The sequence below is a fragment of the Puntigrus tetrazona genome, chromosome 17, assembly GCF_018831695.1.
Source record: "Puntigrus tetrazona isolate hp1 chromosome 17, ASM1883169v1, whole genome shotgun sequence".
NCBI lineage: Eukaryota > Metazoa > Chordata > Actinopteri > Cypriniformes > Cyprinidae > Puntigrus > Puntigrus tetrazona.
Genome location: NC_056715.1, coordinates 19003521 through 19124945, shown reverse-complemented (window position 1 = coordinate 19124945; position 121425 = coordinate 19003521). Strand labels below are relative to the sequence as shown.

Genomic DNA, 121425 nt, shown 5'->3' with positions numbered 1-121425 from the left:
TCAAAACAATCACAATCTTTTTGATTTCCATATTTGATGCCATTGTAGATGGTTACTCAACTCTTATGAGAGACTGAAACATCAAAGAACAAGCCACTGTCATGTGATTTCCATTATAAAGCCGAAAAAATAACTTGGGAATGGGGTGAATGTGTACAAAGACAAACGCAAATAGTTTCAGTAATGAGATGAATAAAACAAAGAATGGAGCAGATGTGTATTTGTTGAGACAATATATAAATAAATGTAAAATGAAGCCTCCAAATGAAGATAATTCAAAGACATTACATTATTAGGAGAAACACTGAATAAACAGTATAAAAGGTGACTTTAAACATTTCTATTATTTGTTTAACTTCCATATATTTGAAATCAATCGTCCTGCTGTCCACAGCAGTCCATTCAGCTGAACTAGTCAGAGTGTTTTTGTCTTCTGCCTCATATTTTAATCATATTTTAATCCTTGGCCTACATATACATGCAGTGTATTGCTTTGTAGTGTTTTTCAGTGTCTCACGCCATGAGCACCACATTTTTAAGACACTGTGTCAAGTTAAAAGCAGGTTGACTTCAAAAAAGGTCGAAAATCTCTGAATTGTATTCAAAGGACCATCATTTTTTAAGGTTTCACACTAAATCAGTGCATTAAATTGAAATAGTATATTGGAAGTTACATTAGAAGTTGCCTTAGCTATGCACTCCCATAGTCATATCTATCTGATTATACTCACATATGTAATCATATGATAGTCCATTGTAGTTTTATCATTTAAAAATCTCTGTAGCATCCTAAGAGTTTTGAAAACCTCATGTGCAGAGTTAAGCATATAAGCATTTTGGGGGAATAAACTCAAGCTTTGAAAAGCATTCTCACCCAGTTTGGGTTTTTACAGCAAACCCACAGTGAATCACATCATACCTTCCTATCAGATGAAGTAAGAGCTTTTGGAAAATGTGCTGCTTGAACAAAGATGAGTTCACTGGAACTATATAAAAGGCGAATGAACGAATGCTGCTTTTGCATGTTGCAATTTTCAGTTAAGCATACCTGATTAAAATATATGATTAGTTTTTTTTTTTGTTGTGTGACCAAATGGCAAATTGAAAACACCTGACTGACTCAACTCAGGATGAGGAGAGAAAATATGAAAAATGTTTAGACCTAAGGGCTAAAATGTTTTAAACAGAAGAAAAGTCAGATTTGAGCTGATGGTGGAACTAGAGGGTTTAGGTCCGAGACCTCCAGTCAGGAACTGCTTGGGTGTTTGACCCTTAAAAAAACATTATAAACAGCTTTACCCCATGCATGCACAGCAGTGCATTTTCAAAGCCTCGCTTGTCTTGAGTTTAAATATTTGTTTTGCATTTCTTTTTCTATATTTCCTTCTTGTTTGTGTAATCTTATTCTTCAAGACAATTTATGTGCGCTGAATCAAACCAGACTAGTTGAAACACTAATTGAATTCCTGGTATGATTGTCAATGTCTGAAATCTGCAATGATAGATTGTAATGACTAACATCATTTTCCCCCCTTTCTCGTGCAGAATACAGTTCTAATGAAAACCAAATGCTTGATCGCAATAGTTTAACAGAGGCACATGAGTGTCTTTTAAATACAGCTGAAAGTAATCATGGGCTTTTTCGTCAGTTCAAATTTCATTATGATCTTAAAGAACCCCAGGTGCGTTAAGGTGCTTGAACAGTTGCTGCTTGAGGTCACAAGTCCAACGTGCAATTCTAATTTGAGTGGAAATCTATTACCTCAGTGAAATATGAATAATTTAACACATTCTTTGAAGGTTTTTTTTGTTTTTTTCTGGTGGAGGCAGCAAATGGATCAAATCTGGACAAAAGCAAAAGAATTCCTAGTGGATAGGTTGGCCAAATGAATTAATGAATGGAGAGTAATGAGAGGGGATTTCTACAGAAATGACCACCGTTCTCTCAATGCAAGAAAGCCCTGTGTTGCCATGGACTAGAGTTGAGAAGCCCTGATGTACACCAATTATTACTTTAGTGAGCAAATCAGAATTTACCCCAACTCTACTTGAACCAACAACCATTACATTTCAGTATATTTTCTGAACTGTTATTAGGAAGGTTACCAAGTCTCTGCCTTAGTCTGATTATTAACACAAGCATAAATAACCCTGTGTTGCTCTTGGTCCTTTTCAAATGTTATTTCTGTCACATCATAATTTTTTGTTGGATTTATGTGTTTTCTTGGTGAGTCTTTGTTTCCAGTTTCATTTAGTCATTTATGGTCAGTTTCACTTGTTTTTGAATTGTTTCATGGAATTCCGTTATTGTAGCACTGATTTATTCAACAAAGATGTTTAGCCTTTGGTTTTCAGAGACTCACCTACTTTACAGAGCGCCTGACCAAAATTTGAACCCAGTGCTTGAATTAATGAGATTCTGGCAGAGTTATGTGGGTGAGGCTTAATACAGTGGAAATTTGAACACCTTGCTGAAAAAGATTAGGCCGTATGACCAGATTGGTGGAACAGGCTTTTCAAGTCTTCTTAATGAAGGCATTCCAACACTACACATTAGTCCAAATGTACAAATCAATATTGCTAATCAAACACCTGAATCAGGTACAATTTTCTGTCTGATGGAGGTTGTCCATGGCAGGAGTGTTCAATCCTATGCCTAGAGGGCCACTCTTCTGCATATTTTAGCTCCAACCCATCTAAACACGCCTGAACCAAGGTAATCAAGGCGATCACAATTACTAGAATCTTTAGGCAGATATGTTGGGACAAGTTAGAGTTAAACTCTGCTGAATGCTCCAGGACCAGGTTTGGACACCCCTGGTAGATGCATTCCTCCTGGTTTGAGAGGAAGGTCTAAACCTACTCCTGGAGGACCACTCTTCTGCAGAGTTAAGGTTTGTTTGTGTTAAGTGATTGTCTAATGACATCAAAGTACAGAGAGAGATATGCAAAAGCGTAAAGAGATGTCTGCTCTCCAGTCATAACTACATCGTACTTATTTTTTGAGGTAAGTACATAGTTTATACCATCTAATATAAAGTGTGACGCAAGGTATCCAGACTAACTAGGAGCCTCCAGGCAGGAGTGTTGGAGCTATAGATTCAAGCAAAAACCCTCAGCAACCCTTAACACTGCCTCCCGTAGTAAGGAAAGCTCATGATGGATGATGGCATCTGCTCTGCTCTTCCTGTTGGACCCTGCTGGTTTCTTTCGGGGAGCCAATCTTTTCATCTTTGAGTAATACTCTATTCTTCTCATCAACAGGTGTGTCCAATCCTGGTCCTGAAGGACCAACATCTTCTAACGTGTCCCAACGCATTTGCCTAAAGTGATTCAGTTGTGTTTAATTGGGCCTGGAAAGAAACTTTGCAGGAGAATGGCCCACCAGGACCAAGACTGGACATTACCAGTCTGCTAGTGTCTATTTTTCCTTCAAGTAAAAGTCAAAGATGGAGGAAGAAGCCAGATGCAGCGTGTGAACCTGACTTGTAGTTTCTCACACCATTCCATGGCCTGTCCCAGAAGCTGCCCCAGCTCTGTTTTACTTAACGTTGATCTCACTTGCAGTTCCCCAGAGTCTACTGCAGCTGTTCCAGCTCTTTTGTGTGAGTCTGCATGCATGTATGTCTGTCTTGTCTGGCTGTGCTCCTGTCTGTCTTGCCTGACCCAGTTTTCTGTATCTGTCTCTCCAGGACATAGCTTCCTAAGTGTCTCGACGGCCCATGTTCTTAAGTCTGATCTTGTGTCTGAGTCTCTGTACCTCTTTCTCTGTCATCAACCCTAGTCCAACTGTCTGTGTCTTCAGGATGTGACTGCTTGTTTTCTTGATTGCTTTGAATTTATTGGTCAAAATCTACAATGTATTCTACCAAAGACAAAAACTTTAACACGTTAAACCTGCTTTTTCTGATTACTTTACCACATCTGCTACCTTTTTAATGTTGAGGTATCATTCATATATCTGCACCAAATTAAAAATCTGTACAATTTAAATTTTCTTGCATTACTGCAGAGTGGAATAACTGCGTCACCACATTTATTATTGGCCCACAGATATTCTTACATCAGCAGACCTCATGTTCGCTTATACTGGTAATATTCTGACTTTGTTCACACAAACGTCAAGATAGTGCTAGTAATTGTACAGCAAATTGCCAAAATATATTTACTATTATTTCTAAACAAGCCCCTATTGCTGTGATTTATTGACTAAAATGTTCAATATAATTTGTAATGATCATTAAAGAAATAAATCCATCACACTGTGCCGAACATGATTTAAAACAATCTGTCTTATCACTGGGACAGAAAAATGCTTTTCTGTTAGAGATCATGGTTGAATAAACAAATAAATCAGTATTTGATTAAAGCAGGGTGATTTTGTGACATTACTTAACAATCACTTGGTTCAGTTACTAAGATTAAAGAGCACTCTTCTAAGAAATGTATGATAATAATGCAATTTTATAGTACTTAAGGCAAAGCAAGGATGTCAATCACAGAGACAGACTGATCCTGAAAAGATACATTTACATGAAATATGAATAGCCAAGCTACAAAATGCTTATATTAAAAGTGGTGAACTACAGTATTTTACAAATTATTTTTCACTTTTCACTCTTTTACTATTTTTGGCTACAAAACAAGAATGTTTATATATTGTTTTGTTTTATATATGTTTTACATATATATATATATATATATATATGTGTGTGTGTGTGTGTGTGTGTGTGTGTGTGTGTGTGTGTGTGTGTGTGTGAAATAATAAAATAAAACAAACTGTAACCAGACTGTTTTAAAAAATATTATGGAAGTCAATGGTGACCCAAAACAGTCTGGCAGAACAAATTCATACAGGTTTGAGTAAATGATGACAGAAATTTCATTTTTGGGTGAACTATTCCTTCAAGTTTGTAGTTTTGCAACCTTTCAAGTTAGCTTTTACAACAATGACGCATAAATAAATCCGTTATAATGTGTGAGATTTAATGTCAACCTACATACCTACAAAAACACAATGCCAAAGCCACATAAAAGCACAGGATTAAGATATTACCTCAGCCTTTTGAAAACATCTGTAGCTGATCGTAAGTCATTAGGCGGCAGTTTATTTTTCTAATATTAAAATGACTGACAGTCAGAAAAACAGTAACAACAGCATATGATGATATATGTAGTGAGACAGCAGACATAATCATGTATGGATAAATCTAAAATGACAGCTTTTGAACAAACAACGTCAGCCCAGACGAGTTTTCTCTTTGTTCTGTTTTCACAAATACATATCGGTTGTCTCTTGAAAAGTGTTCTGTGAGTAATGGGCGACCCCAGACACTTTGGCTCTCAAGCGCTGTATTTGCTCAAGTTGCCACGATCCTGAGCGCTGCTGTTTCCGCTAAACACAAAATCACCTGGAAAGCTCGTCTGCTCTTGTTGCTTTTGGAGACTTTTTCGACCAACTTTCCTACCACTTTGGCACGTCGTCAAGAGAGGACATAGGACACCGGAGGAAATCCATGATAGAAAACCATCTCGTTTCCATTCAGAATTGCAATATAAAGCAAGAGATTGGCATCTGCTCTTATAAACAGCTTTGACAGAGGCTGAAAGGAGAAAATTCATGGCGAAAGCCATTATGATTTATCTATTTTGAACTCTTGCAGACAAGAAATGAGAGCAATTTTCGACCAAATGGCTCTGAACTTTAAAGCTACCTCGTAAATCTCACATTTCTAATATCCCTGGTTATGAAATGTTTTGCCTGTTCGGACTGACGCGTTTCACTGATAGCATTATTATTTAAAAACACTTTCAGACTTTACTATGTTTATACTGTAAATACAATTTTAAACATCGCACGTTTGATTTAAAAGTGCGGTGCAGTCTCTGAACTTATTTCCAGACTTGAAAGCCACAAACAAATGTTATGGTGATTTCTCTTCCAGAGTGCATCATGGGAGAACACCACCAAGTTGTAAGAGTGGGAGGTTGTGCAGGGATTCCTTTCCAGCCTTTCCTGAGCTGGAGGTTGCTTGGTGTAATTGATTATGCTGCTGATCCCATCGTTATTTCAGCAGACTTTTTTAGCTGACTGTGGACATAATACTTCAATGACATGCAAACAGCATCATTATTGGGTGTTGCGTTGGCCAAGGTAGATTTAAAGACTTCACTCTGGAGTACGTGATTAATAACCAGATCTTTTGTCTGACAACAGCTCCAGCTTTTCTTGGAGCGTGTCCACTTCGACTCAGCCCACAGACCATTTCGCGGCGCTGAATTATGGAAAAACAATTACACCCAAATCTTGTGAAATTACCTGCATTCAACAGCGTTTCCTCCGCAGACAATTCCCTGAGCTGTGGTTTCTTTACAGGCTTGTGTACTTTATGTATATCCTCTGTGTTGATTAAACACACTCTCTCTCTCTCTCTCTCTCTCTCTCTCTATATATATATATATATATATATATATATATATATATATATAATTTCAATCAGTTGAATAGTATGCACTACTTTACCTGCATACATACTGTAAAGTACACACATGTAAAGCAGTATATACTATATGGCAAATATCAGCCTATCGTTTCTATCGTTTAAAATATAAACTGTATTATTGCACAGCCTTCAGTTTGTTCTCTTTAACTCACTGGATGGGAATGTTTTATGTGATATTCCAGTTTTACTGTTTATTTCGCAGCTTTGGATGGAAACGTGTACTTTGACAATCGCTAAGCAAATAAGTTTAACTTTAACTTATGTTTCTGACAGTTTAGTGCATGTCGTAAAATATTGCGTCACAAACGAGTAATGGAAATGCTTTATGGTTTTTGACTTTTAAAAAGAGTTCATGTAAATATTACTGGAATGCACTTGTTGAATCATTATAGCCACGTAACTAAATGTCTCTTTTCCCTGATGGTGTCTTTGCGTTTTAATAGAAACGCACCCAATTTGCTTTTTTTTTTTATAAAAGGATTGATTTCACGTTTGGACGGACACCCAGCTATTTTCAAACTAACTATAACTAAAACCAAATTAAACTAAAGCTGCATTCTGTTCATTTAATCTTCCAAACAGGGAAACCATCAGTAAAGCTGTCAATGTTGAAGCAGATGTGTAACTCCGTAACGGCAGGATTTTTAGGATTTTTTAATCTTTTGGCTCATGCTGTGGGAGGGATTCTTCCATGCATTCCATACAGCTGGAGGAGAAACATCAGAACCGAGGAGAGAAATGGAAACACATGATACGGTCAACTCAGAGCTTTACTTCTCAGAACTCAAGGAAGGGAAACGCACTGCTATTTCCAGCTTTGAGCTTTGCAGCTGCATGGTGAACCTAGGCACCATAAAATGGTTGTTTAGGCTAGCTCACGTTTGCTTGCGTGCTCTGTGATCAGTGAGATGATTAGGGAAAGCCTCCGTAGATGTTACATATAAAACACAGCGTATTATTTCCTCCTCTTCCAATCTAAACTGTAAACTGAAGCCAGCCATGATTTATTGCTATTTTTCTCCTGCCTGATAAAAGAAACAAAATCTGTACGTTAATGACCGAACATATAAACTAAGAGAACAAACGAAACAAACAAAACTTTACATCTCATACACTAATCACACACAAGCACGCGTTTTTTGTACAACCCATATGTGAACAGTTTCACAGAAATTATAATTTTATAATTTAGCTCACACTTAATGTTTTCAAATGCTTTATGTTAAGCCTGCATTTATAGTGCATTATAACACTATACCTAAAGCATTATAAATGCATTGAAAAACATGCAAAATGTTGTATCATCTCTTGATTAATACATTATATACACTATAATGCATTATAATACTTTTACGAGTATGATCCTTTATAAGACATTAGTAATTTATAATCCCCATGGTAATATATCATAAATCTTGACATTGAGGTTTATTTAAGATCAATGCAGTGTCTTACAACAGTTTATGAGATGCTGTTGAGTGTATTCTGGAAGGCTAATGTTCATTTTAGTGTGAGCTGTAGTTTAAGCTCACTAGTAACCCTTTTTCCATCCAAAAAAAAATGCAATATGATTATGTTGAAATTACAATAAAAACGTTCAAAGTAAATGTGTCATATATATGCAAACAGGAATCGTTCACCCAAAGGTTCTGTCGTTATTTACTCTCATGTCATTTCAATCATGTATGAATTTATTTCCTCTGTTAAATGATCCCAAATGAAAAAGACGATTGCATTTAGGCCTAAACAAAAAGTGCTCTCTTGTGTTTTAGTTGGTAGAAACTTCAGAGTATCATTGCTGCAGCATTTGCCCAAATTGAGACTCTAAGTTAACAGTCTGAATTGAATGTGAAATGGTTGCTGACAAGAGCCTAGCTGTCAGCAGTTGATAAAAGACAGTGCATGTCTTTCTCGTGAGTTACCACGTCCTCGGGATCTATATACAAAAACAGACACACAACACAAGCGGTGTAATCTCACTCACAATTTGAGATGGTTCTTTTAATGATTCAGTTATACTCAAATCTGGCAATCCTTTCACTGAAACAATTCAATCAATCTGTCGTAGCAGTTATGACTCACTGAACTGCATGTTATCTTTACATCTTGAAACAAAGCTAATTTCATGCACTGAAGGCTCATAAGACTCAAATCGGTGCTTTTTTTGTATTTAGTCTTTCAAAATAAATGTGTTTAAAGGGTACATTAAATTAACATTCTCATCTCTTCACACTTTTTGCAGCACAACGCGTATTTCCTTTGGAGTACGATGCAAAAATGGTCTCCTCTCGCAGATATTTCAAAAGCAAAGAGAATAGGTTCTGGACGCCTGTGCTCATATGTAACTTCTAGTCTATGAATAATGATACGTGTCCAATGATTCATCTAAATTATAGGGTGTCTGAAATGTTCTGTCAACCATTAATTCACTGATAGCGATTTCTCAATCATCAGTATTCACATTGTATTAATTTAGTCTGGCTGCTACCTGAAGGTCTATATTAGAGTGGAAACGAGGTACATCAATAACACTGATAGATGATAGGCGGTCAGGATCTATGATTCATACACTCTTAAAAACAAAGCTTTCTTTTTTTTCAGTAATGCCATAGAAGATCCATTTTGGTTCACAGCAAACACTTCTCAAAAGAGCAATTGAGTTTCTTAATGCAAAGAACGTTTAAAAAAGAAACAGAAAGTTTGGTTAGACTTTATTTTGATAGTCCACCTTAGACATTCTACTAACAATAAGCAACTTTGTAACTACATACAGAACGGCGGATGACTCCGGTAAGACCAGAGGCGGGGGATTGTGCATTTATATTAACAATGCTTGGTGCACAAACTCTGTTATCGTTGGGAGACACTGCTCAGCCAACCTAGAGTTTCTCATGGTTAAGAGTAGACCGTTTTATCTGCCTCGGGAGTTCACATCCACCATCATAACTGCTGCTTATATTCCACCCGATGCTGATGCCAAGCTTGCTATGAACGAACTTCATGCAGCCATCAGTAAACAACAGTCTACTCACCCGGAGGCTGCATTTATTGTTGCGGGGGATTTTAATCACTCTAACTTGAAGGCAGTCCTCCCTAAATTTCACCAAAACCAGAGGAAACAGAACTTTGGACCATGTATACACAAACATGGCTGAAGCCTATGCTGTGACCCCCTCCCCATCTAGGACAATCGGATCACCTTTCTTTGTTCCTCACCCCAAGTACTCCCCCTCATCAACCGTGTGAAGCCATCAGTGAGAACCATCAAAGTCTGGCCAGCGGGGCTGACTCCACACTCCAGGACAGGTTTAAACACACAGACTGGAGTATGTTTGCTTCCCAGGCTACCTGTGGCTCTCTCACACGGATATAGACCACTACACTTCCTCTGTTCTGGATTACATCAACACCACCATAGACAGTGTTACTACCCAGAAACAGATCACCACATACCCAAATCAGAAGCCATGGATGAACAAGGAGGTGCGCCTTCTGTTGAAAGCACGCAACACTGCCTTCAGATCAGGTGACGCACAGGCCCAGCACTTCCAGGGCAAATCTGAAGAGGGGCATCAAAAGGCCAAGTACTGCTGCAAGCTGAAGTTAGAGGAGCACTTTACCAACTCTGACCCTCGACGCATGTGGCAGGGCATCCAGGCCATCAGTGATTACAAACCCAACCACTCCACCCCCACAGCACCTAATGTCTTCTTCCTGAACGAGCTTAATGACTTTTATGCTCGCTTTGAGAGGGACAATAATGAAACGGTCACCAATATCACCCCCTCAACCGACCCACCCATCACACTCACCTCCTCAGAGGTTTACACTGCACTAAGCCGGATCAACGCGCGCAAGGCTGCTGGACCAGACGGTATCCCTGGACGCGTACTACGGGCATGTGCAGAGCAGCTCGCTGGGGTATTCGCGGACATTTTCAACATGTCCCTTGCCCAAGCAGCTGTACCAACATCCACCTCAAATCTTCAAATCCACCTCCATTGTGCCAGTGCCAAAAATCTCTAGCCCAGTGTGCCTAAACGACTACCGCCCTGTAGCACTCACACCCATCGTTATGAAGTGCTTTGAGCGACTAGTCTTGTCACATCTGAAGGACTCTCTGCCTTCCACACTGGACCCCCACCAGTTTGCCTATCAAGGCAATAGGAGCACTGAGGATGCAGTCTCCATCGCACTGCAGTCCGTACTCACACACTTGGACAACAAAAATACTTACGCACGGATGCTGTTTGTTGACTTCAGTTCAGCATTCAACACGGTCATACCCTCTAAGTTAATCACCAAACTCAGAGATCTGGACATTAACACCTCACTGTGCAACTGGGTTATGGACTTCCTGACCAACAGACCCCAGCATGTTAGGTCAGGCCACATCTGTTCCACCACTATCACTCTCAACACCGGTGTACCACAAGGCTGTGTGCTGAGCCCCTTCCTCTACTCCTCTCTTCACCCACGACTGCAGGCCTGTGTTTGGATCTAACTCCATCATCAAGTTTGCAGATGACACTACGGTGATCGGTCTCATCAGCAACAACGATGAGACTGCCTACAGAGAAGAGGTCCAGCATCTGGCCACATGGTGCAAAGACAATAATCTGCTCCTTAACACCACCAAAACCAAGGAGCTCATTGTGGACTTCAGGAAGGTGAGAAGAGGCTCACATGATCCCATCCACATTAATGGGATTGCTGTGGAGCCTGTCTCATGCATCAAGTTCCTGGGAACCCACATCTCGGAGGATCTGTCCTGGACCACCAACACCTCCAGCCTGGTCAAGAAGGCTCACCAGCGTTTATTCTTTCTGAGGAAACTTAAGAAGAACCAGCTGTCCTCAGCCATCCTGGTGAACTTCTATCGCTGTACAATAGAGAGCATCCTAACAAACTGTGTCACAGTCTGGTATGGGAGCTGCTCTGTTGCTGAGCGTAAGGCACTGCAGCGGGTGGTGAAAACTGCCCAGCGCATCACAGGAACTCCACTTCCATCCATTGAGGAGATCCAGAAGAGACACTGTTTGCGTCGAGCACGCAGTATTCTTAAGGACTCCTCTCACCCTGCCCACAAACTGTTTTCCCTCCTGCCATCCGGCAGGCGATTCAGATTCCCCCGGACTAGAACAAGTAGACTGAGGAACAGCTTTTTTACCAGAGCTGTCTCACTACTGAATTCTACCCCCCACTGATGTCTGCCCCACCCACCCCATTAAAAACAAAAATACAAAAATGCACTGTTAACATTCATTGCACTCCACTGTATATATCTTTGTAAATGTATGTACATATCCACTGTACATACTCTTGTAAAATTGTCTATACATATCCTGTATATCCTGCTCTTTCTTATGTACATAACGATCTGTAAATTGTTTACACATAATCACTGTAAATTCCCCCTTCCCATCTGTAATTTAACTTGTACATATCACATATTTATCTTTGTAACTTATATTTATATTTGTACCTATATCCTGCACTTGCTGCTTATTGCACTCCTGGTTAGACCTAAACTGCATTTCGTTACCCTGTACTTGTACATGTGTAATGACAATAAAGTTGAATCTAATCTAATCTAATCTAATGTCAACTAATTCTCATTCATTCATAACTAAGTGTCTGCTCATTTTCAGAGTAGACTGTTAGGGTAGGTTTAGGAGAATAAGTTGGACATACACTTGCAAAATTTTTGATAGTCCGTATTCTGTTGTGAACCCATCAAAATAAAGGGTTAAGATATTAAGCAAACAGTCTACTAACACTGCTAGTTGACATGTAGCTGCAAAGTTTGATTGGCTTTGATTGGTCAACCCAAAGCAGTTGTAAATTAAGGCTGGAATACTTTACATGACTTTAAAAATCTGAACAGATTTTTAAAACACGGCATCATACACTATCAGACATTAAAGTTGTTCTGATCACAACAAACGTGTGCCTTGTTGCTAGGTGACGCACATCAATTTAAAAAATGTTTTCCAAAATCGTCTGAAAATATCAAACATGTTTGATATACTCCGACCGGATGGAATCAAAGTCTGAAGCTGTCTGTATGTGACCGTCATACACTATCAGATTTTCCGTGGAATTTGTCAGCTTTAATCTGCAGACTGACTCTGACAATATTCACCTAGCTTGAACTCTGTTCGTTCTGTAAAGTTGGGTGTAAATCAGGGAAAAACATCTTTTGTGTGCTGCTTGGCAACCACTCTGCTGGAAACACAAACCTTTCGAGGAACTACATTGTCTGACGGAAGAATGATTTTTATTTTTTTATATCATTACACTTTATTCGCTCCCTTTTATTGTGTGAAACCTTACTATGGAATAACCATTTAATAAAAGCGGTCATTTTTAGTTTAGCCACAAACCACTCAGTTTGCTTCAAACTTGCAATGAAAGAACCACCATCAACCATTTAAATGATGAATCGTATTGCTTGATGCCACCCATTTAGAAGGTAAAATAGTTAACTAAGTGAAACATGGCCACCCTGAAGAAGAGATTCCCACAATTCCCGTGAGATCTACTGATGCAGAAACCCAAATGTGCTTCAATCCACACCAACAACGACCAAATTGTGTTTGTTAATGGCGTTGGATTATCAATGACTCATCTGTCCAGAGCTACAAGAACGTTCCATGATTATTCCTCGATTGATGTCATCACTGATTCATTTTCCAAACGCACAGGAAACGTTCTAACCCAGACAATATCAGCGAGGTGTCCATTGTCGAGCATTCAATCCTTGTTTGGGTGGCTAGATGGCTTCTACAGGGAAAATGTCAAGATAAAGCAATTAAATGCATAAGAAGGCAATGAGTGTTTCAGAGTTATATGTCTTTTTTCATTCTCACAAGAAATGCAGTAGCTGTCTTTCTTATGTTGTCCCTCTCGCTCATAAGCTTCCTTTCTCTGCTGTCCAGCACATGTGGTCTGTATTAAATCATTGGCAAGAGAGTTAATCTGGAATCTTCCTTTGGTGGACGTGGTCCAGGCAGACTTTCACTCATTCCCCGCTGACAGATCTTAGTGGAAAATCTCCGTCCATTTATGCTGTGAAAATACTCACACTCAGTCTGCTCGAAACCACATATGAACAAACAGCATTGTAGTACTACCGATGCTACAACCGTCGAAGCATTTTTATATCATTACAATTCTGGGAAGTTGACACTCATCCGAGATATGCTTTTCCTTTTTTTGTCTGGCAGTGTACATAAAGAGTTTTGGTAACACTTTAGAAGAGGGAACATTATAAAAGACTATTAACTATTACTTTTCCCTCAGTAAATACCTCATTTGCTGCTTATTAATAGTTAGTAAAATAGTTGTTGGTTGGGGATTGGTAGGATTAGGGTTGCAGAATAAGATCACATAGAACAAGGCATTAATTACTACCAATTAATGGGCTAATATTCTAGTAGTAATATTCTAGAATAAAGTATTACTGGAGTTTTCTTAAGTTTATCCGCTCATTCCTGTAGCTACCTGTTTATTCACAATTCAGCTTCTTCCACCCTCATCTGTCAAGTGAAAATAAGACCAGTATTGCCTACATCAGGGTTCCTCAAATCTTACACTGGAGGTCCAATGCACTGCAGAGTTTGGCTCCAACCCTGATAAAACTCACCTACCTGTGATTTTCTAATGATCCTGAAGACACTGGTTAGCATGCTCAGGTGTGTTTGGTTAAAAAACAATCATTGCTGTAGATGCATTGAAATGGGAGACAGGGAGTCCACGATTACAGGACGGCATAATGAATTAAATAATTGTACCCGTAATACTGAATTGAGTTTAATATTTTAATAGCCAACCAAACGCAGTTTACACAAAGAAAAAAATGTTCCCAGCGAGTGAACAGCACAAACTGCAGGAAGTCACCCGAATGAGCCTGTGTTATTAGTTTTACCAGTTATCTGGGGAAAAAAACTGACCAATCAGAACCGAGTATTCACGAAGCCATGTAATTGTGCATAATGCAACCACGGTTAACCACTGATCAATTCAGTGTTACACTATTTTAAATTCATAATTATAATTGTAATGCATCATAGCTTTTAGTGCATTTTACATTAAATGTTACCTTAAAGTGTTCTTTACAAACATTCTCATTGTATCTCCTTTTGAGGAAAGTTGAGTAAATGATATAATTATGATCTTCGGAAGATCTATTCTTTTGAAAGTTATGTTGTCCATGTGTGTACATTCAGGACTAAATGATCGTAAAAAATAAGAATCATCTCAGTTATGAGTATAACAATCTCCATATGGGACAATCTCCAGGGACCAGAATTACTATTTATCTGCTGGCACATGACCTTTAAGGTAATGCTAACAAGAAAGAATGCAAAACAGCCACGGATGCAGTACAGGCCGTTTTCCCATGGCTATATTAAAATATTCATGCAATCACATACAAGACAAGGTACTGTGATCAGACAATCTGATAGAGTAACCCAAACCCATTTTACACCAACATATGGCAGCACTTACATGATTTTGTAACTCTCTTTTTCCATCTGTATTCACTTCTGTCAAACATTTTCCTTATTCCAGCTCAGGCTTTCTATCTTTGCAAGCTCACATGTCGCAGACCACATCTAAAATGGCTGCTGGCTGCAAGAACCAAACTGTCAGAAGTTGATAAAAGAGTAGCACACACTTCAAAATGGTGTTTAAAGTTGGAACATTTGGAGTTTGGGAGTGATAATTGCATACTCGCATGCAGATTTTCCTTATTTAGAGTTCTATTTATAAACAGCGACCACAGAGAACGTATAGACTGAATTTATTTGAAGATATTTAAAAATATAGTATGTAATTTTTTCAATTTTAAAATACTTTCTGCAATTTAAGTCAACTATAAAGCTATTTGTAATTAGACTCCCAAAAAAGTCAACTTTGCGGCTCTGTGGCATCTTTAGAAACATTGCGTGTGTTCTTTCAACTGTCTTAAGATTGGACATCGCGTTTATACATATCGGAAAATTCTCTTTTTTTCTCTTCTTTGGTTAATTAAGCCACTTTTACATAAGTCATTTTTAGCATATCATAAAATTAATAAATCTGACAAAGAGAATATTTAAAGCAACTGAATTTTTGAATCTTGCAACCATTATCGAATTGTTCAAAGTTGGCAAAGACAATAAAACAAAGAATGTTAATTTTTAGAATACTTTGTCCAATTGAGACAAAAAAGCTTTATTAACACCAGGGCCTGGTGACAGTACTTAATTCACCTGGTCATAGAAGAAGCAAATGCTGTGTGTGTGTGTGTGTGTGTGTGTGTGTGTGTGTGTGTGTGTTTGGTTTTGGTTTATACATACTTGTGGGGAATTAAACCTGATTAAACACATGCTCATGGGGACTAAATTGAGGTCCCCACAGGTACAGAAGCTTATAAATCAAGCAGAATTTCCTGCAATGGTAGGTTTAGGTTTAGAGCAATATAAAATATGGTTTGTACAGTATAAAAACCAAAATGTTGTCAGTAATACAGTCAAACCTGTCAGGCACAGATTTGTTAGCCAGGCCACACTTGTAAGATAAGCTTGTAAGTGGGTCAGATACATTTTTTTTCTCTCTAGTTATTGTTTGTGTGTTGGTTTGGTTGACAGGTAGTGAATGGGTTAAGAGATATTTGAGGATGGCGGCCATGTTTTTCAAGATAAGCAATCCACAATCAATGGCCCTTTGGACAAAAACACTTGCCAATTTTCTGAAGAACCAGACTAATATGTAGTTTTGTTACAGCAATATTTTTCCTGTCATACTGCCACCAAGTAGTGATATTTATTATGTGACGACAGATTGAGTCTATACTAAACATACACCAAACATACAAAATATCTTATTTCTTCTAATAGCTACTAATATAACATTACAGCCAAAGACTCAACCACCAACAAAATAGCCATTAGGTTTTGTTTATGTTCGAGAGTTGTTTTGGAGAACACGCTCTTCGAATGTTGCCATGTCCGCTTATTATGAGCAATGATTAATAATCGATTGTTGTTTAGACTATAAAGTAATGCATTTTATGGAGATAATGAAGGTGCAGGTCACAATATTTTGGTATGCGGCTTATTTCAAAGATAATACTTTTGGATTCAAGTTTATTATAGACCTCATGTGTCGGAGTGTGCCGTCGTGGTAGCTCTACAGCAGTGTTGGGTGTAACTAATTACTACTCTTAGTTTTCTCTAAACAGTGACTTCTTATGTAATTGAACTTAAGACTGTGTATGGACTGCAGAACATTTACATACTGTACCAAAGTGGATTTAACATTAAAAGTTAAATCCTAATCTTAAAATGCATGTGTTGTATGTACCCTTCTTACTTTAAATACTTTGGTGAGTTAATAAGAATATGGGTAACACTTTAGTGTCCAGTTCTCACTGTTAACTATCTGGCAATTAGTATGAATATTACTGGGATATTGGCTGTTTATTATTACTTAAAATGCACATATTAATAACTTATTCTGAATCCTTAGTCATACCCAATTTGTAAACTTTACAACTACTTCCCTAATAAGCAGAAATTACTATAGAAGTACACTGAAGCATAAGTCATAGTTAATAGCAAATGCCATTAGGCTGAAATCATTCATTACCTTTAATACAAAGTGGAAGATAGAAGTCAATGAGTGCAGCGCTGAAAAAAGCTCTTTTTTTAAAGCAAGATCTGGCAACCCTCTTTCCTCCACAGAGCTGATACATTCAAACACCGCATCAGCAGCTCATTCATTTTGCTTCTACCTACATTTTCACTCCTGTAAACTACTGAACCGTGTGTGTACAGAACAGAATTAAGAACTAAAAGGTGAGTGACAACGGCCACTGTGCCATTAGAGTGATGTGAAAACAGTGGAGGTCTACGAGATGTTCTCGCTGCTGTATGCTCTTGCACACTTCCTTTCAAGAGAAACATTGCGGTGTCAGAGATGCAGAGGGAGCTCCTTTAACTCAAAAGTTCAAAGAGAGAACTTCTAAGTGTGGAAGTCTGAGTTTGGCGGGGGAATGTCAAGAGTGTCTGGAGTCACACAGCGTGATCCGAGGAAAAGAGTGGAGCCCTGCGGTTTGTAAACAAATAGCCCGTATGTCTCACGCAGTCAGTCTCTCATCCCCACAGCTTTTGCTCCTCTGAGATTGAGCACTTTATTTTTCCACAAAATGAAAACCTCTCTCACAAGCGCAATGCATGAAACAGGAACTAGTTGCAACATAATTACTAGTTTAGAAGTTCATGGGGTTCTTATCGTATCTGTGTTCCAGAACCTCTAAATGCATTATTAATCATCAGTGTGTCTGACTGTCTGAAGATTTTTTGGCAATGGTTAGACATGGATACTGTCATTTTAACGAGCCATTAGAGACTCCTTTAGGGCCGTTAGAGTAAAGGAAAGGGTTATTTTTTTTTCTTCTGATCTCATTTCAAAATCAAAATCTCATTTCAACACTTTTGATAAATGGTTATGGCATTTTTTTGTCATTTCATCTAAATATAAAATTTGTGAGATTTAGGGAGTTTGGAGGTTAATTCATCTAATTTCTATGATCTGTTCCTATCCAAAGATGAGAATTTAACTGGAAAATTGAATAAAGTACCGTTTCCATCCAAAGAGCCAAAGAGAATAAAACTGTTGGTTCCTAATAAAACGACACTAAACATCACTAATAAAAGAAGTACTGAATATAATCATTTTCAAATATAATAATTACTTGCACCTCGGAGCGAGAAGATGTAAATTGTCACTATCATTGCTTTTTGGAAGTGAATGCTGCTGTTTGGGATCGCAAAAAAACAGTATGCAGAAATACTTTGATGACTTTGCATTTCAGAATGACCAAAACAACATTTAAGATGCTGTGCAACCAGATCGGTCCACTGCTTTGTCAAGTTATCCCATCCCATGATTTTTTAGGCACATGTGGAATTTATTTGGTAGATGTGTTTCCATTGTTGTTTATGGGGATTTATTAGATAAAAAAGTTTATCTTATACTCAGTTGTTCACATAAGTTTTTTTAGAAGATTTTATATGGCATAATGTTTTTTGTTGTAGTTTTTTTGTATGACACTGTGTTTTCTTGAATATCTTTGTGTGTGTGTGTTTGTGTGTGTGTAACAATTAATAAGGTATTGTGGATACATCACTGTTTTTAGATTTGTGGGGTTAAAATTAGACATTTGGGGTAAAATTCATATCTACATTGTTATACAGAGTAACTAGATCTAACATTATACTATGGGCCTGTTGAATGCTTAAATATGATTAGTTGAATAGTTCCAGACTGGTCTTGACTGCATTATCACTTCACCAAATGATTCCAGTTGATGATTTCAGTCAAATCACTGGTGAATCATGATTGTTTTGTGAAAACGTTGTTGCACAGATTTAAGGTATGCATTTTACACACTTAATGAAGGAGACCCAAGTTCATAAGGACGTCGAGTTTATAGTGATGTCAAGTATGTCATTTCATGTTAAGCCCTGTTTGCGGCATTGGTTCATGGTTTTTCATGTTATCTCACATCCCAAAATACATGTTGTTGTTTTTTTACATTTTCTTCCCTCACATTGCAGTACTTCACTCAGCTGCTCTATCAGAAGTTTGAGTGATGTTGCTTTGGCATGCAAACCTTTCTCCCTGAGGGAAACACTGTACTGATGTGTACAATATTTCATGTTGCTTTTCACATTTGTTTCATCAGGGCCTCTATAGTGTCAAACATATTGGGTTGAGAGAGTTATGTGTGAAATGTTTTCCTCTACAGATTACAGAAGGTCAGCATCAAAAGGTCTAAAACAATTGGTATTGCAAAACTTAAGTAAATATAACAATTCAACTTTATATATGCTAATTATCCTATTCATGACATCATAAAGTCATACTTGAACAGTAAAAACAGCAAGGAAATCTCTTCTCACCAAGCCATTTGATCCAACAGACAGCAGCAGCAGTAATATAAAATAATTGGCAATTAGTATGAATATTACTGGGATATTGGCTGTTTATTGTTACTTAAAATGCACATATTAATATCTTATTCTTCAAGGCCTTATTCTGAGTCCTTAGTCGTACCCAATTTGTAAACTTTACAACTACTTCACTAATAGGCAGAAATTACTGTAGGAGTACACTGAAGCATAAGTCATAGTTAATAATTAATGTCATAGCAAATGTAATTAGGCTGAAATTTTGCTGATAAGAAACATTTTTATTATTATTATTATTATTATTATTATTATTATTATTATTATTTAATATAATTATTTAGAATTGAAAGATCCAAAGATCAGTGTTTATCTGAAATAAAAATGTGACAAAAAATTATAGAAATTAATACTTTTATTTAGCATGATTTAAATTTATCAAAAGTGATTATAAAGACATTTATATTTTTCCAAAAGATTTCCATTTCAGATAAACTCTTCTTGTTCTTCTGAACTTGGTTAAATCTGTACAAAGCTCATTGTTCTAGAAAAGTGAGGTGTGCTCTGATTGGCCAGCTATCCCGTGCGTTGTGATTAGTCGAATACTGCAAGCATCTGATGAAAATGTTATGCCCCTTACCATAACGTGATGCTGTCCCCGGCGCATTTGTGATCAGAGAAATGACAAACAATAAGCAATAACATTACCCTTCACTGCTCAAAACTCATGTTTGAATAGTAAGTAGCAGGTTCTTTTAACAAGAAAACGTAATTTGCTTAAAGGTTGTGAGTCAGAAGCGCCAGACTGTCCTTGCAGAGTTGGAATTGCCTCACTTTATAGCAGGGGTCATGGAGGGCCGGTGTCCTGCAGGGAGTTTAACTTCAACCCTAATCAAACACACCAGCTAATTAAGGTCTTACTAGGTATACTTGAAACTTCCAGGCAGGTGTGTTGAGGCAAGTTGGAGCTAAACTCTGCAGGACACCGGCCCTCCAGGGTCAAGTTTGATGACCCCTGCTTTATAGCCTCTGTGCACAGCCAGCATAGGCTGCCCTGCAGGTTTTAGGAATCAGTTCTGCTGAAATGTGCTGAACACACTCTAACATTTGTGTTGAACTGTTCTGGAACTTCCAGGGTGTGCTGTAAGAAGGAGCGCATGACGATTTAACAATAACAGTTTTTAATAATCCACAATAAGGTAAATTCCATAATGAAGGGTAACACACACACACACCCTCACACAAAGGTAGTATTGACAAGACCGGACAACCTGACACATGAACTTATAAAGAGAAGGAAACGACATTGACTGATGAGACATACCTGAACGTAATGACACGATTAACACAGAACAGAAACTGGGTCACACGGAGCTATCACTATCACTGTGCTTCTTAAAGAGGACAGAACTAGAAATCAAAGTTTCACTTTCACAATGAAATTCAGCATCTCCTGAACATGGCACTCGCAGCAACACTACAGACAGTTCCGCCTACTTTCTTTACGTCAACATTTAGGCAGTGTTTGAAAAAAAACACTCATTTAATAAATGCACAGCCTAATAAATGAGTTTTAAGCGTGGATTTAAATGTGACTAATGTTTTAGCACATCTGATCTCTTTTGGAAGCTGGTTTCAACTGCGGGCGGCATAATAGCTAAAGGCAGAGTCTCCTTGTTTCGTGGGAACCCTTGGTATTTATAACTGATTCAATCCTAATGATGAGTGCTCTGTTAGATTTATATTCAGTGAGCATATCTGCAATGGATTGAGGTTCTAGGCCATTAAATGATTTATAAACGAATAAAGGTACTTTAAAATCCATTCTAAATGTTACTGGAAGCCAGTGTAAGGACCTGAGGACTGGTGTGATATGCTGAGAATTTCTGGTTCTAGTCAGAATCCTGCCAGCAGTGTTCTGGATGAGCTGCAGCTGTCTAATGTCTAATCTTTTTTGGGAAAGCCGTTACATTGTGGAACCTGAATCTGGTCAAAAGTGTTTAAAACACATAATTTCTTTTGTAGTATTGATTTCTGCATTGTAAATGTGTATATTAAAGTCACCCGCTATAGCAAAACAGTCAACCTTGAGGAAATCCTTCTGTGAATTCTCCAGTGAAGTCTGGAGAGTATTTTGGAGGTCTATAAATAATGATAAACAGTGGAGCTCCTTACAGCACAATCCACAGATATTCAAAAAAGTCCACAACTCTACTAGACCTCTGAACATGTCCTTTGGTTTCTGGTACCAAGACATTAGCAGCAGATCCTTTAAGTCCTTCAAGTTGTGAGATGTGGCCTGTATGACAGGATTTGTTGGTCCATCACATCCCATGTATGCTCAGTCAGACTGAGATATGGAGAATTCCTTGAAACTCTTTGCCATGTTTTCTCAATCCACTCCTGAAAAGAATTTGCAGTATGCACAAAAGTCAGCAGTCTTTAGCTAGGTGGCACATGTCAAACTAACCTTCATATAAATGCCAAGAACCATGTTATAAAGGCTGAACATTGCCCAGACCCAGATAACACTGCCTCCACTGGCCTGCCTTCTCCAGCTGAACAATTCACACACAGGCCATCACTAAGTTTAAAAGAAAACATGATAACAATAACAATATTTTAATATAAATATACTTTATTACTGTAGAAATACTCAAGACCATTTAAGAACACAGTCAACCTATATTTCCTTATTGGATTCATGTTTCATCTGCCATAGTTTCTCATTTTTGCTAATGTTAATCTTTTTTAAAGTTGTTCCTAATGGGAAAATATCTACATTCTTATACAGTTTTGATGTAAGCATTTTAGTTACTTTATGGTGGAAGGTTCAGTTAGCATTAGAGTTAATGAAGAAACACCACAGTTTCATTTTTAGCTTCATTTGTAGTTGTGGGACATTCATTGATCCCAAATAAACTTACCAAGACATAAACCAGACTGTTTACAGCACTGGGCAAGAATGACTCAGTGGAATGTGCTGTATGTATCACATAACAGCTTCTCGTACCAATCAGGAATGTTTCTCTTTTTCTAAAGAGTAATACACATGATTGAAAGTTTCTCTGCACTGGTATTGAAGAATATATTTTAAATATTCTTTTTCCCCCAAATAAAGATATTCCTTAGTCATTCAATCTATAGAAATTCTGTATTTTTGTACCGTCTATTCATCAAAATGGATTAGAATATAAAAAAAGAACAATAATATGATGCAGCATGACTGTTTTCAATAATTAAATATATATATTGAGCAGCAAGTCAACATAAAAGACCATGTGACACTGAGAAACAACAGAAAAAAGTTATTAATTAACTTAACTTATTTATAAATCATACATTTTCATAATGTGTTAATTTTTTTGAAATACACAGAATAATATTTTACAGTATTTTACAGTCTTAGTAAAATGTATTTTATAGACACCAAACTCTCGACTGGTAGAGTGGGATTTTCATTTCTCCGACATTTCAAACAAATCCAAAACAAATACTGATATATTTTCTTATGCTTGTTCGTCTCGTCTTTCTTTAGAGGCGCTGGTGGTGCTGTGAGTCTCAGAAAGCAAAGTTGATGTTCTAAGTGCAGCTTTTCATTTAACAAAACAAAAAGCGAGAGTACAAGACAAAAAAGGACAGTGAACTTAAATTAAACCAAGAACTATGACTAACTACAATTACAGCTTTAAAACACACACACACACACACACACACACACACACACACACACAAGACCTGACTAAGATTAAAGAGAAAATACACACAAAAAACAAACAGGGAAACAAGACTGATTAAAAAAACACTTGGATACAATAACCATTGACAGGAATAGAAAACATGAAACAAGATCTTCAAAGTAAAAAAAATCATGCACAGAATTACAAAATAAGATACAGACAGGAACGAAACTTAAAACATGAAACAAGGATCAACAAAAATGCTACAGTTGGCATTGTTCTATATATCGTTGACAGCGCATCTAGGATGGAGATAGAAAGATATTGAGAAGGAAGCCTGTTGCGTGATGGGTGGCAAACAGATGTATTTCCACAAAACGATTGCCTAGTTTCTCATAGACTATATGGAAGAGCACAAGAGCGTTTTTGAGAATCAGTCATGTCAGCAGATATATTATAGAGGAAAAAGCCTAAGAAGTGAGGTAAGAACTGAGGGGCGAAAGGAGAATGTGAGAAGAGATGGAAATCTCTCTTCTGACTGTAACTGTGGATGAGTGGGAGGAACGAGGGAAAAAAAGTGAATGGAAATGTGGAGAGGTTTACCAGAGGTTGTTATGGAAGGGGGTCGGAGGCAGTTTCCTGTAAACATGAAGCTGAGTTCATTTCACACCAGTGAGTAACTGGGGATCGTGAGACAGGAGATGGTGAAGTAGCCTAAACACGCTGAAGTCTCAGGTCGGCGTGCTGAATTTTCCAAGAAAGAAGAGTGAGTTGCTGTCTTTTGAGAAGAAACGGAAGAAAGTGTCCAGTTGATTGCGGTATGTGCCCGTAGGAGGCAGCCGATGACCACAAGGCGGTGAAAATGTCCGGTTTTCGAGCTACAAGTCACAAATACTAGCAAAGACTTGAACGTGTGTGTGCTCGTGTGCATGGTTTATGAGAACACAAATTTGTTTAATGACATGGGTAAGACAGAGGTATTACTAAGTGAAGGTGACACTTTTGGTGAAAAAGGACGAGTCAAAAAGGGACATAGTGTGGTTTTCTTGTTGTTGTAGATTTTTTATAAAAAAATCTATCTATCTATCTATCTATCTATCTATCTATCTATCTATCTATCTATCTATCTATCTATCTATCTATCTATCTGTCTGTCTGTCTGTCTGTCTATCTGTCTGTCTCTACCTAACTGTCTCTGTCTTAAATGACTTTTTAAGGATTTGTCGAGCCAACATCAAAGTTTATGTTGAGCTTTCTTTTTCCTAGTTTTATAATAAAACATCTATTTTTGGCAGGAAGGTTTGATTAGTCATTTCAATCAGATGAATCAGTCGTACTGATAAAGCAGACTCATATATGGTCATTCTTTCCATGAGAAAGTGAGGAGATATTCTCCAGTGGGAGCTGACAGCAGGCACCGGGTCTTAGGAAATCCTATGCCATTCACGTGACATTATCTCATACTCATGATGATGAAAGCAGCTGTGTCTAACTTTCTGTCTGACAAAGCACCAACCGAAGATAACCATTAAAAATGTTGTCACCTCTTGGCTATTTTCTAAACGGTTTTCCTTTAAACGGGAGCGGTAAACACGGGAATGCCGTGTTGTGGAATGATTCAAGGTTTAATGATTAAAACATTACTATATGACTTTCGCGCCATCATCAAAATGTCACATGGTTTAGAAAAATGCAAAAAATTAACAAAAATGTTCAACGAGCAAGTCAAGGAGCGATAGAAGTCATTTAACGTCATCTTAAATGTTTTTCAGATTAAAGGGTTTATTTTTACGATATACTACACAAAAATGTCAGTTTTGTCTGTGTGTCGCACTGAGCATTTTAGTTATAGATTTCAATACAACCCAGCACTGGGTAAAATATGTGATTGGGCTCTTTTGACACAGCAGTTGGATTTAAAGTTAACCCAACCTTCTAGGTAGTAACAAAAATGCAGGGTCAAAAGAACCAATAACTGGGTTGGTCCAAATTTTACCCAATGTATAGGTTGTATTGAACACAGAATCTTCCTATTGCTCTTTTACGGCAGCTGTGATTCCTTTCCGGTAACGAGAACTGCGTCCGGAGACGCTTTGGGAACGCCTTCTGCGTGACCACGCTCTGAATCTGCTGTAGAATCCGTCCAATGGACGGGCGCGACGTCAGGGCGGGTGACGTCAACAACCAGGAAAGTATAAAGGCACTTGCAGCAACCCGGCGTTAGCTTTTTGTCGTTCAGACCTTAAGCGCTTTCTGTGTCTCTGTTTGTTTGTCCGTGAGTCTTATTTGGTGTTGTTTGTCTAAAGAAAACGAATTCAAGAAGCACGTTATTGTATCACACAAACATGAATAAAAGTAAGGCTAAGGGCGTATGTAAAGGCAAGCCACGCTTGTTTAAGCCGTGTGTTTCCTTCCCCTTGCCCTCGCCACATCACGGGCAAAGATTCACACGAGCTTTGCGTGGCTTGCCCGGGAGCGGAGCACGCGGCGGCGGCTCTTGAGGGGTCTAATTGCCCTCGTTGTGAGCGTCTGCCGCTGCGAACGCTCCGCTCCCGAAAAGCTCTCTTTGAGGAGGGAGCTTTTAAAAGCGAGGACTCGCGGCTGCCGAGGCAGCGCGGCGTGCGAGTTCGTAGTGCTCGCTGTGCGATCTGCGTGACGAGGAGATGTAGAGCTTATTTTCCTCCTCTCACGCCAGATCATTAGCCCGCCCTGAGAATGAAACTCGTGGTAAGAAAGATCGTCCCGCGGATTCCTCTCGTCGTCCGAGCCGCCCCAGTCAATTGATTATGAGGAGCTGTTGGAGGTGGTTACTCGTGCCATAGCTAAATTAAATATTGATTGAACGGCCGAGAAACAAGCCGAGCCGCAGAAAAGCAAGCTCGTTGAGCATTTTTTGCGTGCTTGGCTGCCACCTTCACGCCGGAGCCTGCGGTTCTTCCCTGATTTAAATAACGAGGTATGTGCTCAAAACCATTCTCGGTGATTTATTATGGCAATGCGGCAGGTTTAAATGAACACGGTTACAGAGCGATGCCGAAGGTGGAACAGACGCTTGCAAGCTGTCCTCTGGTATGGCATCGTCCTTAAAGGCTCCAGCCTTGGCTATGAGCGTAGAGGTTGTACGCTAAGGCTTCGTAGGCAAGGCCGGAGCCTGTAAGGACGGTACTCGGCAGCAGGTCAAGCCGGTGCATGCCTGCACACGATGGCTGTACGGCAGGCTTACCAGGCTGACCTGCAGGCGTTTCATCCTTCTCCCTTTCGGGAGCCTAACCAGCAAAAGCTGAACTGTGTGTGTCCCGTGCGAGCACTGGACATGTGCGTTCACAAGGCAGCCTTGTGGAGAAGGTCGGACCAATTGCTTGTGTGCGTTGGTCCACCTAAGAGAGGTCAGCCTACTTCTAGATTGACCATCAGTAGGTGGATTGTCGAGACAGTCACGACTTGTTTAGAGTCCTCTGGTCTCCCCTCGCCGATGGGAGTCAGGGCTCACTCCACAAGGGGTATGGTGGCCTCTAAGGCCTATTTGGCTGCGGGTTGGTCCTCCCACCTCTAACTTCGTCCGGTTCTACGGCCTAGATGTCGGATGTCAGGGTCATCAGTCCCAGGTCTTCATGACTATGAAGCTAACGCCAGCTTTGCCGCACGTGCCTTTATACTTTATACTTTTTATACTTTCCTGGTTGCTGACGTTACCCACCTTAATGTCGCCCCCTTCCATTGGAGGGATTCTACAGCAGATTCAGAGCATGGTCACTCAAGGCATTCCCAAAGCGTCTCCGGACACAGTTCTCGTTCTCTCAAGGAACCATGGTTATATTCATAACCTGTATACGGTTTCCTACAGTGGCCCAGTAGTGCACAACACAAAGAAATCTACACATAGTCCACAACACAATGAAACAGAAACAAACTGCAACACAAACAACATCAGCCAACCTGGTCTTGAAAAATACGTACCTCTGTGCACTTTTTACGTACCTTAAGTTTCAAGTTCTGTAGGTAAAGTCTGACAATTTTATTACGTTGATATAGGTTTCTATTGTGATTCAATATCTGTGTAAAGTTGCTAAAAGTAAATGCTCTATTGTGTTGGAAATATGCCTTGCACCAAATCCAACCCTAAACCTACCCGATAGTGTTAACAAACACAAAACTGATTTAAAATGCTAATGTTCATGCTAATGTTCAGCTTCCTTTATACACAGATTTTCCCTGTTTTGTCAAACTTTGTTGAATTGAAACTGCACGATTTTAGCCCTGAATTTGACTCTCAGACAAGTATTGAGATCTTATTTTCTTATTCTTCTTTTTCTGCTGTCCTCTCGAGTAAATCTATGTACTCCATGATCTACCAATATGTACTTGATGGTAAAGTGCACAAAAAACTGCACAGGTACCTTTATGCCACGAGGCCAGGTAAAACAATTAAGATGGACACAATGGACACAAGCCACAATGCAATGAAATTAGCACAACACAGTGGAATTAGCACAAAACAATTTGTCCAATGCGTTATGTTGTGCCTTTTTCGTTTTTGTTGTGCACTACTAGGCTACGCCTCAGAGGCAGCTTTTGTACCTTTATTTTTCAGAGTGTACTGCTGTAGCTGTGTACAATAAACTAACTAAAAAAACAAAGTAATGAATAATAGAAATCGAATCAAAACTAAACATTTATTTTAAGGTCTTGTTTTGAGAACCTTGCTGCAGTAAAACTGTGACTAATAAAACTAATAATTTCTATTCCTTTTGGCTTCAGAAAGGTCATCACTGATCAAAGACCCTTGACATCGGTCAACACTCAGTGGAGTATTGCAGCCAACATTGGAAGGGCAATACAGCATTAAATTGGTTGCGTTGTAAACTTGGCCTACTGGACCGAACAACATGATCAGGGGCCAAGATGGCTAATGTTCAGATGGAATCCCAGCTGATTCAATTATACTGCGTGAAACAATGAAAGCATTTGTGTTTAGGGTTACAACCTGTTGGCTTACTGTAACGCTACAAACCAGCTACAACTTATCTGTGTGAATGAAACCTCATTAAATCTCTATTAAACCTGCCTTTATTAAAGCCTTATTTAAACAGTTAATAGCGCCCATGCCTCCGTGTGCCACTGAAGTAGTCCAATGTCTCAAAGACTCAGGCATATGTTGTTATTTACTGAAAACTGCAGCTCACTGGTGCTCAGTTGTGCGGCCAATCAAATAATTCAAAAATGCCATGTGACAGAATAATTCCTTGGCTGCTGACGGCGCTGATTGGCTGATGGCATCCATGTAAAAGGCAGGAAAATCCATTTGTGTCATCTGCCACATTACATAATTCATAAGGAAATCATCGAAAATCAGCACTACTGTGGGCACACTTTTATAGGATGTCTATTTCCAGTGCCTTTTATTATCAACGGTTCCATCATCGCTTTCAGAGAACAATGTGCAAATGAAGCCGCTGCCATGGAACATAATCAATTCCATAAACCAAAGCAGTACACTCATTATATATTGTTAAAATGAAGTAAATGCCCTTCTTTGGATTATGCCAAAGGAATAAAAACACATTTCCTCTGAGATTGTCATTCAGTAAATTGTACTTCTTGGGAGCTATATGAGAGCGCTCCAAAAATTGAGCTCATGCAATACGCAAGTTACAGAAGGCCAAAAACCGTCAAGGGAAAACTCTGTGCTGACCTCCTAACGTCAAGCAGCGTGGTTCAGATTCTGCACTTGAAACTGAAAAAACGTAACGAGAGAGGGGAGAGAAGGAAAAGTCCTTTTTGAGAGTTGATTGACTGTATGCCATGGCCTAGTTATTGACTTCCCATTACTCCCTCAATTATCTCACAGCTCCATCAGCGTTCAAAAGCAGAACAACAGAGCGGCGGCCACAAAATGACCAGCTCGCACCAGATTCATTTAGCAGAACCACACTGTAACATTTTCCATTTGGCAGACAGATGAGGAAAGCTGTTATGGGTAATTTTGTTATGATGCAGACTTATCAGTGCACAAACATATTATCATAGCCTACTCGATAACATATGGGCACCGGGGATAAACTTGAATGTATCATTTTTAATAACCAGAGAAGTCTAAGGACTAGAAGTGATATACAGCTGCCTCAAAATGTTTTTGGATGCCTGCAATGTTTGATTTGACAACACATAAAATCAGAAACTGCACTGGAGACTGATAAGACGTCTCTCGGAATAATAAATGGTGCTAGTTTTTGCCAGTTACTTATTAGTTTTGAATAAAACTAATTTGCTGGAGTGCATTTGACAGTATAGAAGATACAATAGATTATAGTTCAATGACATTAACACCAAATTAAAAGCAGCTGAGCAAATTTTGGGAAGATTAAAATAGAGCATGACTATAGTCCTGGGCTCCTTGAAAAAAACATTTTAAAACTATACAAACAGAGAAGACTATATAACTGTGATGGCATAAAATTAAACAATGAATCTTTTAGAGACAGACCAATTCAAGTCCTAATTACCACGTTTATGGCATATGGGAAAATGTCTGGGATATCATTTTTTGAACATTATTGAACAATGTGTTTGACAACAATAATAGCTACCAAGACAGCATGACATCATCTGGGAAGTTAAAAAAAATAAAACAAATAATAAAATCCCACCACCACAAAAAAAGTGCATTTTCCATGTTTGCAGTTGACCAATGAGCTCCAAGTTTCTCACATAAATGTTGAAGGCCTCCCAAAAGGCATATAATGTCTAAACCAAACAAAGTAGAGGTCTGCTGCTTAATAGCTCTGAATCTTTTCTTGCCTTATAAGGGTGATATCCAACCGTTATGCAGATTTATTTGGAAAACGGCTTTCTCAATATGAACAGAAAATGATTGGAGGGGGTTTATATTTACATACGAGACAATGAGCTTAAATTTAATGACTTGGATCAGTTAAGATAAGTCTGCTGTGCAAATATGAAGGAATTATCTAAATCATATTCTCACTGGAGTTATTTGATACTTTTACTGGTTAGTTATTTTACCGGTCTTTATTTTTGATTATGTATCGCACCGTGTTGTGTTTCAGGGTTCAAGGAAATGTCTGCAGGCTTAATGGATAATATCCTGGCTGAAAATTACCAGTGCCTACAGGTTTTTTCTTATGGTGTAACACGAAACATCTTGTAGGGGCAGTTTATTATCCCAAAATGATCATGGCTGTGTTTGTCAAAAGTGTCGTAAGCCTAAGTTGAGCGCTGAACCATTTTCACCAATGAAGCTGCGACTGACTTTGGATGATTTCGGGAAACGCAGCCCTGGTCTGAATCTAAAGAAGTTTAGGTTTAAAAGAAAAATTAAACACATCTCTTCCATCTACGCTTGAACCTTTTAACACTTCACCCTCTCTGTTCTATCTGTTTGTTTTTTTATGTATAATATTTTTCATTAAAAAAATAATTTGCACTCCTATCCTATTTCTAATCTAATTATTCGTTTTCATATTTTTGGAAAACAACACTTCTAAATCAAGCAGAAGTGATTTATATCGCTGTCAAAACTAAATATATCAAATGCTGTTTAGATTCCCAGAGATACTGGGATATTATGGTGCCCTCATGCTTTTCCATGATTCACCCACGATGCCGTGATTAAAGTCAAAGGAATTTTCCACAGACTGCCAGCTGGGTCAAACCTGCCATGGCATGACCACACAGTTTCTATTTTATCCCTTTAGTTGAAAAGATCCACAAGGACAAGCCGTGTGAAACGCAACGTGAAACGTCTGTAATGCGTGTTGAATATTAACAGGTCAATGTAATTCAGCTAGTTTTGTCTATTTTGCAAGTACGTAAGTGAGCATTGTTTGCCTGTGTTGAGGTTTTTGGTGTGTTGCTAGGCAGAATCTAGGGTGTTGGTTGCCTATGATGTTGTGGTCCCTGTTTGGTCATTATAAATGTTTGTGATTTTATTATTTTTTTTTGTCTGCGGAATGAAATCTGACCTATTACAAGAGACCTATTACTGATACAAGACAAGAGGAAAAGTGCTGTTCAAATCATAACCCTATTTGCAGTACGATCAGCTCTAGTCTCTGAGATGGGTTGTGAGGGCACGTTCTGATAATGCCTGGGTTCTCATCTTAACGTCACGTCTTAAAATATTTTGATATTTTCAGATATTTTGGCTGCAGGTTTGTCATTCCTTTCTCAATCAGTGCACACCATCAGTAATGAGACATGGCTTGATGCAATCTGATAAGATGATCATATGCAACAAGATGCTCAAACCTGACATCAGACTTCTGACAAATTTCCTAAAGCCATGTGTATGTATATATTTGTGAATATCTCGTAACTTCTAGGAGCGCATTCACCGTTTTCCCTTTATTTCTCAGCATATTTCTATTTTAAACAAATGTTCAGCTGTACATTTACTGCCACTGAAAGAAACAAGGTTGTACTGGAGGACTGTCTTTAAAACAAACTGACGCAAAAAGGCTTGGTAGTTTGCCACCAAATGCTGGTGTGTTGTTATAGACGAACATATTTTCTTTCAGAATCTTGGCTAAGGGATAAACTTCATTTCAAACACACACTGTGAATATTATGTCTTTTTGTGACCAGAATTTGTAAACTGACTGAACTCCCACCTAGTATCTTTATTTTTTTTAGTGGTAGCGCGTTTCTGAGCAGTGCTCATCCCTCAGGAACGTGTTAGATTGTGAATGAATTATCTGTGCCGTGCTCTATTCTATTCTATTAAAACCACGCGATGTAAACGCTACGTTATATGCATATTTGTTCAGTCTGAAACCATTACACGAAACGTTTTGATTGTATTTTATTAAAACAGAACGAGATTGGATTGATTGATATATGCCTTTATTTATTGTTTCACCAGGCTGTTCTCCATTTTGATCCATCGTTTCGTTTGATGGACTAGATCTTCTTCACATGCTGCGACTGCAAGAAAAGGCATAAGTCCCATAGCAGATGTAGACAGGTGGTGCTAGAGGAGGTGGAGGGTTTTTTAGAAGACCTTTGATTTTCATTGAATCAGCAGAGGTTAACCAGCTTGTGCCGTTTAGTAAACGTTGTGATTGTTTGCAGACCGCGTGTACAAGACTAGAGTTTCACAACTGAACTACATATATAGCCTAAAGACGTGTTGCACATGCATGTTGTTCTGCATTTGAACACAGACCCCCAGTAATTACCCTTCAACTTAAACACACAATTATGGGATGTATAGTACTACAGTGTGGATGCGTAAACCCTGCTGCAGGAATTGAAACTTTGATTTGATAATCATCTTCTATGACATAATCTCCTGAATGACTAAACATTTTCCTATCTGGGTTTTAAAAGTATAATTACGCAATGTACTCCGCTTTTGTTTTATGAGTTAGAATGAAAAAAAGCAGTAGGTGAACTGATCAAAGTTAACCGCTTTCCTTTGAAACAGATGAAAGAGATGAGGAAGTGCGCTGAGGTATAGAGCGTTTTGTGGCAAATGCTTTTAAAGGATTTTTTTGAGTTTAGGTTTAAGATGGAGGAAAACAGCCCACATAAAACAATCAGCACTAATTGAGAGCACATGTATTAGAGGAAACACCATGAAAACAGGAGAGCCCTTGAGGGGCTTCACAGCTGCTAGAAAAAGCCAACAAACTGAGGATGTTGCTAGAGTTCCTGACGAAAACTGCATGAATAAATAGTAAGCAGTGCGAAGCAGATGTGGATTAGACGGTTTTTTATTGGGCTTTCCTATAAACTCCTGTTGCTTCGCTGGTTATAAAAAGACTTTTGAATTACTGATGGCTCTTAACCATTCCTTGAATAAAAGAAAGATTGATATTCTAGAAGCTGGAGCTTTCATTTTGGGGAAAAAAATACATATACACACACAAACACACACAAAGTGGAGGTGAGTGATTAGATCCTGATTAGATAATAAAAAAACTGGGTTATTAAAAGCTAGACATTTGTTCTGGGCGGTGGACAACAGCATCAAAGAGTATGAAAAGTAACAAAACAGTTTATTTAACAGTGTCGACGCAAGTATAATATCGTGAAACGTAGGATTGTGTAATCACTCCAGACAATTGGCTTGCCCCCTCTTTTCTCATTTATTCAGATCTCTCGATGTTTTGGCTGTTTGAGTGCGTTTCTTATCATTGAAGTTAGTTTCGATTCACAGCTCTGAATCCCGAAGTTACTGAAATACCATTTTAAATTTACTAATGAAAGAACAAACAACACAAGCAATTATACATTTTCAGTAGTTTTATTGAAAAATGCCTCTTCTGATTCAGAAATAAATAAGAACATAAGGCTGTGGAATTCACAATGTGCAATTCAGACATGAAGAAAACTATTCTATGTCCATAGACTTGCAACAAATTCCAACTGCATTTCAACTGATATCACTGGAAAAACAACTATATTCTGATTGTAAACGTCCTTCCTAAATATACAACACAGGCATGCAATTCTTCTTTTGGTGTGAGCTGGTATACAACAGATAAATATTGGGTTTAGGATAACAAAACAAAAGCCAGGTCTAAGAATTAAGGGAACCGTTTGCCATTTTCCTCGAGAGAAAATACAACAACACGTTGCGCGGCGGCAAACTTTTGAATGTGCAAGGAATCAGTTCTTAGTGTTTATAGGACATAGTACTGAACAGGAGTTTGTTACAAATACAAAATGCAGTTATGTTACAAGCGAAGACACATTGTGGAACCGTCGGCAGGCACACAGGTTTCTTACGAGGAAGTGAGAGTGTGCTAAATGTGCATATGAACAAGGCTTAATGTGGACTTTAATGCAGCTTTTGACAGTACAGAAGATACACGTTCACTCTGTTTCTATTCTTTTAGCTTCCTTTCTTGATAGCGATCTTTTTCCACGCTGGTTTCGTAAACCTGGTGACTGTGTCTCGATATCTTCCGACGGCTGGGCTGGTATGGGCACTATGTAGGTGTCGGGTTCTGGCTGGTAGGGGCCTGCTTGGAAATATTATTTGGCCAGCTGAGCATGTGCTTTTGGGTTCCAACATGTCATTTCAACTCGTCATTCATACATAGTGTTAATACTAAACAAAAAAAGTAATACAAAAAACTCCGAAAACTAAACCCATTTGGCGGTTGTCAACAACCTTGCGTTCGATTTGCCCCCCCCCCTCCCCTTAAACTATAACTAATCTAACATATGTGTATAAAAAGAATGCATTTGCTGTGAGGTATCATACAATTAGAGAAATCACAAAATCAAGCAATGAATGAAAACAAATAAAACTTCATGGTTGCATATACTAATGGCACACACTGCGCTTTGAACCTGAGCGTTGCCTACATGTGTCACCAAAGATGAAAACCACAAATGAAAATGAAACGTCAGCAAGAAGCAAGTTATCAGGCGCAAGCTTGACCACCGCTGTTAACCTGTTAACACTGCATCATCGATTAACATTTACAAGGCACAATTAGTTTATTTACAGTCATCTCACCCTCATAAAGAGCTACCACTGTGGAACACTGTTAACATAAACGCTCATTGTTAGTAGTTTCACATGCGTTCTCAGCGAAATGAAGCTCTTTCTTGCTGCTCTAGATGCAAACGGGCCACGTGTACGTAACCATCACTGGCTCCAGTATGATATAGTAGCGCTCAGCTGGTGTTAGTGGCAGTCCGGTCCTTTCTTTGGTTTGATTGGGGGTTTTTTTTGTTTGTTTTTGTTTTGTTTTTTTAAGAGTTGGCCAGCAAATATTCAGCAACCATATCCATGGTGGTTATCCTTATTAGCTCAGAGCGAGTGCTAATCTCGCTGACACGGGATGTGCAAGGGATCAGGCAGTCTAGATAGCAAACTACGCAAAACCTGAAATGGGTTAAAGATTGGGTTAGTTCATCTCAGTGGAAAAAAAGACTACCGTCAAAAGTGTAAAACATACAACTGTAAACATGCAATTCTTCATCGATTAGCTACATTGTTAAGCAAAGAGACAGCAATCGTATGATTTAGCCGCTTGTTTTAGAGCTCTGTTCCAAACCCCGCTGAGCTGCCTAGATAGACAGCATTATGTTGCCTCAACGAAACCACCTGGATTTGTCAAGATCTCATCATCAGTGAAAAAAGTTAACTGATCTAATTTTGTGTTTTTGTGATCTGCGATATTGGCATTTTATGTGAAAGAAAAACGTTGGTGTACAAACTGCCTTAATTATGCGCACTCAGTTTTTTGTTGGTTATACAAAGTTGATTGATTAAATATTAAATAAACTTAATTAAGTAAACAATCAATTGGTCAAAACAAACAAATTTTGGTGTGTAACTAATCATAGGGTACTTAAGTAATAAAAAAAAAATGGAATTATTAACGTTGCTATTAAGTTGGGACGCACCAATGTTTCGGTCAATAATTAGTTTCGGCCAATAAAAGAATGTGATTTTTATATCTAAAAATAAATAGCAATGGAATACAGCAGTTTGGGATTATTATAATAGTAAGCAAAATGCTAATGTAATTCTGAACAATATTTGAGAAATTTTGAACTGTGCATCCCTACTATTAAAACATACCTTCAATTATAATATGGGCCGCTAAATATGTATATAATAATGTGCCTCTGTATAAGTAATAGAATATATTAAACAAAGGTTTCTATTTATTTCCCTTAATAACAAATTGGCAGCTGCGCATGTTAGGTTTTAAAAATAATTACACATTGTTCACCTTCTCCTAATTTACCCAGGTGTGCGAAAGTGGAGAAAAAAATATATATTTACTGTATTACCAAATATTTCTGTGTTGTGTTGTTAGCTTAGCAACATGCTAACATCAAATGCCATTGGTTTTTAAATGATTTGAGGGTCCTGATTCGTTTAGAAGCCTAAACAAGACAGCTCACTAGGTTTTGGGACACAGCTCAAGATGATCTCTCAACCGTACTGTGCTTACCTGGATAACCCTGTCCGTTGTAAGGCATGCCTACACACTGTGAGGAGTCACAGTATCCTGGAGGTCCAGGTGGTCCTCTGACTCCGGAGCCACCCTGCCGCCCTGGTGGGCCACGGGGCCCCGCTGAGCCAGAGGGACCAGGGGGTCCTATCTGAGACTGCCCTGGTGGCCCTGGAAAAAAAACAAAACAGGCAGATGAGGTGTAAGAAAGCGTCCTTTACTTCGCCTCTAGGTTTTCACTGAAATTGATTTCTCTGAGCTCTGTAATTTAAATATTTTGACTGCTTAATTAAAAGGGAGAAGGGGTAAATGTGCACCCCCCAACTCTTTTCTGTCTAGACGGTATAAACCAAACTGGAATGCCGTCCCTCGGCTCTCACTCTCGTGCGCTCTGAAGTCAGCACATGTGTTGCCAATAAAGCCTCCGCAGAAAAAACAAGTCAAACTACAAACAGTGAGTCACCGCAAGCTTCCTCCTACTGTACGTATACGATCGCTGCGTATTTCATTCACTGAGAGCTCTTGGCATTGTTTGCACTGGGGAGACGTTTCCACGTCTTTATAGTTTTCGAGCTCCTGGAAATGCGTGGTTTCGCATTAGCAGACTGGATAGTAATTAAAGGCGTCCCCCGGAGAGAGTGCTGAATTGTGTTGCTGCAGTTGACATGGAGCCGATGCTTCATTCAGACTCTGGGATGAGCGAATCAGGAGAGACCGAGCTTAGAACCCAAAACATGTCTGTACAAATTCTCTCCAATAATAACAAGATTACTTGGGGCCTTGTGATCAGGGCTCAGCATGGAAACTACCACTTTGGCCAGCTTTGCTTCTTATAATAATGGAAGAGCCTCGTTTAATAAAAACGGAATTGTTTCCAGGTTTTCGTGTATCGGGAGGCCCGGGTGCAGATTCTGCATTGGCTTCCGCAGAGGCAAAGAAAACTCACATGATCTATTTGAGTGGGAACAAAGCTAGAAATTAATTGAGCTGAACAATAAACAAGAACGCAATTCATTTCATAAATCATGAACTGAACTGAATCAATACTAAACTAAATGAAAGCGAAGAATGAGACGTGGTTGATTCATAATTAGTAAGTAATGCAACACTGTCGCACTATTAACACTTGCAACATTGTTATAGTGAAGCTTGTTTTTGATAAAGCGCTATATAAATAAACTTGACTTGAAGAAAGGATAACGCCCTATATTTTATATTAACTGCTGTTACTATTTCCAAGGATTTGAAAAGTGACACCCGTGATTGATAACGTAAACCATGATCATATAAGATGAATATAAGATGTGACTGTCTGTGAAACTCTGAATTCAGTAACACCTACAAAATTAATCAAATAGAGACCTTGTATTTAATTTAATTCTTACAATTTTAGTAAAACAGATTTGTTCTGCACTCTAATAGCGTGCGCACACAGACTTAAAAATAGCTATTTCTAATAACCAAGCAATTTAGAAAAGATAAATAAATAAAACGAGTGATGAAATCCCATCAAACCAGTCAAGATGAAAATATTAATCAGTGAGTTTCTGGCAAGAGCTGTTGTGCAATTTTCTTTTCAGAATAAAAAAGCTCTCAAACTTCAAATTCAAATTATTTTTAAGTAATTTTATTATCCCTTTATAATAATCACTTTATTACAAACTTATGTTTAGGGACCAATTCTCAATTAGTTGCTTATGTGCAATTCTAGCATATTAGCTGTTTATTAGTACTTATGAAGCACATATTAATGTCTGCATGACAATATTTTAGATCCTTTTAACCCCATCTACCTTACTATTAATATTTTATTGTTACTATCAACAGAGAACTGAACCCCAAACTAAAGTATGATTGAAAACTACAGATTTTTAGTGGATCCAGCTCCTGGATCTCAATCCTTTCGAATTTCGGAAAGGCTAAAAGCAAACATAAACAGCGAGGAGAGAGGAAAACACCCTAAATATTTTTATATCTGGAAAACGATTCGTCTGAATATTGCTACAGGTCTATTGAGACAAATACTTCAGCTGACTAACTCCTAAGGTTCCCTTAATCCCAACTGTCACAACACGGTTTGATGAGGGGTTAGCGCATGCTCAAGCCAACCTATCCAAACAATCCAGAGGAAAAAGCTGTTCCTGATCGTTCGGAAAAACTAATGGCAGCAGTTGTGTAACAGGCCGTTCATGTCTTAATGATTCATCATTTTGCGCTAATGTTCATCTATCACGCTTAAATAGTCCCAGGATGAGAAACGCTGTGATACGGAATAACAATGTAAAAATCACAGTTGTTAAATAAATGTTAACGATAATTAGAATCGGTTCCATTAATCAGGAGGTTTTGGATAGACTGTGACCGAAGGTCTCGAAAAGGCAAGTGCGTGTACAAACTCTGGCTATAATTAGCAGTGAAATGGACTGGTTGAGATGAGGTGGTGTTAGGTTGCACAAAGACTTACCAGGAGGTCCAGGTAATCCTCTCTGTCCTCGAGTACCAATGCCTGGACTTCCTCTTTCACCCTTCTCTCCGGGCAATCCTAGGATGTTGAGGGTAAATGCATTAAATAATGCAAACCATATGTGTCTGATCGGCAGTAATGCCAAACGCTAAGTATATACATGAGGATGATTTTAGGGAAAAAAGGAATCTATTACAACCATATGCATTTGTTTCAGTTTTTGAAGCAAAATTAGTTGTGAACCCCCCCCCTTTTTAAAATAAACCTATAAATACACAAATACATTCAAAGCGTTTGAGCCCACCCTCAAATCTACACATAAAGATCTTGCCATCTTTAAGAAGACTTCTTCACACATAACCGCATACCTCTTTCTCCTGGAGAGCCAGGCAAACCTGGATTTCCTGGGAATCCGTTGGGTCCTGGCTGACCTGGCTCTCCACGGGGTCCCTGGTTGCCAGGTGGTCCTGGAGGTCCAGAAGGACCGGGACTATTACTCCTGTAGTTACTGGGGATCTGGTTCAGCATCATATCGATTCTGCTCATTTGTCCTACAAGCAAGTGAAACATTTTCTGTTTTAACATGAACAACACTTAATGCAGCAGTGACTGGACTATTTCTTATTTCGTTTTTTTCGGAAAACATTTTAAGGGCCTTACTGCTCACTAGTTGTTCGCAGACTTGTCTTGCTACAGAGCGCATCATATTCTGTGACGCAGTATCTCCCTGGAAAACAGACAACAGAACGTTCTTGATTAAAAAGGATTTTTCGGTGGCAATGTCCTGGTTCTTAATGGTTACTAGGGCATTGCAAAGTGGTTGCTAAGATATTGTAAGTGTTTACTAGGCTGCTCTGGGTGAGCAATGCAAATTGCATGAAAACTGTATTAAAGCGACACATACCCTTTCACCCTTCTCTCCTTTCATGCCAACAGGTCCCTGTGATTGACAGATTAGAAATGACGAGTCAGAAATCACCTACAGCTAGTGACCATATGTTTAGTTAGGCTGAATGGAACATATGTAATTATTTTCTATTGTATTCAATTCTATACATGTCTAAAATTAGCCAAATGTACATACCGGGAGACCAGTGTCTCCGGATTTTCCTGGTTTTCCTGTAATTCCTGGCATTCCAGGTGATCCTGGTGGTCCCTGAAATATTAATCTCATTAAGCATTACTCACATAAAACATAATTGCCATTCAGTTACTGACGAACAACCTGAATTCATAATATCAGCTCATTCACAATTAACACAAAGAACAAGAACCAAGGTAGCCTTGACATATAGAGCAGTGTGATTTTATTCATAGTTAGAAGAGTGCTATGTTTAGTGTTGCTTTTATATACATGCATATTTTACTGTTATTACTACAGTAAGTTCTAGTAACGTGCAACTACTTCTCCTTAAAATAGTGTTACCACAAAAAATTGTTTGATTATAGATAGATAGATGTGTGTGGACAGTTAAGGAAGAACAGGAAATATGATACATGTGCTGTACTGCAGATACATGACAGTCTCAAACTCATCAGATACTTGAAAGCTTTCACATTACATACCATTGGTCCCGATGGTCCTCTTGGTCCAGACGGGCCTTCATTTCCTGGTGGACCCTGAACAAAAACATATGCCATCATGAACTGTACAAGATGCACAACTAATAGCATTAGCAAAGATTCACTCAATATGGAGAAAGTTTAAAGACGCCCTTGAGATGGCCCAACACAACACGCTCAATTGCTCCAACAAGACAAGTAAGATAAAGATAAAACTGCAAACATGCACTTCTAAAGCATTTGAAGGTGTACTTAAACATCTCTTACCCTTGCTCCAGAAGGTCCAACAGGGCCGAGTGGACCTGCAGCGCCAACCGGGCCCTTGGAAGAAGGAAAAATCCTTAATGTCATTGGTCACACCGGTGGTTGTTTCAAAATACAGGTTTTAGTATCAAACAACTACTTAGCTGTTAGTGGATCAAACATGAGCAATTTCAAATACAGTCAGGATATGACTAAAGTCAACCTTTCCATGGAAGAGACGGAAGGTTGTGCTAAACCATATGAATACAAGCACAAATAAACTTCTTGCAAAGTAAAGGGCCTTCATCCTGTACAGCAATAAGTTGCTCCTGTCTGTGTATTTCTTTTGGAAGTCAAAAATAAAATGACGTTATGATGAAGGTGTTAGTAATCATTCTGCTGTAAAGCTGCGTGTTTTTAAGAGGACGTGAGTTGTGTCTGACGATTGTTTTTTAAGCATGAATGTAATCATAAAGCCATTTATCTGATAAACACATTAAATCTTCTAAATCCCACACTGCAGAAACCTTCCAGAATCCATTATGACACAATTTAAAAGCACTTAAAAACAGCTCAAACAAAAAAGCGCTTACCCGCTGTCCAGGTAAGCCTGGGTCACCGGGGTCTCCCTTAGGTCCAGGCCGCCCCTGGAAATGGAAGAAATGAGGCAAACATTCACACAGCTTTCTGTTACATGACATTGAATGGAATTTACATCTCAGCTGTATGTGAATGAGGGGTGAGGGGGCGACTGAGCACTGGCTCCAATAAATAAATGGGTCTGAAGCTTTCAGTCATAAATTGCACCCGCACTATACAGTACTGTAGCCAGACAGGTCCAGGAGTTTAATGTCCCAAGAAAGTGAAATAGAAGATATTGACTTTCCGTGAATAAAGTAGAAACTGGTGTCCCATAGCTTGTTTAAAAGCAAAAAGTAGGTAAATATAATATAACATAAAAACGGATTGTACATGTTACATAGTATTAAAAACATTAAATCTCTCACCCGTCCCCTTTAAATATATTAAAACTGGCATATCAGTTCATAAAATACAGGTATATTTGCAGAAAACTGCATTTTTTTGCAAAACTGTTTTTTTCTCAAATCATGTTTTTTATGATAATTTTAACCTAATATAACCCAAAATAACCCATAAAAAAGTAAATCTGTTTTTGTGAATGAACTCTTCATACAAGATTTATTATGACTGCCTAAGAATAAAAACATTTTTTTAAAGTTTTCAAATTTTATTTTAGTATTGTTTACATACTAAAATAGAATTTATTAATATTTGCTTGAATTAGCTTTTATTTTGACATTTTGTATTTTTCATTTTAGCTTAAATCTGACTAATTTTTGTATCCGTTTGTCATATATAGTTTTCATTTTTGTAATTTTAGTACTTGAAACATTTCAGTTCTAATTTTCAATTAACTTATTTTCCTATTTCGGTCTCAAGAAAAGCCTCAATGATGACCAACTATATTCTGTAAGGGGCAATACAAATTTGACAAATGGCAGTGAACAGAGTTTTGTGTTTTACTTACTGGTTCACCAGGAAGAGACAGTCCATTAGGGCCCTGTGGGCCTGGTGGTCCCATTTGTCCTGGCACACCCTGCTCTCCACGTGGGCCCATTGAACCCTGCAATTGCAATGAATGCGTTGAAGTCCTGTTAAATTATCCAGTTTTGGCATTCTGGAAAGAACTGCTGTCAGAAAAGGTTCCTCAATGGTATCGATGAAGGAACCTGTTCAACATCTACTCTATCTGACCTTTTGGCGTTCGTCAGCAGGTCATTTATAAACTAGAGATGAAGCAGGAAGATGAGCTTACCGTGGGGCCAGACTCTCCCCTTTCACCTCGTGGGCCTTTTGTACCAGGGCTTCCCTGGAAACACAAAGAACAAAGAAAAGAATTTCAGAGGATCCATTATTTTTATAAGACAAACTGTCAAATAGCTCTAAAGAGATTGGTGTCTCCAAGTTCTTTACTTCTGCTTTCTGACCTTTTAAGTGCATTCTCCCTAAAAGTCCATGAGTAAGTCACTAGTCATTAGCTCACGCTGTGCTGTTAGCCATCGCTAATCCCAGATGTTCAATCCATGCATAATGGTGTGGAGAGAAGAGCCTCTATAATCATATCCCTGTGCTTAATGTAAAGAGCAGGACTGAAATTACAGCACTGGGGCTTTGGGGAAAATATCCCGCTGTCCCTGAACTCTGGACCTTTTCGTCCTCGTCATGAGAAGTGAGATTTGCAGGGGTAGCACGATGACTTCAGAGACCGAGGAAATGTCACGGGGCTCTAATGATCTTACCTGAGGGCCCGCTGGGCCTGGAGGACCAACGCTGTCCTGAGCACATGTGCAGGAGTGAGGAAGAGCGGGACATTTGGCTTCATCTCTCTACAGAAAAGGAGAAATAAATCAAACCCTCTGAAAATGTTAAAGACTAAACAGATTTATAAAAAAGAAAAGAACTGCAATTTTGATGGTTATTGGTCAGTTGCTTTACTGTTATACTGTAGCTCATTCTATTTTTTTTTTATAGTAAAACACTGTTAAATGTACAGTTTTTGGAAGTAAAAAAAGTCATGTGTTATGTGTTTTTGCAGTGTCAGGTAAACTGAAATAAAGATTAAAAACTAAATGCTGCACTGGCCACAGAAATGTACATCTACCTGCCCTTTAGCTAAAAAGTATGTGCACACTCCCTTCTAATGAACGGGTTTGGCTAAGCCCTTTAATTCCCGTGTAGACAAATGCTAAAGGAAAACAAAAGTCCACGTGTTTCATGTAAGACCGAAAGTCTTACAGGTTTGGAAAACCATGTAACTTGTCATTCCTTTGTGAAATTAACTAGAAATGTGTGCATTTATGTAACTTTTTGATGTTTATACCAGTTATTTTGTATTATCTACTTCAGCTGTTTTTACTATATATGCCATATTGATTAAAATATTAGCATTACTATTAAGTTTAATTGACTTTAAAGACTGACTTTTTGACTGGTGAAAAAAATACTACACAAGTCACTTATTTTTGGTCATATTCAATACATAGTCTGACGTGAGGTTTACTTTTAATTTACTTGTGACTTACATGATCTGAAACATGTGGTAAAGTGTTATTTAAGGAAGATAAACGTATGGACTGCGCTTTAGAACAAGACAGTGACATATTGCTACTCCCTAAAGACACATTAAGGAAAAGGGCAATCGCCGTGAAAAAGGAAGTCACATTGAAACAACTGGGAATTGCTTGAAAGCTTGACAGCTGTATTTAAGGGGCTGGAGAGTGTCCCTTCTCTGATTACAAGCACCTTTTGAAGTCAATGCCATTTTCTCAGCATGGGTTAAGCGTGCTTTCAGCGTACTGACCAACCAGTAGACGAAAACCCACCCAGTTAGATAACAATCCATAGGCAATCCCTGCTTACCATTGCTGGAATATCACAACATTTGTCTCGACTTGTCCAGCCCAAACTGCAGACAATATCAAACATCTGGAGCTGGAACTGAGGGAGAGAAAAATGGGATTACAAACTGATGTTACAGATGGCTTGCATTGAGCGGGGGAAAAAATAAAGTATAAAAAAAAACCTGCCCACATGCACCCAATGGTGTTTTGAAGACCAATACAGACAGAATCGAATTTGTTCAGGCATGAATGGGTGGGAGGACGTGCACTTGATTTGAGTATGAGGTGACAAAGGGAACGGCATGGTAGATTCCCAGGATTAATCTTTTAGTGTGTGTTCAGATCTTTTGGTGTATTGAAGGGAACAAGAGGTCTGTACTTACTGTGGCTGACTGCTTCCTTGAACCGCCAGACTTTGCCATTTTTCCAAGGACTTCATAGCCATCTGTGGATACGTTGTTGGCCTCTTTGATCTCTTTCTCAGCCACCTCCTGGCAGTCAATGTTGAGTTTGACATTTTTCGGTGAAATAGAAATGTGAAGCTGCGAAAATAAAAAGGCATTAGAGCGAATACTTCAGCGGTGCAATCCAAGCATCGGTTAAAATATTACTTAGTACTCTGGACATCTTGGCTTGCTTCATAAATCTTCTTGAAAGGGATACACGGAACTGTCCGATTGACAAAAATACGCAAAAAAACCTTTCCGAAACATTTCCCATGATCCCTGAGAACGTAAGGCCCCTAAACTATGTTTAGCGTTACGCTCTCAATTCTTCCAATAACAGTTGCTGGCCAACTATAATGAGTTTAATTAGTTCATTATGTAAAGACATGCCAGTTGCCGAACGCAAATACAAATCTTCATGTCAGCAGATAATATTAACCGGTTTACCATCTGTAATTTCCCCTTTGCATTCACCATGAGACACTACATGCGGATGCAACCACCGAAATGCTTTTTCCATCCTCCTTTTCAGAGGGAATACAACGTTTTCTTTATGTAGCGTCACCACATGTTGCTATTATGTCATTCTGTGGCTGACCGTCTAATGCGGTCATTCCCCTGACTTGAGCAGTTGCTTTTTTCAGTCAAAAAGTCTGACCAGCTCATACATCTGATATTCATACTTTGTAGATCAGCACTCCTAAGACAAGGTCATATTTCTTGCCACAATACCGTCAACATCTTTGGCAACCGGCATTTGGCTTCCCACAAGAAGAAGGGGTCTGAAGTTCTGGCTTTAGATGGAAAACTTTAGAGGCTTGTCCAAACAGTGTTCAAATGCTCGTGGGAAGCTGAGAATGCAATGGTTATCGATTCAGAAAGTGCATGCAGAGAGAGCATTTAGCTAAAGGGCAAAGCGTCATCAGACATGGCTACAGAACAATGCTTTTGGCTTGTTCGGTTGTGTGGTGTACTGTGCATTCACACTTTCTTGAATCCTCCCTCACTGGCTGTAGGTGTGTGGAAATGCCCACCATGGTTTTGTTCTGCTCCAGTCTTCCTTTCTATCCTGTCAGACTTTCATTTATATCTATCCGCCTCCATTTCATATTTGCATGTTTGACTGGCCATCTTCCCCCACTGTTCCCTCAACTGTATGAGTAAATAAAAATTTTAACATCAGAAATATTTATTGTGTTCTCTAGACGAGTTTCGAATGACATGAGGGTGACTAATTCATGACAAAATTGTCATTTTTGGATGCACTTTCCTTTAAACACTAAAAAGCAACAATGAGTCTCACACAAGTTTCATGTGAACAGTGCTTCCAAACCATTCACATGACATGACCTTTAAATCTAACTCAAAGCATTTATTCATGGATTGATTTTAGCTACTAAATTCATAATCTCTGGGATTTTATAAAAGAAAGGAAATGACATGAAGAAAGGGCCAGTATTCTGTGTGGTACTGCGCGGCTGACCACAGAATTCATTTAATAGCTGTTTTCTTTTCCCTAGGCTCTCTAAGCACTCTTGTTAAGCATTAAACTGGCACAGAGTACACACTTTTGTCGACACTCATGTCGTAATTCAGATAATGTGCGTTGTTATTAACTGTTATTAACTTATTAACTTAAAATGATCAACTACAAATCTATCAGGCCATGTGTGTTCATTTGAATTGGCAGTGGCGATCAAATATGATTCCTTTTTTTAAACAATATTATCTTTGTTGACTTTTCAGTAATCCTGACAGATTTGATTAGTTTCACTCAATGAAATTTCCCATGCAAAACTCTCCACATTGATGCTAATGCGGTTGCCAAAGTGTTGCTTACTGACTCAAATCAATAGAGTCTTCTACCAAGTCTCTATGACATTCTGGCTTTATGTTCCTCAGAGTATGTGAGAGTTTTTGTTCATTTTAACGATTGCACAATAAGTCCACTTACTTGGACAGAAATAAACCACATGATTTGAAGTACAGTATCATTCAAGCAGTGCAAATGGAGAAGCAAGCAGCGCAGTTTAATATTTATGGTAAGAGCTGGTTCAAATCCCTAACCCAAAGAATGAGCAACTGTAATAGTGATGCTTGCCTTTTAGTAAGGACAAGCAAACCCGAGAAGGAAGAAAGAGAAAAGTCTCTCGGTTTAAACAACTTTCTGACTCTCCAAAGCATTATAGGTTTATTTAACCTAAAAGGTTTCCTTTTCATGTAACCAGTCTGTAATCTTGTAACCAAGGTGGTCAGCTAATCACCGCCTTAGCTCAGAATTGTTGGTCTGAGTTCACGTCTCCAGCACTGCCAGGGGTTGCTGAACATACAGTAGGCAACAGTGGCGAACCAAAGCTTTTTCATGAAGCCTGGACCACGAATCAGCCTACGGTCACAATCCAGACTACATGACATCACTTTGTAATTAAAGCCACTGTAATGATGTGAATGGACGAATCACAAGAAAACAATCAAAAGAAATTCTAAGTGTCTTTGTTTGTTATTAATATCAATGATTCCAGTTACAGTACATTTACTGTAGTAACATTTAAGTCAACGAAATACCAAAAATACTACAACGGGGTCTGATTTTTACATGCTTTTTGATTTAAATAATGCATAGTTATTAGTATTACAGTAATGAAAACTGTGTGGAAATAGTCTACATTTTCTGTATTTTTTTACTTTCTGGTGGTCTTCCTGAGATTCACCCCAACTGCTCAAGCCATGCTTTTTAAATTTCCCACAAGAACTGGGAAAATCTTTCATGTGTGGTTGTAAAATTAGCACATCTTGAAATCTGATTTGCCAGCATGCACTTACTAGACCAAAACTGCCAAATATCTGCAAGCATAAATTACAGTCTCCTTGTTGTCTGGCGTTTTTTACATTAGCAATTAAACTATGCCAGTGGCCACTCGGGACAAACATGACAAAATGATGACATGTTTAGCTATAAAGAGATTCTGTCTGTGCGCTGGGCTTTGAAATACCTCTGAGAAAGCAAAATGCTTTATAAAAAAATAACATCATTAAGGTCCTCTTTTACAGCGTGTTCAATAATAATGATTGATGTTTCCAGCTCTCATGAACCACATCTCTTGCACAAACCTGCAGCTAGAATGATGGCTGGTGGCTGCACAGAAGAAAGCTCTGCATGCACCATATGGGCCGTTAAACATCTCAATTTAAAGCCAAAGGCAAAATCAACAGTGGCAAATCTTTTATTGAGCTCCAAGAAGTAAAGCCGTGTCTTCGGTTTGAAACGCATTTTGAATTTATCAGCCAAAAGTTATAACACAAGCAATCTCTTCCAAAATCGTAATGCCGTACCCAACAAACTTTACTACTTTGCAGGGACAAATATCCATCTAAAGAAATCCAATCACTTTCTTAATACGTTTTATCTGGCAGTATTTTTAAAAAGACGCTCCAAGTTCAAATCCATCTGGTCAAGATTTAGGCAATATAGACTGACATCTGCCACCTCATCTAAAGGAACCGGTTCAGTTTTATGAATTTAACGCGTCATTCACTCTTAAAGGTTCTTTATTGGCGTTGATGGTTCCATTATGAACTTTTAAAATCCATGGAACCTTTTCATTGGACAAAAGGATATTTATAGTGGAAAAAGGTTCTTTACATTTCAAAATGGCTCTTTTAAGAACTTTAAGAAAACCAAAAATGGTTCTTCTATGGCATCACTGTTGAAAACACCCTTTGGGAAACCTTTATTTTAAAGTAGTCGACCAAAGTAAGAAAATCATTCTACCTTGTGGAAACTGCCATGGAAAACTTTCTTCACTTTGTCGTTATCAAAGGAGACTTTCTGAATTTCACCTCTGGAGTCCTTATTGTAGAATGAAATGATTCTACTGGAGGCTGAGAACAAAACACACACACACTTACAGATTGTTCTGCACTGACCACCTGGGCAAAAATGACAAAAAAACAACAACAAAACAAAGGATTTCCATTCAAATTGGAGCTTGATGCTCTAAAAGGGCTGATTGTGCATTTCTGAATAATTACTGCTATAAATCACTGCAAGCTTAAAATCTGGAACCCATTTAGAGGGTTTCTGTTTCTAAATAAGCTTTAGCAGACACCACAAGGTTTGCTGCACGCACACACAAACACACACACAACACATGGAAGATGAAAATGGTGCTTACGGTCGATGGTGAGTCCGACCTCAGGGTTGTTGTTCTTATCCGATATCTGCCATATATCAAACGCATCCTTGCCGGTGTCGGGGAGGAGACGGAAGAGGAGAATCAGAGTATATGAGGGAGGAAGACCATCTGGATGGATTTCCCTTTAAAGAATAACACAGCTCATTTATCAATGCAAAGAACTTCATCAGGCAGCCCACAGACTTAATGTTCATACACTCATGTCATAATGCTAAATATGACCCACACGTGATGGGTTTCGTGGGAATGTCACATGTGTCTGATGACAAGAAGATCATAACAATCTTCACACAGATTAATTTGTTGAGCAGTGAAACCAGACATAAATCAGACAAAGCTCAGAAGAAACTGGTGTAGCGTCCTCTGAGAAAAGAGCAACAGCCTTGAGTAATGGCAACATATTGAAGTATTTTCCCTCCTCTGGTGCTCAGAACGTTTCCATTTGAACAGCTGCTTGCCCACGCACAAATACAAATCATTACAGTTAAATTTAATCAAGCATGCTTTGGCCAGAGACCTTTAGAACAGATCTTCAGTCGGCTCAAATTGAGGTAAACTTGTATTAGCAATCGCTACAGCATATTTGAGAATAGCAACATTAGGGCTTTTCACACTTGAAACTGTTAACCCTGGTTATCCTTAACCCTTTTTGTAATCATGTTTTACTGCTCATACTACACCTGGGGTTAAATGTTAATCCTGGGTATTCATTAATAGATGTTTCACACTGTACGTTCTAAAACCCTGGGTTAACGTTCATATTTGCGATGACACTGCCGGTTATTTAAAAAGAAAATAATAGAGGTATTGCCGCGTAAATCTTTAGCTCAAGAAGGAGGAACAGCTGATCATAAATTTACAAAATAAGCCTTTCTTTAAATGAATTTAGTAGAAGAGCTACAGGTTATGGTTGCTTAGCAACGGCTTTAATCTTTAAAAAAGTAAAATAGATTTTACATTACTGTGACAACAACTATAAATAGCAAAAAGCGATTCTTATTATATGAATTTCGAGCACTAAAGAAATAGTTGGCAATGTTTTTTGATTGGACTTCCTATTTCCACTTCAGTAAGGCCAAATCAAACTCTTTAAAATATATAATTTTCTTCTCAAAAGTATTTTTGAAAAAGTCAGTCATGAGAAGGTTTTTACGAGTTCACAATGGAAACCACTGCGATATCTGACACACCATTCACACAAGCTGCTACAACAAACAAGAAGAAATGCTCCTTAAAGAGACTTCAGAGACTGCAAGAGCTCTGAAGACGGTTAAAATAATTGTGATCGCTTGCCTGCCATTACAGTCTGTAGGGGAGCAGCTCAGAAAACATGCAAAACACATGCACTGCACTTCAACCTACTTTGTGGGCTGGGAAATGAATGCATCCTTATGGAGTCTGTATGCAATGTAACTGTTGAAGGAGCCAGGTTCCATGGAGACGCCGTTCATGCCAGCAAACGTCTTGTCAGTGATGTTAAAGGCTTCCAGCATCCTGAATCCTGTGAGTTTTCATCAAAACATCGATCAAGAGATGCATAACAGTGTGTAACGACGGAGGAAAATAAGACTATGATGACAGAAAGTCTTTAGATATGGACTTCAGTGAAGCTCTGACCTGGTGATGTGAATCCGTCGAGGTAAATCAAAGGACAAGCTGTAAAAGAATACAGAGAAGAGTTTGTAACTTGTTTTTAATGTTAGAAATGAAGCGAAAAAACGCAATGTAGAATGACTTCCTACTGGATGTAGCCGTTTCACAGATGAACGTGATGAGGTTGTCTTGGATCTTAGTAAATGCGTCAAAGTCGTCAACGATGAAGACGTGTCTCTCGCTGGGCTTGCTTCCAATGTTCCTGAGTTCAGCGGTGTCTACGTCTGCGACGCCCACCACAAACACACTGTAGCCTGTGGAAAAGACAACACGAGGCTTTGAGGAGCATGCTGAGTGACTTGTCTAAAGTAATCTGAGATACATCGCCTGTCAAAACCTGTCAAGAACTCATCCAGGTCGTATTTCGCCCCAAAGTTTACAATTATATGTTGCATAAAGAAAATGAAGCCTATTTCCATTCCATGAGATCTGCAATGTGTCATAATTATTGCTTATTATTTTTAATGCAAAAATAAACGATTCTTTTATAATAGCTTAAACAGAATAGCCATTGAAAAACCACAAAACATGATCATGTCTTAAATTTTGCGAAAGAAGAATAGGAATCTCAATGCTATAACTTCAACAAAATGACTCAACTTTGAAAGACAATGATTTCATTGAATAAATGTAAGCACTTCATGTTTAAAAGTAAAAATATGACAATGTTGTGCTTTTTAAAGCCTCTCAATTTCTCAGTCCCCCATCCAGTAAACAATTCCTTACTTTTTCCAGGGATTTTTTCCCCCCAAAAAACACTCACAACCCTTTCTAAGTGTTTTTTTTTTTGTCTCAATCTTACCTGCATGCTGTAGTTTAGTAGCACTCTTCTTCACATCATCTTGAGATCGTCCGTCAGTTACTACGACCAGAACCTTGGGAACGTTTCTCCTCATACCGCTGTCTGATGTGAACACTTTGTCTCCGACATGCTTCAGCGCAGCACCTATAGAATTCAATCTAAGTATAACTTCATAGCCATTTTGTTTCATTTTTTCATATTTCATATTTGGGTGGGGTAATACTAGGAACATGAAAACAAAGCTTCACAAACCCGTTTTGGTGTTTCCTCCTCTGTAGTTGACCATCTGAAGTGCGGACAGCACCATTCCCTTATCGTGGTAGGTGTTCAGTTTGAACTCTGTTTTAGCTTCATCGCTGTACTGCACAAAAGACACCTGTTTCACAGAAGGAGAAAAAAACGAATGAATCCCAGCACGTGCGCAGGCAGTGAATCACATGACCACAGACAGCTCGGTTACCTGCATGCCATCACGGTTAATAACATCAAATGCTCCGATCATGCTGAAGACGAACTGACGGACTTTATTGAAGCTTTCATCTCCAATACTCCAGGAGCCGTCGATCAGGAACACCAGGTCAGCCTTAGCTCCTTTGCACACTGGCATTACAAAACAAAGTGCAACGAGTAATGCAGGCGTAGAAACGTGTAATGTTCAGTTGCTTATGCATTGAAAGGTCTTTGTTAACTGGACCTAAAATTCCATTCAGCTCTACTGTAACTATTTACAGGTTTTGCATTGGTTGGAAGAAGCAAAGAGGTCACACTTTATTTGAAGGTTCAATTCTCACTATTAACAAACCGTAAACGATGACTTTTGCCACAATGAGCTACTAATTTGCGACTTATTAATAGTTAGGTTTAGGTATTGGGTAGGATTAGGCATATTGAAAATGGTCATGCAGAATATGTGCTTTATAACGACAAACAACCAATATGTTAATAATATTTCATTCGTGACATGTCTTGAAAAATTTTAGCATGGTAATGGATATGATCATGTAAATGTATTTGGTATTGGCAGAACAGATGCTGCTGCTGGTTACTGATGTAGCTATAGATTATCGCGTCTTTACCCTCGAGGGCAGCAGGGATGGTGGGTGGTGGTGGAGGAGTTGGAGGTGGCGTCGGGGCCACGGTGGGCTTCACCACTACAGAACAGACAAAGAAACCATAAGCAAAACTGTGATCAAATGTGTGGGACTGAATTGTTCTGAATGCGTGATGACTTACATGTGCGCTCTTTGACACTGACTCCGGGCCCCTCCTGGTTGGGGGTCTGCGTGTAGACCGTGGCGTTGTACAGTGCGTCTGGCGTCAGCCCGTCAAAACAGTACTTGCTCTCAGAGGCAGTGATAGTGACCTCCTGAGCCCCACGGTGAGCCGCTATTCGCAAGAGAGATGCGTAAGCTTATATACAAACAAGATTTATGTATTTGAACCGCATTAAAAAATGTATATAACAAACTAAACCAGATAAAATAACTTAAAAATTTTGTTTAATCATTTGCTTCTCTTCATATTCTATTAACTTACGATTGAAAGGATTGAGTTTTAGCCTGTAAGATGTGGCGGCTCGGTGAGGCGTCCATCTGATGCAGAAGGACTCATACCCGACGTTGTATGTGGTGAGGTCAGTCACATTAAGGTACACTGCAACAGCAAACAGCATCCCACAGTTAAAGCAGGAGTTTTAAAACGATCTCAAAACGTGTCTATGATTTGTCAGTCACGCGCACGCACGGGTGGTTCCCTGTCCAACCAGAGCGCCGCTCACTCCCGCATCGTACTGAGCGTAAACCTTCAGGTCGTACGTGGTGCCAGGCTGGAGGTTGTGCAGGATGTGTGTAGTAACATCTCCAACAAACACTTCCATGGTGTTATCCGTGCCTGTAACCACACGCCGCACAGAACTTACTAGAACAAGCGCCAGCCTGCAACAAGATGTCCAGACTATGACAACATGGGAAACATGATCTAGAACCGTCTCTTACCTGCTGGGGTATAGACCAGATTATAACCGTTGACCCGTGCGGGCACGGCATCCCAGGACACTCGGAAACGAGTGTACCACTCATCAGAAACACGCAGGTTACGAGGCTCAAGGAGACCCACTGAAGGAGAAAAAAGAAACGGTAAACGGGAGCCAAGATACTGACATCAGCTGTCTGTCATTATCGGTCTTTTTTATCTATCTATCTATCTATCTATCTATCTATCTATCTATCTATCTATCTATCTATCTATCTAAGCTGTAATGTGATTGTGTAACCTTCCTTACATGTTTTTCCATCTCCGGACAGTCGTCCTCCAGGCCCATCTTGATAAATGGCATCTACTTTGATGCTGTATGGAGTGTCTGGCTGCAGGTTTTGCAAGATGACAGAGTTTCTGTTGCCAGGAACACTTGTCTACGTGAAAAACAGCAGATCAGCTTTCTAGTACGCATTCAGTGAAATAACATTCACGAGCTCGTAAAAATACCTGATGTTAACGTGTAATGCTTCTGTCCTTTATAATCACTACTATAAAATACAACCCCACTCACAAACTCCTCAATGGGATCTCCAGTGGTGGGTGCGTAGCCAATGCGGTACTGCAGCACGGGTCCTTCGGCCTGTTCCCAGCTGACGCTCAGCGTGCTGGTGGTCGGGTCGTACACACGCAGGTTCCTGGGGCCGCCGCGGGGCACTGCAATCAGAAGAACACAGGTCCTCTCAACATCATATTTCTGGAAGAAAAGACCATGTTTGTCTCCATAGGGTTTACTACTTATAAAATGTAAGAGTATACTGAACTTTTCTGGATACAGTAGAGTTTAGTTTATGATGCAAAGATTTTATGTTAAAAATTTTACATTTTTAAATATGTTTCTTTTGAATGTGTGCATGTCATCACAATTACAATTTACCATTATACATATAAATACACTTGTATTTTATACTGTATTATGAAACATCTTCAGCAATCTTCAATATTCTGATAATCCACTTACTAACACTTTGCAACTACATGTCAACTAGCAGTCATTACAGTAGTCATTTAGTAGACTGTTTGCTTATTACCTTCTAACACTTTATTTTGATGGGTTCAAAACATACTACATACTATCAGAAACTTTACAAGTGTATGTAAACCTATTCTACTAACCCTAAACCTACCCTAACAGTCTACACTGAGAGTTAGTAGGCATGTAGTTGACATGTAGTCACAAAGTTAGCCATACTTAGTAAAGGGTTTAAAGTGGACTTTCAAAACAGTGTAACCAAATCTTCCAAAATGATACATTTCTCTCATTTGAAGAAGAGAAATTATTCAATCCTTCAGCAGCGCATTCCTTTTACATTTTTTGTTATCAGTACTTCCAGTTTGACCTTAAATTTGTCTAAATTTAAACTCTGCCTGCGACAAAAGCATTGTCAACATTTTTTCCTCCCTAGAAAAAATTGGCACAAGTGTGATGAAGTTTAAATAATGTAGCAGGGTAAGAGTTTGTAACAATAAATAACTATCTGTACTGCAAAAATGCTGTACTAACTCAACAATTGAACAAAACATTAGTAGTAACTAGTAATAAAGTTGGAAAATAAGATTTCCTGGAATTTCAGCTGTTACCTTCACATCTGAAACGATTCAATAACAAAGAAATACAAATGCTGACGTTTCATTGCACAGTGTGACTGAACGCATAACAAAGGACCTCTGGTGGAGGCGTCCTGCGGTCAGACTCACATGTTTTCCCATTATCAGACACAGAGGAGCCCTCGCCGTCAGCGTACAGAGCCACCACACTCACGGCGTAGTCGGTGTCTGAATCCAGCTGCTGCAGCAAGGCAGTGTGGGTGTTCCCTGGAACGAGCACCTAACCAACAACAACAAAAAAAAAGTAATCATTTACCACCAGGGACACACAGGCTTGTCTTTGTTAAATAGTGACATTTATGATACTTCAAATACTTTTACAGCGATTAATAAGTGAAGCTCACAAAGAACGTATTTCAGCACAAATCAAAAGGAAAATAAATTGTAAAATGGTAAATTATTATATTGCATTATATTATATTTAGTGCTGTCACTAGTTTAAAAAATGTAATTGCATTAATTACAGTCATGAGCTGTGATTTAATGAATGAATAATCATGATTATTTGCAAATTTAAAAGGTTTAAGGGAGCAGAACCTTTCACACCTCCACCAGGTATGAGACATAATTCTTATTATTTTATTCTGTTCTTATTCGGTCATTATGCTCATGGATAGTAGCCATTATTTTAAAGCTCCGTATTTCGTATATATCTAGTTTTAAAATGATAACACTTTTTTTTTTTTTTTTCCCATAACCGGGATCTCAATGAGTGGTGTTTAATATTATGGAAACCAAGAAAAGAATGATGCAAAATGATATGTCCCTCAACATGTAACCCCTTAAGATCACGCATATCAAACTGGCTGCTGGCTTTAAAAATCTCTGCTATATTACACCCTGAGAAAGAAGTTTTGTGTTTTTCTACAGATGACCTCGTGCACTCCCTGATGTTTGTGTCACCGCTGATTTCCAACCCAACCGTTAGCGATCACTTGCTCAGCCAATGCAGTGGAAACATTCCTTTGATGTGTTAATAGTGCAGCAGTTGTAGCAATTCGAGTGAATGATGTGCTGACAGCGTCGTGCAATCACCTCCTTTCACTGCTCTTCACGACGCCAGGTCACGGGGGTCACTGAATTAATGACATGAGAAAACTCTCTTTCTGCTGACAACACTATCCTTTATTTTAAAGGCCGAGGCCAGTGGGCGATTGATTGCACTTCTGGAGTTTTTCAAAGCTACAGCTGAAAAGGTAAAATATTCATCGCAAATCTGTGGTTAAAACGCAAACGAATTTGGAAAACTGGCCCCAATATCGGAAAAGACGTGCTTCCATAAGATTAAAAATTCCACAAAGCAGATAAGAAGCTTGTTCTGTTAAGACTGTTTAAACTCAGTGCTGAAATAAAACGGGCTCCCAAGATTTCCCACAGCTGCTTTCTGTACGCAAGCATCTGACGACAATAAAAGTCATTTATGGATTTCAGAGCTTTGTGATAATCCCTCTCAAGCAATGAAGTCCATGCGAGAATGAGGCTTCATGACATTAAAAACACAAACATCTTTGCAGAGGGGCGGACTGCAAACAGACGGTCACGCTCAAAAGCCCGAGAGACTGGCGTTTGTCGCGGCTGTATTTCCTGTAAGCTCTTTCACGCGAGGCTAACGATGAGGACTTACAGATTGAGGGGGACGGACTCCAGAGAGGGGGGCGTAGGCGACGCGGTACTGCAGCACATCTCCGGAGGCCGGCTCCCAGCGCACGTTCAGCGTGTTTGTGGTGGGGTTGTAAACTCGGATGTTCTTGGCAGGGGTCCGAGTCACTGTTTCAGACAGGAGCGGGAGAGGCATCATAAAAACAAAGACAGTAAAAAGGGTGAGAGCGGTAAGAGTGGTCAAAGAGGTACAGAAATTTGCAACTATTTACGAGCCCTGATGCATGCAGGTTTAAACGCAATACTAGTTTCAGCGTCAACCTCCACAGAAGGAAACTGCAGCAGCCTTTCAAAAACATTTTTAATTTAAAGAGGTTTTAAACCATAACTTGATCGTCAGCTTTTTTGGCAGCTTTGGGGCATGTGCAGGATATATTTTACCCCAAAAATCAGCTTGCGGTAGCATTTTAGAATAGGTAACACATAATTATTCACTATTAACTATAACTTTTCCACCAATAAATTAGCTGCTTATGAATAGTTAGTAAGGTAGTTAGAAAAGTAGGTATTTTGCAATTCTAATAAAATGTGGGGAAGATGATCTATGATCTATGATCTATGATTTGAATATCCAATTCGCATGGGGTGTATTTTGATAATACATGTTGTGAATGGTGCTTTATATTTTCCACCAGCAAAAACCCTGATCCCAGATTTGAACCAAAACAAACACTTTCACGGACGTGGCACAGCCACGCGAAGCAAGCTGGAGACGATGGGAAGCAAAGCACCTGGCGGAAAAACAATGACGGCTACAAAAATCTGTTAGTTTGACTGTGAATGAGGAGCATTGAGCTGACAGCAGTAAATAAGGGTGCTTTTATGTCCTTGCACCTCCCTGGGTTTTCCATTTGGTGAAATAGATTCTTCGCAAGCCTCTCACCAGCATCTCCAGTCATTACACCCCATAAAGAAGGCTCATTAAGCCCAGACTGGAGTCACATTTATGGGGTTGCCAGCACATCGGCATTCTTCCCTCAGTGATCAATCCAACAAAGCTGATTCAATCTTTGAGCGAGGCTCTGAGTTTCTATTTATAAGTGCAATACTTTAATGCTAAAGCCAGAAAACTGCACTTTGCACTTTCTGGATCGAAAACTTGGCAAAAGAGTTCCTGTTACTGGGGAGTATATGATGGATGACTATGGGAATTCGTGGCTTTCCAGTAATGCTAAAATAAGGGAAAGCTGCATCCACTCACAGGTTTTTCCGTTCTCCGACATACGCTTGCCCTCTCCAGGAGCGTATACTGGCACCACTGTTACCGTGTACTCTGTGTCGGACTGCAGGTTCTTCAGAACGGTACTGGTGGTGCTTCCAGAAACCTGGACCTAAGAACATTAAAACAATTGTTAAAAATAATTTTCTAGTCGTCTGTGAAAAATCGCACAGTGCTTAGGATGGTTGAGGCCCTGCTGCTATGTGTTATATAAGCGTATTTAGTACATTTCGATGCACTTGTCTAAGTGGTTGCTTTCTGGTCCAATACAAAAGAGGCAAATTTCTATATTATTATACTATTCTCGCCTTCAATGTAGGTCTCTGGGATTTTTGCATCAGTTATATGGAAACGTTTATTCTTCAGGGTCTCGAAGTTCAGGGTCTGTAACACACTTGGCTAAAATTCTTCAGTAATGGTATAAAGCAACTTCCTTTTTAACTTTGTTGAGAACAAACGTGTTCACAGCATGTCTCTTTAAATGAGAATGAGCTAAATGAAACACATTAATGAACTGTGGAAACCTGTTTCTGCCACTGAATGAAAATCTAAAAAAAGGTAATTGCAACTTTTTAGAGTATAATTTTTTTTTTTTTTTTTTTTTTTAGGCAATTGTGAGTTTACGTCTTTTTTACGCTGTTGTGCGATATCAGTGTGCAACTGCAACTTCCAATATATTAACTCACAATTCAGACTTTTTTCTTTAGAATTGCACACTAAAAACTTACAATTGCAAGTTACAAAGTCAAAACTGCAAAATATCAATTCTTAGTTTATATCCTGCAATTCTGATTTAAATGAAAAGTTGTCGCACAAAAAAGCATCAAGGGTCAAAAACACGGGTCAAATTGACCCGGAACTTAATATAAGTGTTAGGAGGTGCCCTGGGACATACCATGTCTTCTGCTCCACCGCTGACGGTCTGGTAGTAAATCCTGTATTGCCGTACGCTCCCTTCAGCCGGCTCCCAACGTACATTCAGAGTGCTCACTGTGGGGTCAGTGACCTGAAGGTTTCTCACACTGCCCAGCGGTACTATGGGAACACACATAAAACTCTATTCAAAATGTCAACAGTGACCTAATTTATATAACTTAAACACTAGGTCTAATGAATGCGGTAAAGACACGTGACGTACATGTCTTTCCTTGGCCAGAAATGTCTTTGGCATCTCCATTGGCATAGACTGCAGCAACTGTGATGTAGTAGGGAGTGTCTGGAGTCAGTTTCTGAAGAATAACTGAGTTTTTCTTCCCTCCAACCTGTGTCTGTGACAGAGAGAACGAACTGAGTTGTTAAATGAGTCAAAGGATCAGCTCCACTATATGAGTCTATATTATATATCCACTGTAAACCACGAAATTATTAAATAATTATTCCTCAGCATGATAAAACAAACCTGCCACGGGTTCAGTGTCAACAAAGAGAAGGATGAGTCATTTATTGCTATTTATTTTTTAGCCCAAAATATTCTTTTAAATAAGCTTAAGTAATTATCAGCAGTGCTGGATAATTCCACTTCACAAATACCGTATGATTGTAGATAGAACTGTTTTTCAGCAGAGCAAAACTGTGTTTAGTTTTATGCTGTTATTCCTATGACTGCTGCCAGTGTAAATCTGCTTTCTTGATGAAGAAAACAGAGGCTGGGAAAGGCTGCAATGGCTTTAGTATAGAAAAACAACACCTCTGCACCCATTCAGATACCATGAAAACATGGAAAATAATAAAATGATAGTTGATTCTGCAGACAAAAAGATTTGCACTCTTAGCTGGACCAGCTAAAGCAAAAACAGCAACCTGTAGGGAGCATTTAAGGCACTTTTTCCAGCCAGTGTGGCAATGCATATGAAATATAATGGCAATAAAACAATAAATCGTTTAGATTAAATCTAAAGACAAAATGTAAACTGCAGATCTAGGTTCTAATGATCAAGAAACATGATTATTATTATCAGCGTTTTTTCAAGAATGAACGTTGGATGAATTGGATACTTTTTGTAGTTAATACACATCACTTATAATATTATTTTTTTTTAGTCAGCCAGATAATATGAACATAAAAATGGTAAAAATGCTCTTTACCGATTGAGATCGTCCTCCTGCAACCGGGAGGTAGGTGATCCTGTAGTTCTGTACTCGTCCAGGAGCGTGATCCCACTTGGCCGTGAGCGAGGTGGTAGTGGCATTGAACACCTGGAGGTTTTGGGGAGGTCCACTAGGAGCTATAAGAAACAGCGTTTGACATTTTTAGCTTTGTGTTCGGACACAATCTTGTATCCACGTGGAATCCAAACGTTAAATGTCAACTTAAAAGAACCAGACTCACCGGGAGTAACAATCCTGGACACTGCAGCCGGCAGGGCACAGAGAAGAAAGAGTGAGAGTTTGTCAAATGCACAAGTGGTGTCTGAAGTGCAGTAAATGGAAGAAGTGTACGATTTGGATTTTGGGGCTTCTTACAAGTGCGTTGGCTGCCCAGAAGATCTTCGCTCTCAGACTCATCGGGGTAGATGGCAGTGACAGAAACATCATAGAGGGTGTCTTGCTCCAGGTTCTCCAGAAGAAGAGTGGTGTCCTCACTGCTCAGGATATCCTGAGGAAAACCGGATGTGTTTACCCTCAACATCTAAGTACAGCTACGTTATTATGATTATTATAAAACATTTTTATTACTGCAGGAAGAATGAGTTTGAAAAGCCTAGTTCACGCAAACAAATTTAATTACTGTCATGATTTACTCACCCTTGTCTTTTAAGATGGGATTTGTTTTTAAATATCTAAAAAAAAATGCCATATGACATGTACTTTGCACATTCTATGTGAAATTGCAATGGATTTAAAATTATTATTTTTACTTTGTAAATGCATCTCAGTAAAAGTACAGACATATTCCTAGAACAGTACTATTACTATATGTAATGCATGCATGTTATATTTGATTATATTACATTTTATGGGAAGGAGAGTAAATACAAGTCAAGTCTTTAGCATTTCAACATGTCTTACATATTGAAAGTTGTTCTCTCCACTCTTAGTCCAGCCGACGCGGTATAGGGAGACATCAGGAGCACCGTGCTCCCAGTGAGCCCTGAAACTGGTCTGGGTCACTTCAGAGAACCTCAGGTTCTTCGGAGCAGGGACAACGTCTAGAACAAACAGGATGATATGATGAGTTTCAGGTTACAGTTAGCAGTTAAGTGTTACTTCACTTCACAGAGGTTATTCACAGATATAAGATTCCCTGGGCCGTTACCTGTAATGGCTTGGTTAAGCATCGGGTTTCCAGTCCCAGAGTCATACACGGGAGTCACAGCCACATCGTATTCCGTTTGGGAAATGAGATTATCCAGTCCTCTGAACGTCACGTCTCCATTAACTTCAAGCTAAATTGAAACAGGAGAGTTGCAGTTATGGACACACAATACATAGCAAAAAGATTCAGCGGAATCAGGAGGTCAAGGTTTGACTGGTTAGAGTTCAATTCATAGATTTTTTACAAATTATAATCTTTTACTGATTCCAAAGGACACTGCAAGTGTAGCAAGCAATATAATCTATTAGATTACATAATTTACGTAATGTAATCTGACTATTGATTACTTTTGACTACTGATTACTTTTAGGTTACTTATATCAATAAATTATTAACACTTTACTGCCATTGTGCTAATAACATGCAATCATGCAATCACCTGTAATCACATACATAAAAAAATATAGAATAATAATAATACTAAATATATATAATTATTTTAATATAACAAATTATGTATTTTTTTTAAGTTGGAAACACATCTGTGCATTGATTTCAGTTCAACTGTTTTAAAACTGCACATTAAATCAAATGTGTTACATTTTTTTCTAAAGTAATTGTAAAAATATTAACAATAGTACATCCTACAACAATTTGTTTTCAATGCATGCGTCATATTTCATGAACAAAATCTTTGCACTCCAGAAGCAGCACACAAGCTGAATCTAAAGTGGCATTTAGCTGCATCTCAGAGATTTACACTGCTGTTACAAATACATCAACACTGTTAGGTGATGAATGTGTTAAATGCAAAGTATACTGAATGAAAAACTGTGACATACAAAAACCACCAGTTAGTGGCAACAAGCCTTAATGAGTGAGTCACTGAGTTTCTCTTTCAACTGATTTGTTGAAAAAAGGGCTGGTTTATTCAGGAATGAAAAAAGCTGATTTCAGAACCATGAACAGTATTTGCATTCAACTTTTGCTATTTATGCTATAAAAACGCCAAAGGAATAGTAAGAGCACTATACTAGTGCGCAGCTGTCTTGATAAAGGGCCTATTGAATGATTGCCTCACCTCAATTCATTCAAAAACACTGAATAATTCAGGAACAAAACCTGGTATTTCAAAACCAGGCTGTTCTACCTAAAACCAAATAGATGTCAGGATTGATCTTGAGAGAAACAGCAAAGCCTCCATACATAGAAAATCACTTTAAGTTCCTGCAGAATTAGGCCTGATCTTTGATCCTGTGTCAGGTAACAGGAGCTGCCGCCATCTGTCGGGCTTCTCAGGCTTCCATCCACCTGGACCCACATTTGCGTGCATGTTTGTTTCATCTTTTCATCCCAGAACCAAGAGTTATGAGCAGAACTGAGTCATGATTAATGCCTCAGGATGTGGAGAAAAGCTGAGTCCAAAACTGCCACTGAGAGTAAAAAAAAATCATAGGAAAAAAATCCCACCCATAAAATACGTATCCCAAAGCACTGGATTGCTGCATGCCACTCAAAACTCCATCTTTTTTTATCGTCTGTCTGTTCTCGCAATCTTTGGTAGATGATCACCATAACCGAAGCTCTGGAGAGCAGCTGTACTCTCTCGGCAGCTGCCGTCTCCACTGACTTGTGTAACGTAATTGCTGATATGTTAAAAGGTCCCAAATCCATCAACATGAGTCTCTTTCTTGGTTGTCTGCCTGGACGCATTGTGTAAACAGACAGGAATCTTTCCACAGGAAGGCTTCCACAGTGACCCAGGAAGGCTTTGCACATTTGAAAACAAGATTGTTGTTCAACAGCTGATAAGCTGTGCACAAAATTAATCCCAAATGCAGTGCTACTCTACACGTGGATGGCAGGCTGCGTGCGGCCCTCTGAGCTTTTTGTTGTGACAAGTGATTACAAGTGCAAAATTACTTTTACTATCAGACCTCAAAACCCTCTTGCTTTGAGAACTTTCTGTTTTAAGTGAAATGTTCAATATGTTGACTCCAGGCCAGCGATATTTCTAAAGAATGACTGAAATCGGCAGCTGAAGTAAATTAGGATATTCTATTGTTTAAGTAACTTGTAAAGTGTTGTAAAATCATCAATAAACTATAAGATAAACCTCACGTTTCTGATTATGTATGTTATATACAATTGGTCTGAACAAAACTGGCAGACAGGCTGAATTAAAATGCTAATCTCTGACAGAATGTGGTGAGCAGAAATATAACAATTACCCTTGTTTCCAATATAAGCAAAGCAGTGTTGCACTTTTAAAATACTTGTAGACATCATACAGAGGTACGATTTAAAAAAATGACAGTCCATTTTCTCAGGCATATAATCACAAATCAATTGAATGACCTATTCTGTGATTTGTCAAAATGTCACAGAAAGCTGATGAGTTTGACTTTACCTCTTTCACCTCTCCTTCCTCTGGCTTGTAAGTGATGATGTATTTACGAACGGCACCGGGAGCAGCATCCCAGTCCAGCTGCATGGTGCTGTGGGTAACATCTGTGATCCTCAACTCACCAGATGGAGGAATAGGCACTACAGAGAAGGGAGAGATAGAAACAAAAAAAAAAAAACAGACAAACAAATAGTGAGAATCAGATAGGTGTGCTAAACGTCCCTGCTGAGGGGAAGAAAGCCCTAGTGCCACCTACGGGTCACCCCCTGATCAGAGAGAGCTTCACTGGCGAAATCGCCGAACAAGGCGAAGACCGAAACTCTGTAGGCCGTGTTGGGATGAAGTTTCTTCAGCTGGACCTCAGTAACTGTTCCTTTCACACGCATCTGTGAAAGCCAACCACATCACAAATGAAAGGGATGGTGGACTTGTTCAATGGAACATGATGGAATTTTTTTTTATGCCACTGCTTAAAAGACCAGGTTGGACTAGTTTAAATAAAGAAATTAAACAAATATCAGCGATTCCTAAGAATGTTAGCAGTATTACTAAAATAACACTAGGCTGAACTGTTCTAACAGTGACAGAGTTAGGGTTGTAACAAAGAGCAACAAAGTTACAAAGTTCAGAATACCATGAAGAATCACGGGCAAAAAAATAAATACGGTTAAATTTGATGGGATAGTAAGAAAAAGGGTGCGGAAACGCAGGGGATTAGTTTCCAAAACAACATCTGCTGGTCTTTTTAGCAGGACAGTTTTAGCACAAATACCTTTTAAAATATCTATAAATCATTCAGATTTTTTTATAATGGTAGAAATTATGATTTTAGTCTTGTCTTGGCTGAGATATTGAATTCTGAATCCCAGTGCAAAAAATATTTTCTTACTCTCCATTTTTGTTTCACCTTCCAGAACAAATAACAAATGTTTAGATAAATCAAACTGGAAAATAAGGCATATATATAATGTCTAATGTCTAAATAAATAATAAGAATTGTTTTTTGTTTTTGTTTTTTTTTTTGCAATGAAGACATTATAGCTGTGTCTATCAACTATAACAAAAACTCTAAGCATATTCCTTTCTCTCTTTTTTTTCTTTCTAATGAAAAAATGGAGGAACAATATTGAAACATCTGCTCTGTCAGACAAGCCCTGTGGACATCAGATTCACGCCAGAACTGACGTCGAGATCTCTGGATCTTTTCTCTGTGTGAAATACTTGAAAGAAGAACTGTGCTAACAAGCCCCAAAGCGCTAATGAGCTGTTATTTTCCAAAAGCTGCAATATAAAGGACGTTTTTGAACCCAATAAATGTAGACCTACCACCTGTGGTATCTACAATATCTCCAAAAATTCTTTCCACTTCCTTTTCTGCTACAGTATGTCAGACTTGTTGACAGATTTTAGCTGCATAGCACCATAGGGTTTCCATTAGAACATTTTGTCTTTTCCAGTAAGTCCTGATGAACGCGTTTTGTATTTATTTTTTTTAAATATTCAGCTTCAAGACTGGTCTTTCCAAAGGCTGACTGACTAGACGAGACGGCACAGCAGACTGGGGAGAGGTTGAAATGTGTGGCATCACCGTACCTCCTTTTCACCAAAGGGTTTAGTGGCATTAATGGCGTCGTAGAGAAGCATGTAGCCAGTGGCCCCTTCGACCGCATCCCATCTCACATTCATGGTGGTGGAGCGCTCTTTGTAGATGTTCATGTTCCTCACAGCACTGAGAGGCACTACAGAGGGGAACATGACTTTTCTCTCTTTCTCTTCTGCAGTTTGAGCCCTGACTATCCTTCTAAGCGGACTAAAGCTCGAATGGGAACATGGAAGCATTTTGGATGGAATATGATGGATGTGTGACGTGATGGAATGGATCGCCATGAGAGACAATGGTTGGGTGAGAATGATCATGGGATACTCACATGATGGACAAACAGACATGAAGATATGCGGATGTCAACACACAGACAACAAATGAAATAATACAATGACACTTTGCGATGCAAAGCAGCATCATGCCGTATGCAACACGGTTACATTCAGAGCGCTGTAAAAGGAAGGATGATGTTAGGGTTAAGTCATAATGGCATTTGGAAAAAATTAAAAGGTGGCAAAAAAGGGTACAGCAATATTAGCACATACACTTTGCATAGCATTTTATTTGCACCTTCTCAGCAACTGGCTAAACCTCCGAAAATTCATTTTAAAAACATCAAAGGTAATAATTTATTGGGTGAATCTCGAGAAAACTGTCAACTGATTTGCATTTCAAGAAAATATAGGAAATCACACTTGAGAGAATTTTTAGTACCGTTAAGTTTTTGTACTGACACACTATTGTGTGCGCAATCGTGTCTCTTACACTCAACAAGGCTGCATTTATTTGATCCATAAATGCATCAAAAACGGTAATATTTTAAAGTACTATAACGGTAATTCGTTCCTATGATCAAACTTGAATTTTCAGCATCATTACTCCAGTCTTCAGAGTTGCAGGATCTTCAGAAATCTTTCTCAAGAAACATTTCCGATTATTATTAATGTTGTAAACGGTTGTGCTGCTTCATACTTTTGTATAAACTGATAAATATAAATTAAAAAAAAACAGCATTGCTTGAAAATAGAAATTGTAACATTATAATTGTCTTTACTGTAACTGCGTCTTTATTGATCAATTAATGCATCCTTGCTGAATAAAAAAATATATATATATATTTATTTATTTATTTATTTTTTTTAATTAGACATGTTTTTGTGAGATTCACCCAAGTATTGCATGATACAATACATACAAAAGTTTCAAACTTTGCATTTTGGCAGTACCATGGTACAGTAATTCTGTCAGATGATTACTACTTTTATATTCTACTTTTATCACAGCATTGCAGTGTGAAATGTCCAAAACACAAGGTATTACGATGCAATAAATTATATTACTATGGTATAGTGTGCAGAACAATTTTCAAATGTTCAAATAATTGATGGTCACACTTTATATTAGGTGACATTAATTACTATGTACTTGCATCAAAAAATTTATTTCAAAACACTTCTGCTGCTATTGAGGTGGGATACGGTAAGGTTAGGGACAGGTTTGGTGGTATGGGTAGGTTTAAGGATGAATAAAGGTGTAAGGAAAGGGTCAACAGTGTAATTTTAAATGTAATTATGCAAATTAATTTGCATATAAGTATTTTACAATGTAAAAACATTTATGTACACAATAAGTGCGCTGTACCGAATAACAAATTTCAATGTAAGTACATAGTAGTTAATAGCCACCATGTTATTTGGTGTTCAGATACATATTGTTGAGCACTTGGCTCTGGCTGTTCTGGTGATAAGTGAATTGTGGGTAAAAGCTCACTTACATGTGGTCTCTGAGCCTTTGAGCGGGTCGCTGCTGTCCTCTCCCACCACTGAGTAAACCTTCACCATGTACTCCGTCAGCGGAGTGAGACTCTCCAAGACCACAGTCGTCACCGTCCCATCGACAAGCAACTGCAACAGATGAACAGAATTAAAGGGAGAACTCACAAGAATAGGACATGACAGTGTTCGCAAAGAAAACTGAATTAATCACTCCTAGGTCAAAACAAAGTTAGCCTTTTCAGATTGTTTCCGGACTTCTAGACTTCTGACGAAATCTAGTTTTGGCTCAGCATGAAATGCCTCGAGCCATGTTTTGACTTTCTTTGCTCTTTCTTGCTGTTAATGTGCACTGTGTAAATAGTTTTAAATGAATTGCACACTTAAGCTCAATAGTTAGACTTTAACAACCTTAACAATGGCCAATAGTAGTTGTGTAGTAAAAAGTGTTCATACCTTTTGTGGTTCTCCCCCTGCCATGCTCACATACTCTATTCTGTACTTCTCCACGGGGCCATCAGGGGCGACCCAGGTGGCGCGGAAAGAGTAATGGGTCACTTCTGAGGTCGTTAGATCAGTGGGTGGCTCAGGACCTCCTCCTGTGAGAGGTGATGATGGTGATTAGGGTTTAACCTTTGACACTCACATACTCCAACATTAGACATGTCATGTCAGTTTCTCAGCAAAGCTGAATTTGTTAAACATTGCCCTAAAATTGGAGTTCAAACAGTGATGCATTTAAGGACATGGTTGTTTTGGTTCATGGCAGAGCTCTTTAAATTTTTAGAGAGAAAACATGTCTCATATTTTACTTTGCTACACTAAAAGAACAGGAAAGGAATCTAGAGATTACAAAAGCTACAACACTGTAGCAGCTCTAACATTGCTCTTGAATGATACTAATCAGTCAAAAGTTCACAGAATATTAACAGCATCATGCCTTTTTTCAGTTCTTTTCTAGACTGGGCTGCTTCTAGTCATTTTTTTTCTCGTGGAGCCAGGAAAGTCTGTCTGCGACTGGATCATGTTTCAAAGTGTCAAAGTTTGATCATGGAAAGGTCAAAGCCTTCAGGGATTCAATTTTGTTAAAAGGAAAAAAAAAGAAGAGAGAGACTAATTCTTGAAGCTTTTAGGACATACCTGTTGATAGCGGACCATCAGCAATCTGACATACTGACACTGCATTTTAGCCACAATTCACCACATTTAAGTATTGCATGTTATTAGCCCAAGGATTTTTAAAACTCTTATCAGAAAGAGGTTGATCAGATATACAGGTAACACTTTATTTGGAAAGTCCACATTAGGCGTTCTACCAGTTATAAGTAAGCGATCATTAGAGTCTTTGTAGGATGTCTACTTAGTGTAATATAATATAATATTAAAATGTAATGCAAGACTAAATTACGCCTGCTCTGACCCACCTCAACTCTTAAATATTAAAGGGGCACTAATTAAAGTGATTTTAAAAAACCCTTTTGATCACAGTGTCAGTCCCAAAACACACTTGTAGTCAATCAGCAGTAAGGGGGGCATGTCTAATAATTTCATTATTAGACACAACCCCTTTATATTTATTTTAGCATTTATTCTCCAAAATTTTTTTGACTATGCCTTTTTACCTCAGAAATACTGTATCTTTCAGCCTCAGTGTTTTAGAGAGCGTGACCTCAGTAATACCTGGACCCTTGACACTGTTACACAGGTTGTTTGTCAGGTCGTCCACGATGTCCAGCAGGAAGGAGAAGTCAGCCACGTTGTACATGTGGATGTCATCTGGATCTGAAGCAATGGATCTCAGCTCATTCTCATCTGCGTTCTTTACACCTGGAGAACAAAACCGCCAAGGACACGTTGAAGCCCAATTCAACTCATTATCCATTGCCTTTCTCCGACCAATCATATCACGTAACCAGTTCTTACCAATGGCATACAGCTCAATTCCCTGGTCACGTAGGTTCTGAGAGTTGGCCGTGATGTCATCCTGAGACTTGCCATCAGTAACCAAGACGCCGATCTTCCGAGAGTTCGGACGCATTCCAACATTAGCCCTGAAATTGTTCTGAAGGATGTAGTTTAAAGCCAGGCCTGTGGAATAAGAAAATTTTTGTATGTCTAAATACACAAAGGGGGCATTAAACATAAAGAAGGCCAGTAAGTTACTGTGTCATATTTTAAGTGAAAACTTGTTTAGACCATATTTATACGACAGTAGTCTACTATACTGTTAAGATCTCATTGATTCGCATACAAGGTGTCAGAATTCATCTTACATTTTGGTCATACAAATATCAGCATCAAATTGTATATTATTGCTCAGTTTGTGCCTCTGAATAAAATCCTCTCTGAGGTTCAAACTGTCCCATTTTAAGTTGGAGCTGAAATCTACAACATCACAAGTAGATAAATTTAGGGTTTCACTACAAATCAACTGTGTTGAGTCTGTCATAAAGATTAAGAATAAAACATGATATACCAGTCAGAGTGTTTCCTCCTTTGTAGGGCAGATTGGCCACGGCATCCAGCAGCTGTTTTCTGGTTCTGTGAGAGTTCAGGTGCCACTCGGTCTTTGGGTCTCCACTGTACTGTGCCAGACCTACACCAGACAGATTTTTGTGAGTTTTGTGAGATATGACTCTAAAACAGACATGTACACATACTGAGATATGGCTTTAAGTTTCAAACCATACTAAGTTTGAGACATTGCTGAGATATCTTCTGAAACTCATGTGTGATGACAAGGGTCTTTTATTCAAGAGAAAACTCTCGGGAAAGAACTCGAGACTTCCAATGCATTATTGTGGATCTTCTCAGTAATATAGGGTTCAAGATGAATTTCTCTTACCAATCTGGACACGATCCGGTCCGATGTCAAAGACACCCACCATGCGAGCAATGAAAGACCTTATGGTCTTGAAGTTCAGACGACCAATGCTCCAGGATCCATCAACAAGCAGGATGATATCGGCCTGGGCTGTGGTTTTGCACATTACCTCTGTTTGACCAGAGAACAATCCAGTCAGTCAGTTTATTATTATGAAACAAACAATAATCATTTAAACTAGCAGAAGGAAAAATTCAAATGGATTGTGATTTGTGATAAAGGACGCAGATAAGAGTTTAGACACACTTGGACACACAAAACATTCACACAGTCATGCAAAGCATGACAAAACTGTTTATTTGGCATATTGAAAACACACATTGTTTTACATTATATCTTAAATAACATCTTTTAAACTATAAACTCCATTTCTGTAAGCGATGTCTTTGTCTGTGTCCCATCTTGCTGCCTCTCCAGAAAACTGAATGAAGGGTAAAGAGAAGGTAAATGTCGCCCACCTGGCCCTGCTCAAAAAGAACATGTTGCATAATTGTCTGATATATATATTACAGATCATTCCCTCTAGCATAAAAAAACATTCACTGGATATAGCCAGCTAAATTTTGTAAAATACTGCGGTTATTGTGTTTTCGAAATGTGCTGTACCTGTGCGTGAATTTCTTAGTAGCAATAAAATGAATTATTTAGGGCTTCAAAAAATATTTATTAGCCAAACAGGTGTTTTTCCTCAATGGTAATGTGGAATTTTAACATTGAATTTATTACCTCTTTTACCCTAAACGCTAAAGCCAGGAGCATACTTTAGGCAAGTAAGCAGACGCAAATCGGTAAATGCATTTTACACACAATCTCGGTTTATCTGTCTCCATGTGCAAAACTAAAAATACAAGATAACTAAAGTATGAAAAAATGTAATTATTAAATTGAATAATTCACCTTCAACACGCTAATGATTACAATCAAGAGTCAGGAATATTCTCTGCATAGAAAGCCACTGTGAAGAATTCTCTTTAAAGAAATGTCAGTGATTAACAACAAGATATAATGTATAACAACATTATGAATATGCATTATACCTGATAACACTTTACACTGCATTTAGTGTCACGTTGCAACAATGTAATGTGACTTGGTCGAATAAAAATATTAATTTAATGCCTCTAATAAATAGATAAATAAGGAAAAGATCTTACTGACTCCAAACATTTGAATGCTAGTGCATGGGTTTACATATTGGAGCCAAAATATCATAGACATTATTGAAACTCTGCATTCAAAAACAATCTAACTCTGACCTGAAAATAACCTGAAATGTTTTGGATTTAAAGCAGTAAAAAGAAAAAAAAGGACAACAACGTGACAATGAATGTATAAGAAGTATTTAAGATTCTCCACTAGGTCACTAATCAAATCAGCAGATTTGTAATACTGAATATCTTAACAACTTTGTTACATTTTTCATGCTTCCAATGCAGCACAAAATATGTCCTTTCATGCAAGAAATCAGGTATCGGGTCGGACGCCGGTCGTTTTTGTGCTTTTTTTTTTTTGTCAGTGACTGTCTCATGCAAATGGCAAGCTGAATGTTACACCTCAGAGCTCTTGTCTGGGAATATTTTCTTTCCCTCTCCTGCCGCTGATGGTGACCGACCCTCACCATCAGATCTGTTTCCAATTAGAAGCAACATTCCAGACCAGGGTCAGCCGACCATGTGCAAAGCTTTCATTCTGTATGTCACTTTTTTCTTTACCAAGTTGTAAAGCATAAGTAATTGTGCGCAGATAATCTTTCTTGCTCACGAAATTCAAGAGTCCGTCCATGAGAAGGCAGAGACATGGCTACCATGTGGCGCAGTCACCCTGTCTGCTCTTTCACAACACAATTAGCTGTGCTGAAAGGTATTTGCCATTACTCAAAGCACTACACTGCAGCCTACTTTTCCAATTCAAAACTGACAAAGAACTTATGATTTTTTTATATGGATTCAATAAATGCATGGCAGACGCAGTAGATCTGTTCCATACATGCTCTGTTACAAAATGAATGCTGTATGCTAATTGTTTTGGAATTTGAGTAACATTTTACTCTGCAGTAGCACGAGAACTGAGGGTTAAAGTACCTTTCTCAGAAAGAGAGAATTTTTTTTCTAAACCTTACCTGGTGTATCAAAGGGTGGGGGTTCAGGGGCATCAGAGAGGGTGGTCTTCTCCTCTCCAGCCAATGGCATACTCTCTCCTCCATCAAACATACCAAACACACTCACTGAATACTTAGTGCCGGCCCTGAGATAAGAGAAACACAAATCAGTCAGTGATCCTATCTGTCAACCTTAAAAGACACACACCCTTACACTTGGAGGCTCTGCTATTCCCCAGTTTTTAAGCTGCTTTCTAGTAAGTGCTCATTTAATTTCAAAATACTAAATTCTGAACTCATTATTGATGAAGCATACTATATACATATTAGCAGCTGCATCTGGAATATGAACACAACACTTTCCTTATAGAAAACTGGTATAAATAAAACACTTAATGTAAGTGATATAGTAATATTAGAGGACCAAAATGAGTATACACTTTAACAATTAAACACAACATGTACAAGCAACCAAATGTGCACATAATATAAAAGCAACTCATAAAGTTTCACAATAGGCATTTTCCCATAGTAAACTATTCAAGAGAATGTAGTAAAGAGAATTCTCAATGAGCAATTTAAAGCATTGCATGAGCTCAGCTGCAATTTGATCTTTTAATATCACTGTGTTATTTTGCTAATTATAAAACAAATTAAATGTAATTCAGTTAAGGGCAGCTCTACAGACGACAATAGTGTCATTTTCCAGCTCAATTTAGTTCAGTGTTGATACAATCCACTTCAATAATGGTCTGGATGTTGCTGATTTTCCAATCTTCAATCTAAATATCTGTGGCTTAAAACAGATGGAACTTTGATGGAAAACCCATGTTTCGCCCTACAACTCTTCACGACTAAAAATCAACATTAACATGTTTTAAGAAGGTACATGTGGCTCATTTGATTTCACAGTAACTTTAAAGGTGTTTATAGGGCTTATCTTCAATGTCTGTAAAGTTTTTCATGTGTCTGCCTTGGCGTCTCGTACCTTAGCTCCTCCAGAACCACTGTGTTGTCATAGGGGCCTACTAACAACTCTCCCAGGTCCATTTCCTGCCCGGCGGGATGGAAGGTGACCTTGTAGCCCTTCACATCCCCAGGAGCATGATCCCAGGTCACCCTGAAACTGGTTTTAGTGGGCTCTGAAGTTTGCAGGTTTCTGGGAGCTTTATATAGAGACACTGCAATGAAAATAATGGGTGTCAAATTTGACAAGAAAGAGGAAGAACGTGTTCAACAGTCAATCAGCCTTAACCTCAACAACTTCCTCAAATATGTGCAATTAACTTACATGTGGTCCCTTCTCCTTGTCTTTGTCTTCCGTCGCCAAACTTGTAGACAGGAACCACTGTGATATCATAAGTGGTTTGTGGCTGCAGTCGTTTCAGGACTAAAGTATTAGTGCCCCCTGGTGCTTTGGAGGCCAGCTGGCGCATCTCACCCTGAGGTTTATACGATACCCGATAATTAACAACATTGCCGGGTGCTGGCTGCCATGTCACTCGCATGGTCCTCTCTGTTTCTTCTGAAACCGTCAGAACTCTGGCAGCAGCCGACACTGTCAGGGAGATAAATGAAAGACAATGTTCATTAAACGTTGGACTGATTCAGCCACAATTCCTAGGGGTCAGGAAAACCAAACCATCTGAATAATCATAGTTTGTCTGCCAAGACAATCTTGATCCGACACAGACCACAGAAACGGGTGAAACCAGACATGCCGAAATGGTTGGACATCATGCATAACGCAGAAACTCTTAGACTGTCTGCAATGTTCTCTCTTTACGCAAGAGGGAAAGGAATGAATTGTTCGCTTTTAACCGGCCTACGGAACACTTTCAGATGGAGAGACCTTTTACAAACTGAGAGTTTTATGGATGGAAAATAGCATTTCTAAGTTTTCCAAGAATCCCTGATCCGAAAGGACACCGTGTGTTAATGTTGGTATTGAAGGAGGTAACGAATAGAGTGATGGCAGCAAACACAAAATGGAAAGCCTTGAGCCAGAAGACTGTTTTCAGCTCAACTGCTGGACTTCTTAGATTACAGACAATACATAAACAGACAGACAGCAAGATAAAGTAATTACAAATTTCATCACGCTTAACCAGTGCGTTGCCCCACCATAAGTGCTGCTGAGTGTGTTGAAATCCGGCATCCCTTGATAATAAAGAGCATGTGTAAATCATTAAATCAGCCACTCGGTACACTGCACCATATGTTACCATAGCCCACAGCGAAGGTATTTTAGAGAAACTCGTGGTAATGATGCAAACCTATAGCAATGACGTTCTGCCCCTGTTTGGTGTTAAGCTTATGAAAGCGAATGGAAGTCACTCTTTCACTTTTTCCACATCAGAATGAAGACATTTCTGTTTTAGAGCTTTTGTCTCCAGCATACTTCAGAGAGCATGTCACTATGCAGAGTGTTCTTAAAACAGACATTAAACTCCACAATTAATTTGGTCACTTTCTGAAAAAAATCTAATTATACATTTTGGCAACACTTTATTTTGATGGTCCCTTATGGTCCCAAACTGTTCACTAAGTAATTCATGTCAGCTAACTTTTATTAGAGTATAAGTAGGCTGTCTGATTCTACTGATTATATGTCAACTTATTCTATGCCTAACCCTACCAGTTTACTATTCTACTAACACTAAAGTTAGTTGATAAGTAGGTGCAAAGTTACTTATTTTATAGAATGTTTTTAAGGAGCCATCAAAATAAAGTGAAACCCACATTTCTTTATTTATTTGCTAGTAGCTCAACTGTGTTAAGCATAATTTTAAACTTTGCACTGACTGTTTCAGATTGGCAGGGAAGATACTTTATTAAGGTTTATATGCATGTCAGTGAAATATTTGGACATTATATACAGTATAGGAAGTTTTTTTCCTCTCTGGGGTAGGTTACCTCAGGACGAGAGGCCCACCTCAGACACACAGAGCGAGGTAAAGAGCATTTGGTCATATGCTGGATTCATTACGCAGGCGGGAATGAACTTACCATCTGTGGTCTCCTCTCCATGCAGTGGCTCCCCCTCCTTTCTGCTGTAGGCAGCGTAGACAGAAACCTTGTAGCGGGTCTCCGGTGTCAGTCCATCCAGAACAGTGGTGGTTACATCCCCGGGGACCGTTTTCTCGCCAGCTTCCTCCGAAAAGAGGGATTTCCAGGTGACCCGATAAAGGCGGACGTTGCCAGGGGCAGCAGTCCAGGATGTTAAAAAACTGCTTTCAGTGACATCCGAAGTAACCAGATTCGTAGGTGAACCGATTTCTGAAGGATTAAGAAAAAGGACAGAAAAAGGTTTAAAAACAAATCATGATACGTGCAAAGTCTGGTGAGAGAGAAGCAACAAACTCTTCCATTAAATCAGGCTACCTTGATTAACTAGTTACCCATTCTGGCCAAGGTGGTTAGGCAGTAGTGCTTCAGTGGCTTATGAAGGATCTCAGAGTGGAACACCAGTTTGGCCAGGCTTAGAGACTAAACCAGCAAAATAATAACCAGGCTACATTAGTAAACTTTTCTACCAGGATGACCGAGCCTGTTATGTTATGATGGTTTTAGATGAGTTTCTGACAGCTAGTCAGGCTGGGAAACCACCTTTCCAATCACCTCAACCAGTTAACACGCATTTGGCCAGGCTTTAACAATAAAAAGGCTTTAACAATAAAAAAAATGTAAGCAGGCTGCGTTGGATAATCAGTCGGCAGGCAGTAGGGAGTTTTTCTGACGCCTAGTCCAGCATGAATTCCATGTTGGTCCAGGATAGTATATGCTGGTTAGAGCTGGTATAGTTCTGATCTAGCCGGTGGACTGGCATTCTGCTCTCAAACAAAACAGAGATTGATTCACAAAGTATTCCTGTTACTCTTACTTGGTCCATAGGTTTTTACTAAGGTCCTTATGTTGCTGGATTTTCACCAGGGAGAACAACTTGCTAATTACCTAAAATATTTAACACCAGTTTGGCCATAACAAGACTGTAAACATAGTATTTGTGGAATTTGTGAACATATGGTTTAACTGTAACTATTGTAAATAGTAAAACCATGGCTAACTTTCTACATTGGTGTTATTATTCTAGCATGACTGATTAATTGACTTAATCAGTCAATTATTAAAATAATTTACTATAACTACCTTACAGAAAACAATGTCACACATTTAATTTTAAACAGTTACACGTTAGCAATAATTTAAATATTCATTGCACACATTCATTGCTCACTTCTGCGTCGCCGTTAAGAGTTTATTGCACTGACACTCGGTGGTGAAACAATCATGTATGATTAGCAGCCACCTCTGTCTCAGATTGGCTTCTGTTGAATTGAAATTTAAAGCTCTGTACACTTTGGAAAAATAAAGCATCAAAATAAAGCATATTGAAAATATGCATAACCGGAAATCACAGAGGCATATTATTTCAAAACAGAAGTGCGTGACAAGGCTCGGTGCAAGTAGCCCATTCACCACTAGTCTGTCTAAGACACCGGTAGCTCATGATTGCTTTGATTTACTCTGTCAGTAACACGTACCCTGGAAAACAGCTCTGCAAAAATAATTTCTCTCCTTGCTGCCACGCATCTGTCATCACATCTACTTTCCATTGAACACGAAACCCGATCCATTAAACACAGACTAAAACTGCAGATGTAGCATGCTTTTTGATCTGTGCCATACCACCTACCTATCTTCTCACTCTCTTTCTTTCCGTTCTTTGTTGAGTGGCCCAAAGCAGAAGAGAAGAGAGACGATTGAAATGAAAGGAAAATTTCAGAGCATTGACAGTATAGTGAACTGAAGTGTAAAACTTTCACAGTAGCACCTCTCCCTCTCACCACCCATCCTCAAGTCCACCTGTCTCCCACACGTTTATCTATGCTGGTCTAAAACAAGCTGAACGGACCACATGTCAATATAAAACAACAGTCCAAGTCAAACAACTGCAAATTATCAGGCGTTGCGTCATAGCTCAAACTGGGACTAGATAGCTCATAGACTTAGGAGGATAGGTACTGCAAATGACAGGATAAGTGCTAAGGAAAATTATGTCCCAATTTCTTTCCGGTGAGTGCTCCAAAGTCTAATTCTTCTTAAACTTCTCTACGGGATTTTTTTATGCTGGAATATTTTAGATGGTTCAAAAAAGGGTAAAACATTTTGGGTCCCACTTTAGAAAAAGTGCCGTTAACAACTATGTACTTACTACTTATATTGAAATAAAAAAATTACAGTGCACTGTTTGTGTGTATACATGTTTTTAAGCCTGTTTGGCCAGGATAAGAGACTAAAAATAAATAGACCAATAAAATACGGCCACACTTTATATTAGTTGGCCCTATAAACTTGTACTTTTTGTGGTAATATTGTACTGTGAAAAACTTTTACTGCTATTGAGGTGGATACGGGTAAGGTTAGGGACAGGTTTGGTGGTATGGGTAGGTTTAAGGGTGGGTTAAGGATGGGTCAACAGTGTAATTATAAGTGTAATTACAAAAATGTGTTAAAAATTTAATTACATACAGGTATTTTAAAAAATATAAGCACAATGTGAAAACATGTATGTACACAATAAGCGCATTGTATCAAATTATTAATTTAAATGTACATAGTTTAAAATTACATAGTAGTTAAGGCCACCTAATATAAAGTGGTACCCAAAATACTAACTAGGCTACATTAGTAAACTTGTCTACCAGGATGGCCAAGCTTGTTTGGACATGTTATGATGGTTTTAAATGGGATACTGACATCTAGTTAGGCTGGCCTCCTTTCCAATCACCTAAACCAGTAAACCCCCGTTTGGATAGGCTTAAACACTGAAAAGAACCAACTAAGACATTGTACATTTATAGTTACACTGGTGACCCATCCCTTACACCTTTAAGCACCAATAAACCTACCGATATCACTAAACCTGTCTCTAACACTTATCCATATCCCAAGTGAAAAATCTGTTTACTAAGTAAAGCAGCAACACACATATTCCTATTTGCAACATCAATTTACAGACAGACGTTTAATAGTTAATAGTTAAAGGCCTCGCGTGCCTTAGCAAACAGCAATAACTAATTCAAGATGATCAGAGAGAAATTAGGACTCCCTGCCAGCTTGACTGGATCTGAAGTTGTTTCTACATCCAGCATCGAGGTCTGATTTTACTGACAGAGCACAGAAGAGAGCAGATCATATGTTAATGTCTTCTGCAGGCTGGTTTTGATTGTTAAAATGCAGACAAACTGCTAATGCCAGGCACTGAGGTGCTTCTACTTCTACTTCTACTCAGACAATGTTAACGAATATGCATTTGTGGTTTCGCATCGACAGAAAATGTAGCCACTAAACAAAGACGCAGCAGTACAATACCGTGCATGAGTTTATCAATGCCGTCTTGATATTGTTATGTGTTGAGACCAGATTAAAACCAGACTCCTTTTGGACCTTCACATATGCTATTTTTCCTTCTTTGATCCTTGTTTTAGCGTTCCATCCAAGCAAAATGTTGATGTTAACTGGGAACAGGAGTTCTAGCACTAACGTGACTGTCATCCTGAATTATTTCACTCTGGAAACGTTTGGAGTAGCTGGAAGCAAGACAAATTCTCCAATGCTGTGTCCTTCAGCCCAACACATTCTCTTGACAGATGGTCTGACCACCTCGTGCTTAATAGGTGATCTTTTGGCCTTTCGCCTTTATTTCGACAGGACAGTGCTAGGGTGGACAGGAGGCAGTGGGAAAGAGCTGGGACTTGAACTTGGCTGCTTGCCTACAAGGTACTCTGACATTGATTTACAATCTCATGCATATTAAAGACTTTTCATCCTCATTCAAACCATACAAAAAGTAAGGACTGGATGTCACAAACAATGAATCTCGGGCAAAGTATCTACAGTAGTAGACTATAATATACATCGCCATCTAAAAGTTAGGAGGTCAGTAAGATTTTTAGTCTTTTTTAATGTCCTTTATGCTTATCAAGGCTGTAATAATTTGATTTAAAATACAGAAAAAACAGTAATATTGTGAAATATTTTCTAATTTTCTATTATTGGTTTCCTATTTTAACATACTTTAAAACTAAATTTATTTTTGTGACGCAGTGCTAAATTTTCACCAACCATTACTCCAGACTTCACTGTCATATGATTGAGTTATCAATGTTGAAACTGTTGTTCTGCTTAGCATTTAATATTGGAAACTGTGATACTTTTTTTTTTTCTTTGATCCTTCGATAAATAAAATCTTAAAAACAACAAATTTCATTAAAAATAAAAATATTGTAGAATTATATGACTTTATGATCACTTTTTATCCATTTAACACATCTTTGCTGTATACATTTTAAGAATATTAAGAAAAAATGTAATGACTCCAAACATTTGAATAGTATTGTATATTGCATCACACACACACACACACACACGATCTGTTTTGAATAAACACTTTTCTTTTTAACTTTACATTCATCAAATAATCCTGAAAAAAGTCTCGCAGGTCCCAAAAATATTAAGCACAACTGTTTCCAACACTGATTATAAATCAGCATATTAGAAGGATTTCTGAAGGATCATGTGATGCTTCAAATTTGACTTTGCTTGACAGGAATAAAAAATATTTAAAAATATATTAAAATAGAAAATAGAAAAGTTTTATTTTTAATGAGCATAAGAAACTTCTTTAAAAAAAAAATATAAAAATCTTACTGATTCCAAACTTTGAATGTCATGACTACATATAGTTGGCGTACATAACAGCAGGGGCTAAATACAGCAAACCAGCCAAACCTTGAGCCCCTGATCGCGGGTGCCAGCTTTAGCTGAAGAAGCAAGTAACTACATCATGAACAATTTAGCACCATTTTCCGTTGATTTCCTCTTCGTAGCTGTTTCATATAGACTTTATCCAATTTCAGTCCCTGGAACACATTTCTGGATCTTCTCACCCGTGTCCACATTCAGAGAAAGCAAATTCTGCCACTGACTGAGGGAATAAAAAAATGCCGCATCTAAGATATCAATCTTGAAGAGGTAATGAACCAGTGGGGTGGTCACAATTGGTAACACATTGGGTGGAACACATTGGTAACGATCATCCCGAACGTCCTTTTGAACAGCTGCCACACAAAGCTGACAAAAACATCCCAAACAATCTTGCATGACTAGCACTTGGATAATCTCAAATAGCACACTGATTAAGCTTTGTGAAATTTGAATGGGATCCAACTGGACAGCGTTTGATGAGAAAATGAGGTCTGTCCTCGCTCTTCTCACAGAATTCAGTAAAACAGGGCAGAAGTCTTGGATAAGAGACATAAACTGGTGCTGGCAAAGATCTCACAGTCCAAGCCCATTTTCCACAAAAACTATCATGAGACAAAACTCATGCTGACTGCAACCACATTCACCAGATGTTAAAACACAAAGACGCTCTGAGACCCATGGAGCAAACTGGCGGATTTAGAAAAACAAGTTTACATTTTTGAATTAAGAAGATATGCAAGTCAACATTTCTAAGGGCATTTTTACAATTCAGTTTAACAGGCTGAAGAGGAGATGCGGTGTGACTCTCATACTCTCATAATGAGCCGGTCAGCCCCTAAAGCCCTCGTTTAAGGTCACTTCCTAATTGCCCTGACTGGGTTTGGCCACATAGTGCACTTTTCTGGAGGCTGAGGGCGACTAAAACAAAGAAAGCTGTGTTATGATCCGGGATATGGAGTTTAACGCAGTTCCGTTCGGAAACGCCTAGTCATCGGCCAAAATTTTGTCAAATTTTTCCTTTATCTCTTTGTTGAGAGGCAGCTTGAGTCAGCATACATAATGACAAGCCTTTAAAATATGCGTTTTTGTATAATGAGCGGAGGACGGCCATTAGTGGTTCCTGTTAGATGCTGTAATCGGTCATTTTAATATGACACTGCTTGAAGCGCATCCAAAGAAAGCCGTGTAGTAAGTATTGGCCATTTATGGCTGATATGCTAGTGCTAAAAACCTTGGATGAAATTGTTTGGCAGTGGCTAACGTTCAAGTTAACAGCAGTTTTTTTAGGTAGAAGAAACTGGCTCTTAGTGGTTTGAGACCACTCATATAAGCCAGACAGTAATAGGACACAAATAACTAGCAATCAGCTAAAGACTTTGTAATCTATTTATTGACATGATGTGATTGTTAAATTAGTAACTTTAGAAAAGAACTATATACTGAATGATTTCATTTTTAAACCCCAAATTCTGATTGCAAGACCACAGAAAAGATTTCACCAATCCATTATCTGAATATTGTTAAAAAAACAACCATCAAGTTTTAGTTTCATTCTATACAATGTGCTGCAGACAAATCAAGACAAATATGAGCTGTTTTGAGACTTCAAAGTTTCTGAGTTTCTGCATTCCATAGTGGATAGAACCTTTTTTGTTTTCAAAAAAAGGCCAAAAATGAATAACTAATAATGTCAGATAGAACCTTATAATACTGCTCAATACTTGTGCGATACTGATATAAAATACTCTAAATAAGCCAAAACGTTTTTAATGGTGGCGAAAAAAAATTGCTTTGCTAAGCTCAAGCGTCAAATTCAACGCCAAAGTGTCTTACCTTCCAGAGTTTTGCCCAAAATGCCATTAAAAGTATCTGATCAGTGGCGCATTCTATACAATGTGCTGCAGAGGCTGTTTTGAGAGGTGTATTCGAGCACTAATGTCAGATAGAACCTTATAATTTCAAGGTGGCGAAAAAAAATTGCTTTGCTAAGCTCAAGCGTCAAATTCAACGCCAAAGTGTCTTACCTTCCAGAGTTTTGCCCGTTCCCATCAGTGGCGCTCCGAGGCCGGAGGTGTAACGAGCACTAACGAACAGCTCATACTCGGTGTCCGGCGACAGATTTTTCAGCAAAGCAGTAGTTGCGTCTCCTTTCACAGAGATTTCTTTCCTTTCCCCACCATCAGGTTTGTAGGCCACTTGATATTGGAGCACATTGCCTGGAGCGGCCCGCCATGAGACCCTCATGCTGGACACGGTCTCGTTGAAGACCCTCAGGTCACGTGGAGATCCCCGGACTGAGAGAGAGGAATAAATATGGGATTAACTGACATGTTTTAAAAGTAAAAGAGTCAAAACCTTGCACAGCGCTGACCTTCTTTGGTGGTGCCCTCAGTGTCCATGGAGGGACCCATTCCACTCGCGTACTCGGGGTACACTGTGACACGGTAGGTGGTGACGGGTAACAGTTCGTGAAGCACAATGGTGACCTGATTCCCAGCGGTCTCTGCTTCCAGTTTATCTCCTCCACCCACTGGCTCATACAACAATCTGTACCTCAGCACTGCTCCTGGAGCGGCTCTCCACGACACGCGAAAGCTGTCTACGGTCTCTTCGCTCACCACGAGGTTACGGACAGAGCCTAATTCTGAAATGCAAGAGTTATCAGCCACATGCAAAAACAGCTGTATTTGTCAGCGAATTTGATTATGATTAAATACCTTCTAAAGTCGTCTCCTCGCCTGTCAAAGGAAAACTGTCTCCTTTATCATACTGGGCGATGACATTAACCTCATAAGTGGTCAGGGGCGTGAGATTGGGCAAAATGGTATTGCTAGTGTCATGAGGAACCACCAAAGAGATGTAGTCTCCAGTTATGTCAGCCGCAGGCCTGAAACGCACCAGAAAAGACAGGATATCCTCTCCGTCAGAAATCCATGTGGTCCTGAAGCTTCTGGAGGTGACCTCAGAGAAGCTAAGTGACTTTGGTGGAACCAAACCTGTATGAAAGAACACAAGTTGATATTTGATTTGATTGATATTTGCTTGAACGTTTATTATGTGTCTTTCCAAGCTTTAAGGTTGGTCTTGCTTGCAGATTTGCTTCAAGAAAAACTTTACTAATACATTCTAAGTAGTTAAAGTGATAGTTCACCCAAAAATGAAAATCATCATTAACTCATCCTCAAGTTGTTTCAACTCTGGAATGTTGAACACAGAAGAAGATATTTTAAAAAAAGATACAGGGTACACTTTAGCAAAATGACCAATTCTCACGATTAATTAGTTGCTTATTAGCATTAGCATGCAATAACGTATTGGCTATTTATTAGTACTTAAGAAGCACATATTTTTTTCATGATGTCCCTGATCCTACCCAATACCTAAACTTAACAGCTATCTTAATAACTATTAAAAAGCAGAAAATGTGTTGTTTTTTGAGCATACGTCAAAGTTCACGATTTGTTAATAGTGAGAATTGGACCTTAAAATAAAGCGTAACTAAAAAAAAAACAAGAAAAACGTTGACAATTCCCATTGATTTCCATAGTAATTGGAAAAATATTACTGTTTGGTTTGCCCATGAATTCCTGAAAATATCTTCTTTTGTGTACAACCTTTTGGGTAAACTCTCTCTTTAATGCAATGACAAAACTGAAATATGTGTTGTGAATAACAGCAATTTAGTATTGATTATTGATCATATTAAGATGTTGATTATTTATTGTTCATGATGTTTATTATATGTAATCTGCCCTCAACAGATGTTTCCAAGTATTTGTGTTATGAAACCATACTGGTGACTGTCCCAAGCAGGGTGTGTTCGTGCATCAACATATTTTGTTGATCCTGGAACAGCATTCCCATCAAACAAACATAGTCTGAAACCTATCCATGACTAACTACCCAGAGTAAACTGCTTATCAGAGGGAACAGATAGACTGATAAGATTGTTGTTCAAATCTCTAAACCCAGCCCTAACCTTAATACTTTCTTCATGACAAAAAATGTTATTGATTGATAAACTGTTACTCTAGGTCCATCAATGCTGTTGTTCCAGGAATGTGTCCGGTTATATTTTATGTGATAGAGTCCACTTTAAACATTTTACAAACTATAAGTAACTACTTGTAAACTACATGCCAACTAATTCTCACTCATTTTCAACTACAAGTTAGGGTTAGTAGAATAAGTTGACATTTATTTGCAAAGTTTCTGATAGTCAGTATGTATTATGTTGTGAACCCATCAAAATAAAGTGTTAGAAGATATTAATCATATATACTAATACTCTAATGACTGCTAGTTGACCTGTAGCTACAAAGTTACTTACTGTTACAGTAGAATGTCTAAAGTGGCCTATAGAAATAAAGTGTTACCATATGTCCTACATACACGTAAACACGAACAGAAATTGCAGACAAAATAAAAAAAAAATTGAATTTAATTGAAGCTGGCACGTACTCTTTTTCCTGATGTTATGGAGCTCCTGCTCAATTCTTAGGCAGATGGATGTGGTTAGTTCCTTGGAGATCCTCTGAAAAGAATCAAAGTCTTCCACCTCAAACACATGGTTATCAGCAGGAGCGTTGGCAATCGCCTCCAGCTCAGAGCGCACGGCGTCCTTGACTCCCACGGCAAAAATCTCCACGTCTGAATCCCTTAGTTTGTTGGCAGGATCTTTGAAAGAATCGGAAGACTTGCCGTCTGTGATGAGCACCATGACTCGGGGCACGTTATCACGAGCGCCACGGCCTGGAATGAAGATCTTTTCCCTCACGTAGGTCATGGCCTTGCCGGTGTTGGTGGAGCCTCCACGATAGGGGAAGGTGCGGACTGCCTTGAGCACAGCTGCGTTGTCAAGGTGCTTGTTCAGGGCAAACTCAGTGTGAGGATCCCGGCTGTACTGAACCAAGCTGATCTGAACTTTATCGAGTCCGATGTCAAAAGAATTGACGAGCACTTCAAGGAAGGCTCTAACTTTAGCAAAGTTAGCTAGTCCTATACTGTACGAGCCATCCACCAGGAGGACAATATCAGCTTGGACCTCGACCTCTAGGGAGCACTCTATAGGGAACAAAACACAACCTGGAATTATTTATATGTTAATTTATTTTTATTTTTTTTGCATTTTGAAAGCAAGCGGTCAAAACCTTTAAGGTTGGAATCCATTATTTCTGCAACAGTTTACAATCTGATTTGTAATTGTACTTCTCAGGGCCCTTATTCACAAAACATTTTAAGGTTAAGAGTAGCTCCTAAACTCACCGATTTGAGAGACAATCTTAAAAACAGTGGTCGTGTCAGTCTTAAATTTAAGACCCCTACATTTGTGCTCTAAGAGTATTTCACACTGCTAAAACTAGCTCCTAAATCTATGAAACAGAAGTCACTAAGACCAACTCACAACTATCCTAAAATGGCTGTTGCAGACAATCTGCTTCAGAATACAAACCTTTTAGACACATTTGACAATAATTTTTAAAAAGGTATCACTTTTAGGGTTTGGAGGTTATCCCAAATCCAAAATTTCCTTTGATTATATCCTTTTATTAACCAGTTGGGAAAAGAGTAACAGCTGTTCTTGCATTCAGTTTGGTTTTCTTTTATGCTTGCATGTCTTATCATCAGCCATGATTATTCTACTCTTTTAATTAAAGGCACATTCACTTTTATTGATTACAACACCAAATGTTAATGGAAATGTGTCTTAATACCAGCTGTAAACAGGGTTTTTAAAGCATGAATGATATAACCATCTTACCTGTAGACACCTTCACAGGCTGTGTTTTCTCTTTGACAACTTGTGGCTTACTAGGGGTCAGACCTTTGAGGGCAAACAGACTGATCTCATACTCTGTCTCAGGAGACAGGTCTCTGACGTTGGCCACGGTGAATGTGGGCCCTGTGTAGAGCTCCTGCTTTTTGGCGCCGACAATTACGGGGAAGACCTGCAGCTTGTAGCCTGTGATGTCTCCAGGAGACGAATGCCATGTAATTCTCATGGATTTAGAGGAGATGTCAGTTACTTTGAGGTCTGAAGCTGGTTCAACAACTGGACAACAAAGGGATAGATATTTATGATTTAATGATCTTCCATTATTTAATGATCTTCCATTATTAAATTCTCTGTACATTTAGTGGGATTTTGTGTGCACGGCCCATACCTTCCTCTCCGCCTGTAAGCAAATTTAGCTGCTCCTCCACACCGGAGCACACCTGAGTGATGAGCTCTTTCTGCACCTGATTGATCATGTCGAAGTTGGGAACATTATAGATATGCTTGCTGTGAGGAGCGGAGGCTATCTCCTTTAACTCATCTTCATCTGCTCCTTTGATACCTGCAGACAAGAAACAAGACTTTAAATAGTGTTCCTCAGAGTTTTGGATTGTGAAACATGTTTCTTAGAAGTATACTGTACATACCCAGGACAAAGATCTCTACTCCGATGTTTCTCAGGCGTTCGGCGTACTCCCCTACTGGGTCTTGTGACTTTCCATCCGTGATGATCATGGCTATTTTTGGGAAGCCTTTCCTGGCTCCAGCCACTTCAGCGAATGTGTTTTTCACCAGATAGTCCATTGCATCACCTGGTTGAGCATATAAGAAACCGGCAAAAATGCATTTAGGAAGATTTATTAACACTGTATAATTACATGCAACTAACCCTGAACTGAATCCTAACAGCTAATTAACATTGCCTAGTACCTAAATGTACAGGGTAACGCTTTATTTTAAGGTCTCTCCAAGCAACTTTTACCAGCAATCTCCAAACTCTGACTGGATGATTAATGTTAACAAGGGTTGTTCCAGGACCAACACAGATGCTGATACAGAAACAAGTCGTAATCGGCCAAATAATGGCATGGCAATTCATAGAACTTTTACACACCTGTCATGGTGTTACCACCCTTGTAGGGCAGATTTTTGATGGCTCGCAGGACATCAGGCCGCCTGTAATACTGGTTCAGGTTGAACTCTGTCCTGGTATCTGAGCTGTACTGCACCACAGCCACTCTGGTCTTATCTTCGCCAATGTCAAAAGCTCCCGCCATGGCCCAAATGAAACTCCGGATGTATTTAAAGTTTTCTCTTCCCACGCTCCAAGAGCCATCCACCAGGAAAACCAGATCCGCGATAGCACTCACTGAACACTCTGCATGAAAAGGGAGTGAAGAGGCATTAGAGGAAGTCAAATACTACAGTCTGCTATAGATCTACTCTACTCTTTCTCATTCAACTTATTTGTTTTGACACGTTAATGGACAAAACATGTTGTTGTTTAGTCTATTTTGCAACTGTACTTACACATTATAATTATTAATGGCTCCTAAAATTAGTCATGTCCTCTGTCTGTTTCCTTCAACGTTTCCCAACAAAAATGATGCTTCCGAAGCAATCGGAAACTTTCAATAAACTCTGTTCTGTTTCTTTAGACACGACTCCAAAACTTTACTGTGAAATGTACATCTTGAGAACAGGTTTTCTGGAATTTCAATTGGATTTCTTTTGGCACCGGTACTCACGATTTGGACTCAAAAAGTGGAATTGGGTCAGGACGGTAATCCTTTCCACTAGTTGTGATGTCTGTGTTTGCGAGAATCAATGAGTGAGGCTAGAAAAGGCCCCTCTCTGTGTGATACCAGCCACTTCTAACGGTACAAAGCAAAGTGTTTTATGAGCTCTGATTCTATTTTAATGCTTTTAATTAAAGGCAATTTTTGCATTGCCAACCACAGCCTTGAGCAATCGTTCTTTTTGCGAGCTGTAACAAGTCTACGGTGGTTGAAGTTTAGGGGAAAAATGTCATCTAATACACTGCACATAAAATTCCATTTCATAAGTGATAAGAAGCAAGGAAAACTAACATCTGGAATGATGAAGAAATGGTTTGATTGAATATACTCACTGACAGCCTCAGACGGTGGCCTCTTTGTTCCACTTGTGTTGCTGGATTGAACTGTAATAGCAGAAGAAGTTAGGTCTGTGTCTGTGGAAGCTTGCATTTTCTTTCGAAAAATGGATTTATCAAAACTAATAATCAACAACACCTCATTCATTGCATATTTGCTCAGAAGATCTCAAACTAAACTTGAATGGTGCTTCAAAACTATGGTTTTTAATGCATTGCTGTGTTTCCTTGGGTGTTATGGGCTGTTCCATTATGGTTTAAATCAAAGGAACTCTCTATCATATTCTGACTCAAGTCTTCCTTCAATGAGAGGTTGAGATGTTGTGTGTCTATAGCAATATCAAAACACTCATCAACAAGAATCAATCACACGATGCTTATTTTTGTCTATATTCACTATTAATGTATTCAAAATACATTTACAGTGCATTTCATGCATACGATGGCATCTCTTGCGTCATGAGCATGTTTATAATTTCTGAAAATGTTTTCTTGGAAAAAAATGCATTAGTGCTGTCAAACGATTAATCGTGATTAATCACATCCAAAACAAAAGTTTATGTAATATGTGTGTGTGCTGTATATATTCAATATGAATATATAAATACACACACGTACATTATATATTTTTACAATAATTATATATTTGTATAATTTATATTATATATAATTATATTTCATATGCAAATGTGACATGTACACAATACACACACACATATATTATTATTTATACATTTTTTGCAATTAATCATGATTAATGACAGTACCAATATTTATATTACATGTATTTAAGATAAAGAAAAATATGTTCGTATATGTTCGTTTTTTTAATAGCTAAACCAAACAGGTTTTTTTGTGGCATTTAAAAGCAAAACCACATTTCTTAAACTTCATTTCTCTTCGCATGACTTGAAATATCAATGCACGTGAAAATGTCTTATTATGCATATGCGCAATATACTAATAGTTGCCCGTTTTTAATTATGTAAATGATTAAGAAAGACATTTAGGATGTCTGGTGTGCACTTACTTGTTATTTGCCCAAGGATAGGGATACTTTCTTCTGCACCATCAAATGAACTGATTGACACTGAATAGTCAACATCTGGAGTTAAATCTGTGATTGATGTGTCTGTGGCCGAGGCAGGAAGACTCAAATCTTTTAAATCATCTGGAACAGATCACGAGAAGAGAAGTCAGTCAAAGCTGATCGAAAAACATGCAGATGTTGTGAAATGTGCAACTGTTGACATCACTCACCTGTATCTGATATGACTTGTATTCTGTAGCCCTGTATCTGAGACGAAGGCCTCCTCCATGACATATGCACTGTGTTTTCATTTAGGATTTTAAATTTCAAGTCTGAAGGAGGCTCCACTGCAAACAAGAGGTTAATACAGTCAAGATCACAAGAAACTGCAATATGTAAATTAATAATCAATTGTGAAGAAACATGAGATGATTTTAAACAACCCCAACGACAAACACTTCAGGACTGAAGTTTAGTTGTTTATTGTTGGGCGAGACAAACAGAACCGATAGTAAAGGTGACAAAACATGACATGAGAGAGTGACGGAAGCCATTTCGGTTCAAATGGCCTTTTCTTGAGTTGCATAACCTGGAATCTCATGGTCTGCAGCTCAAGCAGAGAAGAGCTAAACACATTTCAAGACCTATCACAAACAAAAATGTCGTCGACAAACCAACACATGCTGAATGCAAATCAATACAAGGCATGCCCGTTCACTGGAACACTGGCGACAACGTTTCCATTCCCAAAATATTGATTATACAATGGAATCAGGTTTTCAAGATGTCAAAGATGTCCAGATGGCTCTGTCAGCAGTAGAGAGAAATGCATATATGTTATATATACGCTCTGTATATATACATATATTCCAACAAGGCTGGAGTACTAACGAGTTTTACTGAAGGTACGTATCCATTGCAAATCTCAAAAAAAGAATACACAACTTGTCGTGACAGACTTTTGTGTAGTTCCTTTTCATACAGAAGGTGTACGTGACAAGACAACACTCCTAATTGAGAGGTATGAAGGAAAATATACAGCACAAATTGAAATGACGCGTATGTGAAGAGGAAACCGATCCGCATTTGTCTGGTTGTCAAAGTGTCATGCACATGTACATGGGTGAACAACTTATTACACTGTTTCCATGTACACAAAGGACAACGCAACAAAAGTATTTCAAAATGATATTCTGTCGTAGACATTACTGACATGCAATCTACATCAAAGCGTGGTGGAGCTCATCTCAGCAGGCAATGAGATGTCCACTTACGTACTCAACATCCATGTTGCATCTGCATGCATGAATGCTGATGACTGATGTAAATCTCTGCTGTCAGAACGATGCCTTGAGTGCAAAGAATGTATTGAAAAAACAGGTGATGTGGTCCAAAACGCAAACTACGCGTGATATTAAACGTGCTTAATATTACAGAAATGAATTAGTATATTGACGGTGCAGCTTGCAATTCTACATTCTTAAATATAAGGGTTCCTAAACGTTCGTAGAAGAACCATATCATGTCTCCAGAGAACCATTTTTTGCTTAGTGTGAAGAACCTGTTTTAAACGCTTACTAACAGAAAGGTTCCGTTGATGTCAAAGGTTCTGCAAGGAATCATCAATGTCAATAAAGAACCTTGATTTTTAGAACTTTAGAACTTTAGAACTTTTGTGTTCCTTGGAGATTACAAAAAAAGTTTACAAATTGACGTTCCAGTGCATTATGGCCCAGTTTCATAGACAGAGCTTACTCTAAGCCAGGATTAGGCCGTAGTTCAAAGTTTAAGTAACTTCTTATAAATTTGCCTTTAATAAAAACATTACTGGTTTGCATCTTGAGACAAAACAAAAGCACTGATATAGTTCTTTCAGTTGAAACAGCTTAGATTTACATTTTCGCCTTGTCTGTGAAACTGGGGCTATAGGTTCTCTGGCTCTGTATTTTGCAGTTTTAAGCGATTTTCCTAAAGATGTAGAGTATCTGAATCCGACTGGAACCTTTATTTTTAAGAACGCATTGTAGAGTTTTGTAAACGGCACATTTCTTACTAGCCTTCATCGACGAGGCGATGAAGATCCACAGCATCTGCTATAGATTTATGATCATCTATAAGAGCAGATCTTCGCTGTAGAGGCTTTTTCCATGCACTACTCTTCTTAATTCTACTCGACGGCCAGCTGAATAACGAGGACGTGGCAAAGCGTCACATGTGCGAAGGAAACTTTTGGATGGAAAGAAGTGTGCGTGGATGGACGCCAGAGCAGCAGAATATCATTTTAAAATAAACGGTGGAGGAAGCACACCAGGAAAACGACAAACAACACGACCTGCTGGAGAAAGAATGCTCACCAACCTGACGCGTCAAACTCAAACGGTCTGGGCCGATTCCCTTCATGCGTCCGAACAGGCTTCGCCGATTCACAGATGAGGCATCTTGTGTCACGGCACCACAAACGATGTGCGCAACGCTACCTACCATTGAGCTTCAATAGCGGCTCGGCAACTGTTAGAATACTGCGACGTGACGGCGCTGTTGACAGTTTAATAACGCGAGCGACACAAACGGCGGCTGGTGTTGAGTTTCTGGAGACTTCAGGACGAGGAGGCCCATCAGGAGAGCACTTCTCTCATCCCCCGGAGAGAAAGTCTGCCCCATGTCAATAACCTCCAGCCAGTCAGGCATTCTTTCTGGCTAGCGCCGTTGCCAGGCAGTTCGGAAAAGAGGTTGGAGTCTCCCAGAGAAGCCGAGCAGATGCCAAAGTAATTCCACAACATGTGCTGACATTAAACATTACTGCATATTAACTTTCCATATGGATTGCAACTCAGCGTTTTCGTGAGCGGCTGCAGGAAACCTAAAAAGACTCTTTGTCTTTGTGCTGTCTGAGGACTAATTCGGTCCTCTCATGTTACATCTTTCCATTCTGTTACAGCACGCACAAAAAAGAAAAAACGAACGTTTCCATTTGGTTCTCCAGTGGAATCAGACTTCATCCTCACGTTCTCACATCGCTTTCGCCCGAGACGGCTGTCGCTGAGCTAAACTGATGCCGTGTGGTGACTTTAATTACAGATCCGTTTTAAACTAAAACAACTTTAAATCATGCGGTAGAAAACTCTTATCCGTTTTACTTCTGGAACCCATTTGGTTAAGCGCTTGTGTTTTTATTAAAAAGTAAAAAAATCATTTTATGTGGGTTTACAGCTTTTGATTTATAGATCTTCACTGAGATCAGAAAATATCGGAGATTTCATTTAATGCGTGAATTACGGATGATGTGCATTTCGCTTATATGTGGATAGTTACGTGCGTGTAACACATGTTGCCACGCATTTATATCTCGCATATTAAACCGTTTGTCATGCAAAGTGTGCAAAACATTATAAAGTACCTGCATATTCAATAACAGTAACCTAAGAGGTATAAAATACATATTAAATATGCATATGCTACATAGAAACCAGTCATGAATAAAATGAAAATCGTTTGGGACCTGGCAACCCGCATCCAGCTACAAACTGTGCGTTGAAAAGGTTCAAAACTAAGTGATTTTTTTTGACACTTGATAACTTTTTTTGAGTCAGAAGAACGCTTTTGAGCAGTTAAAACATACTTACTGCAAAAAGCCTGCGGTTTAACCTTTTTTCTGACATTTAACACTGTTTTCAGCTCCTGTAATTAGCCAGCACTAATGGTAATTCATTGGGCAATAACTGACTCATACAGGAGGTGATGACCATCCCAGGCTGCTTGTTTCTCTGCAGAACTGCCGAGGCATGCCTCGCAGCAAATGGCAGATTATGTGACTGTTTTTCATACTATACATATACATATTAAGATTTTTCTTTTGCAATTCTTGTGTGCGTAGGAGCACACGCCTCTGAATCACAGGCAACACGGGAACATTTTTAAACAAACGGAGCAGATTGTTTTCATTTAATAGCTTATTAAAGCCATGTTAGGCTATAAATCACCGCATAGAAGTTTATCATACAGGCCGAAGCTGATTCGTATGAGCAGTTTAACATAAGATATTCAGCGAGTAAGCAATGTATGCTCGGCACCTAATTATTGGGCGAAAACACATTTTTAAAACAGAAGAGAGACAGACAGCGTGAACTGTACCTTGAGCCTCTACTGAATTCAGTAATATAGTAAAGAGCGCAGCGGCAGCCAAAGACAGCCTGATCTTCATGTTTACACAGACACAGTCAGCAGCTCATTAATTAATCTACAAAGAGAGAGAGAAAAAATGAATCATTATTTCTACAGTCATTGCACAGTAGGCTGCTTTGCTGAATAGCAGCGTTACACCGATGCATCCGCGGTGTGCACGATTTATTTTGTGCTGAATACGCGTGAATCACTTTAACGAGTAAATGGCAATTAGATGGCTAACGTTTAGAGCCACTTCTCGAGACGGCTCACGAGCGCCTCCACGTGGAGCGTGGCACAAGTGCGCTAAAAAAACCCCCGCTAAACCATTATCTGATCGATGCAGCTAATACACACTTAGACCTGAACCTAAATCAACAATTTCTTAATTAAATGAAAAAGTTTTTTACTAACACTTTTGAATATTTTAAGACGTGGTAGAGCTTTAAAAAAACATGCAATAATGAATTTAAAAAATTGTGATTAAATATCACATTAATCACCTCACTGCGAAATCCCAGACATTAAAAGATCCCGAGTGAGATTTAACGCTAATGTCGTTATTTAAAAAGCCGAGGCAGATCTAAACGACTCCTCTGGCGTGTTTGAAGGGAGCGAAGAAATCGTATTCAGACCTGTGTTAGTCCGTCGGTATCACAAATGGAAAGTAAAGGCTGAAGTCCTCCTCCAGACAGACTCCTCTCGCTCCTCCAGCAGTGAGGGAAACCTCTGTGAGAATGGGAGGCATCTGAGCTCAACCTGACACTAAATAGGGGGTTGTTCCCAACTTTACTCCCTTACGAAATTCCTCAAGAATGGAGCCCCCGCTTCTGAGTCAGAGATACTTCTGAGGGATGCGGATGTGCTGGGTGTTCGGCTTTGATGGGCACAATTACTAACTCCACAAATTAACAGAATGAATGAAATGTGTGTCTTTGTGAGATAGAGGCAAATTGACAGCCTGTAGCGCAGGCTAATTAAATCTGCTTGAGCCTGCTTGAAGTGTAGTTTTATGGCGGGGTCCGCTGTGTTCATATCGAAAATATACTTCAAACGAAATATGTATTTATGCGTTTCGTTGGTCCGACAGTCGTGTTAAACTAGCTGTATACTGAATGAAATCGCACGTTACGGATGCATACTAGAAGTACATACTTCCCTGCTGACCTGGTAGTTAGATCCAGAGAAAGAAACAGAAAGAGGCTAAATAATGGAGAGTTCTTCTGCTTCATATATACATATATATACCCAGCATACCAAGGATTTATCAACATTCTTGCTGCAGTTGCTGAAAATTACTTTAATGCACTTGTATTTAAATTTTTTTATTATTCAGTTACAGATCCTATTGTGAATGATTCATTCATGAACATTGCACTTGTAATGTTTAATCAGTGTCATAACTGGACCGTAGATTAAAAACAGCAGACATGCATAAGCCCCGCCCCCCGCAAGCTCGCTCATTCTCCTCCTTTTTGAGTGCCACACCCACATTTCAGCATCCAATCAGCACCCATGCATATAACCAAAGTCCCGCCCTTTTAGCTTTTCTTTTCCAGTACTGGGTTTGACTCGGATGCCCGTCACAGGATGGAAGAAAAGACCTGTTTCTTCCGCTGCGTCGAAACTTTAAATCCAGTGAAAAGTTGAGAGAAAATCTCCAAACACAGACTGCCAGTGGAACGTTTTATTACATAATGATTGCGCTTTACAGTACAATCAATAAATATTAATCTGATGTAATGAAAATAACCGACAGGACATAATTCTGAGGATTAGAGATCTTTAAAACTCAGAGACATGAACAGAGGGACGTGTTCAATCCTTCTTCTTGGGCAGCGCTGCATCGACCAGTGCATACACCACGTAACCACAGCCTGTGGAGAGAACACAGACAAACCTTTACTTATTTACTACACCTTTACACTTGAAGACAAACACACAATCACCTAAGAGTACAGATAAATACAGGAATAGTTTTTCAAAAATTGTGTTTTGATCCATTCATCACTTGTTAGCACACAACAGGCATGGACTACTTTTATTGGTATAATTTTTGTTGTACAGAAAAACCCACAAAAATGTTCTTCAATAATAATTATTATTTAAGAATACTATTTTTTTTCTTCCATGTTTGGACAAATAGGTCTCAGATAATATATATATATATATATATATATATATATATATATATATATATATATATATATATATATATATATATATATATATATATATATATATATATATATATATATATATATATATATATATAATTTTTTTCTCTCCATTTTAATTATAGAATTTACTTGCCTCTAAAGTACCATATTTGTATGTAAAATTATTTATTAAATGTTATATTTACTTTAGTAAAATAGTAATTCAAGTAAGTTTAAATGACGTTGGTGACGTCTGTTGGCTGATTATGGTATAAAAAAAAAATAAATAAAAAAATCAATATCAAAAATATCAATAGCCACTTGCTGGCAGTAGTAGTATTTCCCTATTCATTTTCTATGGGTGAACAAAAGGTCAACCACTTAACTTCTTTTGAATCAAGCCTCTTTTTTGTGTGTTTTTTGTTCAGGTGGCAAGACAGTGGCCAAATTTTATTATTTTTTTTACCCAAAAATTATTTTGACCAAATTTGCCCAAAAGATGATTGATGGTTAAAAACCAAAAATAAACAACAATTAAAACAGAATTTAGGGAAAAAATTTTATTGACCTCGCTGAGCCTTAACCAATAGAATTCATTCAAGTTTTTAATCATTCTGCTATCATGAACCACACTGACTGTAATCTCCTTTAAACGGGACACCAGATAAATAAAACAAAAAGCAGATTAAGCATTAATATTATAACTGAACAAGAAAACAGCAAGCCACATATCTAAATCTTACCAAAGACAGTAAGAGCCATCGTTATCACATACAAGACGGCATCTGGAGTGCCTCCCTTCAAGTGAACCGGCAAGCCGTTGTCGTTCTGAAAGAAACGGAAACAGCACGTTAGCATCTGATACGCAAGCACACACTTTCGGGAGACCGCAAGCGTAAAGAATAAGAACGGATTCAACAGGAAAAGCCAAAATCGACCAATTTCAGATTTAAAGTAAGAGTAATACTCTCAGTAGAGAAAGTCTACGCTTTAAGAAAACTCTTGCTTAGGTTTCTACGGATGTTGACCACCAAAACTAACTAAACACTGAAAACAGTCACAGCACAACCCAGCAGCCAGCCTCGTGTCAGCGTCAGAATAAGTGAAGCTTCGCGCTGCTCGTTTAATTCGACTCTCTCCACCTCAGCGTTACAACACATGCAGCGATTAATCATTACAGCTCACCATACACGTGAACCCTATCAGCAAATCATTCCGTACTTATCTGTTTTATCCACACTGGACCATCGGTCCAGAACCTGGGAACAAATCGGAGTCTTAACTTTAACATTACCAATTAGTGCCAGTGCCAAAGTCGAACAAGAAAGGTGCAGCGACTAAGCGCGAGTGGCTGAGAGTCTGGTTGGATTGGACCGGAACCAGAGGACTGACCTGAAACAGCTTCTGCTTGTGAGGGACTTTATTCTCCAGCTGTCTGGGTGCAGAGCTGGACAGGGTCCGCCTGGAGATCTGCTGCAGGGTCTACAAAACAACACACTTATGAGCTTGACATACTTCAGACATGATGTGTAGTACATCAAACCTGTCCCCGGTGGAAGCTGATATACAATGCCGTACACAAATGCAAACATGTAATACATAATGTATGTGGTAAATGTCATAAATGACAACAAACGCCAACAGCTTTGGAAAGGCTTTCCAGTAAACTCCAATTTATCGCCCTTGAGGGAGATTGTTCATACGTCGGCGTACTGATGCGGTGTTTGTGCATTTGGAGAGGTTTTTTTTGCATTAAAACACACAAAAACACTCGCTGTTGCCCTGTGGAGAGCAGGAGGTCACGAGCGCCGCTGCTTGCTAGGCTAACGGTGTTTCTAATCCCGCGCGCATCTGTTAGCTTGTAGCTTGTTACAAGAAGGCTTTCATCATAAACGTTATGACAGCACGCGTAAATGCCTTAAATCTCACCCGTAAGTGCCGGAACATGGTGATAATTTTTCCTTCGGTCCACAACGTTCAGGAAGCCGCACCAACGCAAGGACACTTGAAAATGTCACTTCCTTCTTCTGCTCGCGTCTGACGCAGGATTAGCGGCGAAGAGGCGCGTTACTGCCGCCTGCTGGACAGAGCGGCGTGGGACGTCCGGTTCTTTAAGAGAGTCGACTCTTTAGAGTCAGTTCGTTCGGACGAGCCCGGTTTTCATTGCATGGCTCGAAAAAAGATCCACATTTTACGATTTTCGCTTCGTGTGTCTTTAGCACTGATCTATATAGCTGTGGTTTTCGAAACTGTCCTGGAGGCACCTTATTTATTTATTTGTATGTGTGTGATTTGTATGATTGATGCAAAAAGCATACATTTTGTCAATATTGTACAATTTCGCTTTGACTTCCACACTGACTTTCATAGATCTATTTTCTACAAGGTAGGCCAGGCCTACAATAAATCATCACATGATGTTAAACGAAGGGTTTTATACAAAAAAAATATATATATATAATATTGATCAGGACTGCTGCTCAAAACAAATATTAATATTGGCATGTACCATTTTATTTTTCATTTGCATATTTAATTTTTTTAAGGATATTTTTACCTATACATGTAATGTTTGGTGTTTAGTTAAATATTATTATTGATAAGCCACACGTTTTATTTTACAACTCGTAAGAGAAAAGTTAGGTAGCATATGAAACCTTCTTTAAACTTCTTTCTTAAAATTACAAATGCTTTGGTTTAAACAATAAATAAATAATAACTATATATGCATTTTTTAAGGTTCATGAGAAACACATTACTAGGCTCTTCCATGATTAAAAAGAGTCCCAAAAAAGCACCACAGCACATCTCAGCACTCATGCATCTGATGTTTATTATCACACAACTCTTGAGCACATAATACGACTTTGGCTCAACAACAGACGTGAGCTTGATAAAGGACCCTAGCAGTTGCAAAACACACGCATATCCTTTTTAAATACACATTGCACAGTTTTTCAAAGCAGGAACAAAAAAAACACACTTGCTTTAAGCATATTTAGACACGTACAATTCAGCATTTTAAATAATAAAGTAACTTAATCCTTGTTGACCAGTCAAACTATCAGAAATACTGAATTCTTATTTTAAAAAAATACATGACTGTTGTGGTTGTACCATACCATTATCAAGAATACCCGAACGGATCAACTTCACTAATCCTGTCAGAATCATATTCCACCTCAAAATCAAATGAGCATTTCTATTTTGCAGTATGTATGTAAAACATCATTACAACGTGCTTCCTTATGATTTCAGGGTAAAATATGATCTGGGCTTGTGTTTGTGGTGGGATTCATTTAAATAAGTCATATTGTCTGGCTACTCTAAAATACTTCATGTAGAAAGACCATGAAATAAAACGCTTTGGTGTGGATGAAACAGATGCTTAAAACGGATCATTTGAAAACTGCCAGTGCATACACAGTAAGCTTGCAAGTAGTTCCTCTGGGCACCCGTGTGTGTTCAGGAGCAAGACGTAACCTCATATCAGTGTACAGACTGCAGCGCGCTCATCATTACGCGGTTAATTAGGAATGTCAGCGTTGTTGTTGCGGTTGCCGTATTTATGGTGGATGATCAGTAGCACCACTCCCAGGAAGAAACACACGGATCCCACTGTGATGTAGGCAATGCCCAGGAAAGGGTTCTTCCCTCCCATCCAGGAAATAGTGCTGAGGATCATGCGCTTGCGGCCATCGAAGCTGCGCACCGGGTAATCTGGGTTCACGTCGTTAAAGAATAACGCACACGTTATTTCATGTCGAACCTGAACAGCTGTTGCACGTTTACGCTTAAAGGGATAGTTCACCGCAGGATGAAAATTCTGACATCGATTGGTAACTAAACCTGTGTGAGTGTCTATCTTCTGTCAAACTCACAAAAAGTTATGAGTTTTGGTAGCCAAACAGTTTTTTGGCCCCTACTGACTTCCATATTGTTTTTCCTCCATACTATGGAAGTCAATGGGGAAAAGCAACTGTTCTTTAAAATATATCTTTTGTGTTTAACAGAAGAAACGTGTAGGTTCAGTAAATGATGGCAACATTGATGAACTGTCCCTTTAAGGCAAGACCCTTCTGGTAAATAGTTAACACACACACACACACACCTTTCATATGAAACACACACAAAAATGTCATTTCATTGTGCTAGTTCTTCCTGCTAGTCTAGTCTGGACCCTATCCCATCACACCTTCTCCAAGCAATCTCTCTTGCCAGCACTTACACACATCAACACATCTCTCCTCACAGGCTCAAAAAACCTGCATTAAACGCAGACCTGTCTCTCTCCATCTATTTAAAGAACACTCAAATTAGTTGTTTTCAACTAGGCATCCCCGTTTCTTTCACAGAATAACAAACTGGACGCTAACCAGTCAGGTTTTAGGAGTGGCCACTCAACGGAGTCACTAAAGCTTTGCGGATTGATTCAAAACCATCGGTTCTTATTCTACTGGATCCATCTGCTGCTTTTGACATTGTCGATCACCAGATTCTCCCATCCATCTCACCGGTAGGTCGTTCAAGGTGGCCTAGGGAGGAGAGGTAACCAAAACTGGTCACTGGGGTTCCTCAGGGATCGGTTCTTGGACCCCTCCTCTTCTCTACATACACTACATCACTAGGTCCCATCATACAGGCACATGGCTTCTCCTACCACTGCTACGCTGAGGACACACAGCTCTACCTCTCTTTTCATCCAGATCATTTAACAATAGCTGCAAGGATCTCAGGCAGACATGCATAAAAGAACATCACCTGCAGCTCAACCTGGCCAACACTGAGCTTCTCGTCTTCCCTGCGACACCAAATCTACAGCACGACCATCCAGCCAGCCAGGTTCGTCTACAACTACCCTTTCAACTTTGGTCAGAAATCTTCCAACAACAGTTGAAAACTCATCCTCTTTCGACACTACTTGATTCATCCTAAATATATATATATATATATATATATATATATATATAAAAAAACATTCTCTTTATTTCTTCCGTTCCCTTTCCAGCTGCCTGAGGCTGGTATTATGAGCACTTCCTTGTCCCTTCCATCTGTTTGCCTCTTTAAGATCAATCGCTTTGTGTGCTCCCCAATTGTAAGTCGCTTTGGATAAAAGTCTTAGGGTGTTCTCATACTCGGTAGAGTTCGATTGTCCCCCTCAGCCTGCGCTAACATTACGCTTTAGCATTCGTGCCAAAACACACTTACGTCATTATGACGCAACGTTTTCAAGATAAACAGGAAGAGAAGCTCACTCGCTCTGCACAATGGAGACCATCGCTTTTACTTGCGGCTTATTATTTTGAGTCTTTTGGCCCACAGCATCAACGCCTTTGTGGCTTGGAAATTTTCAAGCAATCGTGTTGCTCATCGCAAAAAAAAAGTGACACCAGTTCCTTGCTCCAATTGTAATTATAAGACACTACAAAAAGTGTAAAAATAAAAGTTTTGTCTATATTGTAGCGTATTGGTTTCAGTTCTAAACATGAAAGCTGCTTAAGATCCTGTTACGATAAAAAACATATTTGATGTAGTTTTGACATATTTCAATTATAAATTGCTAGTAAATTTGCCAATAATTAAAAAGAAAAAAGTAGCATTCTGAAAGTTTAAACACTCTTTTTGGTGCAGCATGCTCCCACCTGATGATTTATTACTTAAAAAAAAAACAACACTTTTTACAGAGTTGACTTTGTGAGCATTTTACTTTTGGTAATGCATCGCGCAGATTTGTGAAGGATACTGTAGGTCACTTCCAGGCTGTAGTTTCCTGGCGGCAGTGTCGGGGTCATGTTGTCCTTCTTCTTCTGTATGATGCGGTAGAGTTTTCTGAAGGTGGGCAGAGCAGCGGTTCTCATCCACACGATGAAGTCCTCATTGATGAAACCGTTGTTATCGGGATCAGAGGGGTCCAGCTCGTAAACGGGTCTGCGCCAGTTTACGGGTTTACTTGTATCTGACATGAAATAACAGAGCAGGCATTTATGGCTCGTAATATAGTGTGTTATAGATTTTGGAGGAATAAACAACTCCAAACCGAGTAAAAATATGCAATTTGGTGCAGATGCTGATACATAAACAAACAGTGAGATGAAATTCTGGTTGCTTGTAATGTAAATCAATGAGAGTGTATATCAGATATTTCCATAAAATAATATAAATATCAGTTATATAGTTAGTTATTAGTTATATCACTAATATAGAGTTTAATATAGCTTGACGTTTATGCACCTTGGAACACAACGGAGAGGTTGTTGTTGTTTCCTCCTGGGTTTCTGAACTTCACATGTTTGTCAGTCCACCAAGCAATGCCCGTCTTCACCAGATGAATAGCTATTCTGCTTCCGTTTGGAGGATTGTAAAACAACTCCAAAGTGTCTAGAATTGAGAAACAAATGGCAGAGAGCAGTCAGAAAGAAGGGTCTGTTTCACACAGCTTGTGTAAGCCGTGATATTTATTTTAAGGCTCATATGAACTAGCTACATCATTCACACATGCGCATGCACTCCTGTCTGATATACGTCTATATTAAACTCTCCATCGAACTAAAGAGTCCATTGCCTTTTACTAAGAGCACCACAAAGGATGTTTGTTCATCTTTAGAACACTTTCATCTTTTGGAATTTATGTACAATTTCTAATTGCAACTTTTTTTTAGACAAAACCTTCAGAAATCCAGGATCTGTGTACTTCTAGCATTGCACAATTTGGCTCAAATTTGTGGTTATATAGCAATATGGCTACTTAATAACAGTGATATTATTAATAATTATTATTATTATTATTATTACTGTAAGAAATAGTATTTAAAATATTAAAATATTTTAAAATAATAATAACCATCAACACCAATTATTATTATTGATAATAATAATAATAATAATAATAATTATTATGATCATCATCTTCATCACAACTGTAAAATTGCAATAATTACTAAATGTATTACTAATTACTAAATAATAATGGTTGTCTTAAATTCTTTATTTACAAACATTGAACTTTTATTTTGACAGAAACTTTTATTGAACTTTTATTTTGACAGAAATGCAGGAAGCCTTTAAAACGTCTCTCTTTTTTTGACAGCAGTCGGTTTATACTCGATTTCTCAATAAAGGTGTGGGAAAAATCGTTGTCGCATGTTGCGTTCCCGAACGCACATTAACACGACCAAAACTCAGAACAGATGTAGAGATGGTTTTATACCGATTAATCATGTAGTCTGTGGTAATCAAAACCATTAAGCTCCAAAAAGATATTAAATTCATTGTCAAAAAATAACCCACATGACTTCACGGTCCAATACAGCACTTAAGCAACCGGTTGCGTTGCAAGATCATCCATTCACTGAACAGAAGTTGTAAGCGTTAGTTTATCGCCTTACCGTTGAAGAGGCTGTTAGCGATGGCCCCGCAGGGAGCGATGGGCTTCTTATCACTCATTTGATAGGGTTCACATTCTTTACTCGGGACCTGCAGAACAAACACTTGAACACTTCATAACAATATGACATGGTGTGCTGTTAGCTATACGCAAATTACAACTTTTTAACAGTAAATAAAGACATTAGGTACTTGACCTATTATAAAAGCATATTTGTTAAGTTCGTTAAAGCCGTCCATCAAACCACTCACCAGTAAAGAGCTTTTATCTCCATTCAGCTGACTGTCATCTCTTGATTTGACGTAACGTCTGTGGTTTTGATAGAAGTTGGAGAGTCCATAGTACATAAAAACATTACTCTGCAGAAGAAAAGATTTAAACGTGTGAAAAAAAAAAAAAGGTAACAAGGCACAAAATGTTTTGTCTCGAAGCTATTTGTTTTATTTACAGCACATTCATGGGCGCTTTATACATAATTGATCTGAAACCTGTTAACGTACGAGCGGGAAGCAATTCTATTTTAACCAATGCAAAAGACTGATTGATAAAATCTCCTCTGAAACGCTAATGCATAATACATGAGAGCTAATGCAGCTTTAGACAATTTATTTGACCAATAAACCGAGTAAATATTGCAGCCTTATGGACCTACAGATAAATATATCCAGCCATAAAGTCTGTGATCATCAAAAGAGAAAAGAGCATCTTAATTTCTAGTTTTTAAACATTTATTGTTAACAATCCCATATAAATGTAAAAAAAAAAATATATATATATATATATATATATATATATATATATATATATATATATATATATATATTATATATTTATATATTTATATTTATATATTTATATTTATATATATATATATAATTTGTTTTTTTGTTTTTGTTTTTTTAACATTGTATCTAATTTTATATGTTTTACTTTAACATGCTTGGGTAGAAGGAAACGTTTATTTTTGTCTCAATCAAGTTTGACTTTCGCCCTTTATATTCAAAAGTTTAGGCACCTCTGTTATAGACTGTCAACATGCTTGCCATATTTATTAAATATAAATATGATATTAAATAAAATACTGGGTAATTCTCACAACTCATTGTGCAACAATTCAGAAGTGTCACATTTCTGATGACTGGATTTTTCTTTATCTTATTTTGGCTGAACAATCAATACTAAATCAATGTCAACTGAAACATTTTTCTGCATTAAAATATTTTTGAGCTCAAACGTTTGGGTGATTTCTTTCAGTCCCTGTATTCAGCAAAGATGCATTAAACTGATCAAAAGTAATGACGTTTATCATTTCCAAAAATACGAAATCTAATTCTATTGAACTTTCTATTCTGAAAGTTCGACTGTTCATAATAACAATAATAATAAATGTTTTTTAAGCATATTAGAATGATTTCTGAAGGACTGTGTAAAATTCTGAAAATTCTGCTTTGTTACAGGAATAAAATAAAATGATATATTATGCAGATGTGTATATTTTATTTATTCACAATATTGCTGTTATTTATAACGCAGCCTTGGTGAATATAAAATAAAAACCTAACCAACTCTGAACTCGAACATACAGAGAAGTTTAACTGAATAGTGAATTTTTTTTTAAATGCATTCAAAAACAGGAAGCTCATCCAAACGGTAAAGAAGCGTGGAGGAAGTGTGATGGTTTGAAGCTACTTTGGTTTTCATGAAACAGGACGTCTTACCATCACAGTCCTGAAACATCACAAATGCTCCCAAAGACTGCATTTGATTTCATCGAGTCCACCAACGTCGCAGTTTTTAATAAAATGTTGTTGTTTTTGATTGCTGTTATTGCAGCTCAAGATGGTCACACCAGACATTCACTCTTGATCTTAAAGTTTTCAAACGAGCCGTGGGTTTACTAGTTTCATTTAAAAAGCCACAGTGATTATACAAACAGTGGTCAATATGCCAAAAAACTACATTCCCAGAAAGAGTTTTCTGGCAATGGAGATGGCGGGGCGATTCACCTCAAAAGGCTGGTCCAGGGTGAAGGGCACAGAGCAGGTACACACACTAGTGCTGTTCCAGCTGTAGTTCTGAGAGCAGTTGAAACACGGACTGGACATGTCGACACCCGTGTAGTCGATCTACAACAAAATTAGATACAGTATGAGTTACAGTACAATTACAAGTTACCGTATTTAAAATGCAATGCGTTGTGCACCTATTTCAATCATTTTATGTAACTGATTATACTTGATTTCTTCTCTAAATTTCGGCACCACTTTTAAAATCGCTTAACTTGAGATTGTAACAACTGAAATATTTTAAAGCACAGCCTACCGATCAAAACCATAATAGCTATGATGCCCTTTATGTGATCAAATCTTTGCATAGCAAATCTAACAATGGCATGGGGGAAAAACAATTAATCTTATAGCATATACATAAACCCTAATAAGAAATAAAACGGTCATAGAATCAGACCTAACCCTCTTTGTAATGGTTAACCTTTTCATAGGTAACTAATTTAATTACTTAGTTACGTTTATGTTGCAATTTAACACCGGTGATCCTTTAGTGACCGTAATAAGATGTTGCTATGGTGACGGCGCGAACCTCAAACTCTTTGATGTTGTTGGAGGTGACGAGGAGTCCGATGCCGATGGGGATGAAGATGAGTCCGATCATGAAGAAGGCGGGCAGGACGGTGCCCGCGGTCAGAATGGGCTGCCAGGCGGGCAGACGCTGCTGTTTAAAGGCCGTGTTATCGGGCTTCTTGCTCTTGACGGCGCCGGGGCCGCCGGAGCCCACCGAACCCGGATGATGATCCTCATCCTTCGCGTTATAGCTGGACGCCATCATCGCTCCTGATCCTCTCGAGCCGCGCGGACAGCGAACACACTGCAGATATTCCGCCTCGCTCGACACTTGTGTGTATTATATCGCTGCTATCGCGTGTGCCTATCGCGCCACGAAAGCGCCATTAACGGCAATAAAGATTACGTCCGTGGCTCCGTCGGTCGCGGACGAGACGGTAAACAAGGAAGTACAGCAGCCAATAGGGTGGGAGCGACGTCGTGACGTCAGCAACGACAGCCCGACGTGTTATTTCTGCAACGTACAAAACGTCTTGTACAGACGCAAGGTTTCTAATCAACGTTAACAGTGCTGGGTAATTCCTGTGACTATATTACTTTTTTTTATTCATTACACGATTACATATTATACACACATTAGCAATAAACCATTCATAATTTATTGATCCTCTAATTTCTAAAATACCCTACTGCTGTATAATTACACACAAAAAAAGAATGGAATATATTTTCTTTCTCTTTGTGTTTTTATGCCAGCATGGTACACGATTATCTATCTGTCATCTATCTATCTCGGTTGTATGGTAATATTATATCAAGAAGTATCCACCCAAATATTAGTTTTTGTAAGGTTTAAGGGAATGATGCATGGTGACCAGTTTACATGATTTGAAACAACTAGAATCAGCATGATTTGTGAATAAGGTTGCTTGAGATACGGAGCATAACTGTTCATAAGTATTCATACTTTGACGTACTACAGGGTCTATGTTTGATTGCAAGTGCACATTAAAAGCTGATTGTCCGTTTTCAAATTGTTAAATATATAGAATCACTTTTATTGTCAAGTACTGAGGGTTTACATGTACAAGGAATTTGTTTTAGTGATTGGTGTAGAATATATGGTGTATGAAAAGATATTATAATTTAAGTGTTCGGTAGTGCAAGTGCTCTCAGAAGTAGTAAGCCCTGAACTGTGTGTGTGTGTGTGTGTGTGTGTGTGTGTGTGTGTGTGTGTGTGTGTGTGTGTGTGTGTGTGTTAATGTAAGGATTAAGGATAACAACCGTGTTATTGATCATGTTCATTCCTGGGGTCTTGTTTGTCAGGTGTATTGTCTTTGGATAGAAAGTGTTTCTATGGCAAGAGGTTCTGGCCCGGATGGATCGTAGTCTCCTACCTGAGGGGAGTGTCTCAAACAGAATGTGTTCAGGATTTCAGATCTCCTGGAAGTGTACAGGTCCTGAAGGGATGGCAGGTGGCAGCCGATCACCTTCTCACCTTTGTCCTTGACAGTGGCAGCAGCTTACCAGGCAGGGATAGAGGAGGTGAGTGTGGACTTGAACTTCCTCAGTTGTCGCAGGTAGAACAAGCTCTGGTGCGCTTTACTGAGTAAAGAGCTAATGTTAAGCTCCCGCTTGAGGTCCTGCGCTGTAAAAAGGTTGCTGGAAATTTTACAGTAACTTACTGGCAGCTGGATACCAGTAAATTGGTGTAAAAAGTTTACAGTATTATTACTGTAATTTAATTTACAGTATGAGGATGTCTTTACTGTATTCGTATTTACATCATTATTACCGTATTTTGATTTACGGTATCACTACTATAGTGTTTATTTTCAGTTAATTTCCACATTTTTACCTGTAACAAAACAATCGAATTATTGTCGAACATTTTATTTAAAAAAATTATTGATTAATCGATTGCACTAGCTTAAAAAAAGGGAATCACCACAGTCCCTTGGAGACTTTACATCATGCTGCAATATACACATACTGAAAAGCCAAAGTATAAGCAAGCCAAAAGGTTTTGACAGTAAGATTTTTTAATGTTTTCTGCTAAACAAGCCTGCATTCGTTTGATCCAGAATACAGCAATAGCAGTAAGATATATACATACACATATACATACATACATACATATACATACATAACTACTTTCTATTTGATTATGTTTTAAAATGTAATTAATTCCTGTGATTTAAAATTTTCAAAGATATTCAAATATTCAAAGATCAGCATTTATGACTTTAGGAACGATGCTTTGATCACGAGAATGAATTACGCTATATTTAAATACAAAACTGTAAAAACTCAAAAATGTGCTTTTTGCTAGTATTGTCATGACTTCAGTCTGATCAGTTTGTTTTTCTTTTTTGTCTGTCTAACAGTTAGCCATGTGCTTGTGTTTTCCCTCCCCATTGTCATCTGTTAAGCACATCAGCTGCCTTCTCACCTGTGGCTCATTAGCTCCTTAATTGCCCCTCTACTTAAGTTCGTAATTAATTCTGTAATAAAACATTGCTGTGTGAAGAGATGCCCAAAGTGGCTTAGCTTGGAATGGCTTTTGTAAAAAGGGTCACCTAGACCCTTTTTTTTTAGTGATTTTAAATCACATATTATTTTAATATTAATTATTTAAAAGTAATTAATTTAGTTAAAATTTGAATATGATATTAACTTCTTGGTTATTGAATTGACACTGACACTTGAAGCCTAATACACACCATAAATACTTACCAATCTGCTCATGTAATTCTCAATGTACGAGTGTGTGTTAAATTGGTGCATATAATAGGCCTACTATGATTATGAATCTGTATTTAATGCTATACGGTAATAATCTAATTTTGGTCTTATTAATTTATAGGCTACAGTAAGGTTAAAGATACCTGTAGCAGCTGCATTTTGCTGTTTAAGTTCTGGTTTAATTGAAATCATTTTAATGCACGTGAAAACTCAAATCTTGATGCAAAGAAGACACTGTAATAAAATCATTTGGGGCCTCAGCCAAGACTCCCAGGGAATGAATTAAAAAATGTGTACGTTTTACATGTTTACATGTGTGTACAAAATGTTTAGGTTTACCAAATTCAGCATTTTTGTAAAATGGACGGCTGGCTGTAGGATGATTCTGCCACATATGACTGTGCAGTAAATATAGCAAATCGTGCTATATTGCTAGCCTGCTCCTCAGCAGCTAAAGGCTAATTTGGCTAATTTAGTAACATTATTAAGTTGATGGAAGCTAGGGTGTCCTTTGGTCATCTTTGAACTTGATGCTACTGGTCTAACTGGATTCAATCTATGCTAAGCTACGCTAAAAGTGCTATCCCCAGACCTAGACATCAGCTGACAAAACCAGTAAAACTCATTTAACTCTGGGGGAATGGAAGAATGAGCCTATTTCCAAAAAAGTGAGCCTATTTCCAAAAGAGTGTTCCTTTAAACTGTCCTCACTCTTGAACGCAGTTTGCTTCTCTAGCTGTCCGAGTTGTGAACCAGGGCTTATCATTGTTGTGAGTCACCCTGGTGAGTGATGGTACACAGCTATTCTTATAGAAGCATATGTAGGATGTCATAGCCTCTGTGTACTCGTACAGACTAGTCGGTGCAATCAAAGCATGCCTGTAGGGTCTCCACAGCTTCCCTGGTCCACAGCTTGGATGTCCTAGCAACAGCCTTGAAGAGCTTTAATCTATCTCTGCCTGTGTGCAGGAATCAGATGGATCAGCACTGATCCAGAATATTCTCCTCTCTAGTCAGACATCTAATTAATTCATCTATAAATACATTTCTTATTGTAATATGTGTGTGAGTGTGCGTGAAAGAAGTAAAAAGAGAGACATTTTTACTCATCTGAAAGCAAAACATTTTTTAGTTACAAACAGGTAATAAAAATCCATTACAGATTATACTCATTGTGGGGCTTTTATCAATTCATTTCAGTTCAAAACAATAATCAGTAGTCACTCACAGAAAATGCTTGGTCGGATATGTACATTCCAGAAAATGCTAAAATTATACACCATTAAACATAAACAGCACTATTAAAACACATCATTTAGCAGACATTCTTTGCAAATAAAACATTTAATTTGATATAAACGATTTCATTTATTTGATATGCAGTTTTTTACTGGACAAGTATTCTTTAAATGCATCTGTTGCAATCAATAAAACCTAGAGATCTAGGTTGCTGTGAGCACTTCGTTTTGAACATAGAATGGCTGATTTTTTTTAGTTCTGTGGTTAATTCAACATACTGTCATATTTTTACCTCACGTTTTTACTTGTCTTTTAAAAACAGTTACTAACAAGAGTCTAAATGAGACTTAAGAGGGTTTTAGGTTTATCAGATATTAAATGTCACCACACCGAACAGGTAAACTCTCTACTTTAAACTACTCACTAGTTCACAGCCTTATTGTGTTAATGTTTGTGCTCTTGCAAACTATTCTAACTCAAACTTTCAGGGAAAAAGTTTTCTTTTATAAAGAGTTAGGGAAAAGTAATTTAATTCAGGGTGATGCTAACTTATGGTATATCCTACCAAAATTATTGCTGCAGCATTTGTGCTACAGTAAAGGCAAGTCACTTTCCCTAGTTATTTCCCAAGAACTATCTGTGTCTGCCCTTGCATCTCTGCAACACAACAATTGCACAATCATATACAGTATTGATATATATGACAATCATATACAGTATACAAGAGATAAATGCAAACTTGTATGTTATTTGTTCAATGCTCTCAGCTCTTCCCGCCACCCTGTAGGGCTCCATTAATGACAGCTGGTTTTTTTCAGGTCATTGTGTATGGCTTGGTTCTCGGGGTTGGTTTCCATTTTAACTCCTGTGGTGATTCCCAAAGCTCCAAGCACAGCTTTTCCGGTTTTCATTCCTCTGGACATCGGAATACGACTGAAACCTGATCGTGCTGATGGGACATCAGTGATGGGCTGCTGTTGAGTAACAGAGCATATATTTAAATCTTGGCCTTTCTTAATGTATAAAATTCTTGCATGCATGCATTGTTTAAATTAGGAATGTGCAATATTGGATTTTTTTTATGGCAACATTTTTCAAATCATTTTGGCCGATACCAATATATTTCCTTTTGCTTGGAAACAAAACTAACTCTCCTGTGCAAAAATGATACGAAAAAAATCCAATTTTTTTTGTTAAATAAATACATAATGAAATTTTTTTGATAATAAATTGAAAATAACTATAAATAAACTATATATCAATTGCTGCATTTCCCCATATACTCAATTCCGCTGCATTATTTAATTTACAAGTGTTTTTTTCATGTAAGCTATAGCTTCTGACCTTTAAATCAAAACATAATAATTGTTTGATGACATCAATTACTGATTTATTTAATCAAAAACAGTCTAAATGTTATATTTGTAAACTATTTTACTTTTCATTTAATTAGAAGTAGGCCAGCAGCACCGCCTACATATTGAAACTTCTAATTGGATGGCCATTAGGACCCGGGGGAGTCTGTCGCAGCTGCATGTGGTATTACAGTTGACTCTTTCACACACCAAGCATCATTCTGTACGTGCTTTCACAGATTAAATGCAGTGATCCAGTTAATCTAATTATCATTTAGACAAAACTTTGCTTCAAGAATGAGCCACACTAACGTGATCCAATCACTAGCACACCTTGAGCACATGTGTCTTAATGTAATCAATTCTTATTGGCAAAACATATAAGCATAATTATTTGCTATTGGGCTGATGGCGATATTTAGATTTAAAGCCATTATTGGGCAATAAAAATGTATGCAATAATATTGTGCATCCCTATGGAACACTTACCACTGAGAGTGTGGGTCTGGCAGGTGCTTTAGTGACCTGCGTGATGGTGATGCTGCTCATCGCTTTGCTAGATGTTGATTTGCTGGCAGTCACACTGTGCGGTGAGCGTAGCACAGTTCCAGTTGAAACTTCACTACACTCAGATGTCACAGAAATAGACTTAGCCATGACGACTGAGTCATGATCAGTGGTCTTCTTCAACTGTGTTCCTAAGTGAATGTGAATCTTACTGTCTTCTGCGGTAATGACATTAGAACTTGACTTCTTAATAGGTGTGGGGACCATTCGTTTTTCAGGAGTCTCCTTAAACACAGCTCTACCTGTTATCATGTCCACAGACTTTTGGGAGCTGCTGATGGATGCAGTGGATACAGGAGATAACGATTTGTCAATAGAGGGAGACCTTGTGATCTCTGCACCCTTTACTCTCGAGATTGAGGCAAAGGTCAATGGTAATCTAAGTTTTTCTGGATTCTTTGACTCTTTGGTTCGTTCATTTGTAGGAATGATGGTTGTCTGCGAGCTCTGAGTTTCTTGTGATAGTTTGGCAGAAGCTTGTTTGGTCAAGTCCTCAGAAAGGCCAGTGCAATTCTGCAAGGTTGCCTCATTGTTCTGAATATCTGGGATCATCTGGTCATACTTTTGAGACATGCTGACTTCAGAAGTTGTGGTATCCAGAGATACTTCAGAAGGGCTACTGTCTTTCTTCCTCATCCAAGGAATCCAGGACTTCTTTGCAGTATAGTCACTGACTGCTGGTGGGTAAAGTTCACGTACTGTCGGTCTCGGCGCTGGCTTCTTTATGCTCCTCTGTTGCAGGCTACTCATGATCCGGTTCTCCTCTTGGACGGACTTCTTAATGAATGCAGCCGGTGTGTCACTGTCAGCTGTCCTATTTTCGACTAAATCAGTTTGTACTCCAGTTGACGTCACAGAAACATCCATCATTCTGCTTCCTTTGATGCTGGGCCGTAAAGTGCGGCTGTAGCGCTTTGTGACCTCAAGTTCTTTGGTAAGGTTAAGAACTTCAGTGCTTATGCTCTTTTTCTTGTCTTCCTCCTCTAAAACCTCTGTTGCAGAACAGAATAATCCACTTGTAGCTGGGACAGCTCATCTTCTTTGTTCATGAGTTCGTGAATCTTCTCCTTGAGGGCTTGCACATCTGCTTGAAGGTCTCTGGTTTTGGCCTCCTCCATCATGAACCGATGTCTCAGTTCAGTCTCTTGACAGCCCACCTCACTTTGCTCTGTTACCATAATCATCTCAGTTTGACTTATTTCTTGTACCTGTTGTGAAAGAGAATGTGCCCTTTCTTTCTTGGTTTCAAAGAAATCGTACTCTGGTTTGATCACGTCTCGCTCAATGGCTTCGAGCTGTTGAAGGCGGTTCTTCAGTCTTTCAGTCTCCAAAGTCAGCTCCTTAACTTTTTTCTCATCTTTTCCATGTGTCACCTTTTGAAAAGACTCTGTTTCTTCTTTTTTCATGGTATTGTGCTTCATTATAACATGCTTGGAGCTCAGATCTTTGCATTGTTCTTCTGCTTTGATAAGCATTCGCTTTATTTCATCTCTCTCATTTACAAGAGCAGTTATCTTCAACTCCATCTCTGACTTTAGTTTCAGACGCTTCTTGCTTTCCTCTATTAGCCTCTCAGTGACCTCCATGACTTTCTCCTGCTCTGCCTTATAGAGTTTGTTCAGTTCATCCCTCTTCTTTTCCTCAGACCTAATTCTGTCTGACATGTTCTTGTGTTCATTAACCATTATTACAGTAACTGATTTGAGTTTCAAAAGATCCTCTTTTAAATCTAATTCATCTTTTTCCAGTTTCAGCTCAGACGATTCGAGCTCCTTCATACGGATTTTAACGCTCACAAGTTCGTCTGTTAGGTCTTTAGTCAAGGTTTTTTCCTTTTCCAAAGCTGCCTGCAACTGGGCACATTCTGTCCTGCCCATATTGAAGGTCATCTCTAGTGTCTCGAACTGTGTCATTCTCTGTTGCAGTTTTTCCACCTCTAGCCTCAGGTCCTTATTCTGAGCCTCCTCAGCCAGAAGCATCTTCTTCAACTCATTGCATTTGTTCTCAGTTTTATGGATCTCTTCATCCTTACCCTCCATTTCCAAAATTTTTTTGCTCAAAGTCTCAAGTTCTGCCATCAAATTTGAATTGCCACATTCGCCCTTTCTGATCTTGTCTTTTAAAGCTTCTAGGTCCTCCGCTGATTTCTGAAGGGCTTCGTTGGTCCCTTCAAGCTCTTTGAGTTTGTGTAACAAGTCCACCTGTTTCTGGGACAGCTGCTGATGTTGAGATTCTAGGCTGTACAGTTTTGCAGACATCTCCTCTTGCTCTTTTGCAAACTTAGATGTTCTTAGCTCCAGCTCAACCTCAAGATCCAGGATTTTCTGGTTGTCTTCTTTCGTTTTTCTTTCTGCCTCATGCAGCTTCTTCTCCTTTTCCTCTTGTTTTTGAAGAAGGTCTTGTATTTTGTGGCTCTGTTTGTCGATTTTCTGCAAGTGAAGTTCTCGCTCATCGACCATCATGAGTGCGAAGGACTTCAGCTTAACCAGCTCTCCAGATGTTCTTTGCATACGTTTAGAAAATTCTTTTTCCTTCCTTATTTGGTATGCTTTTTCTTGTTTAAGCAAGCGCTTTAACCTAGTGAAAAATAAATAGTAAATATGACTTACTTTATTCACTTAGTTGTGCTAATTATGTATCTTCTTATAAAAGCAAATGCTTTAACATTTAGAAGAAAGAAGCAAACAAACAATTTATACAACAAATAATTATTCCTCAGAATCATTCAATTGAACCTTTTATTAATACACATAATCACATAGGTTAACTGGTATGTTGTGTGTTAGCTGGGTTACTTTTTGTGCCATCTGTCATGCACAAATTAAAACTCTGAGGATCTTCTGTTCTTGGTCAGACTTGTGGATTAATTGAATGTGATTAATTGTCCAATTCATGAATGTTCTGGGTAGGTCAAATTTCTAATCTATGGACTCAAGTACATTTTTGTTTTATCCTCCTTACTGAAAATTGACTCCATCCCTAATACAGATTTATGGACATGTATGCAAAAACATACTAGATTTATAGCCTCCTTAAAGGGGTACTCCACCCAAAAATGTAAACGTTTTCATTATGGTGGGACAAAGGTCGTAGAATATCCATTGAATATCCAGGTGTGTGTCTGTTAATTATCTAGTTTAGTCCTCATTGTTTGCCCTACATAACCCAGTTTTTCTAGTCCTGCACCGGCTGTTAAATGTGCCTGTGTTCCTGAGTTTGCGCTAAGTTTGAATGATAAATATTTACTGTTGATAGCTGCTGATATAGACAGCTAACTCATCTCATGCAGGCACTGAACGCATGTGTTTAGTTTGTCGTCGGCTGTAGTCTGTGCTGTGAGAGCACAGCTTTTGTTGTCCAACGCTTTCACCACCGCTAGTTAGTTGGTGTCGACTTGGTGTGTCATGGCCTTTAATCACCCATAAAAGCTTTATTCATCTTTGTAACACAATTTAAGATTTAAGTACTCTCTTCCCATCCTAATGTTACAATGGAAGCACTGATGACAGATGGAGTATTCTGGTTTGTTTTTCATACTTTTCTGGACTTTGACAGTGTAATTTACTTGGTTAGTCATATCTTAAATTGTGTTCCGTAGATGAACAAAGCTTTTTACGGGCTCGGACCGACATGATGGTAGGTGATTAATGAAAAAAAATCATTTTGGGGTGGAGCATCCTCTTAAAATAGCGATTTGTGAGTGTAAAACAGCACAAATTATTAAGGTCAAACCTGGGACCATTGATGCCTAGCAACATTTTTCATCCAATTCATTAATTATCATATAATGTCAGACTGTGAAATTATTAGTCAATATGTCTATTATTTATTTATTTTGATAGTTTGTTCCAGTTGTGTTATTTTGAAAGACATTAAAAGTGAAACCATTAAAAGTTACCAATGAAGGGTAAGAAGGAGCCTTATTCAATTTAGTTTAATTCAATTCAATTCAGTCCTGCCAACTATACACCGTATGAGTATCTGTCAGGACTGAATATGAGGGCAAACTCGTAAGATGGACCATTCTCTCCTCTCTCACCTTTCTCGTTCCTGCTCCAGGAGGTTGGTGAAGTCATCGCTCTTGTTCATGTAGTCCACATGTTTGCGTTTCTCGGTGTCCAGCTCATAGACAGTGCGCCGGTGGCTTTTCTCAGCCAGCAAGAGCTGTTCCAGCATACGGCGATATGAGTCCTTGTGCTTATCCCGCAATCTGTCCAGCTGAGACATGCAAACAACAAACCATGCAATTATAAGACTAACTAACAGAGCAAAGGGTTTGCACTTTTTTAAAATAAATAGTTCATTTAAAAATGAATATTCGGTCATCATTTAGGCAACCTTGTTCCATGACACAGTTTTCTTTATTTGGCCAACTAGTCTGTTATTTGTTTCTCTGTGGGTGTACCTCTGCCATTGGCTTGTCATACACATGTTCGTACTGTGCACGGTTGTTGCCGAGATTTCGGTCTCTCTGCAGGGCTTGCAGGGGTCGGGTCGGACCCGATAGGCCATAACGGGACTCCAGCTCCTCTGGTCGACTCAGCAGCGCAGACCTCAGTAGATGGATCACATCTTCTCGTGCCTGGGTGACCAGTAAAAATCATAAATTCATTGTTTGATGTAAAGCAGTCGTAGAATTAGAAGACACGGTAACACTTTCTATGAAGTAAAACGGCAAGATATGAGACTTATGATGCATTATAACTATGAGGAATATAATCTTAAAACTCTTAAAAGCTATGACCACAAATGAGTAAATATTATAGCACATCAAAACTGTTCTTATTAATATTCATGAGATGATACAACAAATTATAGTTGTTGTTTTTTTTATAATGTATTATGCATTCATTATAATGCCTTAAGAATAACCTTATAATGTATTATAAATACAGGCTTTGTAGAAAGTGTTACCAGATTCACCCTCTTTAACTTTATTTTTGTTGAAATATTGCGCAGACAGATGATAATCTCTCATTTTCACAGTCCATGAATAAATATTTTACCTGGATCTCTCCCTCCATGATCCCAAGCAGTTTCAGTAGCTTGTCTTTGGACAGATCTCTGAGCCCAAACACTTGGTCATCATTCTGTGCCGATTTATCTTCCTCATTAGGCCCGATTTTCTCTTCATCATCCACATGTTTAACCTTGATGGTCTTTTCTGTCTCCAGCATTTTACTTTCCTCCTCTTCTTTGGCATCGTGTGAAGTTTGTGTGACAACCAGAACTTCATTAACCATATTGTCCACTGTATTATCTTTGGACCTCATTTTCCTCCTGTGGAAAGAAACCGAATTTAAAGAGCACATCACTTATATTAAGAGTTGTTTTATATGTACAGATAACTTGCTGCTGTATTGAATAATTTATGTTGTTAAAATAACACTAAAAAAGTTCTAAAAAAGCATTGTCTACTGTTTTTTTTTATTTCAGTACACCACATTAAGTAGGCCAAGTGGTACTGTAAGACTTTGTATGTTTAAGTGCAAATTTAACACCTGACCACACTTTTACTACTGTTAAAACTAAAAATCGTACATGGATAAACACGGAATAAAACATTGGTATGATGTAAGCAACAGAGCTACAACAAATAAAACTAATAATGGATGTGTGCATATAATCATATATATAATGAATGCATAATCAGTCACATTGGACAATAAAATTCTACTTAGGGCCCCATAAAGACTTAGGCTGGCCCTGCTCACAGTGCACGATTTCCATTACAGAATAGAACATAATCAGTATGAACCTTTAACATTCAATTTAAATAAATGCAATTGCACAAATTAGCTATGCAGGCTACAAACTCTATTTATTTATTCATTGTGAAGTAACTCAAACATATGTTATTTTATGTCCTCTGATAAGCATTGTTCTGGGCTGCTGTTCCCAAAAGCATGACCGCTTCCAACTTTTGAGAAACGCAGCCCTGTTTGAACGCAGTGAGAAGTGAGAGGACGCGCTCTGTGATCGATTGGTTCTGCCTCGCAGCGTTTGCGTGTGTTCAGATGAGCAGATAATTTGCAGGGGGTTTTGTTAAATGAACAAAATCCACGGAATATAAAACACACCTTTGTATCAATTTTTTTGGAGTATCGACTCTTTTGATAGTCGCATAAATATCGATACTTTTGGATCGATTAACACGCCTACCCCTACTGTAAATAGTCCGCCATTGTTTGGACGCCGGAGCTCGTGAACAGAGTAATGGCTCCTAAGCGAATGAGGTGTTTTGTTGTTGGATGTAGGAACGAACACAACAGTCGTCATTTACTCCCGACATCTGAGCCGCTGAAGGCGCAGTGGATTACTTTTGCTTTTAAAGGGAAAGCGTCCCCTGATCTGCCTAAATGCGTGTATGTCTGCTCGAACCATTTTACACCAAACTGCTTTGCAAACGAGGGTCAGTACAAAGCAGGTTTTGCTAAAAAGTTGGTCCTGAAAGATGGTTCGGTACCAACTGTTCGTTACCCAGCTCCACCGCCAAAAAAAGTGAGTAGGCAGTTTTTTTACATTTATGAATCTTAGCCTTTCCTTTTCCTCGACAGAGGGGCAGAGCTCATTATCATTTAAAGAGACATGCACTCAAAATAGAGACTCAACTGTTTTGGGCGATTTTGATTACAATCACAATTTTCTTTCTAAAAGCTACAATCGACAGCATATATACTTCTTATTCAAGAAATTACCTGCATAATAAAAATGATTAAGCGCTTCAATTCCCCCAATCTGGATAAAGTTACATATGTTCTTTGACTTAACTCTCAAAATAAAGTGCTTTGTGACTAGAAAAGAGGTAGAAATAACAATTAACTGAAAAGGAGTTGTGTATATAACCAAACAGATGTCATTTCCCCTTTTTTAAATGATCATTTCTTACTGACCTTATTAAATGTGTAATTTTTCAATTCAAATTCTTATATTGTTTCTATTAATTGCAGCAAACAGAGATGTTGTGCAAAATGCATAAAGAGTTTAATAAGAGAGATATTTTGATGTGGCTAGAAGGGATAAAGGTCTGACCAGAAATTATAAAATGAAATGTAATTACATATTAGATTGCGTTTTATTTATATGTACACCTTTACTTACCCAAAACCTACCCCTTACAATGATGCAAAAATAGTAATTATTATTGTGCAGTGTGACAAAAATGATGCTTTATTGATGTGCACATGCCCAGTAGTGCCATATGTATCTCTTTTAGCCTAAACTGCTGTGAATTGGCAGACTGTTGTGAGAAAAAAAAAGTTCTGGTCTCTGGCCAATCGATCAATCAAACTGAAACGCCTTGCATGTGAGCAGAGCTAACTAGAAACACTGAGAAATTTGAACCCAGGTGGGTTGCACACATATCATGGAGACCTATATGGTGTAGCAATGAAAACTATAATAAAGCTAACGAAAATAAGAATCAGCGCAGTTGAACTTTTGACTCAAATCCTGATAGTAACAGAGATAATAACCCTTGTGATAAATTCCTATCCCTCCACCGTTGTTAATTCTGACGTAAACTGTAAGTCAAAACACTTTAACATTATCCGAAAGCAACAGTAGAGTTTAATAGAGTGTTGTAATAAACACCGCTTCGGTGCTATTTTTTCATTGATCTGTTTAGACCCAACTGGAAAGACAAAGCTAGGAATAACTTGTGTTTATATGAGCTGCTGTATTAAGTATCTGCCCAAGCTCCAAAGTCACAACACCATGAATGGACTAGCAAAATGGTTTCTCAAACCTACATTTATGGTTACCGCGTCTAGTGTGGAAACGGTTTATTAGTTACTATTCAAGCTGGTGCGCCGGGGCATGTTCATGAACGCATTTCTTTCGAAACGATTCGTGAAACCTCTCTTATGGAAGTTGTTGCAGTCTTTCCAGTGGAACAGATTATGTAATAAATGCATTTATGAACTCTTCTGTCAGTTTTTGTATGTTTCATGTATTTATAGTATTAGTAGGGTTAATAGAGATCATTTGGAAATAAAAGGTCGTTTGTCCCCCTGATTTGTCGTCTATAAGAAGGTGCACCTAAAGGCAGGATAAGTACGTGGCTTCACTGAGCACGTGGACAGCCTCATCCGTTACAAGGGATAGTTGAGCATGCAGAACCTGTGCTGAACTTAAGCGATTATAAAAGATCACAGTTTAATGCGGCTCAGATAAAAGCCAGCCAAAGTCTCATCCGATGCGCATCTGACACAGAGAGTTACGGCAGGTTAAAGCCAGCATGTTGTATGTTTTGCGTGGCTTTTGTGGAGGCTGGAAAATATCTGATTGAGCTGTCGGTCCTATCATTACGGTCTGAGCTCCCCAGAGAAAGCCCTCAGCAACTTGTGAATAGATGAACTTTGATTTCGTGTCTTTGAGAGGTGTCAGCACTCATAGTAAAGCGCTATTTATAAAGCTTGACAGTTGCTTTAGCCATTTGTAGTAACTATGTTGGGTGTTTTCTAATGCATGGGACTGGGCTGGGTTTCTTGGCCAAAAAATAAAAGCCGTCCATGTAGTTTGTACGTTGTAATGATTTACATATCTTCTTGATAACACGGATAATATAATCCCTAAAAAGGGAATCCTTACTCTTGTGAAAAATCTTTATGAAAGAATTTAGAAAATGTGGGCGTTTCCTCTTCAAATTAAAGAAATGATCCTAGTAAAGGAAAAAGTCATTCAGAAAGCATTAACCCTTAAAAGAGGTTTTATGGTCAGAATTTGTAATGAGTACGGACAAGGACTTTTAAGACGCTTAAGAGTTTCTTTAGCAGTGAAGAAACATGAAGAGGGCACACAATACATGACAGTGAGTTAATAACGTTCGTTATTTTATTAAAGGCACACTAACATCAAAGAGGGAGAGATCGGTAAAAGGTAAAAGCGCTCTATAATATTTTATCTTGAACAAGATAACCAATCGTTTTCAAAAGACACAGCTAGAGAAGGGTCAACCCCGCCTCCTCACTAAATAAAGGTTTTTTGTCTTGTCCTGACGCTGAGTTGCTCTCAGATTGGTCCTGAATCCCTTTTAAGCTAAAACTCCTAGCTAGAAACGTTTAAGCGAAAACAGGAGCACTGAAATGCGAACATTTGTTTGAAAAGTGCTACATACATATAAAAATGTAATCATTGCTATTTATACAAGAAAGAATAAATAACAAACAATCCTCTATGCAAAAATGTTTTAAATTAGTGCCGTTTAATAATTAATCACGATTAATCGCATCCAAAATAAAAGTTTGTGCTCCGCGTAACATCTCTGACTCTTTATTGTCTCCTAATTTGGTCTACCCTTGAAGATAACCAAGAGACACAGCTGGTACCAGCAGCTGTCCAAAGTGAGCATTCCTGTGCTGCCAATGAAGAAATGAAAGGTTTTAGAAGACCTATCACATGATGGGTCCAATGCGTCTAAATAAGGGCTAGGAGAGTCATGGCATTCGTGATTGTGGCTTTGGCAAGACGCGGAGTTCGCACACATGCACGGCGAACCAAACGTTGACGTCTCAGATTTGCCTGCCTGTTTCGCTTTAAAAGGTGTCCGTGAAAGGAGCGTGAACATGATCAAAACCAATCTGGAATATAAAAAAGAGAGTGCAGCTGCGGTCAGAGCTCTGCAGGTAACACAATACACATGACCTGATTGATGGAGGGAAGAAGGTCAACGTCTATCAGCTGTAATTGTAGTTAGTTACCTTTCACTTAGATAACCTTGAAACGGAGACCGACATTACAGTAGTAAGCGCGTACTCTTTTATTATTATTTAAAAATACAAAATCAGCTTCTATTACTGTATGAATAATTATTGCCCAGTTCATCTTACTGTATACAGTCATCGGCTCTATTTATATCAGCCATCCATAACTTATGTTCAGTCCGAGCAGTTGTCTTATTAGATTTCAGCTTGTAGTATGTATGCTACTCGCAAAAACTGGGTCTACAGGCAGAGTGTTTAAAAGTGCACAGCAACAGCAGCTTGGCATGTAGCTCAAAAAACTATAGAGCAAAGCACCTGCAGCATCAGACTGAACGGATACCAAAAAACGCTTTATATTCCTTGGTGTAACGTAAAATGTAATGTCATTTTATATATTCTGCAATATAACATAATTTTATATAATGCAATATCATTTTGTAAGCATATTTAAAATTGTAATTTGCTTTATTGTAAAAGCGTGAGTCTCAAAAAAATAAATATATATATATATATATATATATATATATATATATATATATATATATATATATATATATATATATATATATACTTGTCAAAGTTTGAAATAACCAACATTTGTGCAATGTTTTTAAAAAAGAACCTTCTTATGCTTACCAGTGTTGCGTTTATTTGATGAAACAATATAGTACAACCGCAATATTGTTGAAACATAACTACAGTTTGAAAGAAATGTTCAATTATTATACATTTTGAAAATGTCGTATTATTTTCAGGATTTTTTAATAAAAATAAACATCACAAGAACAGTATATATTTAAATGCTTAGAGTTTTGTAACCTGGATTAATTAAATATGTCCTTGCTAAATATTAGTAAAAAAATTACTCCGAAGCTTGGAATGCTTTTGTCAGCCATAAATGACATTTTAAAATCATTGCAGTCTCCAGACTATCTAAGCAACGTTAAACTTTCGTCTCCACAACAAAAAAACTCGCCTTTGCATTAATTCGATTGGACAGTGGAAAAACACGGATGACGTCGAGAGTTCAGGCGCTCAGAGAATTGCTGCAAAAACGCAGGAGGTAGCACCCAGAGCACAAAAACAGCCCAAAACGATGAAAAAAGGCGCCTTTCAATGCAAAAACACGCTCTGTGTGATCTTGGCCTAACTTAAGAGGGGGTAGGGAAAAATCTTGAACGAATCGTTTGGGAGTCATTGAGCAAGTAAGGTAAAAATTAAAAGACAATGAAAGTGTCAACCTGTTATTTGGGACTCCCAAAACCAAAGTAGAACCTTTCAAAACCCATAACAGAGGCACTTTCTTGAGCAGAACCAGTAAGTATAACTGCAGCTCGCGCCATGACCTGCAACTCAAAAATGTAAGGAATGTAATCTTAAAAATGACCGAATAAAAATGAAAAT

The 121425-nt window shown here is 38.5% G+C and overlaps 4 protein-coding genes and 1 long non-coding RNA gene across 9 annotated transcripts; 1 reads left to right on the top strand and 4 right to left on the bottom strand.

Moving 5' to 3' along the window:
* Positions 1-33396: 33396 nt before the first annotated feature.
* col12a1a (collagen, type XII, alpha 1a) lies at positions 33397-93055 on the bottom strand. 5 transcript variants are annotated; one of them, XM_043262774.1, is made up of 66 exons: positions 92925-93055; positions 92260-92365; positions 88359-88475; positions 88129-88269; positions 87096-87146; positions 86079-86342; positions 85612-85776; positions 85353-85526; positions 84950-85240; positions 83650-84252; positions 81906-82184; positions 81560-81832; positions 81213-81482; positions 74428-74697; positions 72710-72976; positions 72407-72599; positions 71440-71564; positions 69282-69431; positions 68913-69032; positions 68360-68524; positions 68117-68263; positions 66893-67035; positions 66439-66568; positions 64655-64800; positions 63318-63447; positions 63065-63201; positions 60655-60784; positions 60408-60547; positions 59862-59994; positions 59728-59748; positions 59484-59623; positions 58537-58666; positions 58294-58433; positions 57381-57510; positions 56145-56287; positions 54611-54740; positions 53427-53569; positions 53160-53289; positions 52873-52992; positions 52622-52768; positions 52415-52531; positions 52112-52264; positions 51955-52029; positions 51339-51478; positions 51131-51254; positions 50879-51022; positions 50166-50330; positions 50041-50079; positions 49786-49924; positions 48403-48545; positions 48000-48109; positions 44165-44323; positions 43801-43878; positions 42681-42767; positions 42197-42250; positions 41909-42004; positions 40953-41006; positions 40384-40437; positions 40120-40173; positions 39638-39709; positions 39458-39493; positions 39214-39280; positions 38922-39104; positions 38554-38631; positions 36090-36260; positions 33397-34136 (listed from the first exon to the last, which is right to left on the bottom strand). In XM_043262774.1, exons 2-66 carry the CDS (start codon positions 92327-92329, stop codon positions 33985-33987), a joined length of 9342 nt encoding a protein of 3113 aa, XP_043118709.1. In that variant the 5' UTR covers positions 92330-92365; positions 92925-93055; the 3' UTR covers positions 33397-33984. The 5 variants fall into 5 exon arrangements, with proteins under 5 accessions (XP_043118709.1, XP_043118711.1, XP_043118713.1 ...); XM_043262776.1 differs by having other exon boundaries at positions 33397-34133; XM_043262777.1 differs by having other exon boundaries at positions 33994-35008.
* A 906-nt stretch (positions 93056-93961) lies between these two features.
* On the bottom strand, positions 93962-96525 carry LOC122361561 (cytochrome c oxidase subunit 7A2, mitochondrial). Its single transcript, XM_043262356.1, has 4 exons — positions 96378-96525; positions 95841-95930; positions 95192-95276; positions 93962-94166 (listed from the first exon to the last, which is right to left on the bottom strand). Exons 1-4 carry the CDS (start codon positions 96393-96395, stop codon positions 94108-94110), a joined length of 252 nt encoding a protein of 83 aa, XP_043118291.1. The 5' UTR covers positions 96396-96525; the 3' UTR covers positions 93962-94107.
* A 739-nt stretch (positions 96526-97264) lies between these two features.
* On the bottom strand, positions 97265-104838 carry tmem30aa (transmembrane protein 30Aa). The gene is made up of 7 exons (XM_043262685.1): positions 104431-104838; positions 103839-103958; positions 102084-102191; positions 101834-101921; positions 100680-100826; positions 100192-100404; positions 97265-98168 (listed from the first exon to the last, which is right to left on the bottom strand). The coding sequence occupies exons 1-7, from the start codon at positions 104674-104676 to the stop codon at positions 97975-97977; spliced, it is 1116 nt and encodes a 371-aa protein (XP_043118620.1). The 5' UTR covers positions 104677-104838; the 3' UTR covers positions 97265-97974.
* A 12-nt stretch (positions 104839-104850) lies between these two features.
* Positions 104851-109349, top strand: LOC122361748. The gene is made up of 3 exons (XR_006253018.1): positions 104851-104986; positions 105738-105956; positions 109214-109349. It is a non-coding gene; the product is annotated as an uncharacterized LOC122361748 (long non-coding RNA).
* On the bottom strand, positions 108268-115590 carry LOC122361742 (filamin-A-interacting protein 1). The gene is given in 7 exon segments (XM_043262680.1): positions 108268-109200; positions 109202-109369; positions 110240-111303; positions 111306-112894; positions 114357-114535; positions 114723-114899; positions 115324-115590. Coding segments are annotated over 7 exon segments (3486 nt in total). The 3' UTR covers positions 108268-109158.
* Between the last annotated feature and the right edge of the window lie 5835 nt (positions 115591-121425).

Bases quoted from the DNA above. Each gene is read 5' to 3' on its own strand.
- tmem30aa (XM_043262685.1), bottom strand. From the start codon at position 104,676: ATGATGGCGTCCAGCTATAACGCGAAGGATGAGGATCATCATCCGGGT. The intron at 103,959-104,430 runs GTTCGCGCCGTC...ATTTTGTTGTAG, and splicing joins ACAACATCAAAGAGTTTGAG to ATCGACTACACGGGTGTCGA. The intron at 101,922-102,083 runs GTGAGTGGTTTG...TTTGTTCTGCAG, and splicing joins GAGATAAAAGCTCTTTACTG to GTCCCGAGTAAAGAATGTGA.
- LOC122361561 (XM_043262356.1), bottom strand. The intron at 95,277-95,840 runs GTCAGTCCTCTG...CGTTTCTTTCAG, and splicing joins ACAAGCAGAAGCTGTTTCAG to AACGACAACGGCTTGCCGGT. The intron at 94,167-95,191 runs GTAAGATTTAGA...TTCTCTCCACAG, and splicing joins GATGGCTCTTACTGTCTTTG to GCTGTGGTTACGTGGTGTAT.
- col12a1a (XM_043262774.1), bottom strand. From the start codon at position 92,329: ATGAAGATCAGGCTGTCTTTGGCTGCCGCTGCGCTCTTTACTATATTA. The intron at 69,432-71,439 runs GTAAGGTTTAGA...CTGGTCAAACAG, and splicing joins CCCACCCTTTGATACACCAG to AGGTAATGTGCAAAACCACA. The intron at 53,290-53,426 runs GTGAGTGGGGTT...TTTTTCACGTAG, and splicing joins GAGATCCCATTGAGGAGTTT to ACAAGTGTTCCTGGCAACAG.